This window comes from Mustelus asterias, chromosome 1, assembly GCF_964213995.1.
Source record: "Mustelus asterias chromosome 1, sMusAst1.hap1.1, whole genome shotgun sequence".
Taxonomy (NCBI): Eukaryota; Metazoa; Chordata; class Chondrichthyes; order Carcharhiniformes; family Triakidae; genus Mustelus; species Mustelus asterias.
Window position 1 is genome coordinate 123798783 of NC_135801.1, and position 144179 is coordinate 123942961.

General features: G+C 44.0%; 1 protein-coding gene across 1 annotated transcript; it reads left to right on the forward strand.

The window, feature by feature from the left end:
• Window positions 1–681: 681 nt before the first annotated feature.
• mtnr1ab (melatonin receptor 1A b) lies at window positions 682–74427 on the forward strand. Its single transcript, XM_078217966.1, has 2 exons — window positions 682–865; window positions 73559–74427. Exons 1-2 carry the CDS (start codon window positions 682–684, stop codon window positions 74425–74427), a joined length of 1053 nt encoding a protein of 350 aa, XP_078074092.1.
• Window positions 74428–144179: the final 69752 nt, after the last annotated feature.

Below are 144179 nucleotides of genomic sequence, written 5' to 3' on the forward strand. Positions count from 1 at the left end.
CGAAATTGGGGCGGGCAAGCCAGTAAAATTGCGGCCATAGGCAGCGACCCCCAGATAGAAATAAGATCTTCACAAAAGATCTGTAAACCTTAAAAGTGACAAAAAGAACATCTGAATGAATAATCAAATAAAGTAATTAATTATTTAAAAAAAGACAGGAACTAATGGACAGGGACGGCTATGGACTAACTGCGCACGTATGGATGCGTGCAAATACTATCTGGGTGAATGAATGAATGAACAGTCGAATGAATTGAAAGGGCGACAGGCAGCAAAATGTGGCTGCCTTGGAATCAGTCAATGTGAGAATGAATCAAAGCTCCGTGCCTCCACCACACAGGGGCGGTGTTCTTTCACCGCTCAGTACAAACTCCCGTCACATGATGAAAGAGAGGGCACTAAAAGCTGAATTGCCACAAAACTAGCAATGTGATGGAGAGACCGAGTGATATAAAAGTCCTGCGCCCGATAGATCGGCAGCTTCCGAAAAGTTAGATTGCAATCATTAAATATACATAGACATAGCGTTAACCACGATGGATTCAGGTGGAGATTGCATTGGTCAATTTCATCACTGGTGACCAATTATGAAATTTAGCCGGGTCGGCTTTGGATCGAATGGTTGATTATTTTCCTTCTTTGAATTTACATTTGCTAAACACCAAGTTAGAGGCAACCAAAATGAATGCGAATATTAGCTGTTTAAACAGTTCTAGTCCGGTACCTCAGCAGTTCATTCTCGACCGCCCACCTTGGGTCGCAAACACCCTGGCGGGACTGCTGATATTTACCATTGTGATCGATATCTTGGGAAATCTACTCGTTATCTTATCAGTTTACAGGAACAAGAAATTGAGGAACGCCGGTGAGTCCAGTACATTGTCTGTGTGATAAGTTATATCTTTGTGTTTCCTATTTAATGTGTTAGCTTCTGCATTGAGTTTCATCAGGACGATGCTGCTAATTATTAAGTTTTTCTGTAAAAGTTAAGTAAGGTGTTTGCCAGATCCTCCGTGATGTTGTGTATTTTTACATCCAGACAGCACCGGTCACTGACACACTCATCCCGTGAAATCTTAGCGGCGAAACAGATAAAAGATTGAAATCATCGCCCTGATTGGCAGATCATCTGCTTAACTGGGGATCAGCTCGGACAGGATGTTGCTGATACAATCATAGCAAGAGGCCATTCGGCCCATTGCGCCCGTGTCCGCTCTTTGAATGAACTATCCAATAACTCCCCACTTTCCCCGTCCTTTCCTTGAAATCCTGCAAATTTTACCCTCTCATCAGTTTATGCAACTGAAGTGACTGTTTAACCGTCTTCTAACATCTGTTCAGACAACGCCTTCCCGATGTTTGCCATTTTTAAAGTGGGCATTTCCCGTATTTTTTTCTAAATTTGGCACCGGGTGTGAGTTGCAGTAAGTGGAGGGGTGATTGGGGGGGGGGGGGGGTGAGTTGAGGGGAGTGGGGTGGTCGGAAAAGGAATTGTTTCACAATTAGAGTGAAAAATCATCTCGACTCTTCCATTATTATAATGGTGACAATTACATTCTCTAGTGAAGAGATGATTTGAATAATTGGCCACTAGAGACCTCACACCAGCCAGGGTGGAACACCTCACTTTACGCCGGTGAAATATAAACATTACGTTCATTTGGGGGGATCTATCTAGCTATCCTCTCTTTATTTACAGCACAGAGGGAGTGTGTGAGAAGCCGCGGTCCACTTGTAGTGTCAATGTTTTGTTTGGCGCCAATAGGAATGTGCCTGTTGATTTCATCTTGAACAGTGAGATTATCCAATTGCAGGAGCGAGTGGTCAAGATTGCAGTGAGACTGTGAAAGGATCAAATAAAATATTTGTTTATGTATCAGGTTCAGCAGCGTTAGATTTGTCCCCATACTTCACGCATTAATACGTTTTGTACGTGCTGTTGAGCGAACAGAAAGGGTGTTAAAATGAGATGTTATCAGTGATACTGAGATGTCTTCCCCCACTCCCCCAACGCGACATTTTAAGTTTGGGTTTTAATGGGGCTAACTAATACCTGTTGAATCCATCCACAAAAGGAAAGCTCCAAAGAGAAGTATTTTTTTAACCCCATGTAACCACTTTTCATAGAACACTTTCTGAAGAAAATTAACACACACATACTTCATTGAAATGGAAATATCGATTATCTTCTATCCGAGTACACCATAGATCGAAATAGTGCAGAAAGCGGCCATGCGGCCCATCGTCCCTCTACTGAATTTTGGAAAGAGCTCTCCCACTCGTCCCACTCCCTGCTCCTTCCCTATAGCCCTGAAACTACCACTGCTTCCAGCATTTATCCAGATCCACTACTATCTTCAATCTTTATTCATAAATAAATGAATTTTGACTTGGTGTTATTTTTATTTTTACAACACAACAATAAGTATTTCTCTGGTAAAATTCTTGCCTCTGGTGATGCTGATCTCTGCTGAAGTTTGTGAAGAATTCATTGGTGCAAAATTTAAATACAGCTTTCCAGCAACGCACCCTCTGGCAAATATGAGATAATCCTGTATTGTCCTTTCCATTCCGTCTTAAGTTGAAATTTGTTACAGTTGGTATTTAAGCTTCTTCATTATATTTTGCCATGTACTATACATAATATATCAATAGATTGACATGTATAATAATTCAGGATTATCTACCCTTTTCCCTTGAACTTCAAATGTTATTGAGTGTATTGAAATGATTTTCTTTGAGTTCTCTGAAAATTGTCCCATAAAAAGTTATTACATGAGGGATATCAAAGAAAATGAGAAAAAATCTCTTTTACAGTTGTCAGGGACGAATTCAAAGTTGAGGCTGATAATTCTATGACTTTCTGTGAGATACTTCAACAGATGTTCACCTCAATAAAACTGTTGTTGTGCTCCCTTTCCCCCCCCCCCCCCCCCCACCCTCTCAAAGTAGATGTTAAGGTATTGGTGGAATAAGATGGAAAAGTATGAGGAGAGAAAATTATTCAACCCACCCCAGAATTGCCATGCGCTAATTTCATTAACTTGTCCATCATATTATGGTGTTCATTTACTGGGAAAGTATGTACTTGTTTGACAGACTCTCCTACTTCATTGACAGATATCATTGGAAACAGTAAAGTAACAGATTTCCATTATAGAAAAGTTACAGCACACACAACTGATTGGCAGTGAAATATTGTGAACATATACATAAGGTGCATATTTTCAGGGGGTAGAAAAAATACAGAAAGGCATTTGTGAGAATGCAGAACAAATCAGTTTCTACAGCTCAGAGTTTAAGGTTCTTTGTGATGTATTCAAAGTATGATAGGTATCATTTCCTCTCTACTTTCACATCATTTGCTTTTTAAAATCATTTTTCCGGCATTCAGTCCAGCAACTTGCAAACTTTCATTAAAAGATAGGCTCAAAGTGCAAATTTTACAAGCAAGTTGAAAGTAACATTACAACAAAAGAAGCAACAGAAAAAAATCAGAAGAAATATAAGCGTGAGGAAAATCTTTTTCATGCAGCGTATGGTTGAGATCAGGAGTGCACTGCTTGAAAGTAAGGTGGAGGCAGGTTTAATTAAGGCATTTACGAGGGAATTGGGATATTATCTGAAAAGGGAGAACGTACGGACGGAGCCATGGGGAGAAGACCAGAGAGTAGCATTAGGTGAATTGCACCTTTAGAGAGGCAATGCAGATGTGATAGGCCAAATGGCATCCTTCTACACTCTAATCATTCTGCGATGACAAAGAAAGTGACTATGCATTATACGTAGAACATGAGCAGGCATCACAGTGAAGCAGCACATACTGTCTTGCTTGGAAATGATAGGAATTTTTAATTAGTGTTAATACTTCATACCTACTGCACTTTCCAACATGTCTCTTGATGTTATAACTTATAATTTTGTCACAAATATTCTAATTTGGAAGACCAAGTATTTACAATTTGTTTTAAGGATTCCTTTCCACATTAATAGCATTTACTGGTTATTTAAGATTTGCAGAAATATATGTCTCATCTTAATGTGAAATGATGAAAATGATTCTCACTGTGTGGTTATTTTCATTTGTCTTCAGGACTGGTTTAAATTTGCTGCCTTGTGAGAGAGAGGGACTTTTATTGTTTATTCAGAATATCAGCTTTTGACATTGGAGCTTAAACTTCAATAAACATAAAGTTATTTTGTTTTTCTTGGCAATCAAATGAGTAGATATATTTTAAACAAGCAAGAGTAAAATGCCTCTGACAACTCTTTCCTCAGAGCAGGTCGTTTTTAAACTATCCTTTCCAAATAACTAAATTACTATAGAAATAAATACAAACATTTTGACAATAAAAAGTATTTGTACATTCAAAAGTATTCAAGGCACTCTTGAGAAAACATATTAAATGCAGTGAGATCAAGTGCAGCAAGTTACTGCAAACCTGAATTGTGGCACTGTTCTGTGAATCATTAAAATTATAATATTTCCTCCTAAATTTTCTTCCAGTTTTGCTTTGTGGGTTTATGTGTGAAGTAAAGCTATTGCAGGTGTTAGTGCACTAACATTGTAATTATAACACACTGCTGCTATGAATAGTTGTGGAACATAAAGCCCATCTGGCAAGATCACGGTCAATAATATTTCCAAGAATTGCTGTGCATGCTTGTAAATAGTCAAAGGGCTCTGTTTTTCAGGTGGCTATGTTTTAATGTTAGGAGATCACAGATGGCAGAGTTATTTTCTTCATAAGTTTAGGATACTTAGTAACACATTTAAGAAGTGTCCTGGAGATCTAGTAGACCACATGAGCACTCTAAACCTGACTTCACGGCATATTTGCATTGATGTGTAGTCAAAACCACTCTTCACCTTCAAGAAGAGCTGCAATGTGACAACAAAGCTCAGTGTTGTCTTTGAAGGAGTTCATGAATGAACAAAGAGGGTAATATGGACATCCGGCTTGGAGAAAATAAAATGTGATATGATCAGGCTCGTGATCATTTTGCATGAATTGCAGGCATTATTTAGAGAAGCAGTAAACTTTAGTCCAGGAAATATCTATTCAATGCAAATCCATTTATTTAGTACACTTCCAACATTCAGTGTACTTTCTAGTTACAATTATAGAATCCTATTGATGAAAACAAGTGTAATTTAATTTTGATTCCATACATTTATAGTGCATTAGTAACCAGAATATTAATAATTATGATTCAGCATTTTGCAAAAGCAAGTTTATCTTGAATGCATCAGAATGCATATTTTCTAGTTTGTTAAACAACATCTAGTGCAAATGTGACAGGTCATATTTTTCCTTTCCACTCTCTTGGGCATATTGTGCTAAAAATAATTTTACGGAGTATTTCAGATGTTTAACTTGTATTTATTTCCACTCCAGTTAAACTGAAAAAACAAATAATTATTGCCATCAATGTCATATACAGTATATTTTAACATTGGCTACTCTTCTGTCAGAGCTGCTGCTTTTGGATAAGCCCCTCAAGTGAATGCAAAAGATCCATCTCACTATTTTGAAAAAGAGCAGCTGAGTTTTCTCTCTGGTATCCTGACAATATTTATCACTCAAACAGGATTATTACAAATAAATAGAGCTTCTGGTCATTTTCTCCTTGTTGTTTGTGGCTATTTGCTGTGTGCAACATTGATTGCCATATTTCCTACATTACAACAATGACTACAATAGTACCGCTTTGACTGTATGGAGGGGGGGTGGGGGTCCGGGGGTTAGATGAACATGCATGGTTCACGGAGGCAACGGCACATTGAAAATTGGAGCTGCCTTCACTCGGAAGCAATTGTCATCACCGAAGGTTCTGAAACATGACGTAATTTTTTTTGAATTAGAGGAAAAGGTTTAAATCTCCCAGAGTTCTTTGGAGAAATCAGGTACTTTTTTATGTGGGCATTAATGTTTGTAAAATATGGATATAGCCTGTAGAACTGTCAGCCTCTAGAGCTGGTAAGTTTTGGAATCATTTAAATTCTTGCTTTTAAATTTTGAAAAAAATAGCCTGTTGTCTCTGATTTAAAAATAAATCTGTCTTTGCAATTTCAATTGCTGTTTGTTGACATAAGTCTGAGGATTACCATCATAGTTTAAGTATTGATTGACTGCTTCCACACACATAACAATATTGCAGTGGGATTGGGAACTATAGATTCGCAGTTTGATTGACAGCTGCAAAAAGATAGAAATGGATTGTTATCTCTAATGTGGGGCTATGAATACAAACGTTTGTTCACATAAGGGGTTAAGTACTTGAATGTATTTAACTATATTGAATGGACTTTTATCAATGAGAGTGCACTTTTAGTTCAGAAAGGATTCAGGGTAATTTATTATTTTGAATTGAGGATTAGCTAACCAAGAGAAAACAGAGTCGGGATAAATGGGTCTTTTTCGGGTTGGCAAGATGTAATTAATCGGGTGCCACAGGATTTGGTCCTCAGGCCCCAACTATTTACAATTTACGTTAATGACTTGGATGCACAGCCAAATTTGCAGGTGACACTAAAATAGGTGATTTAGTAAGTTGCGATAATGAAATTATAAAATTTACAAATGGATATGGGTAGGTTAAGTGAATGGGGCAAAATTTGGTAGATAGAATTTAACGTGCATAAGTTTGAGGTTTTCCATTTTGGTAGGAAAAATCCAAAGGCAAACTATTATCTAAATGGAGAGAAACTTTGGAGTGCTTTGGTGCAAAGAGATCTGGGTGTCTTTGTGCATGAATCACAGGCAACTAGTATGCAGATGCAGCAGGTATTAAGGATGGCAAATGTAACCTTGGCATTTATTGCTCAAGGAATAGAATATAACAGCAGTGAAATGTGGCTGCTACCGTACTAAGTATTAGCGAGACCACACTTAGAATATTGTGTTCAGTTTTGGTTCCTTTACTTGAGGAGGGATGTAATTGTGTTGGAGGCGGTCCAGAGGGGGTGCACTAGATTGATTCCAAAGATTAAGGTTTTGTTTACAAAGGGAGATTGGACAGTTTAGGCTTATACTCCCTGGAGTTCAGAAGAATGAGAGGAGATCAAATTGAGGTGTACAAGATGCTAAAGGGGATTGACAAAGTGGATGTGGAGAGGATGTTTCCTCTTGTAGGGCAACCTAGAGCAAGAGGACAGAGTTTTAGGATAAGGGGTAGCAGATTTAAAATAGAGATAAGGAGAAATTACTTCTTTCAAAGGGTCATGAGTCTGTGGAATTCACCACCCCAGAGTGTGGTGGATGCCAGAACTTTGAGTAAATTTATGGATGAGAGAAGTGGACAGATTTTTAATTAATAAGAGTTTGAAGGGCAATGGTGAACAGAGAGGAAAGTGGAATTGAGGCCAAGATGAGATCAGCCATGATTGTACTGAATGGCGGAGCGGGCTTGAGGATCTAAATGCCTACTCCTGTTCTTAGTTCTTATATTCTTATGATTCTTATGAAATCTGTAATAAATATGTCAAACTTTATTTTATTTCATCTCAGCCTGGACCCTCAGGCCTGCCCATGGTGGATACCAGGGTTAGTTGGCAACGAGCGTACAAGAGCAAAGGATGTTGGGTGGGGGTCCTTGGTTGGCACAAATTGGCACCAAGGTGACATAGGAGCTATAGGGAGTGGATAGAGGGCAATAGGTAGGCATGGTGGGTAAGAGATGCATAAATGTGTGTGGAGAGGGCATGAGGTGGCATGATTTGGCATGGATGGGGCGTAGGGAATGTGTGGGTGTATGAGTAGTGAGGGCTAGAGAACCTTACTGTTTGTATTAGAACGAAGAAAATTACAGCACAGGAACAGGCCCTTTGGCCCTCCAAGCCTGCATCGATCAGGCTGCCCAGCTGAATTAAAACCCTGTACCCTTCCAGGGACCATATCTCTCTATTCCCATTCTATTCATGTATTTATCCAGATGTCCCTTAAAAATCACTATCATATCTGCTTCCACTATCGTTCCCAGCAGTGAGTTCCAGGCACCCACCACACTCTGTGTAAAAAAAAAAACTTGCCTCGTACATCTCCTTTAAACCTTGCCCCTCACACCTTAAACCAATGCCCCCTAGTAATTGACTCTTCCACCCTGGGAAAAAGCTTCTGACTATCCGCTCTGTCCATGCCCCTCATAATCTTGTAGGCTTCTGTCAGGTCGCCCCTCAACCTCCATCGTTCCAGTGAGAACAAACCAAGTTTCTCCAACCTCTCCTTATAGTTAATGCCCTCCATACCAGGCAACATCCTGGTAAATCTTTTCTGTACCCTCTCCAAAGCCCCCACATCCTTCTGGTAGTGTGGCGACCAGAATTGAACACTATATTGCAAGTTTGGCCAAACTAAGGTTCTATAAAGCTGCAACATGACTTGCCAATTTTTAAACTCAATACCCCGGCCAATGAAGGCAAGCATGCCATATGCCTTCTTGACTATCTTCTCCACCTGCGTTGCCACTTTCAGTGACCTGTGTACCTGTACACCAGATCCCTCTGCCTATCATACTCTTAAGGGTTCTGCCATTTACTGTATATTTCCTATCTTTATTAGACCTTCCAAAATGCATTACCTCACATTTGTCCAAATTAAACTCCATCTGCCATTTCTCCGCCCAGGTCTCTAACCGATCCTCTGATGGTCCTCATCACTATCTGCAAATCCACCAACCTTTATGTCGTCCGCAAACTTACTAATCAAACCAGTTACATTTTCCTCCAAATCATTTATATATATATATTATGAACGGCAAATGTCCCAGCACTGATCCCTGAGGAACGCCACTTGTCACAGCCCTCCATTCAGAAATACACCCTGCTATCCTCTGTCTTCTATGACCGAGCAAGTTCTGTATCCACCTTGCCAGCTCATCTCTGATCCCGTGCAACTTCACTTTCTGCACCAGTCTGCCATGAGAGACCTTGTCAACGGCCTTACTGCAGTCCATGTAGACAACATCCACTGCCCTTCACTGGTCAATTCATCTTCCCCACCTCCTTGAAAAACTCGAACAAGTTAGTGAGACACAACCTCCCCTTTGTTGCCATATTGCCTTTCGTTAATACGTCCACTTATTTCGAAGTGGGAGTAAATACTGTCTCGAAGAATCCTCTCCAATAATTTCCCTACCACTGACGTAAAGCTCACCGGCCTGCAATTACTTGGATTATCCTCGCTACCCTTCTTAAACAAAGGGACAACATTGGCTATTCTCCAATTGTCTAGGACCTCCCCTGTAGCCAGTGAGGATACAAAGATTTCTCTCAAGGCCCCAGCAATTTCCCCCCTTCCTCCCTAGGTTGCAACGTCTATTTCACACTCCCCATGACAATGTCTCTTGGCTAACATTCAACAATAAAAGCCACCAACAAAAACCTTTGTAAAACTTTGCGTGTCTGGAACAAGCTGCCAGAGGTAGTAGTAGAGGTGGGCACAATTTTGTCTTTTAAAAAGCGTTTAGACAGTTACATGGGTAAAATGGGTATAGAGGGATATGGGCCAAATGCAGGCAATTGGAAATAGCTTAGGGGTTTAAAAAAAAGGGCGGCATGGACAAGTTGGCCGAAGGGCCTGTTTTCATGCTGTAAACCTCTATCATTCTATCACTCCATGAAAATGTTTTTAGACAGCAACATTTGCAATTATGCAAACAACAAGGAACCATTCACGCTTATGCATTCTCTTAATGGCTGACTTGCAGCTGCCTTACCTGGTGCTCCTACGCAGTGCTACCCTAATGGTTGCAGCATGACTGATGGAATGAGCCCCAGACTGGGGGAGATTGCAGATGACCTTGGAGGACATTCTGAAGCAGCTCTGGGTCTTGAGGAACAAGCTTTGGCAGCATTCAGTTGAGAGCCAAGTGCAAGAGCACTGTCAAAGTAGCAGCAGTGAAAGGACAAATGTTGTCAACCTGAGGGAGAATTTAAGTTCATCCTCCACGGAGCTACTGGCGCTTCCCTATGGTGGCACCTCAAGCTTTCCAGGAATCTGTGGCAGGCAGATTGTCGAACTGCTATAGGAGTCTGCATGCCCCTTTGATTGCTGAACTCTGCAGCTATGATGGCACCAAGCATCGATCTCATTACCTCAACCTCCTCAGGTCTGAGTTTCCACTGGAGAACTGAGATGTTGGGAGAGTTATGCCAATGCTGTAGTGGAAGCTGAGACAACAGCCAACATATGCTGTATCACGAGTGGGCCATGAGGACTGTCATCTAGGTAACCATCATATCCATGCTAGACAGGATGGGCTCCAAGCTCTGCCTGATTTCTTGTGCTGTGTCATGTATTCAAGACACAGATCATTTTTTAGATTTTACTGGCATCAAGGGGTATGGAGAGAAAGTGGGGATATAACTTTGAGATAGAGGATCAGCCATGATCATATTGAATGGCGGAGCAGTTTCGAAGGACTGAATGGGCAACTCCTGCTCCTAGTTTCTATGTGAAGTTAGACAACTCCCTGACAGTAACAAGAGATTATCTGGCAGTGCTAATCTTAACTCTATACTAGTCTCCAAAGTTCACAGCATGCTGATGACAGAGTTCGTCACTGGGATTGTAAAATCAAGTGACGATACCGCCTCATCATTGATGAAGAGTTGCTGCTGCCCTTCATTCTGGCTCTGCTAAAGCTGTCTAGGTGGTGGGTCTAGGGGATCTGAAAGCATATAAGCAGAAGGAGGGGTTTGAGGTACGGGATGTGTTGGTGAGAAAGAACGTTCATCGTTGAGCCATCTGCAGCTTCCACTTGATACCTTATCTCAGGGTGAGGAGTGAGCTGAGAAGGGGCATAAGGCAGTCACTTACCATCACCCTGGACAACCTCTGCTGTGTCAGAACCACAGGCTAATGATCCAGACACCCACCTCCTTGAGGGGGCCTCAGGAGATGAATTAATGCAGGCTGCCTTCTGGCTGCCTGATGTGATGTGCAACCTACTCCTGCAAGAGAGAATGGCAGTGATTGTGTGCACTATGATTGGTTGATGTTCCTGCCATAGCTGAATAGCCATAGGCTTTGGAAGATAGCAGAAGGTAGGTGTGTTGCTGGCAGCTTTGGTAGATGTGGGTGAGGTGCAGTATGTGAATGCTAGCTGTGAGTCCTGAGTGCCTGAGAGAGTTTCTGGGTACATGATGAAGGTGTAGTGTTGCTGGCTGGGCCAGCATTTATTGCCCATCCTTAATTTCCCTCCATTTCAGAGGGCATTTGAGTGTCAACCACATTGTTGTGCATCTGGAGTCACGTGTAGGTCAGACTTGGTAAGGATGAGAGCTTTCTTTCCCTAAAGGGCATTAGTGAATGAGATGGGTTTTTATGATAATCGACAATGGTTTCACGGTCATCATTAGACTTTTAATTCCAGCTATTGAATTCAAATTTCTGCCATCGTGGGATTTGAACCCAAGTCCCCAGATCTTGCTCTGGGTCTCTGGATTACTAGTCCAGTGACAGTACCACTACACCACTGCCTCCTCCACCTTCACTCACATTGACCACCTGTATGAGGTCATTGTATTTATTTTTTGCCATGTCCTTGGCATCAGAACCTGTGCAATAATCTCCTGGGCAATGTGCTCCCATTCCCACTGCAGGTTGGTTTGTGAGGGCTTTCTGCCCACCCAGGGAAAACATAACCTTTGTCATGGACTCTATCTCGGTCAGCAGAGTTTCCATGTCACTGTTGCTAAACCTGAGAGTACACCCCCTTGTGTTCTGAGCCATTCTGCTTCCTACAATCTTCCCAGTTAATTGCCCAGCAGCCTTCGGTCAGCAGTGGAGTTTCCCTTTAATATGGACTCTGCCTTTTAACAAGGGAAGGCTGGTTGGACCATGTGATTTGCTAATAAACCATGTTATTTGCCAACAGGGTTTGCCTGACCCCTCTTGCAGAGGACCAGGCAGCATTTCAGAGAGTAGCGCAGCATGAGAGTTGTATAGCCCAGTGCTATCATTCAGATGGGGCAGATACACCAAAATTGCATAGTGCCCACCTTGATATGAACGGGAGCGAGCAGATCATGACTCCCACATGCAAAAAACAGAGTTATCCAAGTTCTAGCCTGCAAAGTCTAAACCAGGAAATATAAATTTGAATATTTAATTCAATGTGAAATCTTAAATTGAATACAAAGTAAAAAGAGAGAAAGAAAGATAAGAATAAGAGAGTGAAGGAGAGGTAAGAGAAAGAAAAAGTAAAAAAAAAGTATTTAAAAGAAATCTCCAACCATGATTAAATTCTGAAGAAATGGGACACCACACTTTAAATGTTACATTTTCAATGCCTGAGTCATTGCTTGGCAGTGATTAAGACTCATCATGCCTTTAAATATTACTTACAGCTGAATGCCCCAGCCCTATCTTTTAGTGACATGGCTAACAAGTGGGTAAGTGTACTAACTCATGGCTTTGCATGGATTTCAAAACTGAGTCTGTTGGTGAGGTACTGTTATAGCACAGCCTGTGAAGGAGCAGGGTAACTCAGACAGCAACTTCCGGATTCCCACGTTTAACTGCAAATGTGCGGGCTCCAGAAGTTACTATCTGATTTACTCCACAATAACGGTGACCACCTCATAGCTTTTATGAGTGCAAAATCTGGGCACTTGTAATCCATGTGCTGTGGAGAATGAAGATTTTGTTTTAGTGACTGAGAGGTTTTTATTAAATGTTTTTCTTTCATTTTAAACACATAAGAAACTATACTTGCAGGAAAACAGTTGTCATTGTTTCCTTGATTATTTTTCTGCAGTTAATAAAATCAGAGTTTATTGATTTGTTATTGCCCTGATAATTCATTTCGATAATCTGTGTTGGTGTCCAAAGCTTTCAGGAATTTTTGTTGTTCATTTTTAGATTTGGTCAATTTGTGTCTTCTTTGCTCCTACCGCTGAAAACACTCAAGAGAAAAACTGGTGCCTTTGATTTGCTTGAGGTAGTTATTCCAATTTAAAATGAAACAAAACCAATTTTATCCAAAAGCAGAATACTGTGGATTCTGGAAATTTGAAATAAGAACAGAAAATGCTGTAAAGAAAACTCAGCAGGTTATGTCTGCGTGGAAAGAGAAGCAGAGTTAAAGTTTCAGACCTGCGTCCTTCTATCAGAAACGTCAGCATGAAAGCAAGGTGGAGAATTAAAATGATAGGCTGTCCGAAGCTTGGGGTCGTGCTTGCGGACTGAACCGAGGTGCTCACAAAGTGAACACCCAACCTGTATTTGGCCTCCCCAGTGTAGAGGATTCTGAGCAGTGCATGCAATAGACTAAATTGAAAAATGTACATTTCTGTCCTCAAACTACTGCACTCTTCCATTGGGGCTCAATGTCCACAAAAGGAACCTCATCTGATCTTTCAGTTACGCCCTTTGCAGTCTTATGGACTCAACACTGAATTTAACAATTTCAGACATAAACTGTCCCCATTTTGTTTCCTTTACTTTGCTTGTGTTTTTTTTCAGTTACCAGCACACCTCCTCTATTTTCTTTTAGTCGTTCAGTGGATGTGGGCTTCGCTGGCTGGGCCAGCATTTATTGCCCAACCCTAATTACTCTGAGTGGCTTGCCAGGACATTTCAGAGGGCATTTAAGAGTCAACCACATTGCTGTGGCTCTGGAGCCTCCTGTAGACTGGACGAGGTAAGGACGGCAGATTTCCTTCCCTACAGGACTTTAGTGAACCAGATGGTTTTTGACCATGATCTAATGATGACCATAAACCCATTGACAATCGACTTTTAATTCCAGTTTCTTTCAAATTCAAATTTCACCATCTGTCGTGATGGGATTTGAACCTGCATCCCAGATTACTCGGGGTATCTGGATTACTAGTCCAGCGACAATACCATTACACCACCACCTCCCCTAGGCACAGCTTTTGTTTCTTCATGTTTTCCTCTTGCCCCATCACCATTCCCTTTGGCCCTGGAAAACAAACTCTTCTGTCATTCAATCTCTCCTGTCTTCCTACCCATCACAGGCCTTCCTTTGTCCTTGACCCACCCACCCTTTTCTCAAAGCTTAGTTCATTTCGAACATTTGAGTTCTGGTAAAGTTATCCTGAAATGTGAACTGTGTTTCTCTCTCCACACAGGTGCTCCCTAACCTGCTGAGCCTTTCTCCAGCATTTTCCAATTTAATTTCACTTCAACTTTGTGGGTGTAAATTTGATAGGCCCTGTAAACGGGCATGTGTACCGCAATGCACAATCAGCCAACATCCCTTTCATGTAATGCGGGCAGCATGCCAATATGTTGTTCACTGTTCTCAATGTGTTCAGCACTTGATTGAATAGATGCTTGAGCAGGCCGAGCACACATTAAAGATGGCCTTGCAATTCTTAAAGGAGAGGTGCATTGTGGCGAGAGTGAGTGTTGGCAGTCAAGTAGAAGTGAATTTGAGGTGAAAAATTGAATAATAGCATAACGTGAGAGGGTGCAGGCTGCAAGCTGTCCAGATGCTGCACTGGAGGCATTAATGGAAGAGTTTGAAAAAAGGAGAGATGTCATCTGTCTGTATATCGGCAAAGAGAACCTCCAGAAACCCACTCAGAAGGCAATGGAAGCAGATAGCTATTGAAGTTAATGCCAGGAGTCAAGCTCTGAGGACTTGGTGCAATGTTGTAAGAAATTCAGTGACCTTACAAGTGATCAAAGACCGTGAGTGCATCTTCAAAATCTATAGCCTACCAAGTAAATAGCCAGGCGCAGCCACTGCTCAATTTACCACAACATAGAAGCATAGAAGCACAGAAACATAGAAACATCGAAGATAGGAGCAGAAGGAGGCCATTTGACCCTTCAAACCTGGTCCGCCATTCATTAAGATGATGGCTGATCATCCAACACAATAGCCTAATCCTGCTTTTTCCCCATAACCTTTGATCCCAATCGCCCCAAGTGTTATATCTAGCCGCCTCTTGAATGCATTCAATGTTTTAGCATCAACTACTTCCTGTGGTCTCTTTGTCAAATGCTTTCTGAAAGTCCAAATATACCACATCGACTGGTTCCTCCTTGTCAACTCTACTAATTACATCTTCAAAGAATTCCAACAGATTTATCAAGTATGATTTCCCCTTCATAAATTCATGCTGACTCTGTCTGATCCTGTCACTGCTTTCCAAATGCTCTGCTGTCAAGTCCTTGATAATGGATTTAAGAATTTTTCCCACTACCGATGTTGAGCTTACTGGTCCATAATTCCCTGTTTTCTCTCCACCTCCCTCTTTGAATATTGGAGTGACATTCACTACCCTCCAATCTGCAGGGACTGTTCCAGAGTCTATAGAATCCTGGAAGATGATCACCAATGCATCCACTTCCTTAAGTACTCTGGGATGTAGATTATCAGGCCCTGGGGATTTATCCCCCTTCAATCCCAACAACTTTCCCAGTACCATTTCTCTACTAATATTGATCTCCCTCAGTTCTTCCCTCTCACTAAATCTTGTATTCTCCAACATTTCTGCCATTTGATTTGTGCCCTCTTTTGTTAAGACAGAGCTAAAGTATGTATTCAGTTGCTCGGCCATTTCTTTGTCCCCTGTTATACATTCTCCCATTTCTGTCTGTAGAGGATCTACATTTGTCTTCACCAACCTCTTTCTCTTCACATATCTATAGAAGCTCTTAATGTCAGTCTTTATGTTCCCATCACTCACCTGCCAACAATTACTATCCATCAGGCCACATAACTAACATTCATATGCTTTAGCTCACCCTCACACACTTAGCACTGCTCCAATCCTCACACCCACATCTCCATTTGCACTGCCAGCTATTCAACCATGATTCACACGACTCAAACAGATTGCACGACTCTCACTCAGACACTTCCTCCTCTCTTGCAAGATGAGATGCTGCACAATCATCTGTAGCAGGAACTAACTGGGTCAGGAGAGTCAGTGTCTGCAGGCACAGTTGCATGTACTAACCCCCATGGAGGAGGTGGTGCAGCCAATTTTGGGACAGCCGTTAATGAGGCTCTGGCATCAATGGGGCTGAAACCATCAAATATGACAATATACTCATTCCTAATCTTTTTTTTTGCATCCCAGTGACCTCTCATTTTGCTACGTTTTCTGATTTGCCAGCTGCATAAGGTGTGGGGTAATTCCAGGGATCGGCTGAAGACATTTGTTGGATCTCGCAAATGGTGTCCCATCAAGCAGGTGAGGGATGCGATGTTCACAAAGACAGAGGAGTACATAATATTCTGCATTGATAGTGCAAGTCTAGCTGAGAAAGCAACCAGCCTCAGTGTCATAACAGGATTCCCTCAGCTCTAGGGGTGATAGACTTTTTTTATTCATTCGTGGGACATGGGTGTCACTGGCTGGCCAGCATTTATTGCCCATCCCTAATTGCCCGCGGGCATTTGAGAGTCAACCACATTGCTGTGGCTTTGGAGTCACATGTAGGCCAGACCAAGTAAGGACAGCAGATTTCCTTCCCTAAAGGACATTAGTGAACTAGATGGGTTTTATTCTGCACACACATGGCCATTATGGCTCCCTCTGATCAGCCAGGCATGTTTGTGAAAGTGGTTATACTTGCTCAATATTCAAATAGTCTTCAATAAGCAGCAACAGATCCTGCAAATGTGCACAGGATTCCTGGGAAGCTGCCATGACTCTTACATTCTGAGACATTCCCAAGTGCCTCAATTGTCACTGCATCGGAAAATCTTAGTGAATACAGGCTTTGTGACAAGGGACGTCTACTGATGATCTGTCTGCTCACACCAATGGTGAATTTCAACACCTAGGTAGGGGATTCATATAACTACAATTAGCCTTCTGAAAATGTGCTTCAGATGTTAATAGCATTCTGGGAATGGTATCCAACACGGACTGTCAAGAGTCTCCTGTACTGTGGTGGTCTTCTGTGCTCTCTATAACTGGCACGACAGAGAGGAGTTGAGCTGGTGATGGATCATTCTCTCGAGTGCCCTGTTCCTCTGATAAAGAGCATGAGAGGGATGTTACATGGGCCCCAAAATATCTTCAGAAATTGGATAGATTTCTATTGGTTTGTTTCAAAACCTGTTTATCGTCTTCAAAGGATTACAAATGAAGAAAAGAGCCTAAAGGTAAAGGTTTGAAAGTCAGTGGTCGAATTTGAAAACACAACATAGATTCAGGAGGAGGAGAGTGGGGATGGGGTGGGGGGTCTGCAGGGGGAGTAGGTGGATAAGAGGGAGTGCTGAGCTGCTGAGTTACTGAGATTAATGCTTTGCAGGTTTTAATTTGTTGAAAGCAATATAGATATGTTTGGATGAAAGGGTTAAAAGTGCATTGATTTCTTTATGTAGCTTGAAAAAGCTGAAAGCCAAGCTGCTAAAGAACATGCTGGCGCTGCGGAATGATTGTATGCTGGGTAAGGTGAAGACTCTCCATTGTATGTCGTGATAATGGAGCTTTTCTTTACGATGACTTCATTCAAAGACATGCTGTTTTCTGGTTGAGGTGTGAATTTAGGGAGGGAACTGCTCAGGAAAGATAGATAAAGAGTTGAAGAGGTTTCCACAGGTGGAAGAGCAAAGCTCAGATGTACAGCACGCAAGTTGCTTTGTGATGGTTGGAACCTCTCAAATTCACTCCCATTATAAAGTATGTTCACCTCTCGCGATTTCACTCCTCATAAGATTTTGTGGGAAGGTAATCCCTGCGAATGGCGGGAATTATGCGAGATTTGGACAGAGTAGATAGGGAGAAAGAGTTCCCATTGATGGACGGATTGAGAACCAGAAAACTGCAATTTACAGGAATCAGCACATAAGCCAACAGTGCAATGAGAATAATCTTGTTTAGACAGTGGGTGATTAGAATCTGGAGTACACTACCTGAAAACGCAGTGAAAGTAGATTACTGACTGAGAAATCATAGAAATCATAGAAACCCTACAGTATAAAAGAGGCCATTCGGCCCATCGGGTCTGCACTGACCACAATCCCACCCAGGCCCTACCCCCATATCCCTACATATTTACCCACTAATCCCTCTAACCTGCACATCTCAGGACACTAAGGGGCAATTTTTAGCATGGCCAATCAACCTAACCCGCACATCTTTGGACTTTGCAGGATTTGCAGGATTGAAAAGATGAGGAAGTGAAACTCGGTCAATTGCTCTTGCAGAGAACTGACACACAGAGGAAGTGCTGAATGGCCTCCTTCTGTGCTGTAAACATTCTGCGATTCTATGAAAACAAATGTTAAAATGAACAAATAAAATCAAAGTCCTGTACACGAAATAAAGGCAACCCTGCAAGGCCCACGGGGTAACTCGATACATTTTTTCAATCACTTGTGGGTGCTGCTGTATTATGATTCCCACTGTGCCTGGCTGATTTGATTTGATTTATTATTGTCACATGTATTACCATACAGTGAAAAGTATTGTTTCTTGTGCGCTATACAGACAAAGCATACCGTTCATAGAGAAGGAAACGAGAGAGTGCAGAATGTAGTGTTACAGTCATAGCTAGGGCGTAGAGAACGATCAACTTAATGCAAGGTAGGTCCATTCAAAAGTCTGACAGCAGCAGGGAAGAAGCTGTTCTTGAGTTAGTTGGTACGTGACCTCAGACTTTTGTATCTTTTTCCCGATGGAAGAAGGTGGAAGAGAGAATGTCCGGGTGTGTGTGGGGTCCTTAATTATGCTGGCTGCTTTGCCGAGGCAGTGGGAAGTGTAGACAGAGTCAATGGATGGGAGGCTGGTTTGTGTGATGGATTAGGCTACATTCATGACCTTTTGTAGTTTCTTGTGGTCTTGGGCAGAGCAGGAGCCATACCAAGCTGTGATACAACCAGAAAGAATGCTTTCTATGGTGCATCTGTAAAAGGTGGTGAGAGTCGTAGCTGACGTATGAAATTTTGAAATCTTTGAACAAATATTTTTCATTGTCTTCACAGTTGAAGGCAAAAAAGCATTCCAAGAATAATAGTAAATCAAGAGGAAAAAGTGAGAGAGAAAGTTAAAATAATAACTATCACAGGAGAAAAAGTAAAAGGAATAATAATGGGACTTAAAGCTGACAAGTTCCCGGATCTGATGGTCTGCATCCCAGGGTCTTAAAAGAAATGGCTACAGAGACAAGTGATGCATTGGCTGTAATCTTCCAAAATTCCCTGGATTCTGGAAAGTTCCAAGTGGATTGGAAAATCACAAAAGTAACACTTGGGCATGAATTTTACTGCCCCGCCAGCCATGGGAATCGGAGCGGGCAAGAGTGGACAATGGAAAGGTCCCTTGACGTCGGGCCGGATTTTACTGTTTCTGGACGAACGAGGCCATAAAATCCCACCCTTCAATTCTGTTTAAGAAAGGTGGAAGACAGAAAGCTGGAAATGATTGGCTGGGCAGTCACTCGGTGGGAAAATGCTGGAATCCATTGTTAAAGAGGAAGGAGCAGAAAGGGAAATTATGTTTGACTAATTTTATGAGAGTTCCTTGAAGATGTAACAAGCAGGGTGGATAAAGAGAATTCAGTAGATGTAGTGTATTTTGGATTTCCAAAAGGCCACATAAAATTTGAACTACACAAGTCAACAGTTGGAGGTGATTAATGGAAAACAGACTCAATAATCGGAAACAGAGAGTTAGGATAAATGGGTCATTTTCAAGACGGCAAACTGTAACTAATGGAGTGCCACAGACATTATTCCTGGGGCTGCAACAATTTACGATCTATATTAATGATTTGGGTTAAGGGGCTAACTGTATTGTAGCCAAATTTACTGATGAAACAAAGATAAAAAGGAAAGCAAGTTGTGGGGAGAGTACAAAGAATCTGCAAAAGGATACATATAATTTAAGTGAGTAGCCAACAATTTTAGCACATGGACTATAAAGTAGAAATGCTAGGTTATCCACGTTGGCAGGAAGAATAGAAAAGCAGAATATTACTTAAATTGAAACTGCCAATGTAGAGAGGGATATGATTGTCCTTGTACACGAATCACAAAATGTCTGCATGCACCTACAGCAAGTGATTAGAAACGCAAACAAAATGTTGGCCTTCATTGAAAGGGGAATGGAGTATAAAGATAGGGATGTCTTGGTACAATTGTGCACGGCGTTGGTGAGACCACATCGAGAGGACTGTGTACAGTTTTAATCATTGAAGTAGTGCCTCAGCATTGAAGCTAAGGACGAAAAACATGATTCTACTTAATGTTTAAGTTGAATTAGCCAAAAATGAAGTAGAAAAGAGAGAAAGCAACTTGAGAGAGAATTGCAAAGATTTTAGTTTAACAAAGAAGTGAAAAGATTTGAATGAGAAAGATTTGATTGGGCGGCACGGTAGCACAGTGGTTAGCACTGCTGCTTCACAGCTCCAGGGACCTGGGTTCGATTCCCGGCTTGGGTCACTGTCTGTGTGGAGTTTGCACATTCTCCTCGTGTCTGCGTGGGCTTCCTCCGGGTGCTCCGGTTTCCTCCCATAGTCCAAAGATGTGCGGGTTAGGTTGATTGGCCATGCTAAAAAGAAAATTGCCCTTAGTGTCCTGAGATGTGTAGGTTAGAGGGATTAGTGGGTAAATATGTAGGGATATGGGGGTAGGGCCTGGGTGGGATTGTGTTCGGTGCAGACTCGATGGGCCGAATGGCCTCTTTCTGTACTGTAGGGTTTCTATGATTTATTATTGTTACATGTATTAGTAGACAATGAAACGTGTTGTTTCTTGCATGCTACACAAACAAAGCATACCGTACATAGAGAAAGAGAGAATGCAGAATGTAGTGCTGCAGTCATAGCGAGAGTGTAAAGAAAGATCAATTTAATGTGAGGTAGGTCCATTCAAAATTCTGATGGCAGCAGGGGAAACACTGTTTTTGAGTTGGTTGGTACGTGTCCTCAGACTCTCATATCTTTTTCCTGACAGAAGAAGGTGGAAGAGAGTTTGCCCGGGTGCGTGGGGTCCTTGATTATGCTGGCTGCTTTTCCGAGAAAGCGGGAAGTGTAGACAGTGTCAATGGATGGGAGGCTGGTTTGAGTGATGGACTGGGCTTCGTTCATGACCCTTTGTAGTTTCTTGTGGTCTTGGACAGAGCAAGAGCCATACCAAGCTGTGGTACACTCAGAAAGAATGCTTCCTATCTGTAAACGTTGGTGAGAGTCGTATCAGGCATGCCAAATTTCCTGAGTCTTCTAAGAAAGTAGAGGCATGATGGGCTTTCTTAACTGTAGTGTCGGTATGGAGGAACCAGGACAGGTTGTTGGTGATCTCGACCATTTCTACTTCATCCCCATTTATATAGACAGGGGTATGTCCTCCGCTACGCTTCCTGAAGTTGATGACTATCTACTTCATTTTGATGACATTGAGGGAGAGATTATTATCATCGCACCAGTTCACCAGATTCTCTATCTCCTTCCTGTACTCCAACTCATCATTGTTTGAGATCCAACCCACTATGGTGATGTCGTCAGCAAACCTGAAAATCGAGTTGGAGGGGAATTTGACCACACAGTCATAGGTGTATAAGGAGTATAGTAAGAGGCTGAGGACACAGCCTTGTGGGGTACCGGTGTTGAGAATGATCATGGATGAGGTGTTGTTGCCTATTCTTACTGATTGTAGTCTGTGAGTTAGGAAGTTCAGGATCCAGTCACAGAGGGAGGAGCCAAGCCTCAGGCAACGGAGTTTGGAGATGAGTTTTGTAAGAATAATGATGTTGAAGGCTGAGCTTTAGTCGATAAATAGGTGTCTTTGTTATCCAGGTGTTCCAGGGTTGAGTGCAGAGCCAGGGAGATGGCGTCTGCAGTGGACCAGTTGCAGCGGTAGGCAAACTGTAGTGGATCAAGGCAATCTGGGAGGCCGGAATTGATTCGTGCCATGACTAACCTTTCGAAGCACTTCATAACGATGGATGTCAGAGCCACCAGACGATAGTTATTAAGGCATGCTGCCTGGCGTTCCTTTGGTACCGGGATGATGGTTGTCTTCTTGAAGCAGATAGGAACCTCAGATTCTTGTAAAGAGTGGTTGACGATGTCTGCGAATACTCCCGCCAGCTGATCCGCGCAGGATCTGAATGCTCATCCCGGTACCCCATTGGAGCCAGTCGCTTTCCTTGGGTTGACCTTCGAGAAGGCTCATCTGACGTCTGCAGTGGGGACCTCGGACACAGGTTTGTCCGAGGCTTCCAGGGTGGAGGGCGTGCTCTAGGAAAGAGAAATATGAAACCTTAGTTAGAATGAGAAAGAGGGGAAAGGCGTAATGAAGGAGGCAGAGAATTGAAAAGAGATGAGCTTAAAGTTTAGAAGAGAATGGTGAGGAAAGCTCAGAGCCAATGTTTCGTACTTTTGATTTGAAAAGAAATATTTGCTTGAAACTTAAATTTAGTGCGGGAGGAATAGATATAGGGAGTATTTGTCTGGTCCCTTTAAAACTGGCGCTCGATCTCTGAGGAGCCAGCGTCTTTAGGCCTCGCCCCTCACAATGACAACACAAAACATGTCCCCTGCAGAAAAATGACAAAATGTTGGAAGATCACGATCGGGATCGTGCCATCTGAGCCAGCGGGAATCGCGTGGGGTTTCCTGCCTAAGATGGCACTTTGTCATTTTTTTGGAAATTTCTGCCCATATGCATTGTGTTATTTGAGAAAGTTGCTGCAAAACTGAAATGGCCAAGGGAAGATTGGACTGTGCCCCTGTGGAGTGGAGTGTTTTTGTGGGAATATCTTTGGGGGTATTCTCATCTGTTTCAGAAGGGCAAATCATAACAGAGTAAATGATGCTGTTCTCAGTGCTTATGAGTTAGTGTCAAAATCCTACAGACAGGAGCTTAGGAATTTGAAAAGAAAATTGCGTCAAATCACGGTAGATTTTGCTTAAGAGAAGGAAATGTTGTTTGATAGGTGGATTGAACAAGTGTTTTTGAGAACCTTAGGGGAGTGATTGAACAAAGAACAAAACAGCACTTCGGCCATCCAAACCTATGCTGATCATGGTGCCCTAACTAAACCAAAAACAACTTCTGCCCTTACTTGGTTGGTATCCCTCTATTCCCTCCTTATTCGTGTACCTATCTAGATGCCTCTTAAACGTTGCTAATGTGCTTCTTCCACCACCACCTCTGCCAGCGGGTTCCAGGTACCCACCACTCTCTGCGTGAAAAACTTACCCCCCACAGATCTGCCTTAAACTTTCCCCCTCTCACATTGAATCTGTGCTCGAGTGGAATAATTTAAATATAGTGTCCCTGTGGGAGTAAGGGCCAGCTGGACAAGCATAAATAAAATAATAACAGGCCTCACTTTGGAAACTCCCAGAGAAACTGCAGAGAGAAGGAGTATAAACAGAAAATGCTGGATAACCTCAGCAGGTTTGGCAGCATCGGTGGAGAGAGACGGCGACGATTCTTCCAGCCCACTGCGCTACTAAAGCTGGGAGACACAAGCCAAAGCCTGGAAATTCGAGCAGATGCCGGGTGACTCGTGCTGATGCCAGGAGACTCGAGCCGCAGCTGGGAGACTCGGGCAGAGGCTGGAAGACTCAAGTTGGAGGCCGTTTAGCGGGGGGTGCCATGGTCTCCGCAAGTCTCTGGCCTCCGGATTTCCACGCGGCGTCAGCTCTGATTTGAAATAAATAGGAGTCTGACATAGGTGTCTTTGTTATCCAGGTATTCCAGGGTTGAGTGCAGGGCCAGGGAGATGGCATCTGCAGTGGACCAGTTGCAGCAGTCGGCAAACTGTAGTGGATCCAGGCCATCTGGGAGGCAGGATTTGATTCGTGCTATGACTAACCTTTCGAAGCACTTCATAACACCGTCAGAAATCAGCATGGAGCTGTATAATTTATTCTAATGGGCATTTGAATATCATTAGCTGGTTCGGGACTGAAATCTGTGGGCCCGCTTGCCTCTTTCCCCCACTCTCCCACTAGGAGTGTTTCACTCCAGCAGGGTTTACAATACCTCTCTTTTGCAGGGAGTTGGTGCCCCAGCACCGCTGGGGTGAAGGGTCGGGGGTTAGGGGGGTTGCCTCCTGGCCGTTGCCAGTCTGGCAGTGCCAGCCTGCCCCCCTGACACTGCCCAAAGTGGCAATACCCAGGGGGCACCTTGGCACTTCCCACCAGGCATCGGGCAGTACCAAGGGGAAGAGGCCTAATGGGGGTGAGACCTAATGTGGGGAAGGCCTCTGGGGGGGGCACAATTGGTGGGGGTGGGAGGTCCTGCTGTCACTCTGAAATCGGGAGTGACAGAGGGTGGGAGGTCAGTGATTGGGGTTGGCCACTGCAGTGGGGGAGGGGGGGCGGGGGGGGGGGGGGGGGGGAGTGTGGTTGGCTTGCCAGGGGGCGTTGGGGCTGCAGGGGTGTGATTGTGATCGGGACCGGGGTCGGGGGGGGTATGGGACTGCCGCAATGCTGTCGGCCTCTCGGCGTGTCTCCATGCAGACACACGGAGAACGTGCAATTTTAGTCAGAACATCAATTTTAACATCAGGTTTACACGAAGCAATTGTTTTTTACTAAATCATTCAGTTCTCTCCCTGTAAGACTTCAGTTTCAGCAGCTTTGGCAGGCTGCCTCACAGCCATTGGAGTCAGCAATATCGCAGCCTCAGCCAAGACTGCTCCTATTCAGAAATCCACTCTTTCCATGTGTAAAGTAGGAGCAGCTCCGACAGTAACAAGACTATTGGAGAAGTCACATTTTTAAATTAATCTTATACAAAAGAAGAGGTCGACAGCTTCCAACAATACACTTGTCCATACTTCTTTATTCAGTGAACTTCTTGGAGAGAGCTTCATATCAGCTGTCACCATCAGTGGCTGTGTTGCCCCAGTATCTCCGTGTGTCTGCGTGGCTTTCCTCCGGATGCTCCAGTTTCCTCACACAGTCCAAAGATGTGCAGGTTAGATTGATTGGCCATGCCAAATTATCCCTTAATGTCCCAAAATGTGTAGGTTAGGGGGATTAGTGGGGTAAATACATGGGGTTAAGGGAATGGGTAGGGTGAGATATTCTGCCGGAGAATCGGTGCTACGCGGTGGGCCAAATGGACTCTTCTGCAAATAGGGATTCTATGCAGGCGATTCTCCCATCCCAACATGCTAATTTTTTAGCGCATCGGGCCGGGAGAATCGCGTGTGGCCCGATTCGCGGGATTCGCGCATGCATACCCAACGCACACGCATCTCCGAACGCCAGATATCTAGCGCGGTCGGGACCACACTGGAAATGGTGGGAACAGCAAGTAAGTCATTTAAATCTAATTTGAATGTGATTATCAGGCCCGGGACTGAATTCTCCAGACTCGATAGCATCTCCCACCCCACCAGTACAATTTCACTCCGGGCGGGGTTTAGAGTAGCTCCCCACTTTCGGGGAACTAGCGGGAGACCCTGCTGGAGTGAAGTAGGGGGGCAATCGGGGCTCCTCAGGGGGTCTGATGGTGGGGGTGTGGTGCCCCCTGGGCATAGGCACCCTTGGCAGTGTCAGCCTGTGTCCCCTAGCACTGCCCAAGTGACAAAGTGTCACTGCTCAGGGGGCACCTTGGCACTGATCACCGGGCATTGGGCAGTGCCAAGGTGGTGGGGTCTAAGGGGTGGGGCCTAGGAAGCAGCGCTAATGGGTGATCGGCGGGGGTCCCGCTGCCACTCTGCCATTGGGATCCCTCGGGGGTGGAGGGAGGCCAGCGATTGGGGGGTGGTCTGTCGGGGGGTTGTTTGCCTCCCGTGGGGGGATCTGCCAAGGTGGGGGAGTCTGCTTCCCTTGGGGGGGGGGGTCTGCTGGGTTGGGACAGGAGGTGGGGGGAACGTCACTGCTGGGGGTGGGGGGGTGCTATAGATCAGGGCGCTCCGGGACGGGGTGGAGGTTGGGGCTGGCCCGGGATTGCTCCTGGGGGCCACGATTGGGCCATGGGGGGGATTTGGGGGGGGCAACACTGTGGGGGTCCCGGGCTGGCCAGCGATTGAGCTAGCCAGCAAACTGCAGGCTGACAGTTCAGGGCCACTGCGCATGCACAAAGGCCCAGATCTGTCAGACTCTGCTGTGAATAAGCCCTGCTCCCCCAAGCTTTTAATGATATTCACGGTTGTGACCTCTGCATTGCACAAAGTGTGGGAGATTTGAGTCTGAACTCCCACTGAGAAAACAATTGTGATTTACATCAGTTTTCCCACGAATTCAACACTTAGAACTTTTTGGGAAGAATCACCCCCTATGATCCTATGAAGAAACTTCGTCTGCTAGTTTCAAAAGGAGATCGGCGCATTAGACTAAGGAGGAAAAGTTAATGACAGTTGGAGAAGTTATAAAACCGCCTAAATTAAAAGTATAGTATCAACTCTATGTGCTGAATGTCAAAATAATCGTAATGAAGTTTTGAAGCGGCTAATGAGGACTTTACTTGACAGGAAAATGCATCTGTATTTGAACAGGACGGGGTGAATTCAATTATCCTTCACTACAATTAAGATTTTTGTTGACTGTCACTTTTTTCAGGGATTTGGACATTTGCAAGTTGTTGCAAAGCCGAGGGAAATAGTATTCATGGCAAATGATGAGAGAAAGGAAAGGCATGCTCTGATTAAAAAAAAATGGAAAAGTTGAGTTCAATGTTAACGTTATAGAACTGTAGGAACAAATACCTACTCGTGGACTTAAATTAGAGCATCAGAAAGAGAAGATACCAACTTTTACCAAAATGGAATTGGACAAGGCTCGAGTTCCGTGGAATATGGAGAAACGGGAGGAGATTGGGGGAATTTGTGAAGGGAATACAAAAGGATTGTAAAACTCTATGAGCTGAATGTCAAAATAATCGCAATGAAGTTTTTAAAGTGGCTAATGAGGACTTTACTTGACAGAAACATGCACCTGCAGTTGAACAGGATGGGGTGAATTCAATTATCCTTCAATACAATTCGGATTTTTGTGACTGTCACTTTTTTCAGAGATTTGGACATTAGAAAACTGATGAACGCAGAACAAACTGAAGATCTGAGGTGGCATCACCCCCCCCCCCCCCCCGCCCCACCCCCGCACCAACACAAGGTCTTTTCTGGTGGGATCTTTCAGCCCTGCTATGGTGTTTTGCGTGACTTGCCCATCCCACCACTGGGGAACAGACCGCAGGAGGTCGCCTTTGGCAAGACCAGAAGATCCCACTAGCGGGAAGGGCTGGAAAATCCCGGCCCAGGTGTTATAACTCGAGCAGAATGTTTCAGAGCTTGTTTTAAGAGGTGAATGCATGTGGATAAGAGGCTTACAATGTTGCAATAAGCAGTAGCAAATCTGAAGATTGGGAGCATTTGAGAAATCAGTAAAAAGGCTCCCAAAAGGTTAATGCGAAGGGAAAAAACATAATGGGAATAAACTAACCAGAAATATAAAAACAGATTGTAAGAGCTTTTACAACCACATAAAAATGAGAAGAGTAGCTGAAGTTAATGTTGGTCCCTTAGAAAGAGAGTCAGGAGAAATTATCAGAGGGAATGAGAAATGGCAAAGACTATGAACAACTATTTTCGATCTGTCTTTACAGAACACAGGTTTAAAACCAGAAATAGACTGTAACTTAGAGGCTAAAAAGAGTGAAGAAATTAAGGAAATTAGTAACAGCAGAGAATAGGCACTGGAGAAACTTAACGCTCTAAGATTCGACAAATCCCTGGGACCTGATGACCTATACCCAGGTTCTAAGAGAGCTGCAAAAGGGATGTGCTAGCTATGATTTTCCAAAGTTCCTTAGGTTCAGGAATGGTTCAATCAGATTGGAGGTTAGCAAATGTTACATCATTTTTCAAGAAAGGAGGGGGGTCACATGATTTGAGCACTGGGATATCGGCTTGGTATCCTTAAAGAGATTGGAAAGATTTGCAGTACAAGAGAATATTCCTTGCTTTTGGTCTGGCGATAGATCTCCTTCAGTTTAGAATTAGCATTAAATTGTCATGAAGTGTATTCCATTGGACCGCTTGACGTGTTCCAGGTTATATCAGATATATTCTGGTAAGCATGGGGCCCCCATCTCAAATATTTGCCTTCTGCTTTATCTGAATTACTCCTGCAAAGTTTTCCTGTTAGTGAAAGTGTGCACTGTTACATCAGGTCATGTGCCTATGGCCTTACCCTGGTATCCTCCTTGCCCTGAGGTATCCTTTTACTCTCTGGATGTTTCAGAGCATTGATTCAGACTCCACATCGTTGGATTCACTCCTACAAAGTTTTCCATAAGTTTTGTAGCTCTGTCTCTATTATCTACAAGCAAGGATGTGCACTGCTATGTACATTTTTATGGCTTTATCCTCTTATCCTCCTCAATCTGAAACAGACAAACAGAGAATGACCTTGCTGCTCAGATGCTTATTCACTTATTCACCTTGCTGCAAGGGACCCGGGTTCAATTACAACTTCGGGTCACTGTGTGGAGTTTGCATGTTCTCCCAGTGTCTACGTGGGTTTCCTCTGAGTGCTCCAGCTTCTTCCCACACTCTGAAGAAGTGAAGCTAAAGTGGATTGGCCATGCTAAATTGTCCCTTAGTGTCAGGGGGATTGGCAGGGTAAATACGTGGGATTATGGGGATAGGACCTGGGTGGGATTGGTGCAGTGTAGGCTCAATGGGCCAAATGGCCTCCTTCTGCACTGTAGGGATTCTATGAATCGCTTTTCTTGACAGTTTTACAGAAAGTTGGTCGTTTTCTTCTTTTATTGTCTAAGTTCATTGAAATCTCAGATCTGCAATGCCTTTTCGGTCATCAATGGGTTGTGGATCTTTGGAACTTGCAACTCCAGAGGGTTGTGGATGGTATATCATTGAATATATTTAGATTTTTGGTTTCTCAGGGAATTAAGGGATATGGGAAGTGAACAGGAAAATCGAGTTGAAGCCCAAAATCAGCCATGGTTGTATTGAATGGTCAAGTGGGCTCAACAATCCATATGGTCTACTCCGGCCCCTATTCCTTGTGTTTCTGAGTTCTTGTGAAACTATCACCAAACAAAGTCCTGAGGGTGATCTGGTATCTAGCTTTGATGAACAGATATATCACACTCTCCCGAGAGTTATGCAGAAGCTGCTTTCATATCACAGATGGTTTACAAACTGAAGATATCAGTAGCCAGTTCAAAAAAAAACTGTATAGATTTAATTATACCATTGTTAAACAGTTATCACCTAAGTTTCGATAACTTAAGAAACAAATATTACTCTTGAACCACGGAAGAAAAGCTACCATTAGACTAATAGCATGAAATATTGCTGAATTCAGAGGGCAACTCACTCGGTGGCACAGTGGTTAGCACTGCTGCCTCACAGTGCCAGGGACCCGGGTTTGATTCCCGGCTTGGGTCACTGTCTGTGCAGAGTCTGCAGGTTCTCCCCATGTCTGCATGGGTTTACCTCGGGTGCTCTGGTTTCCTCCCGCAGCCTGAAAGACGTGCTTGTTAGGTGCATTGACCCGAACAGGCGCTGGAATGTGGTGACTAGGGGAATTTCACAATAATTTCATTGCAGTATTAAAGTAAGCCTTACTTGTGACACTAATAAATAAACTTTTACTTTACTTTACTTGTAAGAAGCAGTATGGCGGCAAATTTCATCTTAAGTTCCAATTCATCATAGCCAGTGCCCAAAAGCCAGATGGATTGGCAGCAGTCAGCAATGTTAGTCAAGACAAAGTTAACTAAACCAAATGCATTGTCAAGCCGTTGAAACCTTTGTGTAGAATGTGGACTCTACACAATAGAACATAGAACATAGAAAAGCTACAGCACAAACAGGCCCTTCGGCCCACAAGTTGCGCCGAACATGTCTCTACCTATTAGGCTTACCTATAACCCTCTATCTTACTAACTTCCATGAACTTATCCAAAAGTCTCTTAAAAGACCCTATTGAATCCGCCTCCACCACTACGGCAGCCGATTCCACGCACCCACCACCCTCTGAGTGAAAAACCCTCTGATTGAAAGGAAGTCAATTAATCAGTTGTAAAACAAACTCTTGTTTGCAAGTGCATTGGGAGCCTAGAAACTCAGGCAGGTTGAACTTTGAAACCTTGCTGTCACAATTGGCTGAGCCCAAGAGTGTTGCCAACGCAATATGTTTAATTGTAAAATGGACAAAGGAATCACACTCTCTGTATATTGTGCAACAAGGTAGTTGTTAAAGTGTTTATCATGTTAAAATGCATTGTATTTTGAAAGTTTTGTGATAAATCTCTACTACAGTAAGGTATTTTCCTTCTGGGGTGAGCCATATAGTATTTACAGTATTTAATTATTGTACAGTTAGAACTTTTATTTAAAACATGAAGCTTTCTGGAGCAAGGAGTTAATAACAGGCGCACCACCCAGCAGTCTGTTCGGTTCTGAGTTCATTCAGAATTTTCTTGCTCAGTTCTCTCTTGTCCTGAATGAAAGCTTCAGTGATGGGATTCATCACAATGTTGTTTGACTCAAAGAGTATTTGTTCACTCTTGCTTCATATTGTTGAGAGTGTGGTATTGTAGATATTTTAAAGTGTGTTATTTCACATTTGTTCTGGAATGCTAGAGAGCACTTATTGAGTTGACTTGAGGAACTGTTGTGTTTTGTCTGGGTAGGCAGCATGACTGATGTTGATACATTTCTGCTTTGAATGGAAAAGCTTGAAGAGTTGTGTCCTCTGTCTAGTGCAGACAAGGGAGTGATCTGTGTCCCAGTCAGTGTTGTGGCAGCTGTGTATGTTGAGAACGTTGATCAGTGAGTCATATCTGGTGGTGATCAGATCCAGCTGGTGCCAATGGCCTGATCTTGGATGTCTCCAGGACACTTTGTGGCTTGGCTTGTTCTGAAAGAAGGTGTTAGTTACGCAAAGCTCATAGAATAGAACAAAATTGAATCTTGGATAGAATCCCTACAGTGCAGAAAAAGGCTATTTGGCCCATCCAACCTGCAATGACAACAATCCCGCCTAAGCCCTATCCCCATAACCTCTCGTATTTACCCTGACTAAGGGGCAATTTAGCATGGTCAATCAACCTAACCCGCACATCTCTGCACTGTGGGAGGAAACCGGAGCACCCGGAGGAAACCCATGTAGACATGGGGAGAACTTGCAAACTCCCAAGGCTGGAATTGAACGTGGGTTCCTGGCGCTGTGAGGCAGCAGTGCTAGCCACTGTGCCACCCACATGGTAGCAACAAAGCTCAAGTAGTCTCTATCTGTTCTCATTTATCTTTTCCAGGCCATGATGTCCGAGGCAGGACTGCCATGCCCCATGGCCCACACTCTCTTCTGCATTGAAATTCCTGGGTAGGTAAAGACTTTGGGATTCTGCTGATGGCTGCATCATGCTCCTCATAGAACTGGTCTTTCACCTCTATAGTGCAGCACAGTGTTGGAGCATGGACACTCATAATATTACCCGTTGGAGTTGAAAGGAGAATAGCGAGAACAAATTCTGAACTATTTATGGGTGGGCTCCATCTTTCAAAGTAGTCAGTTCCTTACAGCAAAGCAAACACCTTGCTCATTCATTTCCTCTGTACTCTTCCCCCGCCAGGTGAAAGCAAGTAACTTACTGCTGAGTGCTGTTTTTCTTACAGTAATCCACTCTCAGCAAGCCTTGTATTTTGTCAATGTTCAGCCTATCCTATTTCCTGTCAATCACAATTGTTTTGCACAGATTATCAATCAGCTGCAACTTGTCTGTCAGTCCTATGAATACAGTCCCAATCTTCCAGATTGTCAATCTTCTTTCTTTTTCTTTGTTTTTCCTGGTGAAGTAGATTTCATCCACCTGCTGAGCAGAGACTCTAAGCTCCAGCAGCCATTGAAGCAGATGAAGTGTGGCAGGTCAATACCTTACTGGTCAGGGGTTGCCTGAGTTGGGTGGACAGTCTTTAACCTGGGGTATCAATTGAATTATTCCAACCAACCTATATCACTAAGCTAGTTTGTGCAGATACTGAGGGATGAGCTAATCTGTCACCACGCAATGGTTTGTGTATGGGATGAAAAATACACTTTGACTTTCTGCAAACCATAGATGATCTTTCTTAGTGTTAAGCAGTCCCGTATGTGAGGCAGAATTAGAATCATAGAACCCCTACAGTGCACAAGGAGGCCATTTGGCCCATCGGGCCTGCACCGATAACAATCGCACCCAGGCCCTATACTCGTAACTCCATGTATTTACCCTGCTGATCCCCCTGGTCAATTTAACATGGCCAATCAATCTAACCCATACATCTTTGGACTGTGGGAGGAAACCGGAGCACCCGGAGGAAACCCGCACAGACACGGGGAGAATGTGCAAACTCAGACAGTGACCCAAGGCCGAAATTGAACCCAGGTCTTTGGCGCTGTGAAGCAGCAGTGCTAACCACTGTGCCATCATGCTACCTCTTTTATTGCTCCCCTTAGCTACAAAAGGCAACAGATTGCTGATTCTCTCCATGTTCTTCAAAATTGATGTACCTCCTTATTGAGTAGAGATGTTGGCATCTTTTTAGGAATTCTAGAAAATCCAGATGATGCTCATCATTTGAACAACTCACTGTTGTCCATGCAACAATCTTCAACCATTTATTTAAATTCTTTCAGAAGCTGAGGAATTTTATACACTCAGCAGTAAGTTACTTGCTTTCACAGAGAAACCATCCACTAGACTCAGGGCAGAGATTGAAGGTGTGAGTTTCTCAGTTCTTCACAAAGTAAGGCCAAAGGTAATAGATACGAAAGGTACTGCAGGAGATAATGACCAGAAGACCTCCTGGATCTGAAATGTCTCTTCACAAAAATTATGGAACATAGAAACTAGAAGCAGGAGTAGGCCCTTCGAGCCTGCTCTGCCATTCATTTTGATTATGGCTGATCATCAAATTCAATATCTTGATCTCCCCTTCCCGCCATGTCACTTGGTCCTTTTAGCCCTAAGAGCTATACCTGTAGAAACATGAGGAAGAATCAATTGTAGTAATGAGTGATCTCTTGGAGGTTGAAGTCCAAGAGGATGCTTTGTCTTTCCAGTTGATGGATACAGCTTATGAAGTTCCTGTTGTCTTTTCAGAGTTTTCAGCTGAGCTTTTAGTGGCTGAGCAGCATTCAGATCTTTGTTCCGCTGAATCTATTGATGTATTGTTTACTTTGTCTCGTTATCCATGAAGAGTTTTCCATCGAGGGTGCTTTACCTGAGTCCAGGTTAGGGTTGAGAGAGGACCAGGCAGTGAAAGACCCTTCCCAGGGTGAAAGTCAATTGACACCCAAACTTCAGTCCCAGCTGGAAGCCTTCTTCCCCTCAGAGCTGGAGCTCAGCACAGAAGCTGCAGCAGGATCTTTAGCACTGCAGGAGCCGCAGAGTCCTGTACAGCAATCTTGTCCCTGAGTTGATTGTCTATAGGAAGATTCTTTCATTAAAGCAGATGAAGCTGTTTCGTTTCCATATTCCCAACAATTCATAGAATCCCTACAGTGCAGAAGGAGGCCATTTGGCCCATCGAACCTGCACCGACAACAATCCCACCCAGGCTCTATTCCCATAATCCCCCGTATTTACCCTGCTAGTCCCCCTGACACTAAGGGGAGCCAATCCACTGAACCCACACTTCTTTGGAATGTGGGAGGAAACCCAGGCAGACATGGGAGAACATGCAAATTCCACACAGACAGTGACCCGAGGTTGTAATTGTACCCGGGAACCTGGCGCTGCAAGGCCGCAGTGCTAACCACTGTGTCACCCAATTCTTCCCATTGGCCATAGTGGAGCAACCTCATACAGAGAAGAGTGTGACTCTCTTACCACTGCCTTCAGAATATTGATGGTCCCCCAGAAATATTATTGGACAATCATCTTTTCCTGAAAGGTTTACAGAAAGTTGGTCATTTTCTCCCTTCATTGTCCATATTAATTGAAATCTCAAATCTGCAATGCCTTTTCGGTCATTGATGCAGCAGTGGATAACACAACTGTCACAGTCTTCTCCCACCCCGCCAAAGTGTTTCACTCCAGCGGGGTTTCCAGTAGCTGCCCAATAACGGGGAGCTAGCGGTCCAAACCCGCTGGAGTGAACACGGTCAATTGGTGCCCCCCAGAGTGTCGGGTAGCAAGGCGGGTTTGCCCCCTGGCCATTGGCACCCTGGCAATGCCAGCCTATGCCCCGTAGCACTTTCCAGGGGGCATCTTAGCACTGCCTATCAGGCATGGGGCATGCCAAGGGGTGGGGCATATGTGGGCAGGGCCTGGGGTGGGGCCTGATGGGGGTGGTGCCTAGGGGGCAGGCGTGGGGGTCCCTCTGCCACTCTGCATAGGGATCGGTGGGGGGAGGAGGGGAGTCAGCTGGGGAGGGGGACAGTCAGCTTGCTTGGGGGGATGGGGGGGTCGGGACTGCGGGGGTGGGTTTACTGTCGGGGAGGAATCAAAGGCGGGGGGGGGGCTGCTGGAGATCGCGGTGGGCTGGGGAGGGGGTTCAGGGCTGGGCCCGGGAATAGTCAGGGGCCAGTGATTGGGCCGTGGGGGAGCGGACATGGGGATTTTAGCCTCTCCAGCGGGAACGGACCCCGCCCCTCAAATTTATGATATTCACACTGGTGGCCTCTGAGTGCACCGTGGGAGATTCGTCTTGAACTCCCACTGAAAAAAACCAGCGTGAATTATTCCAGTTTTTACGTGAATTCGACCCTTAGAATTTCTTTGGAATTCTGCCCGCATGGTGTACAGAGTCATATGATACTAGATTCATACAACAGTCTACAGAAAACACACTGGGATCAGCCTGCCTGCATGGAAGCAGCAGGGCAGTAACCTGGGAGCTGTAAATAGTTAAAGACTAACAATAAACAGTTCATGTTTGCACATACAATTCACAAGATCCTATCATCACCATATCTAAAGAATCTATATTTCAATGCTTATCTTCTTATTTGAAATACCCTTTGCTTGTTAATTATTGTTTGAATTACGTTAGTTGGTTTGTTACAATACATTTTAAGAATAGAAAGCTTGTCCATCGATTTTCTTTCTGTCAGCTTTGTGGGAATTCCTTTCTTTTAGTCAGTCTCTGTGTGATCGTAGCAGCATTCCCTTTGGGGTGCAGCGTATCCTGAACAATGAACAAAGGCAACTCACAGCAGGAAAAGCTGTTCTAAATGGTAAACTTACTGAGCCTCTCACGTAGCTATGAGGTACAGTTTATTGAGGCAATGCTTTGTAAGAGTTAAATTATTGGATAGGGTGTGATGCGGGAGGTTATTCAGTAGTGCTTCATAGTTTACTCTTTGTAAACACTACAAAAAGGCTTTTGAATCAATAGCTCCAATTTGAATTACCCTGCCGATCAGAAACTGGTTGGACAGAGCAGCTACAATAATACAAGTCACCTCCTCCCTCTAACATCACTCTCTTCCCACCCTGTCCCTTTGAGCAGACAAGTGGGACACCCAAAGGAAGGAGATGGGATCCTGCTTTAAATAAGCTGCTTGGGTCTGAAAATGTCATAAGGACCTGATTTACAATTTCAAAGTGAGGCCTGTGTCTCCCTTTTCTGCTGAATCTATTGAGAGCTCGATTCTAGGCTAGAAGAAGCTTAATGAGCTCCTCTGGGTATCAGAGAGAAACCATGGCTCTCTGTTGTACTGGAGTACCCCTGCCCTGATCTTTGACAGATTCTTCCTTTCCCTGGTAGCCAGAGGCACCCCTCTCTGACCCCAGTCAGCTGTTTTCAGCTCTAACTTTGTTCCTTCCTCATGACAGCCACACCATGACACATGTCAACCACCCGACTCTCAGGGACACTTCACACAGGTCCCTGGCTGTGACATCCTACAGCTGGATGTATGCTCCCTCCCACTAACCAGCCATTCAATCTGACTGACTGTTGGTTAGCACTCCATGTAGATTATTTTAAATCCCTGGGTGTGCTGGTTTCTTTGCCCAGTGCCATGCTCCTTGGCCCCCAACCCACCTCCCCATCCTCCCCACCTGAGCCCCACCTACCCTAACCCTGGAAATGGAGGCCAGTGATGTTCAGTGATGCTCACACAGCTGGATTCCTTCACAGTTCAACACTGCCATCGTTAGTTTTGTGTTTAGTTTATTTATTAGTGTCACAAGTAGGCTTACATTAACACTGCAATGAAGTTACTGAGAAAATCCCATAGTTGCCACGCTCTTGCGCCTGTTCGGGTACACTGAGGGAGAATTTAGCATGGCCAATGCACCTAAACAGCACGACTTTCGGATTGTGGGAGCAAAGCGGGGAAAACCCACGTAGACATGGGGAGAACATGCAGACTCTGCACAGACAGTGAGCCAAGCCAGGAATCAAACCCGGGTCCCTGGCGCTGTGAGGCAGCAATGCTAACCACTGTGCCACCGTGCTGCCCACCAGTCAGATTGAATGTGTCAATCATATCTAAATAGAATCAATTCGATTTGGTTCCAAGTTGACTCTAGTATTTGTTTCCCTTGAGTATTTTTGTAGCAGACATTTGTGCTTAAAGTCTTTGGCTTAAAGGGAATCTGTTGTCACTTTCCTTTAATGACCATTTAATTTGGTGACTGCTTCTTCAAGAAACATAATCATTCTGCCTCAAACACTGTAAAACTTCATGGTGACATGCTACTTTTATATGAAAGTGTTAAAATATCTTGCACCAAGTTAATAGAGAGGTGTGAATTGAAAAATATCGACGGGATGTGGTGCCTGTTTGATCTGGGTCAGGAACTGCCTCAGAGCTGCTTTCACTGCACCAACAAAACTTCAGTGCAGCATTTAAAGGGTGACCAAGAGGCAAAGAGGAATCGGAAAATCCAGTACCAAACCAGGAGGTACCCAAAAAAGAGTGAAGAGATCATCCCCCCCCTCCCCCTCCCCATTAAAAGGGGGCCGAGTTTTGAGGAAAAACTATGGTAACTTAGACTTTTTAAGCCTTAAAGTAAGAGCGTAGAGGTGAGCCTTTAGAGGGATTTAATCGTTTGAACAGCAACATTAGATGTGGAACGCTACTTCACAAATGAACCATGGTAATGGGTTTAAATGAATAAATGCCATTTTAGGAGCAATGTCAAGATGTTCTGCTTCAACTTCGGAATGGAAGCGGAAAGCCAGAAACAATTCACAAGCAGCTAATTGAGCCAGGAGAATTGTAGAGTTTTACTGATAGATACATTAGAGGAGATCATTCTGACCATTTTAATTAATTTATCAGTAAAAGTCTAAAAATCATGTGATTAAAAACACTGGCTGTAATCTTGTTGTGTGCTGAGCGTCCCATAGGTGAGACCAGAAGTATGCAGGAATGGCATGTATTGATGGAACAGCTCGCCACGTACAATCATGTGGCAGCCAGCCAATTAAATATTCACGGACAAAGTGCTCGGTCTGTTGTGCAGTGGAGATGGGCAGAGAGTCAAGATCTTGCCCTTACCTCCTGGGGTAGAGTGTTGAGGCATCATATTTAAAGGGCACTGAGGCAAGCATTCATCCCCTATAAATCAGCAGCATCAGTCTGGCAATGTGAGTGGATTCCTTGAGACTACAGTTGCTGCCAGAACCTTCTGATCTCCCCCCACCCTTCGGTCATCTATTGTCTGCTAACCTGCAGCCTCATAACTAGTTTTAAACAAATACCCAAGCTCTTCCGCGTTAGAATCCTGGCTTGGCACTTTCAACAACAAAGGTCATTTCAGACAATGGGACCTTGCATTCAGCATGCTGCCTCCAACTTAGCTGTGGATGTCAGGATTATACCAAAGCATAGTGTTAGGAAAAGGAAGCTGAAAAGATTCTAATGGCACAAGGTGGCCCATTCATTCTATGGATATTATAAGTCATGTGTAAAAATGTTGTTTGAATCACTTTATTCATGTGAGTTGAACGCTCATTATGTTGGGAGTTGCACAAACGGATGATTGCATTTAAGGGCGTGGCATTTCATTGACTATCGGTGATGGGTGATGTGAGCCTCGGGAAACATCACTAGTTGCATAGCCTCGGAAGTGGAGGCACCTCTGAGCCTCTTGACACGTGCAGTCCAGTTGCTGATGGGAGTCCAGTTGCTGATGGGAAACTCCATTGACGATGGCGAGACCAGTAGATCCTACAGACGGCAAATGGCAGGCCACCTCCGCAGGATCCTGTCTGAGGTTTCTGGGTTAGAATAATTGAGCAAAAAGAAAGAAGTGTTAAATACAGACTACAGTGTTTAAAATTAAAAGCTACAACCAGCAAATTTAAAACCTTCAGCTGGGAGACGGCTTGATAGTTCCGGTATTTGCACTTGAGTGTACCTCAGTGAATTCATTTATCAGCCTCAGAAAGACCATCAAGGGAAAGAAGGAAAATTGTCTGGAAAGTGAGCACACTGCTTGGCAGTTTACCAAACCTTCTCAGCATTAATGGCCATACATTTGTCTATCTTCTTCAACTGAGGACGATAGCATGGTTGGAGAGGATTAACTTGAGCAGAAATAAGGGTCACAACTCCCATTAAACTTATTGCATTCTTGACAGCCTTCTTTTAGGTGGTGGTTTGACAAGAGTTCAGAGTTCAAACGCATTCCATTAAAAACAAAAAGTCTACCCTGGGACCTAGGTGGTGCAGTGAAATAAAACACTGCCCTTTCACCCCCAGAGTGGAGTTTGAATTCTCATGAAAACTTTGTTTCAAAATTATATGTGATTTTGTGCTTAACCTGTACTGACTCACCATTATTCAGCTTTATGCACTGCAAGGTTTGATACTAATATGGTCTGATTTTACAAAGAAGATTTAAACGATTTTGCACTAAGTTAATAGAACAGTGGCAGGCTGCAAAATGACTGTGGAGAATTATGTCTGGCTGATTTAGTGTCATCCTAGTTAGTTCAAAGTTTACTTCCATCCTCAGCTTGCAAACTTTCCTCAAAATGTCAAAATCTTTGAAACTTTTGCTCACAGATAAACCTGGATTTTCCTTCTGCTATCAGGAGTCCAACATTTTCCTATGTGGCGATGGCCTAGTGATATTATCGCTAGACTACTAATCCAGAAACTCAGCTAATGTTCTGGGGAGCTGCCACAGCAGATGGTGGAATTTGAATTCAAAATAAAAAATATCTGGAATTAAGAATCTACTGATGACCATGAAACCATTGTTGATTGTCGGAAAAGCCCATCTGGTTCACTAATGTCCTTTAGGGAAGGAGGTCTGCCATCCTGGCCTGGTCTGGCCTACATGTAGCACCAGATCCACAGCAATGTAGTTAACTCTCAACAGTCCTCTGAACAAGGGCAACTAGGAATGGGCAATAAATGCTGGCCAGCCAGTGACACCCATGTCTCACGAGTGAATAAAAAAAATTTGGCCACTCTTCGTCAACATCAACATATATTTATGAAGCACTTTGAAAATGGAGTACTCCTGTATGACACCAAGCCACATATTAGGTGACCAAAAGTTTAGGCAAAGAGGTTAGTTCAAAGGAGCATATTAAAGTTCGGAGGTGAGGTCGTGAAATGGAGAGTTGTAAGAAGGGTGTTCCAGAGCTGGGGGTTAAAGCAACTGAAGGCACGGCCACTGACACTGGAGCAAGTATTGGAGGTGCACAAGAGGTCAAAATTAGCAGAGTGCAGAGGTCTTGGAGAGTTATGGGACTGGAGGAGATAACAGAGATAGGAATTGATGAGACAGTGGAGGGATTTGAAAACAAGGATGAGAATTTTCAAATCAAGATGTTGATTCACTTGATGCGAGTTAAGAAACAGACAGCATAGTTTTAGATGACCTCAAGTTTATGGAAGGTAGAATGTGAGAGAACAGCCAGGTGTGCGGTGGACTAGTCCGATCTACATGGACTTTAGCAAGGCATTTGATAAGGTACCGCATTGTAGGTTGTTGCATGTGGTAAACCACTGTTATGTTCTGATAACCACTGTTATGTTCTGATGACTGGACACACCCCTACCGGTGCTGCCTGAGGCTCCTCCCCTATTCACTGGGGTATAAAGGTGGCTGCTCCTCCCCTTCGCCTCATTCTGGTCCGGTCCCTCGGTTAGAGTTTACTGTAGAGTTAGTTCCCTTTTATAGTTAATAAAAGCCTATTATTCCAGATTCCGTCTCTGGGTGTTGATAGTGCATCAATTTTATTAACTATATTAAAATTTTCTTGTGATGGAGCAACTCTTGAAGCCAGACAAACTCGAGCTGGACCCTCAAGTCGTGGGAGCCTCTGATAGTTTTGATCACTGGCTAAAATGTTTCCAGGCTTTCCTCGACGCCTCCGCTGTCGTCCAGTCCGAGGCTGACAAACTCCACGTGCTCCACGCACGAGTAAGCGCCGTCGTGTATGCTACCATCCGGGACGCCGACACGTATATGCCCGCAATCGAACTGCTAAAAGGCCAATACCACAAGCGGCCTAATGAGGTCTACGCAAAACATCTCCTAGCTACACACTGACAACAGCCGGGTGAGTCGTGCGACCAATTTCTGCGCGCATTGCGGGTACTCGCCCGGGCCTGCAACTGTACGGCAGTATCAGCCGCCCAAAATGCGGAGGACTTAATCCGGGACGCCTACGTCACGGGCATTGGGTCGAGTTATATCCGACAGCGGCTGCTGGAGCAGGGTAGCTGGACCTGCAGAAAACCGTGGCGCTAGCCGAATCGCTGGAGCTGGCCTCCCGTAATCTCGAAGCTTACACCCCCCGACCACGCGAGCGCATCGTGGGCACCGCTGCCACTACCTCCCCAGTACTCGAGTGGACCCCTGACCCACACCACGCCATGTGCAGTCCACGACTCTACTGCCGCGGCAGTCTCCAGTGGTCTGAAATGCTACTTCTGCGGCCTAGGAAAGCACCCCCGGCGAAGCTGCCCGGCGAAGGATTCATTCTGCTCCGCGTGTGGGAAGAAGGGCCACTATGCGAAGGTCTGCCGGGCAAAGTCCACCTCAAGGTCCAGTAGCGCCGCGTGCGACCCGCAAGTGCCGCCATTTTGGACGACATCGGCCGCGTGCAACCCGCAGGGGCTGCCTACTTCGATGCCATCAGCTGCGTGCGACCCGCGGGGGCCACCATCTTGGATGCCATCAGCCACGTGCGACCAGCGGGGGCCACCATCTTGGATGCCATCGGCCGTGTGCGACCAGCGGGGGCGGCCATCTCTGACATTGTCAGCAACCTGTGACTTCTCGCATGCCTCGACAGTGGCGTCGATTACCCTGGACCAGTCCCAGCCTCACCAACTCGCCAGGTCCATAATGGACATCCAGGTAAATGGCCACGTGGAGCATTGTTTGTTTGCCAGTGGGAGCACGGAGAGCTTTATTCACCCTGATACGGTGAGTCGATACGCCCTTTCCGTGCGGCCCATCAAACAAACGATCTCCATGGCATCGCAATCCCGCTCCGTAAATGCCCTCGGATACTGCGTAGTGACCCTGACGGTGAGGGGCACGGTATATGAGAATTTCAGGCTCCTCGTGCTGCCGCATCTCTGCGCGGCTGTACTCTTGGGGCTGGATTTCCTGACCCACCTGAGGAGTGTGACTATGATTTATAATGGGCCTTTTCCCCCGCTCTCCGTCTGCAATCAGCAGTTTCGAAATTGCCCACCGCGCACAACCTGCAGTCTCTCGACTCTTAAAATCACCCCTCCCTCTCTGTTCGCTAATCTTGCTCCTGGTTGCAAGCCTATCGCCACCAACAGCAGGCGGTATAGTGCTGGAGACAGGGCCTTTATCAGGTCCGAGGTCCAACGGCTCCTCAAGGAGGGAATCATTCAGGCCAGTACCAGCCCCTGGAGAGCTCAAGTGGTAGTCGTAAAGTCTGGTGAGAAACACAGAATGGTCATTGACTACAGTCAGACCATTAATCGATACATGCAGCTGGACGCGTACCCTCTTCCTCGCATATCTGACATGGTCAATCAGATTGCGCACTATCTGGTGTTCTCCACCATTGATTTGAAGTCGGCATACCACCAGCTCCCCATCTGCCCGGAGGACAGGCCATATACGGTCTTTGAGGCGGATGGTCGCCTATACCATTTCCTTAGGGTCCCTTTCGGCGTCACTCGGTCTTCCAGCGTGAGATGGACCGAATGGTGGACCAAAACGGGCTACGGGCTACCTTCCCGTACCTAGATAACGTCACCATCTGCGGCCACGATCAGCAGGACCACGACGCCAACCTCCACAAATTCCTGCACACAGCAAATCTCCTTAACCTGACCTATAATAAGGAGAAGTGTGTATTCCGCACACACCGCCTTGGTACGTGGTGGAAAACGGGGTCATCGGCCCCGATCCCGAACATATGCGTCCCCTCCTGGAACTCCCCCTCCCCACTAGCACCAAAGCACTGAGAAGATGCCTGGGCTTCTTCTCGTACTATGCCCAGTGGTCCCCAATTATGCGGACAAAGCCCGTCTGCTGATCAAATCCGCCTCTTTTCCCCTGACGGCAGAGGCCTGTCTGGCCTTCGACCGCATCAAAGCTGATATCGCGAAGGCCACGATGCACGCTGTAGACGAATCCATCCCGTTCCAGGTGGGGAATGATGCATCTGACTTTGCCTTAGCCGCCTCTCTTAACCAGGCGGGCAGACCCATGGCCACCTTTTCCCGAACCCTCCAAGTCCCGGAAATTCGACACTGCTCTGTCGAAAAAGAGGCCCAAGCCAGAGTGGAAGCTGTACGGCACTGGCGCCATTACTTAGCCAGTAAACGGTTCACCCTGCTCATGGACCAACGATCCGTCGCCTTCACGTTCAACAATACACAGCGGGGCAAGATGAAAAATGATAAGATATTGAGGTGGAGAATCGAACTCTCCACCTACAATTACGATATCTTGTACCGGCCCGGGAAGCTCAATGAGCCCCCGGATGCCCTGTCCCGTGGAACGTGTGCCAGCGCGCAGGTGGACCGGTTGCAGGCTCTCCACAATGACCTCTGCCACCCGGGGGTCACCAGGCTTTTCCATTTTATTAAAGCCTGCAACCTTCCCTACTCCGTTGAGGAAGTCAGGTCTGTAACTAGACACTGCCAGGTCTGCGCAGAGTGCAAGCCACACTTCTATCGGCCAGGTAGAACGCACCTCATAAAAGCCACCCGCCCTTTTGAACGCCTAAGTGTCGACTTCAAAGGGCCCCTCCCCTCTTCTGACCACAATATCTATTTTTTGAACGTGATAGATGAATATTCACGTTTCCCCTTTGCCATTCCCTGCCCGGATATGACCTCGGCCACGATCGTCAGGGCCCTGCATGGTCTCTTCACTCTGTTCGGTTACCCCAGCTACATCCACAGCGACCGGGGATCCTCCTTCATGAGTGATGAGCTGCGTCAGTACCTACTCTCTAAAGGCATAGCCTCGAGTAGGACTACCAGCTACAACCCCCGGGGAAACGGACAGGTGGAAAGAGAGAACGCAACAGTCTGGAAGGCCATTCTACTAGCTCTGCGGTCTAAGGGTCTTCCAGTCACCCGCTGGCAAGAGGTCCTCCCTGATGCACTACACTCGATTAGGTCCCTCCTGTGTACAGCAACCAATGCCACTCCCCACGAACGAATGTTCGCGTTCCCCAGGAAGTCGTCCTCAGGGACATCCCTACCGTCATGGCTGGTGTACCCCGGCCCTGTTCTGCTCCGGAGGCATGTTCGGACCTGGAAGTCAGATCCCCTGGTCGATAGGGTCCAACTCCTCCATGCCAACCCCCAATATGCCAGTATCCCGATGGGCGAGAGGACACAGTCTCGATTCGAGACCTGGCACCCGTGGGTGCCCCGGAGTCCACTACGCCCCTCAACCCCACAGCCCTAAACTCTTTTGGTCTGCAAACAGCGCCAGGGTCACTGCTCACTCCTCTCACCCCTGTGTACAGCTCGCCTGAGCCCCGGGAACCATCACCACGCACCCGGCAGTTGGACGAGGCTGTGGATGGGTCCGATAATCGGGTTTTGGCACCCGAACTGACACCCCAATCTCCGCAACTGACTTCGCGGCCATCGGAACCGACATCACAACCTACATTACGGCGGTCGCAGCGGCGGATCAAGCCACTGAACCGACTTAATCTGTGACTCTGTATATATAGTTTCACCCATCTCACCCCCACTGGACTCTTTTTTTTAAACAGGGGGTGAATGTGGTAAACCACTGTTATGTCCTGATGACTGGACACACCCCTACCGGTGCTGCCTGAGGCTCCTCCCCTGTTCACTGGGGTATAAAGGTGGCTGCTCCTCCCCTTCACCTCATTCTGGTCCGGTCCCTCGGTTAGAGTTTACTGTAGAGTTAGTTCCCTTTTATAGTTAATAAAAGCCTATCATTCCAGATTCCATCTCTGGGTGTTGATAGTGCATCATTGCATAAGGTTAAATCTCATGAGATCCAGGGTGAAGTAGCCAATTGGATACAAAATTAGCTTGATGACAGAAGGTGGTTGTGGCGGGTTGTTTTTCAAACTGGAGGCCTGTGATCAGCAGTGTGCCTCAGGGATCAGTACTGGGTCCATTATTACTTGTTATACTAATTTGGATGAGAATTTAGGAGGCATGGTTAGTAAGCTTGCAGATGACACCAAGATTGGTGGCACAGTGGACAGTGAAGAAGGTTATTTAGGATTGAAACGAGATCTTGATCAATTGGCCCAGTGGGCCAATGAATGGTAGATGGAGTTTAATTTGGATAAATGTGAGGTGATGCATTTTGGTAGATCGAATCGGAGGAGGACCTACTCAGTTAATGGTAGGGCATTGGGGAGAGTTACAGAACAAAGAGATCTAGGGGTACATGTTCATAGCTCCTTGAAAGTGGAGTCACAGGTGGACAGAGTGGTGAAGAAGGCAAACGGAATGCTTGGTTTCATTGGTCAGAACATTGAATACAGGAGTTGGGACGTCATGTTGAAGTTGTACAAGATATTGGTAAGGCCACACTTGGAGTACTGTGTACAGTTCTGGTCACCCTATTATAGAAAGGATATTATTAAACTAGAAAGAGGTCAGAGAGGTTTACTAGGATGCCAACGGGACTTGATGGTTTGAGTTATAAGGAGAGGCTGGATAGACTGGGACTTTTTTCCCTGGAGCATAGGAGGTTTAGGGCTGATCTTATAGACTTCTATAAATTAATGAGGGGCATAGATAATGTCAACATCTTTTCCCAAAGGTAGGGGAGCCTAAAACTGGAGGGCATTGGTTTAAGGTGAGAGGAGAGTGATACAAAAGGGTCCAGAGGGACAATTTTTTCACGCAGGTGGTGAGTTTCTGGAATGAACTGCTAGAGGCAGTAGTAGAGGCGGGAAAAATTTTGTCTTTTAAAAAGCATTTAGACAGTAACATAGGCAAGATGGGTTTAGAGGGATATGGGCCAAACGCTGGCAATTGGGACTAGCTTATTGGTTAAAAACTGGGTGGCATGGACAAGTTGGGCTGAAGGGCATGTTTCCATGCTGTAAACCTTTATGACTCTAAGATCGAGTAGTGAAGGTTTGGATGAGGCTTTTAGCTGCAGATGAACTGAGATGGGGTGAAATCGGGTGATGTTACAGAGGTGAAAATTGACAATCTTAGTGATGGCATGAACATGAGGTTGGAAACGCATTCCAGAATCAAATATGACGCCAATGTTGTGAACAGATTGGCTGAATCTCAGAATCTTTCCATGGAGTCAGTAGCTGGGGGGTAGAACTAGGATTGGGACCAAATGACTTCAGAGGCTTCAGATTTCCCAGTATTTAATTGGAGGAAATTCCTGCTCAGCCATTACTCAATGCCGGATTTGCAGTCTGATAATGTTACAACAGTGGAGGAGGCGAGAGGGGTGGTGATGGGGTCGAGTTGGGTGTTGTCAGCGCTCATGTGAAAATGAATGCCGTGTTTTTGGGGACATCGTGGAGGAGAGGCATGTCGCTGAGAAATAGAAGGGGGCCAAGAGTAATCTGTGGGACATACCAGGGGCAACTGTGGGAAGAGGAAAAGAGGCCATTGCAAATGATTTCCAGCTTCGATTAAATGGATAAGGATGGAACCAGGTGAGAGAAGTTCGACCTAGCTGGGCAACAGCGGAAAGGTGTTGGAGAAGAATGGAGTTGAACTGTGTCAAGGTTTGCAGAGAGGTGGAGAAGGATGAGGAGGGTAAGGTTACCTTCATCACAGTTATGTCGAATGTCATTGTGACTTTGACGTTTGTTGTTTTGGTACTGCAGCAGGGGTGGAAACCTGTCTGAAGTGAGCCAACATGGAGCTCTGGGAAAGGTGGGGAGAGACTTGGGAGGGGCAATGGAGAGGAGTGATTATGGCAGATTTAAAGGAAAGAGTGACAACACTTGAATAGTGTTATCATATTGGCTCATAAAGGAGTCGGGGAAGAAGCTGGCTGATCAGCAGTTTAGGGGGAAGAGGATTAAGGAAAAAGGAGGTGGGTCTCATGTACAGGCTGAGCTCAGGGAGGGCATGAGTAGAGATCAGAGAGAAACTAGAGAAAGAGGCGAGCTCAGGGCTAAGAGTGGGAAAGCCTTAGATGAAGTGTGGCCCGGTGGACAAGAAAGAACACGGCAGAGGCAGCTGATCGCCTGTCTCGATCTTAGTGACAAAAATGTTCAAGAGCTCCTCACATCACCACTGTGTGTGGTGGCGCAGTGGTTAGCACTGCTGTCTCACAGCGTCAGGGACCCGGGTTCAATTCTCAGCTTGGGTTATTGTCTGTGGAGAGTTTGCACATTCTCCTCGTGTCTGCGTGGCTTTTCTCCGGGTGCTCTGGTTTCCTCCCACGGTCCAAAGATGTGCGAGTTAGATAGATTGGCCATGCTAAATTGCCCCTTAATGTCAGGGGGACTAGCTAGGGTAAATGCATGGGTTATGGGGATGGGGCCTGGGTTGGACTGTAATGGTTGCAGATTCGATGGGCCAAATGGCCTCCTTCCGCACTATAGGATTCTATGATTCTGTGAATTTTTGGGGTGAGGGTGTTGCAGAGCCCTGAAAATTTCAGATTTCACAGAATCAGAATGATAGAATCCCTACAGTGCAGAAGGAGGCTGTTCGGTCCATCGAGTCTGCACTGACCACAATCCCACCCAAGCCCTATTCCCATAACCCCACATATTTACCCTGCTAATCCCCCCTGACACTGGGGTCAATTTTAGCACAGCCAATCCACCTAACCTGCACATCTTTGGACATCATCATGTCTTTGTGAATGTTCTTCTGGCAGAAATTAGGAATGGCAGGGATGGACAGAGAAGCCCCTGAAGAAGGATGGATGGGTCTTCCAGATGTCATGTTGCCACCTTCACCAGTTATTCACAAAACAGTGCAATGCTGAAAGAGATTAAATGACCTCACCAGTTTGGCCAAATGATAACGTTTACACCCTTACACATCCTGAAACAATAATGTTACAGGTATGATTTAACCCAATGCCCTCACTGTAAATTATGAAACAAAAGTGATGGTCAATATTCACAATACACCATATAACTCCCCACACATTGACACAAGCACACAATTCAAAATACATCATGGGCAGAATTAACTCCCTCCTCAGTAGTGGATGGGAAGTGGGGAGGAGCAAGAATCGGAAGAGAAGACAGAAACAGACTGCCCGTTGCCTTCCTAGCCATCCACCCCCCCCCCCCCCCACCCCTGCCCCCCACCCCACCCCCTCACCCCAATTAAGTCAGAGCTGCAGAAGATGGAGGCTTTCATATCCGGGCCTCCAGTTGTCATCACTGGCATTCTATCAGCGGCATTCTTGGGGTGGTTAGGCAGAAGAGAGGAGTGCATACTACATGGGGAGATCACCCCTCAAAAGCTGGGGTCCTTTTGAGGGATGATCTCAAAAGGTTGTAAGGGCAGGGAGTATGCCCTTACAACCAACATGGGCAGACTCATGAGCAAGACTAATCCTCCCAGCAGGAACAGTGGGAACTTTGACTGAGGCTGGAATCTCATCACCGCTCACGCTGGTGGGATTTTCCCATCTTGCTGCAGTGAGCGGAGATTTGGTTGACCGCCAAATTCTCCGACCTAGCTGCAGCAGAAACGTGGCGTCAACGGTTGTAAGATTGCGTCCCTCATCTTCTTCTCAATTTTCAGGCAGAGATCGATTAATTCAGCACAGATCAGGAATTAAATCCAGGCGCTTCCTGAGCTGTGTAGCTGCATCCCACAATTCCCTTGCCCGTTATCATGGACGGTTTCTCAGTGGTTACTTTGTTACCTATTTCTATTTGGGAAACCTTGCTATTTTACCACGTGCCAGGACTCCTTTACAGTAATGGGCAGTAATTAATATCACTCACCTGATGAAGGAGCAGGGCTTCGAAAGCTCGTGATACCAAATAAATCTGTTTGGATTTTAACTTGGTGTTGTGAGACTTCTTACAGTAATGGGGCATTGTCATGGGTACCTGCACCAGTTTGGTCTGTTCTGAAAACTGTCAGGTGCGTGATATAACCACATTATAATTATAATATGCAGACTAGTATTGCACTCTGAGACCAGTGATCACAGCAATGTTTTTTGGACCATGGCAATAAAACTTCCACAAGTTATTTGGAACCTTGCTTCTGTCAACTGTGAATTAATTTTCCTTAATTGAAAACTCCTGAATCCTTGAGTATTCTGCTTGAATTCTTACTCCTGGATTGGAGGCGAGGCATTATTCTTATCCCCATAGGTGGATAAACGTTTAATCCTTTAAACAACATTGCACTGTTCATTATTTCAACTGAGCATTAACCCATTTCAAATAGCTTCCAGGCACTGTCACACAAACAACTGTCCATTAATATCACTGAGCCTCTTTAAGCCATAAATTGCAATAATAACATCCTTCCGTCAATCTTGCTTGCTGAAGTACTTTGAGCAGTTTGGATTCCCAGGCGTGTTGTTGCTTAATGTTTCCGTCCTCCTCCTCCAGGACACGAAATGTGATTTATTGTCAGGCTGATTTACTGTACAAGCTTTAGCTGCTCAGCTCACCCACCACCCCCCCCCACCCCCACCAACCCCCCCCTCCGCCCCCCCCCCCCCCCCCCCCCCTCCCCACTCCCATCTTATTTAATGCCCAACAGTTACATTTCTGGCAGAGGTTGGAGAGGTTCCACAGCCCAATGTTAATTGATCTAGAGTGAAGCATCACGATCACGTCCCCAGCTGCTACTCTCTGCCCAGAAAAGCGACCAGACAATATTAAAATGAAGCCTGGCAATCAAAATCTGCCAGGTCTTTGATGAAGACTATCTTCTCACCATAGTCATAAGAATTCTATAAAGAGTTTGCTGCCTGTGATTAGATTGCATAGAAAAATCATCCAGGTAGACACTTGTTGCCACTGCTGGAAGGTTTATGTGCATGGGTATTAGGGGAGACAAAGTTTGAGCTCCACATATCCTCCCTTGCAGTTCGCTGGTGTTAATATTGGTTTCAGCAGAAGCATTTTGTTTCAAAGCAGTGCTTTCCTATGTCTCATCATTAACTTTGAGTGCTGTTCCATCTGCTTTGTCACCTTTTTTTTATTCATTCGTGGGTCATGGGCGCCACTAGCTGGCCAGCATTTATTGCCCATCCCTAGATGACCTTGAAACTGAGGCCATTTCAGAGGGCAATTGAGAATCAACCACATTGCTGTGGCTCTGGAGTCACATGTAGGCCAGACCAGGTAAGGATGGCAGATCCTGGGAGTCTGAATGGGGAGGAATTTGTAAAATGCATACAGGAAGGTTCTTTGGAACAATATGTAGATAGCCCGACTAGAGAGGGGGCTATACTGGACCTAGTACTGGGGAATGAGCCCGGTCAGGTCTTCAAAGTTTCAGTAGGGGAATATGTGGCAAATAGTGACCACAATTCTGTTAGCTTTAGGATAGTGATGGAAAAGGATGAGTGGTGTCTCAAGGGTAAGGTGTTGGATTGGGGGAAGGCTAACTTTAGTGGGATTGGGCAGAAATTGGCAGCTGTTGATTGGGAGAGGCTGTTTGAGGGTAAATCCACATCTGGCATGTGGGAGTCTTTTAAGGAACAGTTGTTAGGGCTGCAGAATAGGAGTGTCTCGGAGGGGAGTGTTGACCCGTTAGAGAAAATCTCCATTACAAGGGAGGAAGTGTTAGGTTTTTTAGGGAATATAAAGACTGACAAATCCCCAGGGCCTGATGGAATCTATTCAAGGCTGCTCAGGGAGACGAGAGATGAAATCGTTGGGCCTCTGACGCAAATCTTTGTCTCGTCACTGGACACAGGTGAGGTCCCAGAGGATTGGAGGATAGCTAATGTGGTCCCGTTATTTAAGAAGGGTAGGAAGGATAACCCGGGAAATTATAGGCCGGTGAGCTTGACGTCCGTAGTAGGGAAGTTGTTGGAGAGGATTCTTAGAGATAGGATGTATGCGCATTTAGAAAGGAATAAACTCATTAACGATAGTCAGCATGGTTTTGTGAGAGGGAGGTCATGCCTCACTAACTTGGTGGAGTTTTTTGAAGAAGTGACTAGAATGGTTGACGATGTCGTCTATATGGACTTTAGTAAAGCATTTGACAAAGTCCCTCATGATAGGTTGGTGCAAAAGCTTGGATCTCATGGGATAAAGGGGGAGGTGGCTAGATGGGTGGAGAACTGGTTTGGTCACAGAAGACAGAGGGTGGTAGTGGAAGGGTCTTTTTCCGGCTGGATCCCTGTGACTAGTGGTGTTCCGCAGGGCTCTGTATTGGGACCTCTGCTGTTTGTGATTTATATAAATGATCTGGAAGAAGGTGTAATTGGGGTGATCAGTAAGTTTGCGGATGACATGAAAATGGCTGGACTTGCAGTTAGTGAGGAACATTGTCAGAGGCTACAGAAGGATATAGATAGGCTGGAAATTTGGGCAAAGAAATGGCAGATGGAGTTCAATCCAGATAAATGCGAAGTGATGCATTTTGGTAGAACTAACGTAGGGGGAGCTATACGATAAATAGCAGAACCATAAAGGGTGTAGATACGCAGAGGGACCTGGGTGTGCAGGTCCACCGATCCTTGAAGGTGACGTCACAGGTGGAGAAGGTAGTGAATAAGGCATATGGCATGCTTGCCTTTATAGGACAGGGCATAGAGTATAAAAGTTGGGGTCTGATGTTGCAGTTGTATAGAACGTTGGTTCGGCCGCATTTGGAATACTGCATCCAGTTCTGGTCGCCACACTACCAGAAGGACGTGGAGGCTTTAGAGAGAGTGCAGAGGACGTTTACCAGGGTGTTGCCTGGTATGGAGGGGCTTAGTTATGAGGAGAGATTGGGTAAACTGGGGTTGTTCTCACTGGAAAGACGGAGGATAAGGGGTGACCTAATAGAGGTGTATAAAATTATGAAAGGCATAGATAGTGTGAACGGTGGGAAGCTTTTTCCCAGGTCGGTGGTGACGTTCACGAGGGGTCATAGGATCAAGGTGACGGGGGGGAGGTTTAACACGGATATCAGAAGGACGTATTTTACACAGAGGGTGGTGGGGGCCTGGAATGCGCTGCCGGGCAAGGTGGTGGAGGCGGACACACTGGGAACGTTTAAGACTTATCTAGATAGCCACATGAACGGAGTGGGAATGGAGGGATACAAAAGAATGGTCTAGTTTGGACCAGGGAGCGGCGCGGGCTTGGAGGGCCGAAGGGCCTGTTCCTGGGCTGTATTGTTCTTTGTTCTTTGTATTTCCTTCCCTAAAGGACATGAGTGAACCAGAAGAGTTTTTACAACAATTGACAATGGTTTCATGATCATAAGCAATTCTTAATTCTAGATATTCCATACATGCAGGCAGAACTTCTTATTCAGGTTCTGCCTGCATGTTTAATTCAGACATTGTTTCCAGCTCTTTATTGTCAGTGAAGTGCCCCAATGTCCTTTAACATCTGACTGTTTGGACGTAGATTTAGTTGAAACAGTAATTTCCACAGCAGGATTACTGACAGTCATGGATTTTATATGTCACTCCGTTCCTCTTATACGTTTTCATGTTTAATCAGGCTTCGCTGAACCAATTGGAGACAGCAATGTCTTATTCCTAACCAGGTCACTTCCAAATATAAAATAAAAACAGTTCATAGATAACAGGTACACTCCCCATGATTACAAGACTGGAAATTAAGCCACATTTAACATTGTTCATCTGCTTTGTTGCAGAGGGTTAATTTCCATCAAATATTTTTATTTAACAAATTTTCTGGAGGGAAGTTCCCATCACCCGTCAGTGATTGAGCTGACCCTGTAACTGTAAGAATAACAATCAACTTGCCTGTTTTACCTGCTAACAATGGGGTCACTTCACCCTTAAACACAAAGTCGATGCACTGGTCTGCTCCAACAGTAAATACATTCCAAAACTATTGGTTCTATCCGCTCATACAGCATTTTCTAAAGGGTCATTCTGCAATCCTACAAATGTTACCATATTGTTTGTTTAATTTTCAACACTCAACTTTTACAAACTCTCACTTATGACAATGGGCGATATGTCGGCACAGTGGTTAGCACTGCTGCCTCACAGCACTGCTTCACAGGGTCACTGCACATTCTCCCCGTGTCTGTGTGGGTTTCCTCTGGGTGCTCTGGTTTCTTTCCACTGATTGAAAAACATGCTGGTTAGGTGCGTTGGGCATGCTAAATTCTCTCTCAGTGCACCTGAACAGGCGCCGGAGTCTGGTGACTAGGGGATTTTCACAGTAACTTCACTGCAGTGTTAATGTAAGCCTACTTGTGACACTAATAAATAAACTAAAACAAAAATAATAATGTTGGTCTCCTTGAATCATTCCTATTCTCCATTTGGTCCTTTTTATTAATCTGAGGAACTCCTGAGTTTTCATTTTTGTTAGGTTCCTTATTGTAACCAATGTCAGACCTGTTTCCTCTTCGGTTTCGGTGTGGTTTGAAATCAAGGCTTACTGCTACATGCTTGTCAGACTATTTGTAATTGTCAGCCATTATGACAGCGGCACCTTTCTTAGAAACATTATGGTCTTCTAGCTGGGACCTTATTCCTAAAGGGAAACCATTTTTGAATTATTTAATTAGCAGCACTTCCCTCAGGTTTTCAAAATCTTGTTCAACCTTCATAGACCTATACTACCTATCGGATATCATTTCCTTTTCCCTAGCAGATTCCACAGAGGTCCAATTCTGTTTCTTCCTTAATTTTCTAAATTTCTGCCTGTTATCCTACAGCACAGACACCGAGAACAGCAATTTTCAGCCTTTCAATTGTCACTTAACTATTCACCCGAAAGGCCTGAATACAATGCAAATGCTTTCCCCACTAACACGCTCTACAATAAGAACATACAACTTTGTTTCAGCCATTGCAAGTCTGTAGTAATGTTCTCAAATGATCCAAAGTACAATTCAAATGCTTTCTCACTGAATTTAGGCATGATGTGATTCCAGATAAACCTGTTGGACTTCAACCTGGTGTTGTGAGACTTCTTACTGTGAATTTAGGCAGTTAGTGAATATGCCATGCCAAATCATCACCACGAGTTAAATCTAAGTCATCATCAAGTTTTCCTGCCCTGTAGTAACTGATAATGTTTAAATGCTTTTCCAGTGACCAATTCGCATTTTAAGACTTTTACTGTAACAAACACACTAAAATCAGCGTGTGCAAACCATTACTCAGTATGCAACTAATACACTAAACTACAGAAAAGGCATTCCTAATTAACTTTGTAACACAACTGAAAACCCCCTGCTGAGTTGATATATTATACTGCACTCTGCGCAGAATTGTATAGTTATAATTAAAGTCTAAACTTTCTTCCTTTTAACTCTAAAAGCATCCCTTTTTCCTGTATCACCATGGTGACTCTTCCAGTCTCCTTTTAAACAATATAGCTTTCACTGAATCCTTTGAGCATAATGAAATGGAATCCCACTGCCTCCTGCTTTGTGTCAAGTTGTTAAAACTTTTACTTGACTTTGAATAAGTTTCAATTTAAATTTCTGTCTCCAGGTTTAGTCGGAAGTCACATGGGTTTGCCTCCAGACAAATCCCATAGGAGATCCCCCCCAAACTACTCCATTTTACCTTGAATTAAAAGAGACATTTTAAACATAATTATGTCAGAAATCCCCACATTTGTAATATTTTGTCTCAGTAAGCTGGCTATTTAGTTGCTGTAACGAATAATTTTTGTGTTTCAAATTGTTCAAATGCCTTTCAGCAGAGTGTATCCTGGATAGCTGAAGAACTTCAAAATAGAACCTAAGGAGAGATCAAGTCAATGAGAGATCAGGTCAATGAGACAAACCTCTAAATCCTCATCAACAACAAGAACTGCTGCAGCAATAACTTCCAGTAATAATATTTTTTCAGCTCTCCTGTAAAATTAGTCACATGATAAATATATGGCCATACTGCACCCTAACTAATATTAGGATCGCCTGTTGTTACCTAAGTGCAGTGGTGACCTTTACAGTTGCCCTGGCACAGTTTCCTATTCAGTGAAGCACACCTTTCTAATGTCTGCTCACTAAAGTCTTCACTGGATCTGTGTGTCAAGATATAATTTGGGGGAAGCTGTGGTATCTATCATACTTTCACTAAATGGTGCATCAGCTCCTTTGTTCCATTCCCTTTCTGCTCCTCAGAAGTTATTCCCACAGGCTATGCCATACATGGTCCTGAGAAGCTCCCAATGTAGAAAACACAAGTCTGGCAGTCCTAAGCCTGTCGTCTTATGATTGAAAAACATCCCGGCTGGAGTTAACACATCTCCCACTGGTGGGTTTGAAGGCTTATGGTCTGTCCACCCCTGCTGCCACTGTAACTTACTGCAGCAGGGTTGGCATCAGACAGCCTGCTATCCAGGCCATGGTGACAGACAAGGAAACTCTGTCACTTGAACGGTTCAAAATTGATAAGGAGGAAGTGTTGAATAAACTGTCAGCTCTTAAAGTAGACTGATGCTCTATCAATTACGACACGAAGACACCAGTGAGTGAGGGAAACTAATAGGCTTTTATTCACAGAGAACAGGAGCACACCCTGTAGCTGACCTGGTCTAGACTGAGACGAGGAGGAGGGACCATCACCTTTATACCCCACTCTGGGTGGAAAGGGAGGGGTCTCAGGTGGAAAGGGAGGGGTCTCAGGCCAGGTGCAGCGTGGGTGTGTCCAGGCACTTACATCTAATGATCTATGCACATGCACATGAGCAGGTCCCTTTGCTCCTGTACCCCCTTAAGAATTGTATCCTTTGTTTTGCATTTTCTATCCATGTTCTTCCTACCAAAATGCATCACCTCACACTTCTCTGCATTGAACTTCATCTGCCACCTGTCTGCCCACACCAATAATTTATCCATGTCATTTTCAAGTTCTACACTGTCCTCCTCACAGTTTTCAATACTTCCAAATTTTGTTTCATCCGCAGACTTTGAAATTGTCACCTGCACACCAAGATCAAGATAATTAATATACATCAAGAAATGCAAGGGTCCAAAACCAAATCCTGGAATTCCACCATAAGCATTCCTCCAGTCCAAAACAACAATTGTATCCACATTGTTGCCGTCTCTTTTATTCCATGAGCTATAACATTTCTCATGGCTGCAAATCTAGCACCAAATAGCCTCCTTCTGCACTGTAGGGATTCGATGATTCTATGATCAGGCGGGTAAGTGGTACTGATCCACGTCAGATCAGCCATGATCTTATTGAATGGCGGGGCAGGCTCGAGGGGCTAGATGGCCTACTCCTGCTCCTATTTCTTATGTTCTTATGTTCTTATGTAGTAACAGTGGTTCACCACATAGATAAGACACCAGGACAGGATGAGATGCACCCAAGGATTTTGAAGGAAGTGAGAATGGAAATTGCAGGGGCGCGCTGGCCATAATCTTCCAGTCTTCCTAAACCCAGGAGAAGTGCCAGAGGACTGGAGAATTGCAAATGTTCGGCCCTTGTTCAAAAAGGTTGTAAGGATAAGCTCAGCAATTACAGACCAGTCGGTTTAACTTCGGTGCTGTGAAAGCTTCTGGAAACAATTATTCGGGATAGACTTAGTAATCACATGGAAAAGTGTGGGATAATTAGAAAGAACCAGCATGAATTTCTAAAGGGGAATTCACGTTTATCAAGCTTGCTGGATGTTGTATATTAGAACATAGAACATAGAACATTACAGCGCAGAACAGGCCCTTCGGCCCACGATGTTGCACCGACCAGTTAAAAAAAAAACTGTGACCCTCCAACCTAAACCAATTTCTTTTCGTCCATGAACCTATCTACGGATCTCTTAAACGCCCCCAAACTAGGCGCATTTACAACTGATGCTGGCAGGGCATTCCAATCCCTCACCACCCTCTGGGTAAAGAACCTACCCCTGACATCGGTTCTATAACTACCCCCCCTCAATTTAAAGCCATGCCCCCTCGTGCTGGATTTCTCCATCAGAGGAAAAAGGCTATCACTATCCACCCTATCTAAACCTCTAATCATCTTATATGTTTCAATAAGATCCCCTCTTAGCCGCCGCCTTTCCAGCGAAAACAATCCCAAATCCCTCAGCCTCTCCTCATAGGATCTCCCCTCCATACCAGGCAACATCCTGGTAAACCTCCTCTGCACCCTCTCCAAAGCCTCCACATCCTTCCTGTAATGTGGGGACCAGAACTGCACACAGTACTCCAAGTGCGGCCGCACCAGAGTTGTGTACAGTTGCAACATAACGCTACGACTCCTAAATTCAATCCCCCTACCAATAAACGCCAAGACACCATATGCCTTCTTAACAACCTTATCTACTTGATTCCCAACTTTCAGGGATCTATGCACACATACACCTAGATCCCTCTGCTCCTCCACACTATTCAAAGTCCTCCCGTTAGCCCTATACTCAACACATCTGTTATTCCTACCAAAGTGAATTACCTCACACTTCTCCGCATTAAACTCCATCCGCCACCTCTCGGCCCAACTTTGCAACCTGTCTAAGTCTTCCTGCAAACTACGACACCCTTCCTCACTGTCTACCACACCACCGACTTTGGTGTCATCAGCAAATTTGCTAATCCACCCAACTATACCCTCATCCAGATCATTAATAAATATTACAAACAGCAGTGGCCCCAAAACAGATCCCTGAGGTACACCACTTGTAACCGCACTCCATGATGAATATTTACTATCAACCACCACCCTCTGTTTCCTATCCGCTAGCCAATTCCTGATCCAATTTCCTAGATCACCCCCAATCCCATACATCTGCATTTTCTGCAGAAGCCTACCATGGTGAACCTTATCAAACGCCTTACTAAAATCCATATATACCACGTCCACTGCCTTGCCCCCATCCACCTCCTTGGTCACTTTCTCAAAAAACTCAATAAGGTTAGTAAGGCACGACCTACCTGCCACAAAACCATGCTGACTATCACCTATCAATTCATTACTCTCCAAATAACTATAAATCCTATCCCTTATAATTTTTTCCAACATCTTGCCGACAACAGAAGTGAGACTCACCGGTCTATAATTCCCGGGGAAGTCTCTGTTCCCCTTCTTAAACAATGGGACAACATTCGCTAACCTCCAATCTTCTGGTACTATACCAGAGGCCAACGACGACCTGAAGATCAGAGCCAGAGGCTCTGCAATCACTTCTCTTGCCTCCCAGAGAATCCTTGGATAAATCCCATCCGGACCAGGGGATTTATCTATTTTCAGACCCTCCAGAATATCCTGCACATCCTCCTTATCAACTGTAATACTGTCTATTCTACTCCCCTGCAACCCAGTGTCCTCCTCAGCTATATTCGTGTCCCCTTGCGTGAACACCGAAGAGAAATATTGGTTCAATGCTTCACCAATCTCCTCCGGTTCCACACATAACTTCCCTCTGCCATCTATAACTGGCCCTAAACTTGCCCTAACCAACCTTCTGTTCTTGACATACCTATAGAACGCCTTAGGATTCTCTTTAACCCTATCCGCCAAAGTCTTCTCATGTCCCCTTTTAGCCCTTCTAAGCTCGCTCTTCAACTCCCTCTTAGCCAATCTAAAGCTTTCTAGTGCACTACCCGAGTGCTCACGTCTCATCCGAACATAAGCCTCCTTTTTCTTTTTAACCAACAAAGAAACTTATTTGGTGCACCACGGTTCCCTAGCCCTACCAATTCCTCCTTGCCTAACAGGGACATACCTATCACAGACTCGCAGTAGCTGCTCCTTGAAAAAACTCCACATGTCGGACGTTCCCAGTCCCTGTAATCTCCTAGTCCAACCTATGTTTCCTAATTCTCTCCTAATAGCCTCATAATATTGGACACTAGGGAGCATGGAGGGTTTAAAACAATGGAGGTTTATTTATAGGTGTGTGTTCCCTTACATGACTGCTGCTTCTCTGCCTGTTTCCCACATTAGAGACTGATGAAGCCACTTCCAGTGAATACCTGAATACATCAACACAACAAAGCTTCAGTCAGCTAATAAGAATTAATACAAATACATAACACTGGAGTTTTTTGAAGAGGCAATAGAAAGGATCAATAAGGGTAATGCTGTTAATGTCATTTCACGCAGTGCCACACATCAGCTTTGTGGGGCGGGATTTTACGGCCTCACTCAGGTGAGATCGTAAAATCCCGCCCGAGGCCAATGGAGATTTCTGTTCTGGGAATCTTGTCCACCCCGGAGAGATTGGCTGGGAGATCGGTGCATGCCCGATGGCCCCTGAGCACTCTGCTGCCGGCCTCTCCAGTGGGCTTAGACTCCACCCCCCTCCTACTGGTGTGAATTGCATGATCATGGAATCATCGAATCCCTACAGTGCAGAAGGAGGCTATTTGGTGCTAGATTTGCAGCCATGAGAAATGTTATAGCTCATGGAATAAAAGAGACGGCAACAATGTGGATACAATTGTTGTTTTGGACTGGAGGAATGCTTATGGTGGAATTCCAGGATTTGGTTTTGGACCCTTGCATTTCTTGATGTATATTAATTATCTTGATCTTGGTGTGCAGGTGACAATTTCAAAGTTTGCGGATGAAACAAAATTTGGAAGTATTGAAAACTGTGAGGAGGACAGTGTAGAACTTGAAAATGACATGGATAAACTATTGGTATGGGCAGACAGGTGGCAGTTGAAGTTCAATGCAGAGAAGTGTGAGGTGATGCATTTTGGTAGGAAGAACATGGATAGAAAATGCAAAACAAAGGATACAATTCTTAAGGGGGTACAGGAGCAAAGGGACCTGCACATACATGTGCATAGATCATTGAAGGTAGGAGAACAGATGGAGAGAGCAGTTAATAAAGCACATAGTATTTTGGGCTTTATTAATAGGGTTATTGAGTACAAGAGCAAGGAGGTTATGCTGAACTTATACAAAGCACTAGTTAGACCTGGAATAGTGTGTACAGTTCTGGGTGCCACTCTATAAGAAGAAAGTGAATGCATTGAAGAGAGAGCAGAAGAAGTTTACAAAAAACATTCAAGGGATGGGAAACTTCAATTCTGAGGATAATGTAGGTGGCACGGTGGCCAGTGGCGCAGTGGTTAGCACTGCTGCCTCACAGCGTCAGGGACCCAGGTTCAATTCCAGGCTTGGGTGTTTGTGTGGAGTTTGTGCATTCTCCCTGTGTCTACGTGGGTTTCCTCCGGGTGCTCCGGTTTCCTTCCACAGTCCAAAAATGTGCGGGTTAGGTTGATTGGCCATGCTAAATTGCTCCTTAGCATCAGGGGGATTAGTAGGTAAATATGTGAAGTTATGGGGATAGGGTCTGGGTGGAATTGTTGTCGGTGCAGGCTCGATGGGCCAAATGGCCTCCTTCTGCACTGTAGGGATTCTATGATTCTATGATCAGGCAATTCACACCTGCAGGAGGGGATGGAATCTAAACCCACTGGAGAGGTTGGCAGTGGAGCACTCAGGGGCCATCGGGATTGGAATGTTTTCTTTGGAGAGAAGAAGGCTCAGAGGAAATTTGATAGATTTAAAGTGATTTGCAAAAGAAGCAAATGTTTTGTGAGGGTCTAGAATGTACAACCTGGAAGTATGGTGGAGGCAGGATCATTCAAGGAAGTAAAGAGGGCATTAGATAATTATTTAAATAAAAACAATTTGGAAGGATACAGTGAAAAGGCAGGGGAGTGGCACTAAGTTATTATTTTCCTTTGTAGAGTCGGTGCAGACATGATGGGCTGAATGGTCTCCTTCTGTTCCGTAACAATTCCGTGATTTAGTCAGCCAATTAAGGCTCTTAAGTGGGCAATTAATGCCCATTCAATGGCTTTACCCTGTCATTGTCAGGATTTAACTGGTGGCAGAGGAATCCCATGGCGAGCATCCAGATGGTCGTGTTTCCTTGTGCAGACTGGTGATGGGCAAGATATGTCTCTCTTTAATGGACCCCTTGGACCCATTGGAGGACCTCCACCCAAGGTTTTACTCCCCCCATCTTGCCCTTCCCCTGTTGGCCTCCCAAACCCCAGTCCCGTACCCTCTGCATCCCTTGTAAGGGGCCTGTCAGCTTGGCACCTGATGAGACAACAAAACACTTCACCCAACTCTAATCCGGCCTCTGAATGGCCAGTAGCTGTCTAAGGCAGGACTTCCTGTTTCTGAAGAGCAGAAAGGCCACCTATGACCTTTTAAACGGCAATTTAAAAACAGAAGGGAATTCAGTACTGTGTATAATTTCAAACCCATCTCAGCTGATGCTGTAACAGCCGTGCTTTATATTCTCATTCTAACACCTGCATTGTGTGTGTGTGTGCAAGTACGGGAAATTCTGGAGCTATATCACCACTGGCTCTCATTTTAATATGTTTCAATCAACATCATGGGGACTTAATTAATGGAGCATGAGAATGGCGAAATGATATTTGAAAACTTGGGCCCTTGGTTTTTGGGACAGAGAAGCAGTGTATATGGGTTCCACCGTACTCTGTTGGAGTTCAGTGACTTGTCACAATTTTAAGCCCTGGAAATAGGAAAAATGTTGTAAAGTTAAAGTTTATTTATTAGTCACAAATAAGGCTTACATTAACACTGCAATGAAGTTACTGTGAAATTCCCTAGTCACCACATCAGTGCCTGTTCGGGTCAATTCATCTAACCAGCACATCTTTCAGAATGTGGGAGGAAACAGGAGCATCCGGAGGAAAGCCACACAGAACGTGCAAACTCCACACAGACAGTGGCCTAAGCCGGGAATTGATATCTGATAGTTAGCACTGCTGCCTCACAGCACCAGTGTGAGGCATCAGTGCTAACTATCAGATTCATAATTTTTGTGTAAGTAAATGACTGTTCTATTTGTTGACGGTTTCCAAAGCAGGATAATAAAAGAAGTGAAGGAATTTCAGGAGCATTAGTTATAATCATCCCAATTTTCTGGATTTGGAAATTTTGCCGATGAACTTTAGAATTTCACATGTCACTCCATTATTTAACAAGGGTGGAAAACAGAGAAACCTGGAAATGACTGGCCTATCAACCGAATACCAGTCATGGGGAAGCAACCAGAATTTGGCATTATTGATAGAGCAACTGAGTACACAATATGATTTTGATTTGATTTATTATTGTCACATGTATTAACATACAGTGAAAAGTATTGTTTCTTGTGCGCTATACAGACAAAATATACCGTTCATAGAGAAGGAAAGGAGAGAGTGTAGAATGTAGTGTTACAGTCATAGCTAGTGTGTAGAGAAAGATCAACTTAATCCATTCAAAAGTCTGACAGCAGCAGGGAAGAAGTTGTTCTTGAGTCGGTTGGTACGTGACCTCAGACTTTTGTATCTTTTTCCCGAAGGAGGAAGGTGGAAGAGAGAATGTCCAGAGTGCGTGGGGTCCTTAGTTATGCTGGCTGCTTTGCCAAGGCAGCGGGAAGTGTAGACAGAGTCAATGGAGGGAGGCTGGTTTGAGTGATAGATTGGGCTACATTCATGATCTTTTGTACTTCCCCAGCCTGGCTTTGTTAAAGTGTAGTCATGGTTGACTATTCTAATTGCATTTTTTGAGCTACAAACATAGAAAAAGGAACAGGCCATTCGGCCTTCATTTTGATCATGGCTGATCATCAAATTCAATATCCTGATCCCACCATTCCCCCATATCCCCTTGATTCCTTTAGCCCCAAGAGCTATATCTAATTTTTTCTTGAAATCACAAAACGTTTTAGCCTCAACTACTTTGTGTTGTAATGAATTCCAGACATTCACCACTCTCTGATGAAGAAATTTTTCCTCACCTCAGTTCTTAAAGGTTTATCCCTTATCCCCAAATTATGACCCCTAGGTCTGAACTCCCCCCACCATTGAGAACATTCTTTCTGAATCTACTCTGTCCAACCCTGTTAGAATTTTCTATGAGATCTTTAAGAAGTTTAACATAAGGAGTTTAAAATAAGGATATATTAACATATGGAGGGGGGGGGGGGGCGATTCTCCGATCAATTAGTGCAGCGGGATCGGAGAATCGTGTGTGGGCCAATTCGCGGGATTCGCACATGCATTTCTGCCACGCCTCTGAGCGCCAGATATCCGGCGCAGTTGGGACCATGCTGGAAACCGGTGGGAACAGCAGGTAAGTGATTTAAATCTATTTTTAATCTTATTTTAATGTGATTAGCGAGCCCGGGACTGAAGTCTCAGGTTCGCTAATCACAAAGACTGGAAACCCCACTGGAGTAAAGGGGGGTAATTGGGGCTCCCCAGGGGATTGGGTGGCAGGGAGGTGGTGTCTGCTCGGCATGGGCACCCTGGCAGTGCCAGTCTGTGCCCCCTGGCTCTGCCCAAGGGGCAAAGTGCCCATGCCCAGGGCACCTTGGCACTGCCCATTGGGTATTGGGCAGTGCCAAAGGGGTGAGGCTGAGGGAGTGGGGGCGGAGCCTTGGGAGCAATCGGTGGGGCTGGGGGCGGTCCCACTACCACTCTGCATAGGGATTAGTCGGGGTTGGAGGGAGGCCAGTGATTGGGGCGGGCTGCGGGAGGTGTCTGCCTCCTGGGGAGAGCGTCTGCCAGGGATTGGGGTTGTCTGCCGGGGAGGGTCTGCCTCCCATGGAGGGTGGTCTTCTGGGGGGGGGGGGGGGAGGGTGTCTGTGGGGGATCGTCACTGCTGGGGGAGGGGGGCTGGAGATCAGGGCACTCCGGGGCGGGGGGTTGGGGACTGGCCCAGTAATGCTCGTGGGGGCCACGATTGGGCCGTGGGAGGAGCTGGTGGGGCAGCACTGCGGGGGTCTCGGGCTGTCAAGCGATCGAGCTGGCCAGCAAACGGGAGGCTGACAGTTCAGAGCCACTGCGCATGCGCAGAGTTCCAGAACTGTCAGATTCTGGCGTGAATAGGCCCCGCCCACTGAGTTTTTAATGATATTTATGACTGGGATCTCTGCATTGCACAGAGTGTGGGAGATTCAAGCCTGAACTCCCACTGAAAAAACAATTGTGATTTATACCATTTTCCCTGTGAATTCAACACTTCGAACATTTTTGGGAGAATCGCCCTCTTGGTATTTAAAATATCAGTGTAGATGGAGTGAAACATTCCTCTTATGGGGTAAATCAAGAAGAAAGGCCACAATGACCTTACGTTTGAAGTTTATTTATTAGTGTCACCAATAGGCTTACATTAACACTGCAATGAAGTTACTGTGAAAATCCCCCAGTCGCCACACTCCGGCACCTGTTCGGGTACACTGAGGGAGAATTTAGCATGGCCAGTGCGTCTTTCAGACTGTGGAAGGAAACCGGAGCACCCAGGTTTTGCAGGATTTTGCAGTCGGCATGAAAGCAAGGGCAATCTATGATGACCACAAAGAATACTGCCCACAAAGATCTAGCGATCGCTGTGTCGTGGTTTTCTCCTGTCCCAGTGATAGTTTAAATCTGATGCCAAGTCAAGTGGATGTATTGTTATGTAGTGACAGTGATATCATGGAACATATAAGTAGCCAATTACATTAAATAATTCACACACAACAAATTCAGAAGTAAAATTGCTTAATATCCTTGAGTTTTAAGATTTCAATGATTATGATTAGATTAAGATAGAAGCCAAACTGAAGAGGAAAGAGGAAAAAAACGCAATTTCTTGAACATTATTGAGAACTTTGACATAGTACAAATATAAAATTAGCTTTTCAGGGCTGGTGAGGGGTTTAGCAACAATTATAAAGTTCACTGTTTAAAAACCCAATTATACTTGTTCAACAAGATGTAACTTTATAAAGGGTTTTTACAGCAAGAATAACAGAGTGTAAATTCTCATCAATTAACTTGATTTCCATTGATTCTGTCTGGAGATGCTTCAATAGCACCCGGCTGGAGATTCGTAGAATCACTGGAAGCAACTTCTGTATCTCCACATTACTCTGTACATATGCAGATTCCAGGAGCTAGATTTTTATATCTTCATGGAGGTGGGGAATCATAAAATATAGGCCCAGATTTTTGCCACATTGGAGAAGCTCACTGGGTGTAAGGCCATTGGGTGCAAAATGCACACGCGAATCCACCATGGGGGGTCCCCATTGTGAGGACCACAGGAAAATTGGATTTCTACATGCATACTATTGTTGTGTGATGGCGCAGCTTTTGAAAACCCTAAAATATACTGTGCCTCATTAGAGAGTTTGTACACACGGGAGAGAGCATGCAGAGGAGTCAGGAACATCCTGAAAGGTAACTGTTAAATATTTTCTCATGATCAAATGTCACCACTAAATGGTGTAGTGTAATGTAAGTGTATTTTAATTTCCTGCAAAGGTAAGCTGACCACTACATTGACAACCAATATGAAAATATTTCCATGTGTGACAATATTTTTTCCACTGGGAAAAAGTGCCATAACGCATTCAAAATGTGGCAACATGTGTTGGTAAAGCCTCTGTCATATTTGTTACTGACATTTAAATATACAGAAAGCTCTGAATCTGAACAAAACCCTTGCTTTTAAAAGTTTAAAAAATCTAAGCACCTGCCTTCTTGATTGATTGTACGAAGTTTAACAACACCAGGTTAAAGTCCAACAGGTTTATTTGGTAGCAAATGCCACTAGCTTTCGGAGCACTGCCCCTTCGTCAGGTAGATTGGAGAAATCCCTCCACTCAGTTCTCCACTCCACCTGACGAAGGAGCAGTGCTCCGAAAGCTAGTGGCATTTGCTACCAAATAAACCTGTTGGACTTTAACCTGGTGTTGTTAAACTTCTTACTGTGTTTACCCCAGTCCAATGCCGGCATCTCCACCTCTTGATTGATTGATAGGCAATTTGTCTTGAAATTGAAAAAAAAACACCATAGGCAGGATTTTCCAGCCCCCACTGCTGCTGGCATCATCAGATCTTGCTGAAAACCCAATGGACACCTGACCGGGTCACAAAATTTCCCACGGCTGGTCCCGTCATGATGGGGCCTGACAATCCCGATTATCTGTTCTTTCAATTTCAGGCTCTTGGAGATGCAAGTCAATATTTTAGCTCTGGTTATGAGGACTGCTCGACAAATTCCAAAGGTGTTAGTTTGTTGATATAGCTGTCCAGGGGAAGGACTGACAATTTTAAGAGGTTGTAAACTTATAATCTGGGTGGTATTTTCTCGGCCTGCCTTTGAATTACAGTTTTCTTTAGTATCAATGACAGACCTTTGAAGGAGGGTTTTTGAATTTGTTACAGGTTTAATTTGTTTACACCTGCTTTTAAAACCATTCCCAATGCTAACGTGTAGCTCCTGAGGACTAAACACAGTGGATACTGGGTGAATGGCTATGGAAGGTAAATGAGTGCATGGGAGGGGCATGGGGAATCTGAGGGGGTATGGAGGGGGCAGGCATATCTGAGGGGGAATTGATAGATGCAGGGGTGGGTGAGGGGTGAGGTTTGGGGGACCTTTAAATAATGTTGGGAACAAGGATGCTGTCTCCGAGAACCAAAGTGGGCCTTCTGACCTGCTCACTGCCACACTCACACTGCTCCTGGATTCCATTCTGGCTTGCAAATTGCACTGTGAATCCAAACTCTTCAAAAAAAAATGTCCCTGGTAAAGTCACTCAAGTGCTGTTTAGAACTTGCAAAAGTGCCTCGCTTGTGTTTTCCTTGCATGAAAATCTGGGAGTTACTACCAGGTTCAGTGGCATAAAGAATTTTGCTGCTATTAGCATGGGAAGTGACAGGGAAGCAGTTGGCACCTCTTCACATAAAGAACACCAATCTGGAATGCTTTCCCCTAACAAGCTGTGGATCGGGGAGAATTGTAGCTTTCAGTACTGAAATTGATAAATTTATTTTGGGTAAATGAATTTTGGAGCAGGCTCGTGAGGCTGAATGGCCTACTCTGTTCCAACGTTCCTATCATCAGTTTGTCTTGGCTGAAAGCTGAAATCCAAAATAAAGGCGAGTAAGTGAGTCTCCCAGTGTAAACTACGTCATCTGTATTTTTAAAGCACTTAGAATTTTTAGAAGATTGTAAGAAGGCTGTCAGTAGACCAAAGCACTTTCCCTAATGGTACTGAAAGAGCTGTTTCTTGATGCAGAGTAAAGACTGTGCTCCTTGTCAGCTGTGGCTTAGTTATAGTACTCTCACCTCACACACCAGAGATTTTAGCGCAATAATCTATACTGACACTCCAGTGCAGCACTGAGGGAGACGATTGGCGGTGCTGGCTTTAAGATGAGCCATTAAGCAGAGTAGTTGTCTGTCTTCTCATGTGGATGTAAAAGATCCCGTGTTCTATTTTGAAGAAGAGTAGGGGACTTATATACAGTGTCCTGGCCAATATTTATCCCTTGTGATGAAACTCAAACTCACCTTCTTTATTTACTTTAATTTGATTTGATTTATTATAATCACATGTCTGGGAAACAGTGAAAAGTATTGTTTCTTGCGTGCTATACAGATAAAGTATATCATTCATAGACTACATAGAGGAGAGGGAAAGGAGAGGTTGCAGAATGTAGTGTTACAGTCATAGTTAGGGTGCAGAGAAAGATCAACTTAATATAGCATTGTTAGAGAGTTTAAAAGAGTTAGAATAAAGTTTTGGAAGCATAGAATTGGAATAAAAGATAGAATTAGAAGGTATGCTAGGCACAGTTTACAATAAGTCGCCTCGCTCTGGCGCCATCCTGAGACACCTTTTGTTCAGAGGTGAGAAGCTCTAGGGCCGGAATGTTACCACCATTCACACCGGTGGGGATACCCCATCCGGCTGCAATGAACTGAGGTTTGGCTGGGCGTCAAATTCTCCAACCTGACCACAGCAGGAGTGTGGCATGAACAGCCAGTAATAACCCGCCCTTGTTCCCGATGAACTTCAGGTCTCTTGCTCATGCTTGGCCGGGGCTAACTTCTAATGTTCTTCAGGCTGAGGACCAGTCCTGAGTGCCTGCGCTGAAGACAGAAAAAGAAGAGTGTGAAAATTGCAGGTCGGATGACCTGTTACAGTGCGCCACTGCTAAGTAGGTGTCCCAGGGAGAGGGACGTGGGAGGGAGACAAGGAGATGGTCCCAGACCAGCAAGGGAGTCAAGGAAGGTCCCAAAAGGAAGTCCCAGGAAATTGATAAAATACAGGGGGCAGAAATAGGTTCTGTTAAGTCAAGTTAAAAGAAAGGAGCAGACAAATTGGCTCCAAAATAAAAAAAAGAACTGCGTGGAGCAGTTCACCTAGTGAATTGAGTAAGGGGGAAGTTCTGAAGATCTGAGAAGGCAGCTGAAGGTTAATGACTCATGCTGTGCTGTGCAGGGCGGCACGGTGGCACAGTGGTTAGCACTGCTGCTTCACAGCTCCAGAGACCTGGGTTCGATTCCCAGCTTGGGTCATTCTCCTTGTGTCTCTACAACCACCATCTGTCTTCTATCATCAAGCCAATTTTGTATCCAATTGGCTACCTCACCCTGGATCCCGTGAGATTTAACCTTGTGCAACAACCTACCATGCAGTACCTTATCAAAGGCCTTGCTAAAGTCCATGTAGACAACATCAATTGCACCGCCCTCAATTACCTTCTCGGTTACCCCTTCAGAAAACTCAAGTTCGTGAGACATGATTTTCTGCTCACAAAGCCATGCTGACTCTCCCTAATCAGTCCTTGCGTTTCCAAATGCCTGTAGATCCTGTCTCTCAGAATACCTTCTAACAACTTGCCCACTGCAGATGTTAGGCTCACCGGCCTATAGTTCCCAGCCCTTCTTAAAGAAAGGCATGCTGTGGCATCACTGCCACATTCCTTTTCACTTTTGCCACTTGAATGGCTTTCTGCACCATGGTGTCATGGTCAGGTGCCCATCCACCCCTCAGTCCTTGTTGTCATCCACTAAGTATTCCCCAGCTGAAATAAAAACAGAAAGGATGTCCTGAGGTTACAAAAGCTGTTGTAAAAATCCAAATATTCCGTGCTTTTCCTTTACATGATGGAATAGTAGAATAGTCTCCAAAACGAGATCAAACTGAATTCTCCTGATACAGAGAGAAGACCTTCCTTTCACGGTGTCAGATTTGATTAGACCTCTTCAATTCTTTTCTTTAGATATTTCGTAAGAATGTGAACACATATGAAACAGGAGCAGGAGTAAGCTATTCAACTCAACGAGACTGCTTCGCCACTCAATAAGATTATGGCAGAGTATTCCAACTCCACCTCCTTATCCCTTGATTCTCTTCATATTGAGAAAGCTACTGTCTTGAACACTTATTCAACATGCGAACATCCACAGCTCTCTGGGTAGAGAATTTTGGAGTTTTGCAACTGCTTGAGAGATGAAATTTCTCATCTCTGTCCAAAATCATCAATCCCTTGTTCTGAGAATATGACCCCTAGTTCTAGACCCTCCAGTCAGGGAAAACAACTCCTGAGCATCTACCCTGTCAATCCCCTAAGAATGTTTTGTTTCAATGACATCCCTATTCATGCTAATTCATTACCCCAATCCCATGAGCTCTAATTCTGTGTAATAACCCTGAAACTTTCAAATTGTGCAAAAAGTGACAGCCAAAATTTTTCAGGGTGCATTGTGGAAGAAACCATACAGGTCCTGTTCTTTTTTATTCATTCATGGGACATGGGCATTGCTGGGTGGCCAGAATTTATTGCCCATCCCTAGTTGCCCTTGTTCAGAGGGCAGTTGAGATTCAACCACATTGCTGTGGCTCTGGAGTCACATGTGGGCCAGACCAGGTAAGGATGGAAGATTTTCTTCCCTAAAGAACATTAGTGAACCAGATGGGTTTTTCCGACAATTGACAATGGTTTCATGGTCATCAGTAAGTTCTTAATTCCGGATATTTTTATTGATTTAAAATTTGTTGTGGCGGGATTCGAACCCATGTCCCCACGCAAAGAATTAAATTGACTAGTTACTGAAAGAGTTGGCCACACAACAACAAATTTTAAAGGGAACATTGGCAACAACTGATTCTTGGTGTGAATGCCCCAAATTATCAGAGATAATTTTTAAAAATGCAGAGGGGAGGAGAAGCCAGATGAAACATGTCCACCCAACTAGTAACCAAGTTGGGGAATAAGATGCTAGAGGTGTTGCCATTTAAGAGAAAATTAAATTTGTTTCTGGAGCATGATAGGTGCCTGAAGAAAACGCTGTGGAAGTGAGATGAGGCCCCGCCCTTTGATTTTTGGACTGATTTACCCTAGTGCACTCTTCAGTGCAGAGTGCGGGAGATTCATTTTGAAACTCCCACTGAAAAAAGTGGCGGGAATTGCTCCAGTTTTTACGCGAATTCGACTTTTAGTATCCAGTATCCAGGTAATTACAGAATAATCCAGGTAATTACAGGCCGGTGAGCCTTACATCAGTGGTAGGGAAATTATAGAAGAGGATCCATTGAGGCAGGATTTATTCCCACTTGGAAATAAGTGGACGTATTAGTGAGAGGCAACATGGTTTTGTGAAGGGGAGGTCGTGTCTCACGAACTTGATCGAGTTTTTTGAGGAAGTGACGAAGATGATTGATAAGGGTAGGGCAGTGGATGTTGTCTACATGGACTTCAGTAAGGCCTTTGACAAGGTCCCTCATGGCAGACTGGTGCAGAAGGTGAAGTCGCATGGGATCAGAGGTGAGCTGGCAAGGTGGATACAAAACTGGCTCGGTCAAAGAAGGTAGTAAGAAGTTTAACAACACCAGGTTAAAGTCCAACAGGTTTATTTGGTAGCAAATGCCACTAGCTTTTGGAGCGCTGCCCCTTCGTCAGGTGGAGTGAAGATCTGCTCACAAACAGGGCATACAGAGACACAAACTCAATTTACAGAATAATGATTGGAATGCAGTCTTTACAGATAATCAAGTCTTAAAGGTACAAACAATGTGAGTGGAGAGAGCATTAAGCACAGGTTAAAGAGATGTGTATTGTCTCAGGACAGGACAGCCAGTGAGATTGTGCAAGTCCAGGCAAGCTGTGGGGGTTACAGATAGTGTGACATGAACCCAAGATCCCAGTTGAGGCCGTCCTCATGGGTGCGGAACTTGGCTATCAGTTTCTGCTCAGCGACTCTGCGCTGTCGTGTGTCATGAAGGCCGCCTTGGAGAACGCTTACGCGAAGATCAGAGGCCGAATGCCCGTGACCGCTGAAGTGCTCCCCAACAGAAAGAGAACAGTCTTGCCTAGTGATCGGTCAAAGAAGACAGAGGATAGCAGTAGAAAGGTGCGTTTCTGAATGGAGGGCTGTGACAAGTGGTGTTCCTCAGGGATCAGTGCTGGGACCTTTGCTGTTTATAATATATATAAATAATTTGGAGGAAAATGTAACTGGATTGATTAGTAAGTTTACGGACGACACAAAGGTTAGTAGATGTGAGGATAGCGATGAGGACTATCAGAGGATACAGCAGGATATAGATCAGTTGGAGACTTGGGCGGAGAGATGGCAGATGGAGTTTAATCCGGCCAAATGTGAAGTATGCATTTTGGAAGGTCAAATACAGATAGGAAATATACAGTAAATGGCAGAACCCTTAGGAGTATTGATAGGCAAAGGGATCTGGGTGTACAGGCACACAGGTCACTGGAAGTGGCAATGCAGGTGGAGAAGGTAGTCAAGAAGGCATACGGCATGCTTGCCTTCATCGACCGGGGTATTGAGTTTAAAAATTGGCAAGTCATGTTGACGCTTTATGGAACCTTAGTGAGGCCACACTTGGAATATAGTGTTCAATTCTGGTCACCACACTACCAGAAGGATGTGGAGGCTTTGGAGAGGGCACAGAAAAGATTTACCAGGATGTTGCCTGGTATGGAGGGCATTAGCTATGAGGAGAGATTGGAGAAACTTGGTTTGTTCTCACTGGAGCGACGGAGGTTGAGGGGAGACCTGATAGAAGTTTACAGGATTATGAGAGGCATGGACAGAGTGGATAGTCAGAAGCTTTTTCCCAGGGTGGAAGAGTCAATTACTAGGGGGCATAGGTTTAAGGTGTGAGGGGCAAGTTTTAAAAGAGATGTACGAGGCAGATTTTTTACACAGAGGGTGGTGGGTGCCTGGAACTCATTGCCGAGGGAGGTAGTGGAAGCGGATACGGTAGTGACTTTTAAGGGGCGTCTTGACAAGTACATGAATGAGATGGGAATAGAGGGATATGGTCCCCGGAAGCGTAGAGGGTTTTAGTTAAGTCGGGCAGCATGGTCGGTGCAGGCTTGGAGGGCCGAAGGGCCTGTTCCTGTGCTGTAATTTTCTTTGTTCTTTGTTCTTTGTTCTATCTGTGGAGAGAAACTGCGTTTACTTTGCAGGCTTGCGATGTTTCGACCTGAAATGTTGACTTCTCATCACAGATGCTGCCAGTCCTGCTAACTATTTCCAGCATTTCCCATTTTTATTTCTGGTTGGAGGGATTCCTGGAGATTTGATCGCATGATAATCTAACCACATGACATCTAACCATGTGATGTTTTATCATGTGACATTTGATTACATGACTGTTGCAAATACCGCTTTTATCAAAGGTTGTGCCCACTGTAACGGAGTGTTTTTTTTCTTATTTAGTCGTGGGACATGGGTGTCGCTGGCTGGCCAGCATTTATTGCCCATCCCTAGTTGCCTGAGGGTAGTTGATAGTCAACCACATTGCTGTGGGTCTGGAGTCACATGTAGGCCAGACCAGGTAAGGATGGCAGATTTCCTTCCCTAAAGGACATTAGTGAACCAAATGGGGTTTTCCAACAATCAACAATGGTTTGACGGTCATCAGCAGATTCTTAATTCCAGATATATTTTTTAGTTGAATTCAAATTCCATCATCTGCCATAGCAGGATTCAAACCCAGGTCCCCAGAATATTAGCTGAGTTTCTGGATTAATAGTCTAGCGATAATACCACTAGGCCATCGCCTCCCCTTTGGCTTGGGGTTTTGTGCCAGCAGTTATTATTTGAAATGTTTCAAAAACTAGAAGACTGCCTGTGATCTGGTGGCGTGAGAATCAAACTGATGGCAGCAGGGAGTCAGTAGGTGGGGAAGAGGGGAACCCAAAGGTGGCAAATCCAAGACAGGGAATTAGAGAGCAGCAAAGTGGTGAAACTGGGTGCAGGGAAAATGAGAATGGGCAATCAGGGCTAGGAGGAAACAGAATGGAGAACTGGAATCAGAGGGCAGAGAAGAGTAAACACTGAAGATGGGGAAACACAGGGCAGGGAAGAATGGATAAACTAAGGATGGGAAAGCAGATGATGGGGACGAGAGGAAACTAAAGGCGGATAAATTGAGTACAGCTCTACATTGTAAAAGTAAAAATGTGAAAATCCCTGTTTAAGATCCCCAAGTGACACCAGGTGGGTATCAGGATGTCACAGACAGATATATTAGGAGATCACATCAGGAGATCATAGAATCCCTACAGTGCAGAAGGAGGCCATTTGGCTCATCGATCCTTCACCGACAATGATCCCACCCAGGCCCCAACCCTGCAACCCCACACATTTACCCTTCCAATCGCCCTGACACTAATGGATAATTTATCATAGCCAATCCACCTAACTCGCACATCTTTGGACTCTGGGAGGAAACCAGAGCACCCGAAGGAAACTCACGCAGATACAGGGAGAACATGCAAACTCCGCACACACAGTAACCCAAGCTGGGAATCAAACATGGGTCCCTGGCGCTGTGAGGCAGCAGTACTAGCTACTGTGCCACCGTGCCACCTGTTATCTGACTTACATTTTAGACAATTCCAAGTAGTGCTCAGAAACTACAAAACGTTCAGTCCCAAAGTTGACAGCTGGACCAGATTGGAGAGTTCAGAGAACCAAGACTGGTGTCTAAATCTCAGTAGTTTACAGCACTCATAGCAGCATCCCCTTGCTTTTTCCTCTGCTTGTCACTGGCCTATAATCAATTTTATTGAAATGCATCAAATTCTTGGCAGCCTCAAAGGAGTAGATGCTGAGAGACTGCTTCCCAAGGCAGCATTGTCTCAGGACAAGGGATAAGCCATTCAGGAATGAGATGAAGAGAAATTCCTTTCCTCAGAGGGTTGTAACGTAATTCACAATTAATGTTTTAAATGAATTTTCATCAAGTAGTACACAATTTGTGCAATTATAAATATGTAATTGTTTGTCATACAAATAAATATGGCATTTTATCGATCTATATATATATTTATATTTATATATAATTCTCTCTTTTCCTCTTTCTTTGCTTAAACAGGAAATATATTTGTTGTCAGCCTGGCCATTGCCGATTTAATAGTGGCAATCTATCCATACCCAATGGTCTTGACATCTATATTTCACAACGGCTGGAATCTGGGCTACATGCATTGTCAAGTCAGTGGTTTCCTGATGGGTCTGAGTGTGATTGGATCGATTTTCAATATCACTGGCATTGCTATCAATCGCTATTGCTACATCTGCCACAGTCTGAAGTACGACAAGCTCTACAGTGACAAGAACTCCCTGTGTTTTGTAATCCTCATCTGGACACTGACGTTTCTAGCCATCATTCCAAATCTGTTTGTGGGATCTTTGCAATATGACCCAAGAGTCTACTCTTGTACTTTTGTGCAATCTGTGAGCTCTGCCTACACCATCTCGGTGGTGTTTTTTCATTTTATCCTCCCCATTGCCATTGTCACCTTTTGCTACTTGAGAATATGGGCCCTTGTCATCCAGGTCAGAAGACGTGTGAAGCCAGACATGAAACTCAAGCTGAAGCCCCACGACTTGCGGAACTTTGTGACGATGTTTGTGGTCTTTGTGCTCTTTGCAGTTTGTTGGGCGCCCCTTAATTTTATTGGTCTTGCCGTGGCTGTCAACCCAGATGCAATTGCCCCAAGGATCCCAGAGTGGCTATTTGTAGCCAGTTACTTCATGGCATATTTCAACAGCTGCCTTAACGCTATTATCTATGGACTGCTGAACCAGAATTTCAGGAGAGAATACAAAAGAATTATAATCTCTCTGTGCACCGCAAGGATTTTCTTTCCAGAGAGCTCTAATGATGCGCCTGACAGAAATAAGAGTAAACCTTCTCCTTTAATGACTAACAATAATCAAGTGAAGGTAGATTCTGTCTAAATGGTTTATGCATTCACTCCATGTGCCAGTCAATGAAGCTTAAAAGAAAAGCACATTATATAGAATCGATGGAAAGTATAACATATAGTCAAAGATTGTCAAACCTATCTTTGTGTTTATTACAAATGTTATTTTACAGAGAACAGAGAAGAATACTACAATTATACATCAGTGATTGATGCCGAAGGGTGCAGTGGATTTCATACTCATGATCATACTCATATCCATACTGAAATATACATGGAAAAAGAATGTTTATTTTTAAATAATTGATAAATCCTTGTGTAATTGAAATGGGCAGAGGAAACTTCATGACTAAAAATAAATATTCGAGCCTAACTATGCTAAATTTAGTTTTTAAGCATCTGTGAGTTGAAGTTGCCTTACAGGGTATGTGGGTTTGGAAACAATCGTAGTGAGCTGAAATCATATTTTGACTACCATATATTCCATAGTTTTATAAAAAATAGTATTTACAAAGTAGGCTTAAAGGGTATTTGAAAATAAGAATGCCAAAACTGTTGTAAATAGTGCAGAGTTTGAAATGCACAATCAAATTTAAACCTATATTTTTAAAGGAAACCACACTAGAGAGTGATGGAAGAAAACATTTGAGCATGTTTACCAATTTTAACTTCCATTGGATTGAAAAATTATCAATGACAATTTGCAAAATACACAGTATTTTTGCAGAATCATTAAAACGTGAATTGCCAATAATGTAGTGAGAATTCTACATTAACATGGATAGGGTGCATGCTGTCCTTACATACAAGGATGAATATTGTTTTACCAACAGTGCTTTTACAGTGTTTGATATGATAGTTTTGGCTTCAGTGTAATGATCAAGCTATATGAAATGTTTATGTAATGTCACTGATTTTGAAAGTCAAGAATGCATGAATGTGAATGGCTAACAGACCAACATATCCATGTCTAGTAATTGTGGTAAATGTATTCAATTATGAGGTTAATTATATTGCTACTTGATCAATTGGCAGGTTTGTGACTATGCTGTGCCAGATTGGCACATTACTCTTTGGGATCTAAATTGGCTCAGGGATTGCAATGTGTGAATAACTCGTGCCAGCAGACCAACTTAATGCTGCCTGTTCATTTGAATGACCTCTGCATCCAGCCAACACTAATCACACTGCTGACAGGCTGGACTCATAAACAGGGTGCCATTATCACGAGTAGCAAGCTTGACTTAAAGGTAGTGTGTTATAGTGCTTAAAACTAGCTAGTAACTCTTAAAGAGGGGGTGCATTGTGCTGGAACAGAAGTTAATGGTCATATTGGACATGGGAAAGAATGAGGAATGGCACAACAGGGAAGGGAGTGGGCTCTGAGGTTTTCAAACACCATTATAGGAGATCTTGATGGAGGAAGTAGAGAGGAGAAGAGATGTCCTATGTGTACACTGGAAAGGAAACTGTCAAGATACATAACAGGTAGCTGTGGAGGTGAATGCTAGCAATCAATGCCTGAGGATGCAGAATGTTCAAGGACCTTATTGATGTGATCAAGATCAGTGAATGTGACTTCAAATCCCATATCCTACCAACTGCAACTGTAGCCTCAGCCACTGCTCGAATCATCACACCTTGATCATTCACCTACCAACAACCTCTATCAATCAGGCCTCACATTTAACATCCATATTTCACATCTGAACCTTGAGTAACCCTATTGCAGCAATCTTCAAAGAACTAAAGAGCAAAGAACAGTACAGCACAGGAACAGGCTCTTTGGCCCACCAAGCCTGCATCGATCAAAGCCCACATTGCATAGGTCATGCATATCACCAGCTATTCAACCATGACAGGCACTTTTTTCATTTGTTCATGAGGTAAGGGGAGGTGGTGGCATACTGCTAATCGCACTGGACAAGGCTAATGCTCTGGGGGCACAGCTTTAATACTCACCACAGCAGCTTGTGGAGTTTAAATTCAGTTAGTAAATCCAGAAATAAAAGCTAGTTTCAGTAATGGCGATGATGAAACCATTGCTAATTGTCATAAAATCCCATCTGGTTCATTAATTCCTTTTAGGAAAGAAAATCTGCTATCCTTACCTGGTCTGGCCTATGTGTAATTCCAGACCCAGTGTAATGTGATTAACCCTTAAATTCACTCTGAAATGGCCTAGCAAGCAGTTGTGACAGAAAGGTCAAAAAGGAATGATTTCTGTTGGACCATCTGACATCGACTTGGCATCTGAAATGACGTGGGCAAACCCAGTTCTTTTGACCCTGCAAAGTCTTCCTTACTAACATCTGTGAGTTGTGCCAAAATTGGGAGAGATGTCTCATAGCCAAGCAATAGCCTGCCATAGTCAAACTCACGGAATCATACCTTTCAGATAATGTCCCAGACACCACTATCATTAGCGCTATGAGAGGTGACAGCATAATGTTATAAAATCAAGAAGGAGTTGCTCTGAAAAGTCCTCAACATTGTCTCCAGACTGCATGAAGTCTCATTGCATCAGGCCAAAGATGGGTAAGGAAGCTGCTTACCACTTCCTCCACAGATCTCCTGCTGATTACCACCTCCTGAAGGCTAACAGGCGATTAAAGATTTGTCACTCGAATAGGAGCTAAATCTCTGGCAGCGTAAACTAATGGGATTGATTAGTTTGCCTTCAGTGTGGTTGGGGATCTGTCGTGCACAAGAGTTCCAGTGGAGACTTTCAGGGGTCTAATTCTCAGAGTAATTTGGAAACTCCCCATACATACCTTTACATATGAGAATAGTTTAACTAAACCTATGTTTTAGAATAAAGGTACAATCCGTTCTGCCCAATTTTGTGCTCCCTGATCAGAAAATCTGATTTGGATTTTCCCCAGACCGGAAAATAATTTTAGCCCCATTGTCATCAATTAAAAATAATTCAATTCTGGCTATAATTGATATCCTCATATTGTGTAACCAGTATCATGTATTCACAAATAGATTATGGTGTGTTTATTATGGGTTTCATTTCTTCAACATAGAACAGTACAGCACAGTACAGGCCCTTCGGCCCTCGATGTTGTGCCGAGCTTTGTCCGAAACCAAGATCAAGCTATCCCACTCCACACATTTCAAATACCATAGATCTTTATTCAAACCTGCCAACACACATGATGACAGCATACTCTTGCTGTTGCAGAGAGGAAATAAAATTGTGCTGATTATTTAGATGTTTTAGTGTTACTTACCCATTGAAAGTGATGGCCTGTAACAGTAATATATTCACAGTATTATTTTACAGAATTATTTCAATTATTAAAAGCAGCCTGGAATATACCACAGGATTGGTGACATTAAAGATGTGCGGGGAGATGGGTGGAATTAAATTTTTGCAGGAATACAAAAACAGGAATGGCTTCTGTGGGTCAGAATTCTCCGACCTCGCCCGTGGCTGGGATTCTCTGGTCTCACTGCTATGAATGGAGTTTTGGTTGAGTGTCAAATTCTCCATTCTTGCTGGGAATGGTGACATTGGAAAATTCTGGCCATTGCCTGTTAATCTGAATGCCTGATATTCAGTTGTGTTGAAAGCAATTTTCTGCATTTTCCCTGCCCTTAATTGACAAGCTGGGAGGTAAGAGGGCTGGCAAAATGGAGGAGAGCCTGAAATCTTCACTCTGACATTCCATTTTGCCAGTGGCGCCCAAATGAGCCACTTAATATGGCTGAATAAAAGTAAACCTTGGTGATCTCCAACCGAAATTCTGTAGGTTGGCCCTCCTTCATGGGTACCTCATGGCACAGGGACTCCCCCCTCCCCCCTCCTTCTCCCCTGCCCACCTCCTCCTCCCTATCCCCCCCCCCTCCCCAACACTCCCATCCCCCCCTCCCCCTCCCTCCATCCCCCCCTGGTCAATGCCACCCTGATGACAATTGTGCCACCAGTGGTCAACACTTTTTTTGCACTACCGGTGCCAACTTCCCTCAGCCACAGTTACCTGCTATTCAAGTTTGCCAGCCATTGAGATACTCTCTCCTTCATGTTCCAGACTCCGTAGTGGTTAGCACGAGTAGCAGTGCTGTTGAAGCTGTCCAAATCTCCTCTGATTGGTAGCTCCAGGGCATGGGTCACCACCCATAATTTGTCCTTAGCCAATAGGATGACAGTCCAGGCTCCACCACCGGCTGGAGCTGGATTGGCTCCCGCTTTTGCTCTGGGTTACGGGACTTCACAATCGCCTCCAATATTCAGCCCAATGGAACTGAATATTAGAAGGACTGTGTAATGGGTGATTGATGCAATGCCTTCAAATCCATGTCCAACCTCCCTAAATATTCTTTAAAATATTGTATGAATCCCAGGCGTGAGGCGATGTACTGTGTTTAAAATATCTTATGGTGACATTTGCTATCTTGAATCTTATATTTTATTTTTAAATGTAGTGGGCTTTATGACATGCACTAGAGGAGAGGCAGCTTTGACCTGACCTTGCTTCAGTCACTGTTGTTTATTTTCCATCCAATATCCCAAGAAACTAAAAAATATAAAAAAGTAGAAATCCTGAAAGAGCAAGCACATCATTTTAGGCAATATCTATCAACAACACCTATTTTGTTTGTGGGTTCCCTCAAGTTATATTATTTGCTTTCTCATCCAAGTATACAGTAGTTATTGTAGATGCTTCCTTCAGTGTCTTCTCCTCAGAGGATTCACAGCATGGTGAAATATGCAGGAAGCCAACTGTGTGTTGCTGAAAAGAGAGACACATTGTCAAAGCTTTTCATCTTGAACTCATCAGGACAAACACAAGAATGCCAAATTTCAAACAATCAAATAATTTTATACTACAGGAGAAAAGGGTGGTGATTGGTTGGCAAGTCGACTGATTGACTGGTGTTGCCATGGTTAAACAATAGGGAATGATAGGCTCTCCAAGCTCCCATGCAATTCAGAGCAAGGCTTTTATTCATGCATTTAGGGAGCCTATAGTTTCCTGTTGCTTTCTCCACATTAACACCCCAACCAATCAGATTCACCTTGCCAACCAATCACCATCTTTTTCTGCTGTAGTATAAATTGTTGGTATCATTTGAAATTTGGTATTCTTGTGTTTGTCCTGATGAGTGTAAGACAAAAAGCTTCGGCAAAACACCTAGCAGCAATATCAAATTCTGCACTATCAAGCGAATATAGTTACATCAGTGTAAATCTAAAAATAAAAGCTTGACACATCATCATGGTCTTGGTGACCTTTCCACTAAAACTGTACAATCTCTCCATTTCCAATACCTCAAATACATTCTCATTTAGCACAATATCCACATCAACATTTCCTCTGCCAAATCTCATAACTTTATGCTTCTCTATGAAATTGGACCTGCCATATCTCTGCTCAGTAGTCATACTTGTCAAAGGCCTTTTGAATTTGTGAACTAATCATCATTTCTCATTACCCCAATTTGATATTTTTTTGCAAATGTGCACAGATTCATGCAGTTCCTTCCTCTGAATCATTTATAAAAATTATAAACAGTGGCCCTAATGTTGCAACTTGTGATTGACCATGTCCAGTTTCAACTCAATCAGCCCAATGACCTCCTTCTCTGCTGTAGTGTTTCTATGGCTCTATGAGACCACTAATAATTGGCTACCAACCAGACACATGCCCACACGCTACTATTCTCTGTGAGCCAACTGTGGTCAGGAGGCCAACAGATAGATCAGCTAGGCCTGATGGGAATTAGGACAAGCCAGGTTGAACCAACACAGATCAAGGCAAGCAGGGCGAGCTCTGACATGTCTTGTGAGCTATGGCTTGAGATCCCACCTCTGACCAAATAAGGACAATGTTAGGGATACCTACCAGACACATCAGTGCCAAGGGGCGGCACGGTAGCACAGTGGTTAGCACTGCTGCTTCACAGCTCCAGGGACCTGGGTTCAATTCCCGGTTTGGGTCACTGTCTGTGTGGAGTTTGCACATTCTCCTCGTGTCTGCGTGGGTTTCCTCCAGGTGCTCCGGTTTCCTCCCACAGTCCAAAGATGTGCATGTTAGGTTGATTGGCCATGCTAAAATTGCCCCTTAGTGTCCTGGGATGCGGGGATTAGCGGGTAAAATATGTAGGGATATGGGGGTAGGACCTGGGTGGGATTGTGGTCGGTGCAGACTCGATGGGCCGAATGGCCTCTTTCTGTACTGTAGGGTTTTTATGATTTCTATGATGAAATTTCCATATGTGGATGGGCTACATGTGCTCCATGCACCACGGAATACACATCCACAGATACTCCTGACATCTTCCGTACTTCTGACATTCGATTACTGATTGACAACCTGATCCACTTTTAAAAAAGGGGCGGCACGGTAGCACAGTGGTTAGCACTGCTGCATCACAGCGCCAGGGACCTGGGTTCGATTCCTGGCTTGGGTCACTGTCTGTGTGGAGTTTGCACATTCTCCTCATGTCTGCGTGGGATTCCTCCGGGTGCCCCGCTTTCCTCCCACAGTCCAAAGATGTGTGGGTTAGGTTGATTGGCCGTGCTAAAATTGCCCCTTAGTGTCCTGAGATGCATAGGTTAGAGGGATTAGTTGGTAAATGTGTGGGGATAAGGAGGTAGGGCCTGGGTAGGATTGTGGTCAGTGCAGACTTGATGGGCCAGATGGCCTCTTTCTGCACTGTAGGGTTTCTATAATTCTTGGACACTGTAATCCCATTGGCTGGCCACCAGGGAACTTTCTGGAAAGGTGCCAAAAGGAGGATAAGAGGAGAATCCTAGAAACCTTGCCAGCGAAGACTTGGTGCCAGCAGCAGAGACTCAGCAAGGATCCAGTGAAGAGTCAATGAAAACCCAACTTTCACCATGTAGAAGACCCTCAGTTTAGAACTCAGAGAAGACCCAAGACCAAGATTCGTACCCAGTGAAGCGAAACTGGTCAGTTCAACCTCATGGTAATATTCGGGTCTCAGATAAATGCAGTAGAGAAGTGTTTGTTTTAGTTAAAGAAATTTAATTCAATGAAGATGTTTTGTCGAATTTTGTTACCAAAGGTATTGTAATAAAAATGAAGTTTATTTCAGTATAATCATGAATCGGCTCTCTATCTTCTGTTCATCACACAAGAAAGGGCATCCTGGTAAAAGGGTTATAATACACTGGTCGACGTGTCTATTTCCAGATGTCACAACCATTTATTAATCCATTTTAATGCAATCCCATCTGTCCCCTAACCTTCGATGTTATGTAATGCCTGACTGTGAATAGGACGGGAGAGGGGTTGTTGTATGAATGTTATTTAAATGGACTTCCAGACGGCATTCAATAAAATCCCTCATAAGAGATTGTTAACTGAAGATGAAGCCCCTAGAACTGAGGACAAATTGAAATAGGAAATTGGCTGAGTCGCAGGAGATAAAGTGCAGGCATCAGGGCAGGTACTCAAATTGGCAGGATATGACTAGAGGTGCCCTGCAAGGACTTGCTTTAGGAGCAAGTATTCACAGTATTTATTATTTATTCAGATGATAGAATAGAGAACCACATATCTACAGTTGTTGAGAACACAAAGATAGATGGCATTGTAGGCACCGTCGATGAAAACATGAAATTACAAAGTAATATTCATAGATGAAGTGAATGGGCAAAATCTGACAAATTAATTTAATTGCAGGCAAGTGTGATGTCACCAACAAAAACAGAAAAATGCTGGAAAATCTGAGCAGGTCTGACAGCATCTGTGGAGCCGGTGCCCCACAAGGCTGTGTTCTCAGCCCCCTACTATACTCCTTATGCACCTATGACTGTGTGACCAAATTCCCCCCCCCGCAATTCGATTTTCAAGTTTGCTGATGACACCACCGTAGTGGGTTGGATCTCAAACAATGAAGAGACAGAGTACAGGAATGAGATAGAGAATCCGGTGAACTGGTACAACAATAATAATCCCTCCCTCAATGTCAACAAAATGAAGGAGATTGTCATCGACTTCGGGAAGCGTAAAGGAGAACCTGTCAATGGGGACAAAGTAGAAAGGGTGGAGAGCTTCAAGTTTTTGGGTGTCCAGATCACCAACAACCTGTCCTGGTCCCCCCATGCTGACACTATAATTAAGAAAACCCACCAATGCCTCTCCTTTCTCAGAAGACTAAGGAAATTTGGCATGTCAGTTACGGCTCTCACCAACTTTTACAGATGCACCATAGAAAGCATTCTTTCTGGTTGTATCACAGCTTGGTATGGCTCCTGCTCTGCCCAAGACCGCAAGAAACTACAAAGGTCGTGAATGTAGCCCAATCCATCACACAAACCAACCTCCCATCCATTGACTCTGTCTACACTTCCCGCTGCCTCGGCAAAGCAGCCAGCATAATTAAGGACCCCACGCACCCGGACATTCTCTCTTCCACCTTCTTCCGTTGGGAAGAAGATACAAAAGTCTGAGGTCATGTACCAACCAACTCGAGAACAGCTTCTTCCCTGCTGCTGTCAGACTTTTGAATGGACCTACCTTGCATTAAGTTGATCTTTCTCTACACCCTAGCTATGACTGTAACACTACATTCTGCACTCTCTCATTTCCTTCTCTATGAACGGTATGCTTTGTCTGTATAGCGCGCAAGAAATAACACTTTTCACTGTATGTTAATACATGTGAGAATAATAAATCAAATCAAAGCATCTGTGGGGAGAGAATAGAGTCTGGATGACCCTTCGTCAGCATCTAGCCTCGAAATGTTGGCTCTATTCTCGCTCCACAGATGCTGTCAGACCTGCTCAGATTTTCCAGTGTTTTCTGTTTTTGTTTAGCTTCCAACATCCACAGTATTTTGCTTTCACCTTATTGATGTCACCAAGTTTGCACCAAAAGCAGGAGAGCAAAGTACTTTCTTTTTGCGAAAAGCTAGAAATAGTGGAACTTCAAATAGGCTTGGCAGGCCCAGGTATATAGATCAATAAAATATCTTGAACAGATACAGTATATAATTTAAAAAACGAATGGAGATCTGACCTTTATACCTAACCACTGGAATACAGGAAAGTAGAAGGTGTGATGCAGCTATCTCCATTGTGTTTAGTACTGGGCATAGCGTGTTAGGGAAAGCTTTATTGGCCTTGGATGAAGGACAGCTTAGATGTACCAGAATTATATTTGGACTCCCCAAGGGTTAAACTACAAAGAGAGATTGCACAGGCTAGGGTTATATTCCCTGGAAGTTAGAAATTTTCAAGATACGAAGGGGAATGGATAAACACACAAAGTATAGTGAATAGGGTTGGTGTGCTACTGGTCAAAGGTAGCGATCTTATCGGCTCGTCATATGGCGAGCCAGTAAGATCACAAAAGAGGCGAACAAAGGAGGGCTGGTTTCTCGCCTCTTACGATCTTATTTAAAATGTCATTTCCACATTATTAATAAGTCCTAGACACAATCATCTGGGCTCACTAGTCTTAAGGCCGCACCGGTGAAGGTTCCCACCAGCAGGGATCACAGCTGGTCCCAAGCAACGGGGACCAGGCATGACGGCCTTGCTGATGGGATCAGAGGCCATTGAGGCCCTCAGGAGGGTGGGGGTGGGGAGGCAGTGCTTCTGGGACCCTAGATCTGCCCACCAGACACCCTAGCACTGTCAGCCTGGCACACTGGCAGTGCCCACAGGCATCAGGCAGTGCCAAGGGGCAGGGCCTAAGGGGCTGTGGGGCCATGATGGGGGCAGGGCCTAAGGGAAGGTGCGGGGTTTATAGGGTCAGGCTTAAGGGGAGGCGGGTATGGGGTAACTGCGTACCCTGTAATCGGGGATTGGCCGAGCAGCGATCAGTTGGGGGTGGGATGGGTACCAGGGCAGCAATCATCTGGGGCAGGGGATAGGGTGGGAGGGCTTTGGCTGAGGGAGGGGAGGGGTCTATATGGGCGATATCCAGAAGGGTGGTGGGTGTGATCGGCTGGGGTGGGGTGATTGGGGGGCATTTAGCTGGGGGGTTGGGTAGGTTTTCAGTTGGGAGTGGGGGGGTGTGGGGGTGATCGGCCAGAGTGGGTATCAGGTTGACAATCGGCCGGGGATGAGGGAGTATCGGTGTGATATCCGTGATTGGGCATTGGGCAATTTCTGTGGGGCTGGGGGACTGACAGTGCTCTCTGTTCTGTTGCACAGGACACTGAGAGATCTGCTCATGAGCAAAAGCGCCTCCTAGCTGCGAGCAGTCAGCTATACAGTGAGAATAGACACCATCCACTCCTCCTACTGGCATTCATCTCACTTTGACTTTTTTTTACACTAAGTGGCATAAGACTGAGTCTGAATGCTCGCTGAAAAAATGGGCACGATCCCCTCCCATGTTCACACTCGTTCGGCGCTGAGAATTATTTTGGTAAGATCATCCCCAAATAGTAGTATGGGAATGTGATGTATTGGCAATAACGGAAATTTGGTTTAAAATTGGTGAGGACTGGACACTTAATGTAGAAATCTAGAAAAGATAGAAATTGATAAAATGCATGTGGGATGGCAGCATGATTAGGGAAGACATCTGTAGTGTTGGAAAGAGGAGATATCCTTGGGGGAGCAAGGACAGAGTCTATTTGGTTGGAGCTGAGAAGAAAAGAAGATAAGATCACACTTCTGGGGGTTTCTACAGGCCTCCAATAAGTGAGAAAGACATAGAGGAGTAAATCTGCAGTGAAATCATAGTGATGTGTAAGAATGATAGCTTCTAGCTCAGAGGCAATGATGCTGCCCATTGCGCCACGAGGCCTCCCAGTGAGAGGTGGACTGAGTCTTATTAGAGACACAATGCTTCGAGGCACAGGACAAGGATAAAATACTTCACAAATTCTTGGTACTGTTGTTTACTAAGGAAGAGGAATCTGACAAAATATTCATAGAAATAGAACTATTGGGGGCAATGGATAGTGTGGAAACTGAAAGAAAGGAGGTACTGAAAAGGCTGGCTGGGATCAGGGTAGATAAGTCACCTGGTCCAGGTGGCCTGAATCCCAGGTAGAATCATAGAAATCATAGAAACCCTACAGCACAGAAAGAGGCCATTCAGCCCATCAAGTCTGCACCGACCACAATCCCACCCAGGCCCTACCCCCATATCCACCCACTAATCCCTCTAACCTATGCATCTCAGGACATTGAGGGCAATTTTTAGCATGGCCAATCAACCTAACCCGCACATCTTTGGAGTGTGGGAGGAAACCCACGCAGACACAAGGAGAATGTGCAAACTCCACACAGACAGTGACCCAAGCCGGGAATCGAACCCAGGTCCCTGGAGCTGTGAAGCAGCAGTGCTAACCACTGTGCTACCGTGCCGCCCTCAACAAAGCTCAAAGGTAGCTCAACAAAGTGGAGAGGGGGTGGTGGAGATAACATAAGGACTTGCCTTAATCTTTCTATCTTCCCTAGAGATGGGGGAGATGCCAGAGGATTTGAGAGTGGCAAATGTGACACCTTTCTTCAAGAAAGGGCATTAGGACAATTCTAGCAACTATAGGCTAGTTGGGGATCAGGGAAAATCATGGAAAAAAATCAACAAGCACTGGGATATGTTTGAGTGAATTTAAAGACACATTTGTAAATAGCAGATCTTGCTTGATAAATCTAATTGGTTGTTTGATGATGTAGCAGAGAAAGTTGATGAAGAGAATGCGATGAATATTTTCTATATCCATTTTAAAAAGGTGTTTGACAAGGTGCCTCATAAAAAGCTGGTTAACAAAATTGAGGCTTATTGAATAGAAGGACCAGTGTATTGGAAAAAAAATAGACTTAAGAACAGAAAACAGCAAGTTGCGGTAGATGATTGTTTTTCAGACTAGAAAGTTGTAGACAATGTGTTCCCCAAGTGCTGCTGGGACCACTGCTTTCTTTGCTAACTAAAAATGATTGGATCGTGAAATACAGAGTAAAATTGCAAAATTTGCCAATGATACCAAACTTGTTAACAAGAGGTAAATAAGGCAGCAGAATGGATAGACATGTGGCAGATGGAATTTAGTGCAGAGAAGTGTGAGGTGATGCATGTTGGCAGAAGAGATTGCAAGTGGCAATATAGACTTAATGGCACAATTCTGAAGAGTGTGCAGGAACAGAAGGTCCTAGGGATGCATGTGCCTGAATCTTTGGATGTGACAGAGTATATTGAGGGAATGAATAGCAAAGCTTATAGTATCTGGGCTTCATGAATAGAGGCATTGAGCATAAAATCAGACAAGTTATATTGAACCATCATGAAGTTCTGGTTGGCCATACTTTGTAGGAAGGATGTTAAAGCATTAGGAAAAGTGCAGAAAAGATTGACGAGAATGGTTTCCAGGGATGAAGAACTTCAGTTATATCCAGATAGATTGGAGAAGCTGGGTCTCACTTCCTGAGTGGAGATTTGATAGAAGTATTCCAAATCTATGTTTCCTGAAGTCAATGGCTATCTCCTTCATTTTACTGATATTGAGGGAGAAGTTATTGTCGTTGCACCAGTTCACCAGATTCTCTATCTCTTTCCTGTACTGTCTCTTCATTATTTGAGATCCGACCCACTATGGTGGTGTCATCAGCTAACTTGAAAATGGAGTTGGAGCAGAATTTGGCCATGCAGTCATGGGTGTAGAAGGAATATAATAAGGGGCTGATGATACGGCCTTGTGGGGCATTGGAGTTGAGGATAATTGTGGAGAAGGTGTATTACCTATCCTTACTGATTGCGGTCTTTGTGTTAGGAAGTCTAGGACCCAGTCGCAGAAGGAGGAACTGAGCCCTAGGCCATGGAGTTTGGAGATGAGTTTTGTTAGAATAATGGAATATTGAACGCTGAGCTGTAGTCGATAAAAAGGAATCTAGTTCTGTTTTTTTCTGTCCTAGCTGTAATTTAATTAAAGCTAGGCTGTCTGTTGCAACATTTCCAGGTTTGCAATCCAATTGTCTGGCTACGAGGTTGAAAAGTTCAGGTTTCCTGGCTTTTGGGCTAAACTCTAATTCCAACTCCTTCGCTATACTTTTTAACTCCTCAAGGAACAGAACCATTAAATTATCGAAAATAATTTCCATTTGTTCAAGAAAGACACTGGCTTTGAATATGGGCATTTTAGCACTTTAGCACTATAAACCCAAGAAAGCAGTGTTTTTATTACTTCGAGGGAACAATTTGCTTTCCCCACTCAGATATTTTCATACTTCTGCGGGATCAGTCACAGGCCCGAGCCCCCAAATTTCTGTTACGACAACATTCTTTCTCCATTCTTCTGGAATGATGGGAGGCGATTTTCTGTCTGTTGCATTAATCAAATGGACAGTATAGGCATTAGAATTGTGTGCCCACCTGATTATGCCAATGAGAGGCCAGCATAATCTTGACCAGGCCCCATTAACATGTTGACGGTGAGCTGTGAGTGCTGAATGGGCACTCAGGTAGCTCTTTGGTTGGGCAGGGCAGGAAATCAACTCGTTCCTATACCAGGCCACTGGCCAGCCCAGTCTGAGGGAAGGGTCAGTAACATGGGGTGGATATGGCAGGAACAAGCCACACATGGACTGGCAGTGCACCGGATTATTTTTGTGGTGTCGGGAGGACAACTCCTTGAATCATTAAGTTTCTTGGTCTTTGTTTGTCTCATCATGTAATAATCTTCAATTTGTCTCCTTTTGTTACTGGTTTACCAACACAGTGTGACTCTAACACCGGTGGATGCATATTGAAACCGACCTTCATGCTTTTATTATTATGATCAATTACATTCCGGATCATACTCTGGTTCCCTTTTGCTGAAACACAGTTTTCAAAGAATGGTGGTGGTGTTTGTGTGGGAGGGTTGTGTGTGATAGGGACGGGGCTGGATGGTGCAGAATGGGGAACTATGGCCACCAAACAGGAGAAAAATCTGTTTTGTTGCTAAAGCAAAATAAAAATTTCTTCCCCTAATATTGATAGAAATATGTTTCTAGAGGTCTTCATATTTTAATATAAATTTGATTTAATTTATTATTGTCACATATATTAGTATACAGTGAAAAGTATTGTTTCTTGTGCACTATACAGACAAAGCATACCGTTCATAGAGAAAGAAACAAGAGAGTGCAGAATGTAGTGTTACAGTCATAGCTAGGGTGTCGAGAAAGATCACCTTAATGCGAGGTAAGTCCATTCAAAAGTCTGATGGCAGCAGGGAAGAAGCTGTTCTTGAGTCAGTTGGCACGTGACCTCAGACTTTTGTATCTTTTCTCCATGGAAGAAGGTGGAAGAGAGAATGTCCGGGGCGCATGGGATCCTTAATTATGCTGGCTGCTTTGCCGAGGCAGCGGGAAGTGTAGACAGAGTCAATGGATGGGAGGCTGGTGGTGTGATGGATTGGGCTATATTCACGACCTTTTGTAGTTCCTTGCAGTCTTGCAAAAAAAGCAAAATACTGCAGACCTGATGAGGGGTCATCCTGACTCAAAACATTGGTTCTATTCTCCCTCCACCAAAGCTGTCGGACCTGCTGAGATTTTCCAGAAATTTCAGTCTTCATATTGTACTATTTTTGCTCTAAGATCTGTGTACACCCTTTTCAGCTTGATTTCCCAATGAAATTCTAGCACATCACTACAGTGGAAGTCTGGAAACAGATAAAAAAAAGCCTAGGCATAATTACCAAACTTTATTTTTTTTCTCTTTGGTGCCTCGCCACACAATAATCTACAGTGCATCATCATAGATGTTGACAGATGAAAAGACGTTTAGCTCAGAATGTCACTTTACCCATCATACACCGGAGAAGACAAGGCAATGTCCTCCAGGTATTTACTCTAATTTAGATTTCTCTGCAGCATGACAGCACATGCTTCAGAACTCTTAGCAGACGTGTTTATTTTATGAATAAAGCATTGAATTTAAAACTAAAAATAGAACTGATTGTTTTTTTTAAACTACTGGATGTTAGACTGCTGGACACTTCACTACATATTGATTTTTAATTTGGCTTGCTGATACGTTATTGTAGATATAAATCATTTTCTTTATGGCTCTTTTCATATGATGCCTCTGTTAATGTCCTTTCCTTCTCAAGGGCAATTAGGGATGGGCAATAAATGTTGGCCATGCCAGCATGCTCACCTGCCACAAATGAACAAATAAATTGTAGCTTTTGTAACTAAAATATGTAACAAGATTAAAATAGTGTTAGCATATTGTTTGATAAATGGCATCTTTTTCATATTATTCTTCTAGTTGAGTTGGTTTGATAGTTTGAACTAATAAAACAATAGCACAGTATTAATATTGAGTAAGAAGGAGCTAAATGTACTGAATAACAGAACCCGACTTCTCCTCTGAAGAAATGTTTGAAAATATTAGAGTCAGCAGTGAGGCAACAGCACTCACCACTGACCTCGAAGAAAGCTGCTCACAAAGATCTAGTGATCTCTGTGTCCCTTTTCCGACAGCAGTTTAAATCTGGCACCAGGTCAAAGGGACAGCTTGGCGGCAGCACTAGTAATGTCAGAAAGCAGCTAAACAGCCAATCACATTCATAGGCAATGAAGCCTGCTGTCCATCACGTTTAAGTTAAACATTCAGATACCAAAATAAATTACTTTGGATCGAATTAAGGCAGAAGCTAAAATGAAGACAAAGAAACATTTAACAAAAAATATTTAAAACAGAATGGACATTTTTATCACAATGGAAACAATTGATATTATAGACAAACATCAAATTAATTTGTCAGGGTCATTGAAGGTGTTTGGCAGTAATTGTGAAGTTAGTATGTTGTTAAAAACCCTGTTACAACTCCTTCAACAAGGTGTAAGGTTCAAATCTTCCTGCAGCAAAACAAGTAAAAGGTTGAGTTCTTATCAGTTCAATGATCGCTAATTGATTGTTATCTGAAGGAGGGGGCCTAAACTGAGCACACAATGGAGGAGTGTAGAATCACTGACAGCAACATCAGGATTTCCTCATTCCTCTGCGCATGTGTGGACTCTAAAAATTGCTTTCAATTTCAATGGACTAATGATGATGCATGCTGACAAAATTTAGGCTAACATTTTGGGTTTTAATTAAGTTACAAAGAATAAAAATGCCAAAGTTTGTCTGACTTTCTTGCAAATTAAGTACAGTATAAGAGTCTAATAAGTATCTTTTTGATATTTTGAACAGAATGTACATTTTATATGAAGCAATGGATCATTGACTATCATCTTACATTTCATTCATTTTTCATTGTTTCGTAAAACACGCACCTATGTAAAAAAGAGGTCAAGTTGCATTTAGTCAGTGCAACATGTGACTAAATTTACCATTCTCCAGTCACTATGTAGAGGCCACCCAAAAGATTTAAAATGGAAAAGCAAAATATGGTGGATACTGGAAACCCGAGGTAAAAACAGAAAATGTTGGAGATGCTCAGGTGGTAAGCAGGATCATTGGAGAGAGAAACAAAGTTGGACCATTCAACAGACGTCTTAACAGAGAGGACAACAAATGAAAGTAGAGGAATTAAAATAAATGGTGATAACGTAGAACCATAGAACCATAGAAAATTACAGCTCAGAAACAGGCCTTTTGGCCCTCTTGTCTGTGCCGAACCATTTTATGCCTAGTCCCACTGACTAGAGTTGGGTGTCATCGGTGTACAGATGCTGTGTTTTTGTTGAAGGGTTGTCCAGGAGAGAAATTATAAATTATATATAGGAGGAGGCTAAGAATAGATCCTTCAGGAGTATTAAAGCTAAATGTTGAACTGGGAAGAGAAACCAATGCAGGTGCAAACTCAAGTGTAAGCAAGTTGGCGTTTGATCCATCATGCCTTCATCCTTATACAAAAGCAAAATAATGCGGATGCTGGAGATCTGAAATAAAAACAGAAAGTGCAGGAAAAACACAGCAGGTCAGGCAACACCTGTGGAGAGAGAAACGAGAGTTGACATTTCCAGTTCAATTTGACTCTTCCTTGGAAGCAGCACTTTCTGTTTTTAATTCTCCCAGACCCTTTCACATTAGAATAATCGACACAGACCTACTTTAATGTTTTTTTATTTCCACTCTGTACTTTTTTTCTGAATCAAGTATTTATTTAATTACCTCTTAGAAACTGTGTTTAACTCAACTTGAATAGCTTATGGTAATTCATTTTATATTCTATTGACATTTTGCATGAAAAGAATTACATTAACCTCATCTTTTTAAGCTTTTGGTGCTAAATTAAGGATGGCAAATAAAAATTGAACCTCAGGAGAGCAAAGGGTAAAAGTTGGTTGTAATTCTTGTGTGCAGACTACAACGATAAATAGCATTAAGCACTTAATGAAAGCGAAATAGGACCAGATCAGCATTTTGCATGTGGTAATGTAACCATATGTGAATCCTTTCCACAAAGACAGAGGAAAGAAACTGCAAGTTAAATTGTGATGCCCATGTTTAATAATGATTTTTCCATTGCTCATACACAAAACTGATTATGCAAAAGGAAAATGTTGTAGTCGATGCTGATATTTTACTTTTAACCTAAGTCCAAAGAAACACCAATACAACTATCAATACCATTTTTTTCTTCATTTTTATTTCAAGTTGCTTTCTAATGAGCTTATCAGAAAAACTTCAAATGGTACTTTGCCCAGAATTTATTTATCTGAAAGATAGATGCAGAAACAGTCGTTGGTTGGCATGGTGCACAATGGTTCACACTGTCGCCTCACAGCGCCAGGGATCCGGGTTCAATTCCCAGTTTGGGACACCATCTGTGTAGAGTCTGCATGTTCTCCCCATGTCTGGGTGGGTTTCCTCTGGGTGCTCCGGTTTCCTCCCACACGACAAAGATGTGCGGGTTAGGTTGATTGGCCATGCTAAATTCTTCCTCAGTGTACCCGAATAGGCATTAGAGTGGGCGACTAGGGGATTTTCACAGTAACTTCACTGCGGTGTTAATGTAAGCTTACTTGTTACACTAATAAATAAACAAAAAGAAGGAAGGCCACCGCACTCTGAGGAACAAGGACCAACTTTAAATAGCAAATTCACCTCCAGGTGACATTGTTGCGATGTTCATGCCTATTAACTGTAGTCTGAATAAGACTGCTCAGTCTTGGACCTTCAAGTGCAAGCAAAGAGCAATTACTATCCAAGACACAGATCCAGCTGGGTTGCTTTATTTTTTTTATTTCATACAAGTTCCTTCTGCTCTTCCTGGTTCTGCAACAATACCCCGGGTCTCCTCTCCTCTGACATTTCCATCCTGCTCTCAATCATGAGCTTAACCGATTCTCACTTTTTCTGTGGGTTCCTGTTGGCAGCCTGACCTCCCCTTGGGAATATTTCAGTTTATTTTTTTACTAGTGTAACAAGCAGACTTACATTAACACTGCAATGAAGTTACTGTGAAAATCCCCTCGTCGCCACACTCCGGCACCTGTTTGGGTACACTGAGGGAGAATTTAGCATGGCCAATGCACCTAACCAGCACGTCCTTCAGACTGTGGGAGGAAACCGGAGCACCCGGAGGAAACCCACGCAGACACGGGGAGAATGTGCAAATTCCACACAGTCACCCAAGCCGGGAATCGAACCCGGGTCCCTGGCACTGTGAGGCAGCAGTGCTAACCACTGTGCCACCGTGCCACCCTACCTGCACATTGTTCTTGGCATTATCCCCACCATCTTAAAGTGGAAGTTGGAGTCAGAATGTTTGCAATGGGATAGGAGGTGAATTCTCCCAGGTCTCACACTCAAGATACACTGGATATTTCAACAGCTGCTTCATCCCTTGCTTTGACCCTGCTTACCACTCCTGGGCTTACGTTGCTTCAAGTTTCATTTCCAAATGGATTAACAGCGTAATACGTGTGCTATGTTCAGAAGCAGCCCGAGTATATAAATTTTAAGAGAAGCTTGTCAGATAAATGCCAGTCAGTTGACTTGCTTAGTGTTGCCCTCTTAAAACGAGAATTAATTTTAGCTGAACGTAATATTTCTTAGTTGTGTAAGCTAATGAATTTCTATTGATTTTTTTGTGTTTGCTTCATTACCCAGTTAAGCCTCACATTGCAAAACGGATTTATAGCTGGTAGAATTGGATACTGACTGGAACAAGCAGTCCTACTTTGAACAGAGGAAGTCCTACTTTTTGAATTTCACACCCATCCTTTTTATATGGGGTAGTATTGTAATTGCATTCTACACTGAAATGATTAAGAACTTTAAACAGGAAAAAATTGACAGCGATGTCAGTGTTGTCACTATATAAAATGTTGAAACAATTTGCTCTCTTCACCGCACTAAGCCTCGGTTCCTCAGGATAACTTGCGATAAACCGCACAATGCAATAGTTATGAGGAAATTTTGTGAGGTTCGACTATGATGATGATGGAAAACAGCAAATAAATCTGCAGCCCGTTTTACACCCATGCAAAAGCAAAATACTGTGGGCACGATTCACCCATTTTGAATCTAAGTGCCCAGGCCAGTGAGAATACCGGCGAGTTTCCCACTTGCATTAGCAGTACCTATCGGGTGGGATTCTCCCACCTGAACTATGCAAACTTATGCATCACAGGAAACACCCACCAATACAGCACATCAGAGGTTGGGGCACATTTTTAAAAGGTCTTCCCAATCTCCGCACTGAGAGATAGGCCCCCTCCCACCACAATGGAAATGGTGACCCCCACCCTCTCCATTGACCAGGGGAGTACCCCCAACCCCTTAGCACAGAGGGGCATTCTCCCCCCCCACCACAGAAAGAACGGGTCATCCTCTCCCCACACGCTTCAGGCATGAGGGTGACACGACACCCCCCACCCCCCCCCCCCCAAGCCGGACACCTGAACTGCCCTCTTCCCACACAACAGAGTCACTCCCATAAGGACCCCTTCAGGAGCTCCCTCATGACATTCCTCATGACCCCCAATGCCAACCTTGCACTGGCCCCTGGCAGTGACGCCCTGATCTGCCACCTTGTACTCCAAGGGGAGGTCAAGGAGGTAAGTGCAATGCCCATGCAGCTGTGAAAAGCAGCCTTGCATGCCTGCTGCTGTGAAAAGCTGCAGGAAACTTCAAAGCATCTAAGTGCTCTCAGTTCCCCTTTTGTAGGAATATTGGATCAATGGGAGATAATTTGGATGCATTCAACAGCTAAACACTGCATAGTGTGCATAAACCATTTAATTGACAATCAAAGGCTTGTTAGATTGCTCTATGAAGTTGAATGAAAGCAAAGGTTTTCCAGGGAAAGCAAAGGACTTCAAACAATTTCCAAGAAATTCAAAGGATTTTCGTGAACCTCAAATGATTTGCAAGCATTTGCGCTTTTTAGGAAGGCTCAGAGATGAGGAATAAATGCAGTGTTTAAAAAATGGGCCTGAGTGAGCAGCGTGGAGAAGGGAATCCCTCCTCCACAATGAATGTGAATTCTCCGGTCAGTCAGAGAACTTGAAAAGGGTCTTCTCACACCTGCAGCTTCTGAGAGAGGGAAAGGGGAATCCCTTCTGCAGAATGGAGTGCTGCTGTACTTTGGAAGTCTGCCAGGTGTCCAGGGAGCATGGAGATTAAAGTGACCAGACCACTTCAAAGCTTTCATAGTTCACAGGCCTGAATGAAGAATTTGTCAAAGGGATGCCGGAAATCACCAAGAGTTATGTTTAGATTTTCAAGGGTGAAATGGGGCTGTCTTTCCCCCAGGGGAGAGTGCTGAGGTCAACTGCTTGTCCACCCAATGCCCATAACCCTTGGGCAACCTTCCCTCTGCAGCCTCGCAGCAGCAGAGAAGCATGTGCGCACTGCACTTACCTCCTTGGGGTCCAACACTCCAGGTCCTTGATGATCTTGAACAGTACTAAAGCCCACCTGATGTAGATCCTGCTTGGAAGGTGGGCGAATGGTGGGAGGACTTTGAATCAGTCTTCAAGCCCATTGATTACATTTGAATGAGCACTTTCGAATAATAATCAGGTTCCTGCCCGCTTCAGGTAGGAACATGATCAGGGCAGTGAGGTAGGGTGGGCCAGGTAAATAGCAATGGGTTCACTGCCCGGCGGGAATCCCAATTTAGCTCTGCCACCCGATTCAGTGGGCCATTGGGATTCCTGCCAGTGGTGCATGGGGTCCCCCCCACTGTGAATGACAGAAATCTGAAATAAAACAGAACAATTGCTCAGAATATGCAGCAGGTCAGGCAACATCTGTGGAGAGAGAAACAAGAGTTAACATTTCACATTGCTGATCTTTCACCAGAATAGCGCAGCAGCATATTTCACCCCCAGTCTGATATTTTGATCCATGGAAAAGCAAATCAAGTGGGATGTAAAATTGGCTGCCAATCGGTTAGGACCTGCTCTGTGTTATTGCTGTATTTGAATTTCACATTCTGTAGATGAATCTTGAAGAATGCAAAAGAATTTTTTTAGAATGTATTGCCTTTACATCAAGAAAATATGTTTGCAGTTGTTTAATTATGGAAAATAAGTCAGAGGAATGCAGAGATATATCATTTAGTTTCCTTAATTTGCTGGCTGTGCTGACATTTTATTTACATGATTTGTTAAGCTTGCTTTTCTTTACACAGAAAGTACTGAGTACTGGAGATTTGCAGCAATCTCTTCTCTGGCCTGGACAGTTTAAATGTGTAATATTTTTATTATGTCCCCTTTGATGCTACGATAATGAGCGCAACATTTGTAGCGATAAAACCTGAGACTGTACATCACTACAAATATTACCAATAAACTAACTGAAATGGTTTGAGTAAAACACAGAGAACCAAATACATAATTATAGACTGATTAAATTAATCTGTTGGTAAATCTGTAAATAATGCATATATCAGGTTAAAATATTTCACTCTTTGAATGTATATGTAATATTACAATAAAATTCTGATACATTTAATGATTGTGTCTCTCAATATTTCAGTTTAATAAGGTATCTCATCTGACTCAAACAGTGAAAATGATCTTTTCAAAATGTAATTCTTTCTGTTTACCATCAGTAACATATTCACAGCTATGTCGACTACACTCCCTCACACTCTGCTTCCTGTAAGGGCTCCATTCTATTCTCCCAATTTCTCCATTTCCTGTTTTGATGATGTCTCCTTCCACAATGGCAATCTGACACATCTTCCTTTTTCCTCAACTGAGGCTCCCCCCATCATGGTTGACGGGGTCCTCAACCATGTCCAATCCATTTTTTGCATTTCAGTTCTCACCACTTGCCCTCCCTCCCTCCCAGAACCACAATAGAGGACCCCTTGTCCTCGCTCTCCACCCCACCAACATCCACATTCAAATGATCATCCTTTGCCATTTGCATCACCTCCAGCATGATGCCATCACCAAACACATCTTCCCCTCTCCTGACAGCATATTGAAAGAACCATTCCCTCTCTGTAACACCCTGGTCCACTCCTCTATCATGCCCAGCACCCTGCCCCCTCCCTCCTCATTATTCATGGCCCCAGAAGCTCTTTCCAGGTGAAGCAATGCTTTCCATGTACTTCTGTCAACTTACTCAGCTGTTTTTGTGACTTATAATCTGGCCTTCTCTAGATTGAGGGGACCAAACTTTGGCTGGCTTTGCGGAAGACCTTCACTCAGTCTGCAAGCATGACTCTGACCTTGCTGTCACTTGCCATTTTAATCCACCATCTTGCTCTCATATTTCTGTCCTTGGCCTGTTCCAGTGAAGCCCAATGCAAACTGGAGGAAGAGCACCTCATCTTCTGATAAGGCCTTCTGGACATTGAGTTCAACAATATTAGACAGTGAACCCTGTCCTACATTTTCATTGTTTTCCCACCAAGTGCCAGTATGTGTCTGTTTTTCATGTTTTGCTTAAAAGGCTGTCCTTTAGTCTGCCACTAACATTTACTCTGGACCCATGCTTTGTTTCTTTGCTATAACCATTGCTACTCTTTGCCATTTGTTCCACTAACTCTTTGGCATTGAATTTTTTCCACTCTCTATCTTTGACCTTCCCTTTTGTTCTAACTAACCCTCTTGCCCTTTCTCAACAACATAAAACCCAGGACATTCTTTCAGTTCTATTGCAGGTTCATACTGGACTTCTTGGGCATGATCTTCCTTCCCCAGTACGCTGCTCGAGTAGTGTAGCGGGGCAGGAAATGGGAGGCTAAAAATCTAATTACGTTTGGTAGCCGGCAGGTTGTGAATCTCCCGGGCCATTTTATTTTGCGTAATCAGCCTCATGCGGGGAACAGCTCGAGGCTGATTTAAATATTCATGATCTCATTTGGATATTGTCCAGGACCACTTGGCTGTCCGATCTCACCGGTGAAGGTTGCCATCAGTGAGGATCACAGCTGGTCCGCAGCAACGGGGACCTGACGTGATGGCCTTGCTGGTAGGATCGGAGCCCATTGAGGCCCCCGGGAGGTCTGGGGCAGGGGGGCAGCACCTCTTGGGCAGTGCCAGCCTGGTACTATCAGCCTGGGACCCTGGTACTGCCCAACAGGCACTGGGAAGTGCCAAGGGAGCACAGCCTCATGGAGTAGGGCCAGAAGGGGTGAGGTAGGAATGGAGGGAAAGGGGGACTCAGCATTGTTGGGTGGGGGTTAGTGCTGGGGCCGGCCATTGGGTGTCGGCGTCTGCTATCGGGCTTCGGGGCCAGCGACCGGAAGGCAGGCGATCGGTGGGGAGGGATGTCAACCAATCTCCCATTATACTAGGAGATTGGTTGGGAGATTGGTACATGCCCAATGGCCCCTGAGCACTCTGCTGCCAGCCTCTCCAGCAGGTTTAGACTCCACCCCCTCCTACTGGTGCGAATCACCTGATGGCCTCTGTATTGCACAGAGTGCCGTAAATCCATGAAACTCTGGTCACCCAAGAAACCCATCGATGGGTGGGGCAAGCAGGTAAAATCACGGCCATCAAGTATGATCAACTTGTCTATCTTTAATGTAAGAGTAGCCAGAGCATGGAGGTCTTCATAGAATTTCTCCTTGATTATTCAGGATCAATCATTGTGGGGGCATATGCACTGATGATGGCAACTTACTTCTTGCCTGCCAGTGGATCTTGAATGACATAAGATGGTCACTTAGACCCTTTGGAAAGCTGATCAGCTTATTCAGCAGTTCATTTTTGACTCTGAATTCCACACCAGCCTCGTTCCAGTTCTCTCCGGCTTGACCATCTCAGAAGAATGTCTATCCTGTCGCTATTTTCCCGAGTTGTCCTTCCTCTGCAAGGCCCGTTTCACTGAGTGCAGCAGTGTCCACTTTGTATCGTGCTAGCTCTCTGCCCATTGGGGCAGTCCTTGTTCTGGTCCATCAGCTTGGGTGTTGTCCATTTGAGTGCGCACATCCCATACACCAAAAGTGAGATGTGTCACATTTGTTTTCTTTCTCTTTCTGCTATTCCTACTGCTAAAGTGACACCTGCCAGCCGCACCTAGCTGGCCAGGTTTTGGTGAAGCAGGCAATGTTTGGGGCACCTTTTCGAGCCCTTTCCTCAGGCGATGGAGGTGAGCAGTATGGTCCTGAAATGGGCTGCTCATTCGGTCAGGTAGCTCAGGCCATTAGGCTGTCTTTCACTGAACAGAAACAGTGGTGCTAACCCTTGCCATGACACCCCACAGACTTCAAGAAGGTGTGGGGGGGAGAGGTGGAGCCAGGGGGGCAGGAGTGGGGGAGGAGAGGGTGGTGGGGAGAGGGCCTGTATGGGATGATCTTTTGGAGAGTCGGTGCAGACTCGAGGGGACAAATGACCTCCTTCTGTACTGTAGGGTTTCTATGACTCTATGGTAAAATCTTTTTTACCCTGAAGGTGGTGGAAATCTGGGAGTCACTGTCTGAGAGGGTGGTGGAGGCAGGAACCCACTAGCCTTTAAGATGCATTTAGATGAGCACTTGACATGCCATAGCTTACAAAGCAATGGACCAAGTGCTGGAAAATGGGGTTAGATAAGTGTTTGATGGCTGGCACAGACATGATGGGCGAGGGCCTTTTTCTGTGCTGTATTGACTCTATGACAAATGAGTAAAACAACTGAGCAGAAAAGTAGGGATTATAATGAAGAATCTTCCTGTTTGTGGAGGAGGCTCTTTCGTGCTCATCCATATCTGCTGCATCGTTAACAGACATCGGCATTCACTAAGGAAAATCTTCACCTGCCACAAGATCATTTTTGTCTCTTGTACACAGCCCTGCACTTTAATCAGAAACATGTGGGAACAGCTAAAGAGCAGAAGTGGCACCCAATTCCAGTTTCATTGGTTGGGAACAATGTACCATCATTAAAATTTCACCCATTATTTTTCATCTTGTTTATTTGAAAGGAAGAGTTTGTCTTATCTCCGACCTGGATGCTTGCAAAGTCAATTTAAAAATTCACTTCAGCTTCTAGTTTATGATTTTGGCATAAACCAGCCTCTCAGGCTTATTTGCAGCTTGTATTAATTAGCAATTTCCATTTCATTATCATTGAAGCTACATGCTAAGCAGAAGACAGGTGTTAATGTTGGCATTTGACGCTTCTTCTGGATGCATAAACTGGGACTAGATGCTGGGTTAGATTTTCATCTTGAAAGAAATACTGAGTGAAGTAACAACGAGGCAGGCTGTGAGCTCCACCTCTCAAGATTTCCAGCGCCCATCTAATCTTGGAAATTAGATCGAGCTCCAAGTAATTATTATTTATTAAGTAGCGATCTACAGCTACCACGATCTATTTCCTTGTCTAATGGCTCATTAAACATGTAGGGCAATGTTCACAATAAGATCCCTATCATCAAGAGGGAACCCCTTGCTGTAATGGGCAGATGTTATTGTTGGTAGAGTGGAACAAATGCTGGGCATAACTGAAGTTCTGTTCATTTAGCTGCTGCTGAACAGTTGTGATGATATTGGACTCCTTCTGCCTTCACATTATCCAATACATTACCAGGTTGCTGATGCCTTCCTCCAGTGTAGCTCTTTGTGCAATCAAACTTGCAGATAGGCAGGGCGGCACGGTGGCATGGTGGTTAGCACTGCTACCTCACAGCCATGATGTGAAGATGTCGGCGTTGGACTGGGGTAAACACAATAAGAAGACTCACAACACCAGGTTAAAGTCCAACAGGTTTATTTGGTAGCACCTCACAGCGCCAGAGACCTGGATTCAATTCCAGCTTTCGGTGACTGTGTAGAGTTTGCGCATTCTCCTCATGTCTGCATGGGTTTCCTCTGGTGTAGGAGTTTTTCAAAGAGTTAAATATTATGCTGGCTTTATGTAGGAGATTTATCTTTATTAATACAGCTCAGCACATGCAAAGAACTCACCAGACACAGTAGTTTCTGGTTGAAAACGTACTTTATTTATCCAGGCCTGGTTTCCAACATGGAGGAAGACTGATTTAAGACAGCTCAAATCACTCTAACTAAGTTATCAAAACATTCTGTAATTATACTTCTTCAGACATCATCTGCCCACCGACTCTGTCCATCTTAATATGGATTATTTAACTTGGCCAATTACATCCTACTCTCTGGCAACATGAGAATTCATTTGTCCGTAAAATTCAGAAGCTCTCACCCACTTGTCTCTGAGCAACTTCTATTACGTAAGTAATAGAGTTCAGAGGTAACTTTCTCATTGACTCTTCGTAGAGTTCAAGAATTACTATTCTCATCGTCTGCTAAGCATCCCTTATCAGTACTAAATGAATTGTCCCATTCATTTATGCCTGGGAACTATACCGATAAAAATTATGCTCTGTGGTTGCATTGTTCTTAAAGGATGTGTTTCATTTTACTTAGTTTTTATCCCATTATACCTTGGGGCAGTCTGTATTTGGCCAATATAGAACATAGAACATAGAAAGCCACAGCACAAACAGGCCCTTCGGCCCACAAGTTGCGCTGATCATATCCCTACCTCTAGGCCTATCTATAGCCCTCAATCCCATTAAATCCCATGTACTCATCCAGAAGTCTCTTAAAAGACCCCAACGAGTTTGCCTCCACCACCACCGACGTCAGCCGATTCCACTCACCCACCACCCTCTGAGTGAAAAACTTACCCCTGACATCTCCTCTGTACCTACCCCCCAGCACCTTAAACCTGTGTCCTCTCGTAGCAACCATTTCAGCCCTTGGAAATAGCCTCTGAGAGTCTACCCTATCCAGACCTCTCAACATCTTGTAAACCTCTATCAGGTCACCTCTCATCCTTCGTCTCTCCAGGGAGAAGAGACCAAGCTCCCTCAACCTATCCTCATAAGGCATGCCCCCCAATCCAGGCAACATCCTTGTAAATCTCCTCTGCACCCTTTCAATGGCTTCAACATCTTTCCTGTAATGAGGTGACCAGAACTGCGTGCAGTACTCCAAGTGGGGTCTAACCAGGGTCCTATAAAGCTGCAGCATTATCTCCCGACTCCTAAACTCAATCCCTCGATTAATGAAGGCTAGTACGCCGTACGCCTTCTTGACCGCATCCTCCACCTGCGAGGCCGATTTAAGAGTCCTATGGACCCGGACCCCAAGGTCCTTCTGATCCTCTACACTGCTAAGAATGGTACCCTTCATATTATACTGCTGCTTCATCCCATTGGATCTGCCAAAATGGATCACTACACACTTATCCGGGTTGAAGTCCATCTGCCACTTCTCCGCCCAGTCTTGCATTCTATCTATGTCTCGCTGCAACTTCTGACATCCCTCCAAACTATCCACAACACCACCTACCTTGGTGTCGTCAGCAAACTTACCAACCCATCCCTCCACTTCCTCATCCAGGTCATTTATTAAAATGACAAACAGCAAGGGTCCCAGAACAGATCCCTGGGGCACTCCACTGGTCACTGACCTCCATGCAGAGAAAGACCCCTCCACAGCCACTCTCTGCCTTCTGCAGGCAAGCCAGTTCTGGATCCACAAGGCAACAGCCCCTTGGATCCCATGCCCTCTCACTTTCTCAAGAAGTCTTGCATGGGGGACCTTATCGAACGCCTTGCTGAAGTCCATATAGACCACATCCACTGCTCTTCCTTCGTCAATGTGTTTGGTCACATTTTCAAAGAACTCAACCAGGCTCGTAAGGCACGACCTGCCCTTGACAAAGCCGTGCTGACTACTTTTGATCATACTAAACTTCTCTAGATGATCATAAATCCTGTCTCTCAGGATCCTCTCCATCAACTTACCAACCACTGAGGTTAGACTCACCGGTCGGTAATTTCCCGGGCTGTCCCTGTTCCCTTTCTTGAATATAGGGACCACATCTGCAATCCTCCAATCCTCCGGAACCTCTCCCGTCTCCATCGACGATGCAAAGATCATCGCCAAAGGCTCCGCAATCTCCTCCCTCGCCTCCCACAGTAACCTGGGGTACATCCCATCCGGTCCCGGCGACTTACCAACCTTGATGCCATTCAATAGTTCCAACACATCCTCTTTCTTTATGTCCACATGCTCGATCCTTTCTGTCCACCGCAAACCAGCAGTACAACCACCCAGATCCCTTTCCACCGTGAATACCGAGGTAAAGTATTCATTAAGCACCTCCGCCATTTCTAACGGTTCCGCACAAACTTTTCCCCCTTCACCTTTTAAGGGTCCTATGCCTTCACATCTCATCCTTTTACTCTTGACATATTTGTAGAAAGCCTTGGGATTCTCCTTAATCTTACCCGCCAAGGTCTTCTCATGACCCCTTCTCGCTCTCCTAATTTCCTTCTTAAGCTCCTTCCTACATCCCGTATACTCCTCTAAATCCTTAACACCTCCTAGCTCTCTGAACCTTCTGTACGCCTCTCTTTTCTTATTCACCAGGTTCATCACAACCTTCGTGCACCACGGTTCCCGTACCCTACCAACACCCCCCTGTCTCATCGGAACGTTGTCATGCAGAGCTCCAGACAAACATTCCTTGAAAATCCTCCACTTTCCTTCGGTACTTTTCCCCAAGAATGCCTCCTTCCAATTTACCCATCTAATTTCCTCCCTGATGACACTGTATTTCCCTTTACTCCAGAGAAACACTTTCCTAGCCTGCCTGATCCTATCTCTTTCCAATGCTATCGTGAAGGAGATAGAATTATGATCGCTATCCCCAAGATGCTCACCCACCGAGAGATCCTCCACCTGTCCAGGTTCATTAGCCAATATGTACAGAATTCTTTCAAAAATATGTATTTAAAATCTCTACAATGGTTATATGTGTTTCCATGTATCTGTACCTTTGTAATTCTAGGTACGTTATACCTTTTGTGTTCTATATTCATTTATAAATTAGCCTACCCTGATTTTATTAGTCTAAAGTATTAGATTTGGGTACTTCAATTTCCTCCCACAGTCCATAAATGTGCAGGATAGGTGGATTGGCCATGGTAAATTGCCCCTCAGTGTCCCAAGAGTTCGAGATTAGATGAATTAGCCATGGTAAATGTGTGGGGTTATGGGGATATGGTGGGGAGTGAGCCTAGGTAAGATACACTGTCATAGAGTCGGTGCACACTCGATGGGCCAGATGGCCTCCTTCTGCGTTGTAGGGATTTTATGATTCTATGATCAAATCTATATGCTATACAGCTCATAAAGATGATAAGGGATACTCTCTGTATTGAGAAAGCCTCAATGCCTGACCTTTGAAGCATAAGCTTGATTCTAGTGGCATTCCGCTATTGTTTGCCGTTGCAGTAGTTCCTAAAAGAGGTCATAATGCAGGTCTTCAGTGTTTCCAGGGCTCACTATTCAGATTTAGACCATTACTTCATTGTCTCTAGTTTAGCATATTAGAATTCCCTACTTAACACCAATGTGGGAGCATTGACACCAGCAAGATTCAAGGAGAAAGTCCACTACGTTATCAGGACAACTAGGGGTTGGCAATAAATGTAACCTTATCAGTCTAGCCTGCATCCAGAAAACAAAAATGAAGTGAACCTTCAGGATTAGTTTAATGAGGTTAGTAGATCAGAATATAAAAGACAAGAGTTACTCACGTGTCTCCTTTAAGAGAAATTTCCATGCCACCGAGCAAATTGCTCATGTTGGGATTTGGGAGCAATCTTGTTGACACTACATGCCTCAAGCAATTTACCAGTCAACACCATTGCTCTTCCAATAAATGTGCTTATTTTGATGTGTAGTGACTGCTGATCTATTTTGGAACTCTGTCAAAATTGATAGGAGGGACATCAAAGAGTTGAACTACTTTTTATATTTATTCATGGGATTTGAATGTCACCGCCAAGGCCAGCATTTATTTCCTATCCCTAATTGCCCTTTAGAAGATGGTAGTGAGTCACCTTCTTGAAGCATTGCAGTGTGTGTGGTGAAGGGACACCCAGAGTGCTGTTAGCGGGAGAGTTCCAGGATTTTGCCCCAGTGACATTGAAGAAATGGTGCTTTAGTTCCAAGTGTGTGAGTTAAAGATAAGAACATAAGAAATATGAGCAGGAGTAGACCATTCAGCCCCTTGAGCCTGCTCCAGCATGGCAGATCTGCTTGTAGGCTTAACTTCAGTTTCTTGCTCGATATCTTTGACTCCTTTGTTAATCAAAAAATCTGTCCAATTCAGCCTTGAAATTATGGCCCCACCTCTGCCAAGCCCAGGGGTAGAGAATCCCAAAGACTAATGACTCTCCAAGAGAAGAAATTCCTCCTCATTCCCATCTTAAATGGAAGACCCAATTGAAACTGTGCCTCCTAGTTCTAGATTTCCAGACAAGGGAAAAGATCCTCTCTGCAGCTAGCCTGTCATGCCCTTCAGAATCTTGTATTTTAATAAGGTCATAGGATCACAGAATGGTGACAGTACAGAAAGAGGCCATTTGGCCCATTGTGTCTGCACCAGCTCTCTAAAAAAGCGTTATGGCATTATTAGTGCCATTCCCCTGTCTTTTCCCTGTACTCCTGCATACTGTTTCTGTTCATGTAATCACCTAATGACCTGTTGAATCTGCCTCCACCACACTTCCAGGCGGTGCATTCCAGACTCAAACCACTCGTTGGGCGGGGATTTACAGCCTTGATTGTCCCGAAACTGTAAAACCCTGCCCAAGGTCAACGGACCTTCCAATTGTCCAGACCCTCGCCCGCTCCAGTTCCCGTGGCATGCGGGGCAGCAAAAAAAGGGCCATTGTGTGAAATTTGCTTCTTTTGCACCTCTCAGTTTTCTAAACTTCAAAGAGTATGGGCACAACCTGTTCAGCCGTTCCTTATAAGATACCCCTTCTCATTGAAAGAATCAACCAAGTGAGCATTCTTTGAACAGCCTCCAATGCCAGTCTACCCTTCCTTAAATAAAGAGACCAAAACTCCACACAGACAGTAGCCCAAGGCTGGAATTGAACTCAGGTTTCTGCTGTTGTGAGGCAGCAGTGCTAACCATTGTGCTACTGTGCTATCTGAGAAACTCACTGGGGTGGAGACCAGAGAATCCCATCCCACATTCATACCATCACAAGGACCACCTATTTCCACCTAGTGACATAGCCCCACTTTGTATCTGTCTCAGCTCATCTGCTGAAACCCTCATTCATGCTTTGTTACCTCTAGACTTGACTATTCCTAGCCAGTCTCCCACATTCTACCCTGCATTGAAATTGAGATAATTCAAAACTCCGGTGATATACATTGCCTCCTGATGAAGCAATTCCTTGATTTTAAAATTCATCTGCTCGTTTTTCAATCTCACCATTACCTCATTCTGCTCTTTCTCTATAATCTCTTGCAAACCCACAATCTTCCAAGGTATCTATACATCTCTAACCCTAGCCATGCCTTCAGTTGCCCCAAGCTCTCCAACACACTCTCTACACCCCTATCCTCCATCTACCCCACTTTCCTCCTTTAAGAGACTCTGCAAAAGCTCCCTCTTGGCTTGAGCTTTTTGGTCATCTCACCTCATACCTCCTTATGTGATGTGGTGTCATCCTTTGGTTTATAATGTCCCTGTGAAGCACTTTAAGATGTCTTACTATGTCATAGAGTGCTATATAAATATAAGTGGTTTTTGTTGCTGTTATAATTTAATTTTTATTTCTGATGTTTGTGTTAAATAAGAAATGTCATTCTGAGTGGCGATTTTCTGAATCTGTCCTTATTTTAAGGTAGAATATGTGACCTAGACAAGTTGGGGCTGAAATAAGGCTTGGCAGTGCCTATGTTCTGGAATTAATGAAGCACCGTAAGGTCTCAAAATGGTGCCTACATCAAATGTGCATGTATTTCTAATGTGAAGTGTGTCAGAGACCTTTGCACCTAACATCTGTCAGAAACATACATAGCAGGCAGATCATGATGTCAATCAGTGTGCAATGCTGATTTGACATCAATGCTGCCATTTTGGACCATGTATTACACCCTTTCTTAACCTCACACAGTGGTATGAATGAAATATTATACAGCTTTGAAGGACCCCCTCCCTGCCGCAGTGTATATCAAGGGTTATTGCTTACAGATTAGTTGTTGGTTTATTCCTTCTGGCTGTTGATACAATTCTACACATTGTTGGTGCTCTCTATGTAGTTGTTGTAGATTTAACAGAACATTTTTCTAATTTCAGATTTCTGCATAAACCAGTTGCTGCCCAACATGAATGCAACAATAAGCATTTTCCTTGGAAGTGGGAATGACTGACACAATGAGCAAAGGCCATTCAGAATAGGAGAGTCTGCCGGCAGAGGGAGGAGGAGGATTTGCCGATGAGCTTTAGGCAGGAGGTCAAACTATAAGTAATCTAAATGAATGCAGCTCCAACAAGAAGTGCGAGTTGCACTGAAGCAAACTCAATATCATCCAGGCCAAAGCAGCTGACTTGATTTGCATCTTAAACATTTACTCTGTTCACTAACCAGCACACATTGGCAGCATGTACCATATACAAGATACACTGCAGCAATTTGTTGAGGCTCCTTCGACGGCAACTTCCAAACCCATGACCTCTATCACCTTAAAGGACAAGGACAGAGAATCCATTGTAACACCACCACTTGCAATTCCCTCCAAAGCACACAGCATTCTGACTTAGAAATATATTGTCCATCTTTCATTGTTGTTGGGTCAAAATCCTGGAACTCCCTCCCTAACAGGACTGTGGGTGTACCTACAACAAATGGACTGCAGTGATTCATGAATATGGCTCACCATCACCTTCTTAGGGATAATTAGGAATGGGCAATAAAAATGCTGCTTAGCCAGTGATGCTCACATCGCATGAAAGAATAAAATAATAAGGAGTGTTATGGTGTCTGCATGCCACTGTAATGTAAAGGTGTTTGGTAGAGCAAGTGTTAATGTGAGACTGGAAAATAGCACAGTCCATAGCATGATGTCTAGAGCCATATGGTAAGAGACTCAGAGAGAGTACTCTGAAATCAGCCTGCATGGAGACAACAGCTCCATGCATGACCATACCTTGGATCTGTAAATAGCTAAAGACTGCCAATAAATGGTGTATGTTGAAACATGCAACTCTTAAGATGCCCTCATTGTTATATTTAAAGAACCCATACTACGACATGGTGTTTACAAGAAGGGATTCGCAGGAGACAATCACAGCAGGAAATGGACCACAAATTCATAGAATCATAGAACCCTACAGTGCAGAAGGAGGCCATTCGGCCCAATGAGTCTGCACCGACCACAAACTCACCCAGGCCCTATCCCCACAACCCCATGCATTTACTCTAGCTAGCCCCCCTGAGATTAAGGGGCAATTCAGCATGGCTAAGCCACCTAACCAGCACATATTTGGACTGTGGGAGGAAACCAGAGCATCTGGAGGAAACCCACGTAGACACAGGGAGAATGTGCAAACTCCACACAGACAGTGACCCAAACTGGGAATTTCAGTCAATTCACAATGTTCTTAGCAAGCTATAGAATTCACCACCATCTGACATCATGATGCAATGCACAATTTAATGGTGGTATTTAACAATTCAACAGAGTGATAAAGGGTAGTTTAGAGCTTACATGTTGGAAGAGAAAATATTTAAATGATCCCATCATATCCTATTTTGTACAGTTCAATCCACTCCATACTCCCTGATTGGAAAGGCAATAGTTGAACTTTTTAGATTTGATTTATTATTGTCATATGTATTGGGATACAGTGAAAAGCATTGTTTCTTATGTGCTATACAGGCAAAGCATACCATTCCCAGAGTGCACAAGGGAGAAGGAAAGGATGTTCATCTGGCAGTAAGGATACTTCAGTTGCAAGCAATAAAAGAACTAACTTCAGTATTCACAAAGGAGAGGGACACATTGATTGGTAGTGTCTCAGAGGGATGTGTGGACCCGTTAGAACAAATCGCAATTACAAGGGAGGAAGTGTTAGGTGTTTTAGGAAGCATTAAAGTAGACAAATCCCCAGGGCCAGATGGCATCTGTCCTAGCTTACTGAGAGAGACAAGAGATGAAATTGCTGGGCCTCTAACAGAAATCTTTGTTTCTTCATTGGACACAGGTGAGGTCCCAGAGGATTGGAAGTTCAAAGAACTGGAAGGTTCTTTGGAACAGTATGTTGATAGCCCGTCTAGAGAGGGGGCTATACTGGACCTAGTTCTGGGAAATGAGCCCGGTCAGTTGTCAAAGTTTTGGTAGGGGAACATGTGGCAAATAGTGACCACAACTCTGTTAACTTTAGGATAGTAATGGACAAGGATGAGTGCTGTCCTACGGGCAGGGTGCTAAATTGGGGGAAGGCTAACTATAGCCGGATAAGGCAGGAATTGGTGGACGTTGATTGGGAGAGGATGTTCGAGGGCAAGTCCGCGTCTGGCATATGGGAGTCTTTTAAGGAATAGTTGATAAGGCTGCAGGATAGGCATGTGCCTGTAAAAAGGAAAGGTAGGAAAGGTAGGATTCGAGAGCCATGGATAACCGGGGAAATTGAGGATCTGATTAAAACGAAAAGGGAGGCGTACGTTATGTCCAGGCAACAGAAAACAGATGGAGCTCTGGAGGAATACAGAGAGAGTAGGAAAGAACTCAAACGGGGAGTTAGAAGGGCAAAAAGAGATCACGAGATGTTCTTGGCAGGCAGGATTAAGGAGAATCCTAAGGCATTCTATTCATACGTTAGGAACAAAAGAGTTGTCAGGGAGAAAATCGGACCTCTCAGGGACAAAGGAGGGGAATTATGCTTAGAACCCAAGGGAATAGGGGAGATCCTAAATGAATACTTCGCATCAGTATTCACGAAGGAGAGGGATGTGTTAACCGGGAGTGTCTCGGAGGGAGGTGTTGACCTGTTAGAGAAAATCTCCATTACAAGGGAGGAAGTGTTAGGTTTTTTAGGGAACATTAAAACTGACAAAGCCCCAGGGCCTGATGGCATCTATCATCGTCTGCTCAGGGAGACGAGAGATGAAATTGCTGGGCCTCTGACAGAAATCTTTGTCGCTTCTTTGGACACAGGTGAGGTCCCAGAGGATTGGAGGATAGCGAACGTGGTCCCGTTGTTTAAGAAGGGTAGCAGGGATAACCCGGATAATTATAGGCCAGTGAGCTTGACATCTGTGGTAGGGAAGTTGTTGGAGAGGATTCTTAGAGACAGGATGTATGTGCATTTAGAATGGAAAAATCTCATTAGTGACAGACAGCATGGTTTTGTAAGAGGGAGGTCGTGCCTTACAAATTTGGTGGAGTTTTTAGAGGAAGTGACAAAAACGGTTGATGAAGGAAGGGCCGTGGATGTCGTCTATATGGATTTCAGTAAGGCATTTGACAAAGTCCCACATGGCAGGTTGGTTAAGAAGGTTAAGGCTCATGGGATACAAGGAGAAATGGCTAGATGGGTGGAGAACTGGCTTGGCCATAGGAGACAGAGGGTAGTAGTCGAAGGGTCTTTTTCCGGCTGGAGGTCTGTGACCAGTGGTGTCCTGCAGGGCTCTGTACTGGGACCTCTGCTATTTGTGATATATAGAAATGATTTGGAAGAAGGTGTAACTGGTGTTATCAGCAAGTTTGCGGATGACACAAAGATGGCTGGACTTGTGGATAGCGATGAGCATTGTCGGGCAATACAGAAGGATATAGATAGGCTGGATAATTGGGCGGAGAGGTGGCAGATGGAATTTAATCTGGATAAATGCAAAGTGATGCATTTTGGAAGAAATAATGTAGGGAGGAGTTATACAATAAATGGCAGAGCCATCAAGAGTATAGAAACACAGAGGGACCTAGGTGTGCAAGTCCACAAATCCTTGAAGGTGGCAACACAGGTGGAGAAGGTGGTGAAGAAGGCATATGGTATGCTTGCCTTTATAGGATGGGGTATAGAGTATAAAAGCTGGAGTCTGATAATGCAGCTGTATAGAACACTGGTTAGGCCACATTTGGAGTACTGCGTCCAGTTCTGGTCGCCGCACTACCAGAAGGACGTGGAGGCGTTAGAGAGAGTGCAGAGAAGGTTTACCAGGATGTTGCCTGGTATGGAGGGTCTTAGCTATGAGGAGAGATTGGGTAAACTGGGGTTGTTCTCCCTGGAAAGACGGAGAATGAGGTGATATCTAATAGAGGTGTACAAGATTATGAAGGGGATAGATAGGGTGAACGGTGGAAAGTTTTTTCCCAGATCAGAAGTGACGATCATGAGGGGTCATGGGCTCAAGGTGAGAGGGGCGAAGTATAACTCAGATATTAGAGGGATGTTTTTTACACAGAGGGTGGTGGGGGCCTGGAATGCACTGCCAAGTAGGGTGGTGGAGGCAGACATGCTGACATCGTTTAAGACTTACCTGGATAGTCACATGAGCAGCCTGGGAATGGAGGGATACAAACGATTGGTCTAATTGGACCAATGAGCGGCACAGGCTTGGAGGGCCGAAGGGCCTGTTTCCTGTGCTGTATTGTTCTTTGTTCTTTGTTCTTTATATAGAACATTGGTTAGGCCACATTTGGAATACTGCGTCCAGTTCTGGTCGCCACACTACCAGAAGGACATGGAGGCTTTGGAGAGAGTGCAGAAAAGGTTTACCAGGATGTTGCCTGGTATGGAGGGTATTAGCTATGAGGTGAGATTGAGTAAACTAGGGTTGTTCTCCCTGGAAAGACAGAGGTTGAGGGGCGACCTAATAGAAGTTTATAAAATTATGAAGGGCATAGATAGGGTGAACAGTTGGAAGCTTTTTCCCAGGTCAGAAATGACAAACACAAGGGGTCACAGGTTCAAGGTGAGGGGGGCAAGGTTCAATACAGAAATGCTTTCTAGTTATACCCGGTCAGCTGACCACCACATCACTTTGCCATTGGTTATATTGTCTACTGGATCAGCTGACCTTCATAGCATGTTACCATTGGTTACATTATAACAGGTTCCAATGTTATCATTGCTTATATTATAACAAAGAAGAGGGTGCAGAATGTAGTGTTACAATCATAGCAAGGGTGTAGAGAAAGATAAACTTAATATATGGTCGGTCCATTCAAAAGTCTGATGGCAGCAGGAAAGAAGCTGTTCTTGAGTCGGTTGGTACATGACCTCAGACTTGTGTAACTTTTTCCCAACGGAAGAAGGTAGAAGACAGTGGTCAGGATTTTACGACCTCACTCGGGCAAGGCTTGTAAAATCCTGCCCGAGGCCAACAGAGAATTCCGTTCTATGAGCCTCACCTATCCCGATTCCTGGTCAGGCGTGCCGGTAAAATTCCAGCCAGTACGTCTGGAGTGCTGTGGTGGTCAGCTGACCGGGTATAACTAGAAAGCATTTCTGTATTGAACCTTGCCCCCCTCACCTTGAACCTGTGACCCCTTGTGTTTGTCATCCCTGTGTCCAGTTTCAGGGGCTATTATTATATCTTATCTCCTCTATCTTTGGCACAATGCCCTTAGCTCTTTCTATTACTTTCACATAAAAGACAGATCTATCAATACTGTGCCTGTCCTAAAACGTCAACCCCCACGACTTGCCTGGGCTTGCAAAATCTCACCAACTGTCCTGGCTGGAGACAATACACATCTCTTTAACCTGTGCTTAACCCTCTCTCCACTCACATTGTCTGTACCTTTAAGACTTGATTAAAGACTTGCATTCCAACCATTATTTTGTAAATTGAGTTTGTGACTTTATATTCCCTGTTTGTGAACTGAAATCCCACTCACCTGACGAAGGAGCAGCGCTTCGAAAGCGAGTGGCTTTTGCTACCAAATAAACCTCTTGGACTTTAACCTGGTGTTGTGAGACTTCTTACTGTGTTTACCCCAGTCCAACGCCATCATCTCCACATCACTAAAACGTCATATCAGACTTCTTTGGTTGGACTTACTCAAAAGGAAGATAGAATAAACATTCTGCCTGGGGTCTCATTACCCTAGGAGCAACTTAAGTGCTATTTAAGAATAAAGTAAGCTGTAAATAATTATTGATTTCAGTCATTAATGATAAAAGTTACAGCACGCTTCAGATTTATACTGTGTCACCTCTGTTCTGTCAGTGTCAGTTTTCCTAGGCATATGTGTGTGCTTGTTATTCTCATTCTAAGTTATCCCTAATGTGCAGGGCCAGCACAGCCTCTGGAATGTTAGAGCAATAGTGCTCTGAGGCCTCATTTTAAATTATTAGAATCGGTATGTGGAGGCTCAGTGATTTACATTAGAGAATGGCCCAAACACAATAATAAACTCGGGCACATCAATTTTGCCTTAGAAAACTACCAGAAATAGTTTCTGTCACAATGTGCTGGCCAAAAAAGCAATCTATCCTGATTTAACACCTCCATAGAGGATTAATGTTTGGGACCAGTAAGTTTATAGGAAATGAAAAAAAATTATATGGGCTAAAAATTAGAGTCAAAATGAAAATAGTCTAAGATTTGATTTGATTTATTATTGTCACATGTATTAGTATGCAGTGAAATGTATTGTTTCTTGCACACTATACAGAGAAAGCATATCATACATAGAGAAGGAAAGGAGAGAGTGCAGAATGTAGTGTTACAGCTATAACTAGGGTGTCGAGAAAGATCAACTTAATGCAAGGTATGTCCATTCAAAAGTCTGACAGCAGCAGGGAAGAAACTGTTCTTGAGTCGGTTGATACGTGACCTCAGGCTTTTTTATCTTTTTCCTGACGGAAGAAGGTGGAAGACAGCGTGTCCAGGGTCCAAGTCTCTGATCATGCTGGCTGCTTTTCTGAGATGGCGGGAAGTGTAGACAACGTCAATGGATGGGAGGCTGGTTTGCATGATGGACTGGGCTTTGTTCATGATACTTTGTGGTTTTTTGAGGTCTTAGACAGAGCAGGAGCCATACCAAGCTGTGATACAGCCAGGAAGAATTTAAATTTAAGTTTATTTATTAGTATCACAAGTTCTATAGTGCATTGTAAAAGTTGGTGAGAGTAGTGGACATGCCAAATTTCCTTAACCTTTTGAGAAAGTAGAGGTATTGGTGGGCTTTATTAAATATAGCATCAGTGTGGAGAGACTATTTCCATTTTGTCTCCATTGATTCTGATTTTGTTTGAAGTATGTTTTTTTATACTACCGATGTATTTTTTTTTAATACTTTTCCAATTCAATCAAATCAAATCCAATTCAGAGTCTCAACAAGTTGAGACATTTCAGATCCAGGCTGACAAGACAGGGTGAGCGACCAAACCACCCTGTCCTGGGCCTGATCTACATGAGCCAAGCTGATTGGAGAAGGGGGAGGTTCCTCCTCCAAGACTTAAGCTCATTTGCATCTTAGCCAAAAGGCCGAGATGCCGCTTTTAAAAATTGCTTCATATGAAACATATGAAGCCTCAGCATAACCCAATGACCTCGAACAAGTGCGGCCGACAATGGGGTGCCGACCATACACTTGATCTTAGCCAAAAGGCCGAGAATACTACCGATGTATTAGTACATCAAAAATTGCAGGAAAATCTAAACATTTTTCTCCCCAGAATTAAGGGCGGCATGTGGCATAGTAGTTAGCACTGCTGCCTCACAGTGCCAGGTACCCAGGTTCAACTGTGGCCTTGGGTGACTGTCTGTGTGAAGTTTGTACATTCTCCCTGTGTCTGCGTGGGTTTCCTCCGGGCGTTCTGGTTTCTTCCCACAGTCCAAAGATGTGCGGGTTAGGTGGATTGGCGATGCTAATTTGTCCCTTAGTGTCAGAGAGATTAGTAGGCTAAATATGTGGGGTTATGGGGATAGGGCCTGGGTGGGATTGTTATCAGTGCAGACTCGATGGGCTACACGGCCTCTTTCTGCACTGTAGGGATTCTATGAATCAGATACTTAGAATTTTCATGATTCAATAACTTGAAGGGTAACATTCCAATTCCCCAAAAACATGCCCAATAACCAATATTTAACTGATCGTTACCCATTTAAAGATTGATTGGTAATAATTAAATGTTGTGTTTTTCCTTTTGACTGGATCTGGAAGTTCCATTTGCTTTTGGTTGTGCAACATTTGCAGCAGATTGAAGTGGCTCATCACGGAGTTGTGTTAGAGGCAGATTAGGAGAGTCACACATCAACAGTGTGAAATGGCAGAGTTTATTAATATTGCCAGTATCTTTTTTGTGACTCACAAAGCTTATATAGAGCAATTTTAATGAACAAACTGCCTTCAGTATGAAACAAAACACAATTCTCCAAGGCTCAAAATGTCAGATGTGGGTCATAACATGAAGGCTTTGTGCTAATGCCACAGGTGGGCCTCAATTGCACAGGAAAAATAGGTAAAACGGGTCATAGCATGAAATCCCTAAATTCCAGATAAGCTCTTCCCAAATCTGGGTTTGTTACCGATGCAAGGTGGGGGGGATCCCTACCAATAAGAGTCCACCCATGCTAAAGAAGGTAATTCTGCTCATTCTGAGGTACCAGTGGACTGGAGAAATGGAAACATAGTTCCATTGTTTAAAAAGGGATCAGAGGAAATGCCAAACAATTATAGACCAGTTTTATCTCGGTGGTTGGCAAATTAGGAGAATGAATCCTGATGAGACAAGATTAACTGTCACGTAAAAAGGCATGGACTAGTCAGGGATGGTCAGCATGGATTTGTTAAATTTGATTGAATTCTTTGAGGAAGTGACAAGGAGGGTTGATGAAGGTAGTGCAGTGGATGTTGTGTGCATGAATTTTAGCAAGACAGATGGGTCAAAAAAGTAAAAGTCCATGGAATACGAGATAGTGTGGCAAACTGGATAAAAAGTTGGCTTCGTAACAGGAGACAAAGGGTCTATGGATGCCCTTGCAAATGGAAAGTTGTTTCAAATGGTGTTCCACAGGGTCAGTGTTGGGAGCCTTGCTGTTTGTGTTAATGCTTTGGACAGGAACATGAGGGCCATGATTGGGAAATTTGCAGATGACACAAGCATTGGCTGAGTAGTGGACAGTGTAGATAGCTATAATCTAAAAAACAATATTGATGGGTTGGTGGAGAGGCAGTAAAGTGGCAAATGGATTTTAACATAGAGAAGTGCATTTAGGCAAGTCAGACAGTTATAGGGAGTATACAATAAATGGGAATATACCAAGAGAGGTAGATGAAATGAGAGATCTCGACGTATAAGTACACATATACCTAAAGGCAGCAATTTAAGTAAACAAGGTTGTAAAGGAGGCATATGAAATGTTCTCCTTCAATGGCAGAGGTATATAATATAAAAATAAGGATATAATGTTGGAATTGTGAGGCCACAATTGGACTATTGTGTGCAGTTCTGGTCTCCATATTACAGGAAGGATGTAATTGCTCTGGAGACAAGAATCTTGCCAGGGCTAGAAAAGTGTATCTATGAGGAGAGATTAGATAGGTTGGGGTTATTTTTCTTGGAACAAAGAAGGGGCAACTTGATTGAGGTGTGCAAAATGATGAGGGGAAGAGATAGAGTGGACAGGATAAAATTGTTTCCCTTGGTGGAGAATTCTAGAACCAGGGGACATAGATTCAAGATAAATGGCAGAATGTGTAGAGGGGACACGAGGAAAAACATTTTTACACAGAGGATAGTGGGTGTCTAGAATTCGCTGCCCGAGTTGGTGGTGGAAGCAGAGACCCTAAACTCTTTTAAAAAGTACCGCATCTGCACCTTTAGTGCTGTAAACTACAGGGCTATGGGCCGGGTGCAGGAAGATGGGATTGGAAAGGGCACCTGGCTATCCTTGGGCTTGCATGGACAAGATGGGCCAAAACGCCTCCTTCTTTGCTGTAACTCTTCTATGGTTCTATGCTGCTGTAGGGTAGAATGCCACTTTTCATCCCCCTTAATGTTGGCAGAGATAGTAAAGATGAGCCAGGAAATGAGGGAAACCTGATCACCAGCTGAGCCCTGGCATTAAAAGAATTCCTGCATTTTGGTACTTAGAGCACAAAAGCTTAGATTGAAAGTGCAGTGGGCCATGGGCTTTTTAAAATATCTAGCACATCAATACAACTTAATGTACACAAAAACACTAGTTAGCAATAGTGGTGAATTTAGAAGTTCCTTGAGGATGTTTTGATTGCTGAAGGCAGAAGGAAGATTTATGAAATGCAGGAATCAAGGGACTGATCCCTACCCTTCCTCAGAGAACTTTGTTTTTCACACTTTAATACATTTTCTGGTATTTTGAAAATGGCAAGCAAAAATAATTTATTCTATAAGGATTACAAGTATTTCAATATGAATAAACGTAATAGGGATTTAAATGCAATATGACAGTATAGAGTAAAAATAAGCAGGTTAACACTTTTCATTAAATTAGCAGATGGAAAATGTCAAATGAACATGTTAAATATTAACGCATCGTAGTCTCAACTTTTAATTTCTGGTCCATGTTGCCCTTTGAAGCTGTTGTTTATACTAGAAATAGAAATCATTACACGCAAAGATCATTAAGAAAAACAGAATGTAGAAAAATATGATTTACTGGATATAGATTTGAATGTGATGTTCTCAGGTTGAGTGCATCAAGTCCAATATTTTCAATCTATTAAACTTTCAATCATTAGTCTTTTTTTATCTCTCGACGTCTCGTCAGTGACACTAATTAATAGTCTTCTGTGAAGCAATTTTCAGGTCACTCCACCCATCTTCTCTCTCTCTCTGTGTTTGATGCATTTTTGATCCTCTCCTCTCTCTCTATCTCTCTTTCCCCATTTCCTTATCCTCCTTAATTTCTCCTGTTTATGTTTCAGTGTTCATTCCCACTCAAGCGTTATACTCTTGACACGTCAATAATTCTCCTTTTCTCTTTACAGCTTCGGATTGGCTTACTGCCCAGAATTTCCTGGATTGGACTCAAGCAGAGCCTGTGTTGAAAATGGTGACAGGAATGTACCCCCAAATTTCCTGCAGCGCTCATCTGCCTCCTACACAGGAACACAAAAACCAGGGAAAAGGAAGCATGAAGTCAACTGTACAATGTTGCTTTCTCAGCTTTACTGAATGGTTGGACAGAGGTTTAAATGAACAATTTCAATCATGTCTGAATTGAGTTGTTGAAAAGATACATGTATCTTAATGTTTTTACTTCATTGTATATTTAGAACATAGAACATAGAACATAGAAAGCCACAGCACAAACAGGCCCTTCGGCCCACAAGTTGCGCTGATCATATCCCTACCTCTAGGCCTATCTATAGCCCTCAATCCCATTAAATCCCATGTACTCATCCAGAAGTCTCTTAAAAGACCCCAACGAGTTTGCCTCCACCACCACCGACGTCAGCCGATTCCACTCACCCACCACCCTCTGAGTGAAAAACTTACCCCTGACATCTCCTCTGTACCTACCCCCCAGCACCTTAAACCTGTGTCCTCTCGTAGCAACCATTTCAGCCCTTGGAAATAGCCTCTGAGAGTCTACCCTATCCAGACCTCTCAACATCTTGTAAACCTCTATCAGGTCACCTCTCATCCTTCGTCTCTCCAGGGAGAAGAGACCAAGCTCCCTCAACCTATCCTCATAAGGCATGCCCCCCAATCCAGGCAACATCCTTGTAAATCTCCTCTGCACCCTTTCAATGGCTTCAACATCTTTCCTGTAATGAGGTGACCAGAACTGCGCGCAGTACTCCAAGTGGGGTCTAACCAGGGTCCTATAAAGCTGCAGCATTATCTCCCGACTCCTAAACTCAATCCCTCGATTAATGAAGGCCAGTACGCCGTACGCCTTCTTGACCGCATCCTCCACCTGCGAGGCCGATTTAAGAGTCCTATGGACCCGGACCCCAAGGTCCTTCTGATCCTCTACACTGCTAAGAATGGTACCCTTCATATTATACTGCTGCTTCATCCCATTGGATCTGCCAAAATGGATCACTACACACTTATCCGGGTTGAAGTCCATCTGCCACTTCTCCGCCCAGTCTTGCATTCTATCTATGTCTCGCTGCAACTTCTGACATCCCTCCAAACTATCCACAACACCACCTACCTTGGTGTCGTCAGCAAACTTACCAACCCATCCCTCCACTTCCTCATCCAGGTCATTTATGAAAATGACAAACAGCAAGGGTCCCAGAACAGATCCCTGGGGCACTCCACTCCATTTCTTTAAATATTTATGAAACCTGAAAATAAGTTGAATTTTGTTAACCCTTGATAAGTGTAACTATTTCCGGAAGCAGGTATGTGAATTTTTGAAAAACAGATTTAAAGAATAGCTCACATAAATCACATAGTTTCATGCAACCACCTTAATAATTTGTTGCTGAATTAAGTGAGTATTTATATATTTTGATCTATAATTGCACAATTTGTCCTATGTTTTTACAGATACACCATAGAAAGCATCCTCTCTGGATGCATCACAGTTTGGTATGGCTCCTGCTTTGTCCAAGAACGCAAGAAACTACAAAGTGTTGTGAACGTAGCTCAGTCCATCACGCAAACCAGCCTCCCATCCATTGACTCCGTCTAGACTTCCCGCAGCTTTGGAAAAGCATACAGCATAATCAAGGACCCCATGCACCCTGGGCATACTCTCTTCCACCTTCTTTCGTCAGGAAACAGATATAAAAGTCTGAGATCACGTACCAACCAACTCAAGAACAGCTTTTTCCCTGCTGCCATCAAACTTTTGAATGGACCTACCTTATATTAAGTCGATCTTTCTCTTCACCCTAACTATGACTGTAACACTATATTCTGCACTTTCTCCTTTCCTTCTCCCCTTTGTACTCTATGAGCAGTATGCTTTGTCTGTATAGCATTCAAGAAACAATACTTTTCACTGTGTCACAATACATGTGACAATAATAAATCAAATCAAATCACTTCATTCCAATAAATCACAAAATCACATTGAAGTAAGTGATTTGAATAACTCTGTAGTTGTGTTTTTGTTATTTATATAACATAAGTAATAGAATTAATCATTCAGGCTACAGGTTTTTTGAAAGGATACAATGCAGTAACACCATTCAATGAGGAATGCTCTGGGTCTTGTCATGTTTTCAATTTGAATGTTCATTAAAATAAGTTAATGGTCAGGGCTAGAGTTAGCTAAACTGAAGCACAGACATTGGGCTGATGTAGTCTTCTGCTCATGGCCCCTGACACACAAAGCTGTTTTATTTTCGGGATGTGACGTCCAATGCAGCCTGGACTTGTCCACCAGTGACACAATGCTTTGTGCTGGAAGTTTGGAGCCCTGAGATGCCTTTGCATCAGGCACTTGCAACATAACCATTACCCAACCATTTGGCCCTGGATCTGGGGCTCTAGTAATCGGTTGCATGGCTGGTATTAAGACAGCCACCAAATATCAGAAACTATTAAAAAACTTGCCTGGAAAGCACAATCCAATCCATTGCCCAATAGCTGTAATAAACTGCAGACAATAATGACCATTTTTAATTTTATACAATGTTAAATATACAAATCATTATATTGATTTGTGGAGTCTGCCATGCAGGCTGCCGTAAGAGTTTTAACAACACCAATGCTATTTGAATTTATTAATCAAAACAAAGAAAATGATTTTATAGATTATATGAAAAGCTAGTAATTAAGAAACATAAAGATCTAATGAGGAAATATATAGCACAGGGACTATTAAATGATTTATAGTAGTAATTAAGATATTAGCCAATCAACAATTAATTAAAGAAATAAGGTGAGAGTAGGAGAGAAACGAAAGAGTAATAGAGTGGTCCTCTGATGATAACCTGTCAGACAGGAATACAACAACCAGAATAATACCAATACCATGGTAATAAAGCAGAGGAAATTGCACAGGAGGGAAATAAGGACTCACTTACCTTCAGTCTGCCAAGATCGGTGAAGACATTTCAATTGTCCATGTGGGAGATTGTACTCTAGAGCACAGGTAGTCCTTTAATGGGCCAGACTCTACCCGGGGTCTGGCCAGGGGCGCACTACATCACCTCACTGGCAAAACAAATGACTGGATAAAAGCAAATTACTGTGGATGCTGGAATCTGAAACCAGCTTTGACAAAGAGTCATCTGGACTCAAAACATCAACTCTTGTCTCTCCTTACAGATGCCGCCAGACCTGCTGAGATTTTCCAGCATTTTCTCTTTTGGAAAACAAATGACTGCATGGATTTGAGCTCTCACTTCAGAACAACTGGACCTTGAGCTCTGAAACTTTGTTTGCAAGCATTGCCTGGCCCCCAGGGCTGATTGTAAAGCCAGAATGCCTGACATCTGCTTACCAAAGTGTATTTGTTTTGGAGAGTTTGAGCTGTGATAAGCGCTATAAGGGCACTCTGAAGACTTCACTCTTTTTTACACAGGGAGCCATTGGGATTTGGCATGTGCTGAGACTGTGGTAGAGGGAGATTGAATTATGGCTTTCAAAAAGGAATTGATTCGTTATCGGAATAGAAAGGGTGGGTGAGTGGGAGCTGAGTTGCTCTTGAAGAGAGCCAGCAAAGACACAAAGGGCCAAATGGCCTCCTTTTGTGGCATGACCTATGTATGATTCAGTGATTCTATATTACATATATTGCCTGCTCCAGTTTGGAAGAAGCCCAACATGAAGATATTCAAAACCAAATGGTTACCTTCACAACCACTGACAGCACTGTCCTTGACTTGCTCTGGGTTTGCAGCTCTGCTGCAAGAGATGACAATGTTCTGTAAAGTGCAGATGTGCTCACCCTCCTCCTTGTTTAGGTGGAGCTAAGAGAAATGCTTCTGGAAGATCCTAGGTGGACAAGGCCTCTTCCTCTGCGAGCAGCTAATTCCTTCAGCTCAATTTCCCTGTCATGTTGCAATCCAAGGAGGAATTGTAACTTCAGCAGTGACTGGGAGCCTGTCGTGTGTTCAGAACACTGGCAGCCACCACTAAGGCTTTCTGATTATGCAGTAACACTGTCAACTTCACCAACTTTAACCAACTCTTTAAACCACACTGCACTGCCACAAACCCAATCAGAGTCATTAGCGATTAACCACCAACTCATCCACAAGTTGCTGACGATTCCTTGAAGTAAGATTGAAGATGGAGTCCTCTGATGATGTTCAGTTATGAGTGAATGTTTGCTGTCATGGTAAGATTGAAAATGGCAACACCGGTGTCAAACTAGTTGACTTTCATTTTGACTTGCTGCAAGATCCTATGCTTATTCTGCAAACTTCCAGTGCACCTAACATTCATGCTAATGCCCTTATCAAGATAGTGTTCAGTATGGACTGCACTGAAGTGTGCCTGCATAATGTGGAAAACATTTCCACATCAAAATAGCACCATTAGCACTAAAACTACAGACGTCAGCTGGTCAGACTACCACCTAGATTAAGCACATCATCGTCAACAGCAGATGGAGAGATCTCTACAGGAAGTCAAGGTCCATCATTGGACAGATGCCAATAGTGACCACTATCTGGTAACATTTAAGGTCAGACTGAGGTTGCAAGCTACCTGTACCAAGCATGAATGGCAACAAGTCTTCGACATTGCCAATCTTAGATCTTCTAATGTTTTATCGTTGATATCAGGAATCACATGAGCACACTAGTCTATGCAGATGAAGAAGATAATGTCAAAGAAACATACACTGAAGTAACTAAGAAGGTAGTTGGAATTAGGCAAAAGCAGGATAGGACATGGCTAACAACAGAGATGTGGTAGAAGATTGAAGAAAGAATAAGACTTAAGGAAAAGTTTCTGAACAATAAGTCACCCAGGGTGACTGAACAGACTAAAGAATAAAGTAAGACCAAAAACAAAGATATAAAGAAAAGTGCCAAAAGAGACAAGACAACATTTGTTGACGAATTGGTGAGAGAGGTAGAACAGGTTGCAGAACTGAACAGTGTACAAAATCACTAAATAGCTCTGTGGACAAAGCACTAATCCACTGTGCTTGTCAATGACAAACATGGAGGTGTGATAACAACAGAGAGAGAGCAAGCTGCAAGGTGGGTTCAGCACTTTGGAAAGGTTCTCAACCGGCCTGAGCCAGATGATCCAGCTATTCCACCACCTATTGGCCACATTGTTGGTATTGACACCAGCCATCATTGAAGGAGAAGTATGTTCAACCATCAAATCCGTAAAAAAAAGACGAAAGAGCAAAGCAAATTACTGCAGATGCTGGAATCTGAAACCAAAAGGGAAAATGCTGGATAATCTCAGCAGGTCTGGCAGCATCTGTAAGGAGAGAAAAGAGCTGACGTTTCGAGTCCAGATGACCCTTTGTCAAAGCTCAAAAGACCTGGAGTTGACTTTCTGCAGGCAGAACCATTGGAAGTGGATGTGAATATGGCTGCCAGGGTTCTCACTGGTCTCTTTCACAAGATAGGGGGAAATGAAGTCATACTAGAAGACTGGAGTAAAGGCCCCATTTTCAAACTGCCAAAGAAAGGGGACATCTGCAACTTTGATAACTGATGATTACACTCCTTTCTAGCCCCAGCAAAATCTGCTGCTGAATTCTCCTCAAGTGGATTAACGATGCCATTGATATCAAGCTGAGGCAAGAGCAAACAGGGCTCCACAAGGAAAGAGGGTGTATAGGCTAGATATTTCCTCTGTGTAGCATCACAGGGCAATGCCTCGAACCCTCTACATCAACTTCGTAGACTTCAAGAAGGCCTTTATGGTCACCTTGACGGTTTGTGGAAGATTCTCAGAGCCAACAGATTTCTGCTCAAAGTTGTCAATCTCACTGTGAAGTTCTATGAGCATTTCAAAATCAGTATCATCCTTGGCAATACATCACCTGAGCAAAAGGGAAAAAATGCTGGAAAATCTCAGCAGGTCTGGCAGCATCTGTAAGGAGAGAAAAGAGCTGACGTTTCGAGTTGTATTCTAGTTCTTGTCACCATTGACTGGGTCATGTGTCAAGCAACATCAGACCGTTCTAGGGGAACTCAGTGGACCTTCTTTTTGTACTTGAAGGACCTTGATTTTGCTCATGATCTTGCCGCCATCCTTTCAAGATACATCCAACTTCAGGAGAAATCTGACAGACTCAGCATGTACATAAAACAGACTGGTCTGCACATCAACAAGCAGGAAAGAAAGTCATGGGTGTCAACACACCAACAACACCTCCACATACCACGAAGTACTAGATTATGCCGAGGGCTTCACTTACCTCAGGAACAACAATGGTGCTAAGAAAGACACCAAAGCCTGGTTGAATAAAGCTAGAGGGACATTTAGCAGACTTCAAACCATCTGGAGGTCCAAATATTGCAATCTTAAGAGCAAAATCAGACTCTACAACAGTAATGTAAAGTTAGTTCTGCTATTTGGATCTGAATGCTGGAGGGCAATGAAGGCAGATGTGGATAAAGTCAATGCTTTTCACAACAGTTGCCTATGTAAGATCTGTAAAATCTTGAGCATATGTACAAGAAGACTGACTGCCACAGCCTTGTCCTTGAGATCAAGAAGTGCCAGATAAGATGTCTTGGACGTAAGCAAAGGATGTCCCAAGAGCGAATATTGAAGGTTGTTCTAAGATGGCCACCAGTTGGGAAATGTAAATGGGGCAGCCCAAAAACAACATGGTAGAGGACTGTGGTGACTAAACTAAAAGAGATGGGGCTCATGGGGGGCATGCACAAGTTACAGCACAAGACAGGCCCGATATAGGAACATTGTAGTGGACTTATGACTCACCTGGAACTAGGTGGATAACTGAATAACTTGGCACATATCCCAAACCTTATGTAACTTGACAAACAAATGAGGCAAGAAGGAACTGATTCATGAGATAATTGCAGTTATTGTATGACTCCCCTGATCTCCACCTCTGCGATCTTTCACACGTCGAACTTCTCTCCCCTTCCCCATGACGGCTCCCTCACCCACCGAGATCTGCACTCCCTGATCATGAGAAGCCCTTGATTGTGACCTCCTCCTGCCTTGCTTGTGTTTTATCTCTTTCTGGGCTATTTCTGGGCTATTGCCTTTTGCATAACATTTCCTACCAGTTGGTGAATCAGGCAGTCACCCTATCAATCAAGGACAGGTGAGAAATATGCCGAGAATTTTTAAGAAGTAAAGTTAATTTATTCATCACAAGTAAGGCTTACATTAACACCACAATGAAGTTACCATGAAATTCCCCTAGTCGCCACAGTCCGGTGTCTGTTCGGGTCAATGCATCTAACCAGCACGTCTTTCAAAATGTGGGAGAAAACCTACGCAGACATGGGGAGAATGTGCAAACTCCACACAGACAGTGACCCAAGCTAGAAATTGAACCCGGGTCCCTGACGCTGTGAAGCAACAGTGCTAACCGCTGTGCTACCATGCTGCCCCATCCTAAAGACATCCCACAGTTAATTTCTCCAGGACTTCCAGGATTCCTGTCCAGAACTCCTCCCTGCCCCAAATCTCTTCCCATAAATATTGGAGTCTGTAACTCATGAACTATATGTAAATCCAAGTAGTTTTTATATTATTTGCTCCATGAGAGCACTAACATTTACAGGAACAGTCAGAAATGCTGATTCCTCATTTGGTTACTCTGTTAAAATAGTTGCCAATAATTAATGAATCATTTGTTCTGCTTGACTTTCGCTAGACCTCCTAAGGCTTACTGGAGATATTAACGAAATGTCAATGGACATCATTCATTCTCTAATCCTCTCACTTTCAAGCCTGATTTGATCTATAATTAGTAACAAATGAAGCAAAATTAGACATAACTGAATTGCTCCTTTACTCTTATCTCTTTTATTGCTATATTAAAGATTGCTTTCCTTAATTTATGATCATTTATATTTTTATTCTACATATTGAAGCACCTGGCATCAATCTCAGATTTCATCCACATAGGGTTTTGTGGAATTGCTCTGCATCCCCTTGAATAGTTGCACTTGTGGATTCTGGTTCCCTTTGTTGAAGCTCCCAAAGTATATATCCAAAACAGCCATCTTGATTTACTTGAGAGCAGTGGCATACCCCTTTAAGTAGAAGTAAAATTATCTGTCTCATTTTTTTTCTCCAGCCCTAGATGGTTAATTTATGAGCACTGGTTGCATAAACTTAGCTTGCGTTCCCTTAACTAAAGAAGATTGAGGCTTGAGTTCCTCAAGTAATGCCTTAGGCCCACCATCTTCAGCTGCTTCATCAATCACCTTCCTTCCATCATAAGGGCAGAAGTGGGGATGTTCACTGATGACTGCACAATATTCAGCACCAATCACCCCTGACAGTCTTGGGCTGACAAGTGGCAAATAACATTCGTGCCATACAAGTGCCAGGCAATGACTATCTCCAACAGGAAGGAATACAACCATTGTCCCTTGACATTCAATGGCATTACCATTACCGAATACCCCCTATCAACATCCTGGAGTTACAATTGATCAGACATTGAACTGGGCTAGCAATTTAAATACTGTGGCTACAAGAGCAGGTCAGAGGCTAGGAATCCTGTGGTGGGTAACTTACCTCCTGGCTTCCCAAATCCTGTCCACCATCTATAAGGCACAAGTCAGGAGTGTGATGGAATACTCTCCACTTGCCTGAGTGTGTGCAGCTCCAACAACACTCAAGAAATTTGACACCATCCAGGACAAAGTAGCCTGCTTGATTGGCACCCTATGCACAAACATACACCCCCTCGGCAAACAGTGCACAGTGTAAACCAACTACAAGATGCACTGCAGGAACTCACCAAGACTCTTGACAGCACTTTCCAAATCCAAGACCAGTACCGTCTAAAAGTACAAGGGCAGCTGAAGCAGGGGAACACCAGCACCATCTGTAAGTTCCCCTCCAAGCCACTCACTATCCTGACTAGGAAACATATCACTGTTCCTTCACTGTCGCTGGGTCAAAATCCTGGAACTCCTTTGCGAACAGCGCTGTGAATGTATCTACACTACATGGACTGCAGCAGTTAAAGAAGGCAGCTCTCCAACACCTTCTGAAGCACAATTAGAGATGGACAATAAATGCTGGCTTAGCCAGAGACACCCACATCCCTTGAATGAATTAAAAACATTTAAAAATCAGAGTATGATGCACAAAATTTAAAAAATATTTGAAAAGATAGAGATGGAAGCAGAATCTTTTGACCTCCTACTTGACATGTTCAATGGCAGGGACATTTAATAGGGCAGGAAGGTCTTCCCACCTCCACTCTGATTAAGAGCATGACAGGAAGGCCAATAGACAGCCTTCCCAATCCGCCACCAATTGAGGCCCGAAAGTGGGCAATTAATTCAAGGGCCTCATCCTGGCTGCAGGTATTATCCAATATAAACACGACAGGCCACCCTGGCACCTTTTCTTGTGGGTTTCAGGCCCAATCCTTCATTCATTGCCTGATCAAGGAAACTGGTATTGGGCAGGAGGGAGCCAGTGAGAGATATTCCTCTGCCCTTGCTGCTGAACTCCCTCCTTTACCCCACCCAACCCCCTGCAACCCTCTTCCCACTATCACTCACTTGTGCTTGGATCCCTCCTCAATGTGGTGTCACAGGTGGGTGTTGCATTGGCAGTAGCCTCCACCTCCCAGTGGTATTTCTGAGCAGACAAGAGTTGCCAATCTCTGATATAAAAGCAAAATACTGCGATTACTGGAAATCTGAAATGAAAACAGAAAATGCTGGATAAACTCCATGGGGGTGGCACGGTGGCACAGTAGTTAGCACTGCTGCCTCACAGCACCAGGGACCCGGGTTCGATTCCTGGCTTGTTGTTTGCACATTCTCCTTGTGTCTGCTTGGGTTTTCTCCGGGTGCTCCGGTTTCCTCCCACATTCCAAAGATGTGCAGGTTAGGTAGGTTGACCATGTCAAATTGCCCCTTAGCGTCAGGGGATGAGCTAGGATAAATGCATGGGGATATGGGGATAGGGCCTGGGTGGGATTGTGATCGGTGCAGACTCGATGGGCCAAATGGCCTCCTTCTGCGCTGTCGGGATTCTATGATTCGACAAACTCAGATGGGTTGGCAGCATCTGTGGAGAGAAACAGAGTTAATGCTTTGGGTCTTGATACATGATCCCCCCTATCTAATGCCAGTTCCATTGAAGGATAATTTCAATCTGAAATATTTTGTTTCTCTCCACTGATGCTGCCAGTCCTGCTGAGCTTATCCAGCATTTTCTGTTTTTACTGCCAATCTCTGAGCTGGACAGCAGCTCTCAGCACCGGGCTTCCTACTGCTGGAGTCCTTGATCTCAGGGAAAGATCCACTGCTTGGCCTATTAAAGAACAGAGAACAAAGAACAGTACAGCACAGGAAACAGGCCCTTCGGCCCTCCAAGCCTGTGCCGCTCCTTGGTCCAACTAGACCAATCGTTTGTATCCCTCCATTCCCAGGCTGCTCATGTGACTATCCAGGTAAGTTTTAAACGATGTCAGCGTGCCTGCCTCCACCACCCTACTTGGCAGTGCATTCCAGGCCCCCACCACCCTCTGTGTAAAAAACGTCCCTCTGATGTCTGAGTTATACTTCGCCCCTCTCAGCTTGAGCCCGTGACCCCTCGTTATCGTCACCTCCGAGCTGGGAAAAAGCTTCCCACTGTTCACCCTATCTATACCCTTCATAATCTTGTATACCTCTATTAGATCTCCCCTCATTCTCCGTCTTTCCAAGGAGAACAACCCCAGTCTACCCAATCTCTCCTCATAGCTAAGACCCTCCATACCAGGCAACATCCTGGTAAACCTTCTCTGCACTCTCTCCAATGCCTCCACATCCTTCTGGTAGTGCGGCGACCAGAACTGGACGCAGTACTCCAAATGTGGCCTAACCAGCGTTCTATACAGCTGCATCATCAGACTCCAGCTTTTATACTCCATACACCGTCCTATAAAGGCAAGCATGCCATATGCCTTCTTCACCACCTTCTCCACCTGTGTTGCCACCTTCAAGGATTTGTGGACTTGCACACCTAGGTCCCTCTGTGTTTCTATACTCCTGATGACTCTGCCATTTATTGTATAACTCCTCCCTACATTAAGTGCCCAAGTGGCACAAAAGGAGTGGGCCTTCTCGAAAAGAGGCAACATGAGATTCTCTTCCCCTTTTGCAAACCATTTATTCTTTTTGAAGAAACCATAGGCTGTCAATAGGCTTAGAATCTTTGTAAACATTGCGGTTAGGATCAGTGGAGGCATTTGAGATGCATTCAACTGTGAAGAGAGATAAAAATAAACACAGACACCAATGAAGGCCTCTCTCAGAGTGCTGAACTTTAAAATTGATGGTGAACAAGGCTTTCCAGTGATAAAAGGTTTCAAAGGTTTAAGCTTGATAGGAAGCCTCAGAAACTTCAAATCAAAGCTGTGTGCATACACTGGGGCTGAGTGCAGCTATGCAGAATGGAACCTGCCTGCCGCCCCCCCCAACTCATCATCACTCCCCCATCCCTCCGCTGTAGGTGAAATAGAACATAGAACATTACAGCGCAGTACAGGCCCTTCGCCCCTCGATGTTGTGCCGACCAGTGAAACCAATCTAAAGGTGAAGAATGAAAGAGCCTGATGAAGGAGCTGTGCTCCGAAAGCTCGTGATACCAAACAAACCTGTTGGACTTTAAGCTGGTGTTGTGGGACTTCTTACTGTGCAAACTGAGAGCCACCTTGTGCATGCCACTCTTCAGTAATCATGATTTGGACCAATGTAATTTCACAGTGGCATGCTACAAGGTTGAAAGGCCTGACAGGATGCTGGCCAGCAGATATTTTCATGAGCATTCATCAGGTGCCTATTAATTCCAATTGTGATCACACCACCAGTCAGCAGGAAGACCAACCCTCCATTAACCCATCACTGACAGACTTGCAATGTGATTCCACGCCAGCAGGTTTCTGACATTTTGGCTCCTGCTGGATTCTCTGCTCTTGTCCACCACCAAACTTACCACAGGTGGGATAGGAAAATTCCATCCAAACACTGCCCATTTGCACCATGACATTTACATGTACATTTGGATTTTTGCACACTGGTATACCGAAACACTGATTTTTGGCAGGACTGCCAATGCCCCATTTAAGACTTTCCTGAAAATTGAATTTGGCAATATAAATTGAATGAGTCTGGAACTTTCCACTTCTAATCGATATCGAGCACACTTAGGCCTTTTGGGAGTGGCATAGTGGCACAGTGATTAGCACTGCTGTCTCACAACGCCAGGGACCCGGATTCAATTTCGGCCTCAGGTCGCTGTCTATGTGGAGTTTGCACATTCTCCCCGTGTCTGCGTGGGTTTCCTCCGGGTGCTCCAGTTTCCTCCCACAGTCCAAAGATGTGCAGGTTAGGTTGATTGACCATGCTAAATTGGCCTTAGTGTCAGAAGGATTAGCAGGGTAATCCCGTGGGGGTTACGAGAATAGGGCCTGGGTGGGATTGTGGTCAGTGCAGACTCGATGGGCTGAATGACCTCCTTCTGCACTGTAGGAATTCTATGATTCCATTGAGCTAAATTTGAATCAAAAATCTCACACAATCTCAAAAGCAGTGAGCAAAAACAAATGCAGGTGGCATGAAGAAGAAGAAGAAAGAACTTGTAATTATAAAGACCATTCAAACCCTCAGATTGCCCTAAATTGTTTTAGTAGTGTCAGGGTGAAGCACCGAGACATTCTAGGAACATGGATGTCCTAGTTCATTTAATGGCAAGAACTCACGATCATTTGTTTTATTCAGCTTCCTGCCTGGCAGATGGTCATATTGACAAGCTGACTATCTTCCAAGAAGAAAAGCCTGCAGCAGAAGGCCGCAGCCAAGATAACTGAGAAAGGGGCGGCACGGTAGCACAGTGGTTAGCACTGCTGCTTCACAGCTCCAGGGACCTGGGTTCGATTCCTGCTTGGGTCACTGTCTGTGTGGAGTTTGCACATTCTCCTCGTGTCTGCGTGGGTTTCCTCCGGGTGCTCCGGTTTCCTCCCGCAGTCCAAAGATGTGCAGGTTAGGTTGATTGGCCATGCTAAAATTGCCCCTTAGTGTCCTGGGATGTGTAGATTAGAGGGATTAGCAGGTAGGATATGGGGGTAGGGCCTGGGTGGGATTGTGGGCGGTGCAGACTCGATGGGCCGAATGGCCTCTTTCTGTACTGTAGGGTTTCTATGATTTCTATGATGATTTCTATGATCAGGGATTGGGGTATGGCGGCGGGTGGTGTGGATTGTGGATTGGAATGGCAATCGGAATTCTGGATGGTAAGGTAGGGAATTGGTGTGAAATATCACACCCGCAATCAAGGGGGAGACTGGCAGAGATTAGGGGATTGGTGGTGACACGGGGGTGAGATGAGATGGGAGTAGCAAATTTTGAGTTGAAATTCTGAATAACCTATATTGTAATGTTGTCATGCATGAAATGGTGGCAGGCAATCTAATTACAGCAAGGCCCCACAATGTCAGAAAAGCTCTCAGTTTCATTATGTTCTTCTTTTCAAAGGATCAGCATGTCTGAGAGTGCAGCACCCCCCCTGCCAGTGCTGCACGGACTCGAATCTAGGCCAGCCGAGAATCCAGCACGGGTTTGATGGAGCGAATGGCCTCCTACTGTGATGTATGAGTGGAGATCAGAGTCAGAGGGGAGTATTTTCCCATCCCGCCTGTCATGGGAATTGTAACGGGCGGGAGGGGCCTGACCTCGGGCACCATTTTCCGGTTTTGGGGGGAACACAGCCAGGAAATCTCACATATAATCTTTTGATTTAGGGGCAAGTAAACGACTGCAGAAGTAGAGGCTCGCATCAATAGCCAATCATTTTTACTTTAGCCTAGAAAGTACATGTGAACACATAACACATTCAAATAAAATACTTAAGTGTTATCTTATCAAAAGGATTGAACTGTTTATTTTAACTTTGTACTTTTATACAGGTCAACCCCTCCATTAGAATACAGAGTAATGTTTACAAACATAATGATGAGCTTCGTGTTGGAAACAGTAACTTTGCAGCTCAGAGAATAGAATCAAAGTTATTACCTATAAAGGTCCAGCCTGTAAGCTAAAACTGTAACAAATAGTATTGTGTCCTTAGATTGCATCTGCCTTTCTGAGTCTTCTGATGGCTATTGATTTTTATCCCATTGCCCATGTCCTTTACCATTTCAGAGTTACTGGAGCCCAGTAGGAAATGTGCACGTCAGCCAATTGTAATAGTCTCTCAATGCCTTCACTGAGCTTATATTGTATGTGATGTGACGGCTCTGACCTTTTGTGACTGAACATTCATTAGTGGTTCATTACATCTTGCCTTCTACATATTGTGCACCTCAAAAGATATCACCACTGGTGCTCCTGAATTTGCATGACTAACACAGATTTACTGGCACTTGTGAAGTTAAAGGAAGCGAATCAAGTGTAAAGCATTAATGGTTATACTTTTTGTCGGGTGTTAAGTTAACAGCCATAGAGGAATGAGCTAAAAGTGGTGAGAATCAGATAAAATGCCTCCTGTTAGTCTTACAGCTTTTACAATTTTTCACCTGTTTCTAATCAGTGAGTGGACACAGTGGGAAGAAAGAAACCAAAAAGAAAAACATCAGGCAGTCAGGAAAAATGTAGCAATCACACATCTACTCCTGAAATCAAGGATGAAGCGCGTTGGAAGTAAAAATGTTTCATTTGGTTTATTTATTGATCTTCATAATCTTCGTGATGTGACTGGGATATACAAGTTATACTCCTTGAGGACACTGAAATGCAGGGCGTTACAGATGGAAGGAGAGAACGGTGATGTTCTGGAAAGGGGAGGGATTATACAGGAGAATCTCTCCACACTGATACGCTGCCTTTCAGCTCCAGCAGCTCACTTCACTGCTGGATTGTGCTCTTCTTCTGCATCATCCTGGTCCTCGTCATCTTTGTCATCTTCCTTCTCTCCTTCTTCCATGCATGCAACTCCAAGGCAACTTCCCTTTGTATAGCGAGTTTCTAGAGTATGCAACATGTGGTAATGAACCTTGACACTTGTTCAGAAGGTCCTGGCAGCATTTGTGGGAGGGAAATAGAGTTAACAGGCAGAATATTGCAGCAAGTCCCATGGTTCCCATGCTGGGGTCAGAAGCAAGAGCAGCTGCTGCTTGGGCATGGCAGGTGGGTTGGGGAGGGACAGGGGGGGCAGTGCGGTGAGAGAGTTGGGAACATGATTCACTGGTGGTCAGCCAATTATGTGGCAGGCCGCAGAAGGACCATCCTGGCCGGCTCTACGGTTCAATGATGCCTCCCTGCAGGTTCTCCAGGCTGCTCAGGCAAGACAAGATATCCTCTTCTCACAGACATACAGAGGCTTCTGACCTGCACTTGTGGCACACTATTGAATTTGATTTTGTGCCACCCATGGAGGGGTTGTTTCTCGCCCCACCCCGCCCTTGTCTGACAATTGGGTCTGGAAGAGTTAGAACTAATGTAGAACTATACATGGAAATGGATGATGATCTGGTTGGTCTTTTAAAGATCAAAAGATCATTTTGATTTTCCTTTTGGTATTTTAAACATTATAAATCATAAAGTACAAACATGCTTTAATTCAACTAGAATGTGTTATGTATTGATGTAAGCATTCAAAATCTTCCACGATTGCATGCTTTTAACTTCCCTTGGAATGCATCATCAATATTGTGGCACCAGGAATTATTTTTTTTCCAGTGTTTCATGTACCGATTTTTAAAAAATCAAATGCAACACAGTGGCGACTGGAGGACTTTCACAGTGACTTCATGGCAGTGTTCATGTAAGCCTACTTGTGACATTAATAAACTTTAAAACTCAAGGAATGTTATGTAAATATACAGTTTAACTTATAAAGCTCACAAAACATACAAAGTATTCATTTGCATATATTAGGGTCTTTTTTGAGTTGGTTTTTGGGGGCTTATTTCAACTATCTTTAGCCTCAGCTTTTATTTGCAGCAGGCTTGTCCGGAGCAGACAATATAGGCTTTACATGTCACCAAGGGGATTACAACTTTATGCCTATTACACAATCTTCAAGATTTTCAAGTTTGCTGAGGACACCATCATAGTGGGTCAGATCTCAAACAGTGATGAGATGGAGTATAGGAGAGAGTTAGAGAATCTGGTGAACTGGTGTGATGACAATAACCTCTCCTCCAAATTCAGTAAAATGAAGGAGATTGTCATCAATTTCAGGAAGTGTAATGAAGGACATGCTCCTGTCGACATCAACAGGGATGAAATGGAAATGGTTGAGAGCTTTGACGAATCCAGACGAATCTGGATTCGAAACGTCAGCTCTTTTCTCTCCTTACAGATGCTGCTAAACCTGCTGAGATTTTCCAGCATTTTCTCTTTTGGTTTCAGATTCCAGCATCTGCAGTAATTTGCTTTTATATAATGGTTGAGAGTTTCTTGTCTCTAGGTGTACAGATCACCAACAACCTGGCCTGGTCCCTCTATGCCAACGTTTTAGTTAAGAAAGCCCACCAACACCTCTACTTTCTCAGGAGGTTGTCCTCTATGACTCTCACCAACTTTGACAGATGCACCATAGAAAGCATTCTTTCTGGTTATATCACAGCTTGGTATGGTTCCCGCTGTAGCCAAGACCGCAAGAAACTACAAAGGATCGTGAATGAAACCCAGTCCATCACTCAAACCAGCTTCCCATCCATTGACTCTGTCTACATTTCTCGCTGCCTCGGAAAATCAGCTGGCATAATCAGGAATCCCATGCATCCCAGACATACTCTCTTCTACCTTCTTCCATCTGGAAAAAGATACAAAATTCTGAGGACACGTACCAACCGACTCAAGAACAGCTTCTTCCCTGCTGCCATCAGACTTTTTAATGGACCTACCTTGTACTAAGTTGATCTTTTTCTACACCCTAGCTATGACTGCAACACTACATTCTGCACCCTCTCCTTTCATTTCTGTAAGCGGTATGCTTTGTCTGTATAGTGTGAAAGAAACTATACATGTTTCTTTCACACTAATACATGTGTATTATACTACACATGTAGTATAATGTGTAGTATAATTACTACACATTAATAATATGTACTAATTACATATGGTGCCATGGGTGCTGGCAAGCCAGGATTTGAAACTGGGACCTTTGATTCTGCATTGGCATAGTAATACACTGAAGAATGACTTCACACACTAGTTCCATAATCTATTTAAAAATCTAGCATCTGTGCGAACTTCCTGTCAACTTTTTGCATTATGAATTCTTACAACCACACTTGGTACTAGGGATGTGGAACTTCAGTTACATGGGGAGTCATAAGCCATATTTGTTCTCCTTGGATCAGAGAAAATTCATGGTAGATTTAATTGAGGTGTGCATGAAGGATGTTGATTAGTGTAATAAGTCCTTGGAGGCGGAAGTCCCTTCATCAAAATTCCTTTATTTACAAGATGCACCAACACTATACAGAGTGCTCTCAGTATGCATCCATCCGGGGTATCAGAGGAACTAGCACTTCTGTTTAAGTACAGAGCATGGGGATCCCTGATTGGATCCTAATTTGGCCCTTAATCAGGGAGCTCATATTCAAGCAGACCAACCTCAATTGCCTGATTAAAATCATTACAATTCGGTAATTGGGAAGAAACTGTTTCTGATAGCAGAAAGATCAGTAACAAGAGAATAGATTTAAGGCAAAAGGACCTGAGGGCAGCCGATTTGTAGTCCAAGCAAAAACTAGCGCTGGAAATCTCTGACCATGCGTGCGGCTGGGATTCTCCAGTGCCGCAGTGAATGGAGTTTTGGCTGAGCGCCAAATCCTTTGTTCTAACAGGCAGTGGGGGACAGGGTGAACGAGATCGGAGAATCCTGCCCTAGATCTACAATTCTGCACTTGGGCACAGGATTGAAATATCAAAGCACAAATGCTGCTATGCCTAGTGAGTCCCAAGGTATGTTTGAATGAAGATCTCAACAAGCAATCTCAGTTTAACATGTTGACATGGAAAACACAGATTCTTCATGCACTTCTGAAGGTCAGAGTTGAAAAAGCATCTCCTCTTCCTCCAGAGGAGCAGATAAAGTTTAAATTTTTGAAGAAGAATGATGAATGAAATAGAAGCCATCTTGTTTTCATTTAGGAATTTGTGTTTTGAAAAAAACTGAAAATTAGAAAGTTGTTCGTTCACAGATGTGAAACAGATTACAGCTCATTTGGTAGCAACTCTTTTAAAATGTGCTGTGAGGTTATTAAATCACAACTCAAGAAATGCGAGGGAGGGAACCAACACCGATCCCTGCATTTCCCACAACCTGTCATTGCCTCTGAGATGCCTGTGGTCGCTCATTTTATTTCTTCCTCTTGTTTTCCCCTTGTTGGTTTTTGCAATGCATACAGGGTGGTTTTCAATATGTTGAGAAGCCAACAAGGGAACATGCCATCTTGGACTGGGTGTTGTGTAATGAGAAAGGGTGAGTTGGCAATCAAGTTGTGAGGGAATCCTTGGGGATGAGTGACCATAATATGGTAGTATCCTTTATGGATCGTGAAGTAGCTGATTCTGAGACCAGGGCCCTAAATCTCAATAAAGGTAACTATGATGGTATGAGACATGAATTGTCAATGATGGACTGGGTAATATTACTGAAAAGGGCAGTGGACAGGCAATGGCAGACATTTAAGGAACGAATAGGTGAACTCCAAAAGTTGTTTATTTCCATTTGGCACAAGAGCCGAAAGAGAACTATGGCTGAACTATGGCTTACAAGGAAAATTAGAGATAGTGTTAGATTCAAAGAAGAAGCATACAAATTGACAAGAAATAGCAATAGACCTGAGGATTGGGAGCAGTTTAAAATTCAGCAAAGGCGGACCAAAGGATTGATTAAGAAGGGGGAAATCGAGTATGAAAGTAAGCTAGTGGGGAACATAAAATTGACTGTAAAAGTTTCTATAGGTATGTAAAGAGAAAAAGATTGACAAAACAAATGTAGGCTTACAGTCAGAAACAGGAGAATTCATAACGGGAAACAAAGAAATGGCTGAGGAACTAAATTCATACTTTGCATCTGTCTTCACAAAGGAAGACATGAATAATATACTAGAAGTTCTGAGAAACGCAAGTTTTACTGAGGAGCTGAAGGAAATCCGTATTAGTAGGCAAATGGTTTTGGGGAAATTAATGGGATTGAAGGCAGATAAATCTCCAAGCCTGATATTCATAAGCAAATGGCCCTGGAAGTAGTAGACCCATTGGGAATCATTTTCCAAAATTCTTTGGGCTCTGGAAAGATTCCTACAGATTGGAGGTTAGCTAATGTAAGCCTGCTATTCAAAAAGAGCGGTAGAGAAAAACAGGGAACTATAGACCACTGAGCCTAACAGGCAGTCCCAAGCCTGCTCGGAAAAGGAAGAGGTTTGGACATGGGGCTAGCGCCCATACTCTGTAAAAACCTATCAGCTCTACAGATTTCCAATATACTGAAATATCTGGGGAAGCTGGGTGAAATGTGTTGAAATAAAACAGCATATGGCAATTTCATTCAAACATTTAAATGATTTGATGCTTCCTGAGAGTGGAATGACTACTTGCACCCCTCCCCTGTTTCTTTCCCCCATCAGGGTGCATCTGGAATTCTCCCTGATATTCCACCAAATTTATAGCAGCTAATCAGAAGAACTCCTGAAGTAATTCCTGGCATTTATTAATGTGAGCTGTTGTTGATAATGCCAGTTCAAAACAGTAATGTTGCTGATACTGAATCTTAGATTGTCCCCCAGCCCCTCAGAACTTCTCCCCTTCCCGACATACTTACTCTAAGTAGTTTCCCCTTTACCCGTCACCAAATTCTTATCCAGTCGTAGGGTTTTACTCAGAAGCCACAGAGCTTTTAAACGTATCTATTAGCCTATAGGTGTCAGCCTTTGTTCAGTGGTAGTATTCTTGCTACCATACAGTGATAGTATTCTTGGTGGCAGGTGGGGGGGGGGGAGGGGGGGGGGAATTGGTCGGATCTTGGGATGGGGTCTGGTCAGGTCTTGTGGAGTCGGGCCTTGTGGAGGGATTGGAGGACAACTGAGTCAGTCGTTGGGAGGGTGGGGTTGCAGTTGCGGCTTGCGTCCTACTGTGGGGCCGGGTCCTGGGCTGAGATTGGGCCTTGGGTAGGCGTGGGTATGTTCAGGTCAGGTTGGGTTGTGCCTTGGGGGTCAGATTAGAATTTGTATTGGGTCCAATTGGGTCATGGGGGGTGTCTTGCGTTGGAGTTTAGTCTGGTTGGATTGTGTCGGGGGCAGGTTGGGCCTCAGGAATGTGGTCCAGCTGGATTGGGTCGGACCTTGAGGTGGGGTGGGGGTGGAATTCGGTCAGGCCTTGGTGGGTGGTGGGTGGGGGCTGTTGGTAGGGGTTTTGGGTTCTGGTGGGGGTGAGGGTTTGGAGGGTTGGGGTGATGGTGGAGGCTTGGGGAGTGGGGAGTTATCAAGCACATTAGCTATTCTCCTGATTCAATTGTTATGAAGTAGTTTGTCCAGGGGGCAAAAAAGGAAAGACTAACATAAGCTTGTTATAAAAACCTTTTATAATTGCTCATCCCTTCATTCAACTGATAGTTCAACTGGTGTCCCCAGTTACACTGCCCTGGAGCTCCGACGTTACAGTTAATCGACTTCAAAGCAGTTCCTTGTACGAGAAGCTTTTTGGAGAAATTTCTTGATGAACCTTGTGCATCATTGTGGGTTGTGAATAATCTGAAGAACGGGTCATTGCTAACAGTAAATGGCCGTCTACCTGCGGTTGAAAAATCAGTTGAATGAAGGGATGAGCAATTATAAAAGGTTTTTGTAACAGGGTCATGTTAGCCTTTCCTTTTTATGCCCTGGACAAACAACTTCATAGTAATTGAATCTGGACAATAGTAGATAATGCCAATAGAATGTAAGATGTAGCCCAAGGACCCTGTTCCTGATAAGTGCTTTATCAAAAAATCATTTAAGATAATTGCCTGTGGGAGTTCAGTGTGGCACACACTGGAATCTAAGATCATTGTTCCAGCGAGAAGGCAGCAGGTATATTCTTTTCTTAGGCAGCCTATTGGAATCAAGGATGATTTGCTTCCTCATTAAAAATGAGTTCCCAGGTGACTGAGGAGTGCCATGTGCAACCTACCATCTCTGTCACAGCCGGGGCAGATGGTGATTGGAGGAGCGGGTCGGTGGGGTGTTCGGGCTGCTATGCACTCCTTTCACTGTTGACTCTTGGCTTTAGCTTGCTCTCTGTGATGAAACTCGAGGCGTGGGATTTTCCAGTCTAGGGGTGTGCGCAGCCGGAAAATCCTGCCTGAGGCCAATGGACCTTTGCATGATCCATGTCCCGCCTGCTGCGATTCCCGTGACGGGTGAGTCAGGAAAATTTCACCCCAGGTGTTCAGCTTCTTCCCGGATGCTTTTCCTCCGCTGCAGGTAGTTTTGCCCAGGGATTCCCAGTAGTCCAAAAGACATGCTGGTTAGGTGCATTGGCCATGCTAAATTCTCTCTCAGTGTACCCGAACAAGCGCTGGAGTGTGGTGACTGGGGGTTTTCACAGTAGCTTCATTGCAGTGTGAATGTAAGCCTACTTGTGACACTAATAAACAAAATATTAAACTATCCTGCCAATGGATTTGCAGAATCTTGCAGAGGCAGCACTGGTGGGTGTTCTCCAGGTTTTTGAGGTGCCTCATGATCCATGTCTCTGAGCCATTGAAGAAGGTCTCTGAGCCATGTCTCTGAGCCATTGAAGAAGGTCAATGTATTTTGTACCTAAAAGGTTGAACTTTGTACTTAGAATGTATCACAAGCATAACCCTTCATTGTGGCTAATCCCCTCGGGTTTATACTGCTTTCCCACAGGTTTATACTGCTTTTGACATGAATAAAAGTTATTCTTGTTTGTACTGCTTCTGACATTAATACCAGTTAACTTTTATTTTTGTAACAATAGATAGTCAATGTAAATGTGAATGTGTTTGTGAAGTCTTACCTTTCCTACAAGTTTGTGTATGGTTTGCGGAAGACAGGCGATTCCATGGTGTGGAGCGCGATATCAGCTGTTTGAAGAGGAACTCCCGCTGAGGCAGCTGGAAGAGCGTCGGAACTTCCAAAGGAAAACCGCGGGAAGAACAGGAAACAGAAGACCTGCGCTTCGTGTGCTGAGGATGCCAGATACACTGGTTTATGGTCAAGAAGCTATCAATGTATTTTTTGTAGTTGGTCTGGAAGCTTGCTTCGTGACCAGCAGTTGTAAATTGTATTTCTGAGTCGTGACTGGTCTGGGATTGATTCGTGACCAGTATTAGAAGCCATGCTGTATATATATCCCCGCTTTTCTGTGTTCAGGGAGAACTTTGGCTTCCGCTTTCAAGGGGTCAAGTTCTCCCGCAAGCTTGTGAGAATAAATCCGACTCTATTTTGACTCATACCAGCCTCAGAGGTATTTTTTTACCTCCTGCAGCCATATAGGAGGGCGGGTATCACTACTGTAGACCATGAGCATGGTGCCCAGTCTGAGATCCTGGTTTTCAAACACTCTCTTCCTCAGACTACTGAAGACTGCACTGGCACACTGAAGATGGTGTTGAACTTTATCATCGATGTCTACCCTTATGGATAATAGGCTCCCAAGGTATGGAAAGTGGTCCATGTTGTCCAAGGCATGTTCAGACTGACTAACTATTTCATTGGGAGTTTTTTTTTACACATAGCTTATACATCAGATTGGTTCTATGCCTGGAAAAAATAGTAAACTTGGAGTTAAGGGAAATGGAAACTAATAGCAGAGGGAAATGATATTTTCTATGATTCTATGGTTCTATATTATAAAGAAGAATGAAAAAGAAGTGGAATTGAAAATTAGCATTGGCTAAGTTGCAGCAACTTTTCTGGAATAGAGATTGGTTTCTTGTCTGCAATTAAGATATATTGGAAAACAATTACCAATGCTTGCACTTGAAAGTGCCTCATTTGAACATAATCACAAATACATGCAAAATAATATGGTCTGGTTTTAAACTGAATAAAGCCATTGTTATCTCAGTTTGTTACTGCTGTAATCCTGCTGACCTGCACCCTAACAGACAGGACGGGAGGGTGTTCACTGACAGTTAGAAACAGTGCAGTAGTATGGGTGGCTTCATGCGCAGTGCCTGTTTTCATTTCTGTCCTTTTGGATAAGTACCTTTAATTTGCTCACTGTTACATCTGAATGCCCCAAAAGATCTAAGCGTCAAGAACTCAAGCCTGAAACTCTCAGTTTACGTTTATGTATTGCACCATTGAACTCCCCTAATTTGATCAAAAATGTAGCATTCTGTCAATGTTACTCTTCATACCATGTCACTATTAGGTTAATAGACATCAAAGCATCATACTTAAGCATTTAATGAAAAATCTCAACAATTCCATAAATATTTTGGAATTGATGCCATGAATCTTAAATAAGACTTTGTTCAGAATATGTGAATTGTAGCGATTTGTTTGATCTGGGCCATGAGTTAAAAACTTGTATATTGAACAAACAAATTACTTACGATATCATACATGATTATTTTTTACAACCAGAGTATTATGCCATATAATTCAGCACCAAAACAAATGTGCTTATCTCTTCAGAAATATTTATGCTAAGTAACACTGGGGAATAGAAAGTTTGTCTGCATGGATGTGAGGGATGCAATTTGCGATGGGCCGGTACCTGATCCCATTGAGGCAGGCAACTAGAAAATCATTTTCTTGATTGTAGCGAGCAGCTGAGTGCAGCCCACAGTGCAGGCTAGCTGAACACTTAATGTTGGGCTTTACAGCCTGTGAGGCTGGTGCTTTTTTAAATATATTCTTCCATGGGATGTGAGCATCACTGGCAAGGCCAGCATTTGTTCCCCACCCTTGATCTTCTTTGAGCTCACTGGTTTGCTACACCATTTCAGAGGGAAGTTGAGAATCAATCACATTGCTGTGGGTCTGGAGTCACATGTTGTCCAAGTAAGGACATTGTCCCTGAAGGACATCAGCAAACCTGGTAGGTTTTTAACAAAAATGAATGATATCCTCATGGTCACCATTACTGAGAGCAGCTTTACATTCCAAATTTATTGGTTGAATTTAAATTCCACTAGCAGCCACAGTGGGATTTGAGCCCATGTCCCCAGAGACACAGTTCCTGGATTGCTAGTTCAGTGACATTAACACTACACTATATCCCTATGCTCTATCTAGCCTCCAGTTCTTACTGGGAAGTTGCACTGACTGAAAGGAGGTTGCTGCCGACCTGCCAATTTGGAAATGGTTGAAAGAAAGAGCAAAACTAATGAAGTACTGGGGAAGAGAGAAGGCTCCCAGGCTCATGGATGCCTTAGTGATGGAATGCAAAAAAGGAGAGGGGGCATTTTCTGTGAGGGACCAAGAGGTCCTCATAGAATGCCCTCAGAAGGGAATGGGAGCAGGTGGCCAGAAAAGTAAATGCAAGAAATATTGCTCTGAGGATCAAATAGCAGTGCCAAAAATAGTTCACATATTGGGGGTGGGGGTCACAATCAGTGAATGTATCTTCATGTGACATTGCCTACTAACAACACCACCAACCCCACCAACCTCTCCCACTGCTCAATGCACCACAGGAAGAGAGGTAGGAAGGATCACACCATCCATAGCTGGGTGTCACCCAGTCAGCTTTCCTCTGCTCACTCTTCCAGGCAATTATTTAAGGGCAAAAGTGGAAAATCTGTAGCTTTTGTGTTTTGTGTTCCTGGTGTGTTTGTCTGCATATATAAACTGTCTGCCTTTGTTTCTTTTTACTTCCATGCCATTCCAGGTGGATAAAGGCTGGGGTGCATAAAGGTAAAGCACTGATAACATTAATATTGATCTTCTATTGTGTAACTGGAAAGTACTGAAGATCAGAGGGATCTTGGAGTATATATTCACAGATCCCGGAAGGTGGCAGAGCAAGTAGATAAGGTGGTTACGATGGCAAATAGGATGATCCATAGAGTGTATGAGCAGGGAGGTCATGCTGGAACTATTTAAAATGCTGGTTAGGCCACAACTGGAATATTGTGTGCAGTTCTGGTCATCATGTTATACGAAGGATGTGTTTGCAATGGAGAGGGTGCAGAGGAGATTTACCAGGATGCCGCCTGGAGGATCTGAGCTATGAGGAAAGATTGAATATGTTGGGGTTGTTTTCCTTGGAGCAGCAAAAGTTAAGAGGGGACCTGATAGAGGTCATAGAAATCATAGAAACCCTACAGTGCAGAAACAGGCCATTTGGCCCATCAAGTCTGCACTGACCACAATCCCACCCAGGCCCTACTCCCATATCCCTACACATATTACCCGCTAATCCCTCTAACCTACGCATCTCAGGACACTAAGGGGCAATTTTAGCATGGCCAATCAACCTAACCTGCACATCTTTGGGATATAAAATTCTGAGGAGCATAGATAGGGTGGACAGGAAGGCACTTTTTCTATTAGTAGAGGGGTTAATAACCAGGGAGCAAAGATTTATGGTAAGAGAAAGAGGTCTAAGGGAAGGTTGAGGAGAAACATTTTCACCCAGAGAGTGGTGGGAGTCTGGAACTCGCTGCCTGAAAGGATGGTTGAGTCAAAAACTCTTGCAACATTTAAGAAGTATTCGTACATTCACTTGCGCTGTCGTAACCTCCAGGGCCAGGAGCCAAGCACTGGAAAATGGGAGTAGTGTAGTCAGATCTGTGCTGACTTGCATGACACAATGAACTGAATGATCTTCTTCTGTGTTGTAAATGTTCATGAATCTATGAAAAAAACTCATGAAATAAAAAAATATAGATTAGTAATATTAGAACTGAAATTCATAGAGAATGTCATTGTTGATTGAATAACAAACTGGTTGATTTATACAATTTGTTCAGCTTATATTTTTTAAATTTGCGAGTAATGTAATTTGTTAATGCATAAAATAAGTTAATTAAATACAATCGACTAACTGAGAGCTTTATTAAATTCAGTTGTAAGTGCGAATAAATATGGGGAAAATTGATATAATTTGATTTAGCTGTAGATTTTACATTCCATGATTATACTTTCCACCAATTTTAATACCATTAATACAATTCTAATCACATTTTAAATGTAAAAGTTGTATTTCTATGTGAAATGAAGTATTCAAAAAGCACAATAATCTATGTACTCTTCATTAATTGAATAAGCAAGATAATATTGTACTAATTGGCTACAGTTCACGATGTATCCATAGACGGTTCAGGTGAATTTGCAATGTATGCTTGAACCTCTGCCTTATGGAATAAGATTCATTCGTGCTGATATCCAGCACTGCAGAGATTCTGCCCAGAGCTGCTTTTTATGTGTGTAGACACAGTTCTCTGGTTTGTTTTTTTGCATCCACTTGAAGCCTTAGGTTATGCTGACTCTACTTCACCTATGTTCCAGTGTCATGACTCCCCATGGGAACCTCCAGGTCAAGCTGTCTAGAAATTTTTTCACAGAGCAGCAGCCTATTTCAATTAGAGAAAGGACCTGCAATCACAACATTCAACTGCTGAGCTATTGGTGAGCTTATAGCTCAAC

Bases quoted from the DNA above. Each gene is read 5' to 3' on its own strand.
- mtnr1ab (XM_078217966.1), top strand. From the start codon at position 682: ATGAATGCGAATATTAGCTGTTTAAACAGTTCTAGTCCGGTACCTCAG. The intron at 866-73,558 runs GTGAGTCCAGTA...TTGCTTAAACAG, and splicing joins CAAGAAATTGAGGAACGCCG to GAAATATATTTGTTGTCAGC.